We start from the raw sequence: 144,179 nt of genomic DNA, 5'->3' as shown, positions 1-144,179 counted from the left end.
ATCGAGTCGGTGATGCCATCCAGCCATCTTACTCTCTGTCGTCCCCTTCTCCTCCCGCCCCCAATCTTTCCCAGCATCAGAGTCTTTTCCAGTGAGTCAACTCTTTGCATGAGGTGGCCAAAGTATTGGAGTCTCCTACATCTCCTGCATTACAGGTGGATTCTTTCCCGCTAATGTTATAGGTCAGTTATATAGCAATTAAAAAGAAAACTTCCAATTTCTTCTCTGCTATGCCCCTTCTTCTTATTTAGACATTATATTTTCACCTAAGCAAAAACTCATACTTGTGGTGTCTAATTATCATATCGATAAGCATTTGAAAATGCCCTACCTGATATATATGGAAGCAGGAGCATCACTGGTTGACTGCTCCACAACCATTTAAACCAGGTGGGTGTTTGGCAGACATAGGTAACCTGTCTAGCAGCCAAAGGAAAGTCAAGAGCAAGGAAAAAGATGTCTGAGAGTTTACGGCCAGGAAACACATTCATGTGTCAAAATTCAATCCCTCTGTCTCTTATGATTCAAAGAGTCAGTGTAGTTTGGAAAATTTCAAGAGTTCAAAGGCTTTGAAGGAGAAGGCTAATAAGAGTGGTCCAATTTCTTGGCGCCACCAGATTGAGTTGACAGAGTGTACTGTTCTCAGCAGGAATGATAACACTTAGAGACACAGGCCAGCACTGGCGATCTCCTCCCATGCAGACGTCACTCTTAATCTTGGCATGATTCTGAGTCTTCAGCATAGCACCCCAGCAGCCACTAACCATCAATCAGTGAGTCAAACATGAGAGATTGCCTCCACGGCTCCAAAGCCTAGGAATTTTCTCTAAAAATCCTGCAATTGTAGTTCAAGGCTGTTTGCCCTCAGACAGTGGGGAGGGCCTTACAGAGCTGAGAAAATTATTTAAGTCCCTTGAAACAGGAGCACAGAATCAGAAATAGGAACTTTCAAAGCAAAAAGGAAAATACTTTCAAAATCTTAAAAATCACAAATTTCACCCTTAACTTTACCTGATTCAAATAAAACAGAAGTGTGCAACTTTCCATCTATGTTTAACTTATCAATTCAATTAATCTAATCAAAATTGATGTGTGATCAAAGTATTATTTATTCTTTTTTAAAATTTTTATTGAGATTAATTGATTTACAGTGTTGTGTTGGTTTCAGGTATACAGCAAAGTGAATTAGTTATACAAATATATATATGTATGTGTGTGTTAGTCACTCAATCATGTCTGACTCTTTGCTGACCCCACAGACTATAGCCTGCCAGGCTTCTCTGTCCATGGGATTCTCCAGGCAAGAATACTGGAGTGGGTTGCCATTTCCTTCTCCAGAGGATCTTCCTGACCCAGGGCTTGAATAGATATATATATATATCTATTATATATGTCTATATCTGTATATATATATATATATATATATATATATTATAGTAATGTATATATGTCAATTCCAATCTCCCAATTTATCCCTCCCCCTCTTTACCCCCTGGTAACCATAGCCTATTTTCTACATCTGTAACTCTATTTCAGTTTTGTAGATAATTTCATTTGTAGCCTTTTATTAGATTCCACAAATAAGATTTGTCTTTCTCTGTCTGACTTACTTCACTCAGTATGAGAATCTTCAGGTTCAGTATTAGTTATTTTTATACTTACCATATAATACTTGACAGTTTTTCTAGAAAAAGTACTATTAAACAACACCTGAATTAAATATCAACTATAATATGACAACATGTATGGACTGCTTCACCCCCCTTGTCACTACAGGTCCCCTTTCTATCACATTGTGCCCTGTTCAGAATGACCATCACACATTAGTTTTGTTTCTCCTTCTATTTCATAATCTAGGCTCTTCCTACACCTCCACCCTCATGTTCATCACTTCTCAGATGGCACCTGTGTACCAGCCACAAAGAACTACTTGGAGTTTCCCAAAATGGTACACCCGCGGCTGCAATAGCCTCTACCCAACATGACCTGTCCCATCTCTTCCATTTCAATGGAACCCACATAAGCCTCCAACACTCAGCCTCCACCTGACCGCCTCTGTGGACTCTTTACTGGGTTAGCTGCCTCTCTTCTGTGTCCCGCTCCACTCCGCCATAGCATCCTCACAAAGCACTCAGCACACACAGATTAAGTTGCAAGCTGACTTTTTTTTAACAGACTGTGACACCCTTGAGGAAAGGTTAAACCTCCCATCTTTCCATGCCCAGAGCACAGTGTTAACATATGATTGTTTAATGAATTTGTTATATGATTGGTTGGGTGACTTCTGCAGATCAGAGCTGTTTTGAAAAATGATGCCCAAATCACTTGTTAACCTAACCACACACCTCAGAAATTTTTAGTTTGCAAAACTCAGTGAAGTAGCAAGATCACTAAGATCTTGTAGATTTTAGATTTGTTAAGACTAGGCTTTTTTTTTTCAATTACAATTTACCAGCAGTAGTTTACCAGAAATTCCTAATGAGATGCTTCTCTTTACTCATCAGATGCTATTTACAATAGTCAAGATATGGAAGAAACCTAAATGTCTATTGACAGATGAATGGATAAAAAAGATATTATATACAAAATGGAATACTACTCAGCCATAAAAAAGAATGAAATAATGCCATTTGCAGCAACATGATTAGACTTAGAAATTCTCATACTAAGTGAAGTAATTCAGGAAGAGAAAGAAATACCATATGATATTGCTTATATATTAACTCAAAAATATGATACAGATCAACCTATCTATAGATGCAGACTCACAGACAGAGAGAACAGACTTGCGGTTGCCAAGGAGGAGCGTGGAAAGGGAGGGTTGGACTGGGAAGTTGATTATCAGATGTGAGCTTTTATATATAGAATGAATAAGCAGTAAGGATAAACTTTAATGCCTATCATTCGAATGAAGACTTTAAGCTTCACCAGATAAGAATTCATCTTTTCCCTGGTGCATAAAAGTGTGGGTGAAGATTTGCACTTAGTCTCTGAGACGATGACCAGCCAGTCTCCTGCCAGACTGGCCAACAACTGGAGAATGAGACCATGGACTTTTCCCTTACCACATCTCCAAAACAGGCAAAGAAGCAGATTCCATGAATCCCTCTTCATGGACCAAAATAGATGTAACAGGTGATCAGAGCCCTAATTCCCATGGCAATGACTTTTAGGCTAGGAATGCACTCTAAGGGTACATACTGTCTTGAATAAATCAAGCTACCCAAGGAAGGAAAGGATCTGACCTAAGGCACTTCTGATTGTTCTCTATCATCCAAAAAGGAAGATCCTTACCTGGAGTCTTTCTACTTCTAGAACAAAATCAGCAAACTACAGCTTGATTGCCAAACCCACCCACCACTCCTTGCTATAAATAACTTTTTAATTAAAAAAATTATATTTTTCCTCCCTGATGTACTCACATTTCTTTGGGCCTTTACTTTGCACTCAATATTTATTGCTTTTGTTTAGTCGCTAGGTCATGTCCGACTCTGCGACCCCATGAACTGCAACACACCAGTCTTCCCTGTCCTTCACTGTCTCCTGGAGTTTGCTCAAATTCATGTCCATTGAGTCAGTGATGCCATCCAAACATCTCATTCTCTGTTGCCCTCTTCTCCTCCTGCCCTCTATCTTTCCCAGCATCAGGGTCTTTTCCAATGAGTTGGTTCTTCACATTAGGTGGTCAAAGTATTTGGAGCTTCAGCTTCAGCATCAGTCCTTCCAGTGAATATTCAGGGTTGATACCATTTAGGATTGACTGCTTTGATCTCCTTGCTGTCCAAGGGACTTTCAAGAGTCTTCTTGAGCACCACGATTCAAAAGTATTAATTCTTTAATGCTCAGCCTTCTTTATGGTCCAACTCTCATATCTGTACATGACTACTGGAAAAAAACTGTAACTTTAACTAGATAGATATTTGTCAGCAAATCGATATCTCTGCTTTTTAATACACTGTTTAGGTTCATCATAGATTTTCTTCCAAGGAGCAAGCATCTTTTAATTTCATGGCTACAGTCACTGTCCACAGTGATTTTGGATCCCAAGAAAACAAAGTCTATCACTGTTTCCATTTTTTCCCCATCTATTTGCCCTGAAGTGTTGGGACCAGATCCCATGATCTTAGTTTCTGGAATGTTGAATTAAAAAAAAAACTGTATTGGTTTTATATACATATATATATATATATGTATATATCCTTTATATATATATATATATACATATATAAAGGATATATATATATCCTTTTGGATAGTGGCCTTTTGTATGAGAATGCAGAATTTTTTTTATTATCCATTCTCTACAGTGCCCAGCAGAGCACAGCTCAGAATAGATCCTCAATAAATATCCATGGTAGGCTTAAATTGCAAATTGCTCTTGCAGTGACAAGAGTCTTAATATTGAGAAAAGATTTTCAGAATTTGTGGTTGGTCCCCGCCCACACATAACTAGTACACACACATGTTATTTTTCAAATGCATTTTCTTTTATTGGGTTTTATTTTATCATAGTCTGTTTAGAAAAAAACTGCCAAATCAATGTAAGTTTTTTAAAGGTCATATTCAGATACTCTCCATAAATATAAGCCTCTCTGGAGCAACATTTAGAAAACATTGCAAAGTAAATTAGATGTTTTGTTCCTTTGAGGCCAAGTATGTTTTCATTTCTGTGAGCAAATAAAAAAATATTGATTTTTCCCTTTCTTTTACTAAGAAAAATTCTTTAAAATACACTAGGCAAACTGCTTCCATGCTACAGAAAGCCAAATGTCTAAGGGCACTGAAATAGAAAAATCAGTACTGCATCTCATAACTTAAGGCTATCTGAAGGGAAAACTGATGAATGCTGTGATTTGGAAACTTGAAGCTGGCTAGTTATTTTCCTCTTAATATCAGAAACACCTCCAGTACCCACTTCACTGCCATATATTAATATTATCGGCATGAATGTCTTTTCCTACTAGATTGCTGTCCTCAGAGCCTCACTTCACTCCTATGTATTGAAATTATTGGTATATTTTTCTTCACTAGATTATAGACTCTTTGAGGGTTATATTCTTGAAAGTTGTTTGAATTTATAAATGGATTTTTCCTCACTAGACTTTAAGTTCCTGGAGGGCAGGAACTGTCCTTTATGTATATTCCACCAGCACCGACCATCCTTGCACAGAGCATTCACTAAACAAATGTGAAATTCATCTTGCCCTGTGGCTACTACTCTGTTTGACTTCCTTTGTTTGCTTAAAGGACCTATCTCAGACTTAGAATCTTGTATCAACTGTAACGGGGCTTACCTGGTGGCTCAGATGGTAAAGAATCTGCCTGCAATGTAGGAGACCAGCTTTCAATCCCCAGGTCGAGAAGATCCCCTAGAGAAGGGAATGGCTACCCACTCCAGTATTCTTGCCTGGAGAATTCCAGGATGCTCGTGGCTGGTGCACTGGGATGAACCAGAGGGATGAGACAGGGAGGGAGGTGGGAGAGGGGTTCAAGATGGGGAACACATGTACACCCGGGGCGGATTCCTGTCAATGTATGGCAAAACCAATACAATATTGTAAAGTAATTAGCCTCCAATTAAAATAAATAAATTTTTTTTTAAAAGTGGGAAAAAAAAAAGAATTCCATGGACAGAGGAGCCTGGCGGGCTACAGCCCATGGGGTCGTAAAGAGTTGGACACAACTGAGTGACTAACACACACACTTTCATTAACTGTAATGGAGGTTCAGAAGCTGTAGCAGAGATCCAAATTAACAGTCATGTATTTATTTATAAACTTTTAATTTTATATTGGATTATAGCTGACATAACAACATGATAATTTCACATTGTGATAATTTCAAGTGGACAGCAAAGGGACTCAGCCATACATATACACGTATCCATTCTCCCCCAAACTCCCCTCCCATCCAGGCTGCTACAAAACATTGAGCAGAGTTACCCGTGCTTTATGGTAGGTCCTTGTTAATTTAATAGTTTAATTTTTATTTTTTTGACTGCATTGCATGGCTTAGGGATCTTAGTTCCCTGACCAAGGATCGAACCCAGACTCTCAACAATGAAAATACAGACTGCCAGGGAATTCCCCAAAGTAACAATATTTGAAATGGTCCAGGTGTAAGCTTCCTTCCAGGGGAGCCCTACCTGGGCAGGTGATTCTGGGATGCTGTGTACTCATTTTTCCTGGTGTCTGTTGCATCACTCTATGGGGTTCTGTTCACACTCTGGACCCTAGGAAGGATACCCACTCTGTCATGTCCAACTGCACAGTCATATTCAGCAGCCCTGTACCAGCTCCACAATGAGAGAAATCCATGCTCCAATTTCCTATTGCTCTGTTATTTCTGGGGAGCTCCAAGCAGGATTGCTCCAAGCATCATGCTCCAAGATGGATTGCTGCCACTGCATCCACATTCCATTAAGAGCAGAATTATTGGAAGCTGCATGTGTCACTCGGAGAAGGCAATGGCAAGCCAGTCCAGTACTCCTGCCTAGAAAATCCCATGGATGGAGGAGCCTGGGAGGCTGCAGTCCGTGGGGTCGCTAAGGGTCAGACACGACTGAGCGACTTCACTTTCACTTTTCACTTGCACACATTGGAGAAGGAAATGGCAACCCACTCCAGTGTTCTTGCCTGGAGAATCCCAGGGACGGGGGAGCCTGGTGGGCTTCTGTCTATGGGGTCACACAGAGTCGGACACGACTGAAGTGACTTAGCAGCAGCAGCAGCATGTGTCACTGCTCCTCACATGCCATCGTCTATAACTTAGTCATACAGGCATGCCTGGATGTAAGGGACCCTGGGAAATATCTTTATTCCCCATGGCAAGTTGTAACTCAAGGGTTCGATTACCATAAAAGAGGAGAGCAGATTTGGGGGATGACTATAAGTCTCAATTACAAAGTAGAATGTCACCTTTCATTTTGTCACTTACGTTTCTAGTTCTGCAATCTTTATTCCAGCTCTCAGTCTCCGCTATTCCTAATAACCAGGAGAACTTCATTTGCTGCCTGAATCTCTGCAGTATCACCTGTGAAGAATGACAGCTTTGTGTTTTTCTTCCTCATGCTTTTTCCTCCACTTATTTCACTAGGCAGGACCTCCAGGCCAAAGCTGAATTGAAAACGTAATAGCGGACATATGTTTCTTGCTACGAGAAGGGAAATATTCACTAGAGCACTGGTCCCCAACCTTTTTGGCACCAGGGACTGGTTTCGTGGAAGACAATTTTTCCACAGATAGAGGCGGATGGTGGTTTCAGGATGATTCAAAGTGAAAGTGAAAGTCTCTCAGTCACACATGACTCTTTGTGACCCCATGGACTGTAGCCTGCCAGGCTCCTCTGTCCATGGAATTCTCCAGGCCAGAATACTGGAGCAGATAGCCGTCCCCTTCTCCAGGCGATCTTCCCAACCCGGGGATCAAACCCAAGTCTCCTGCATTGCAGGGGGATTCTTTACTGTCTGAGCCACCAGGGATGATTCAAGCTCATTACATTTATTGTGCACTTCATTTCTATTGTTATTACATCAGCTCCACCTTGAGCATCAGGCATTAGATCCTGGAGGCTGGGAACCCCTTCCCTAGATCACCGTCATTCAATATGACGTCTGCTGTGGATTTTATGTAGATAAAAGGTATTCGCTTAAGAAAATCCCTTTCAATTTAAAGCACAGGGTAGCTACAACCAAGAGTTTCTGAGCGATAATGTACCTTTGGGACTCCAGGATCCGCTTTCTAATGCCTGAGATTTCTTTGGATACTTAAAGACTCAACAGTCTCCTGCTTGAGCCTTTCTATTAAACAAACTCTGGCTTTCAGTCATAGGATATACATTTAAGACATTTAATCTCTATCAGCATAGCAATGTTCATTTGTTTTTTTTCTTCCCTTTTTTTTTTATTGGAGGCAAATTACTTTACATTAATATATTGGTTGGTTTTGCCATACATTGACACAAATCCGCCCCGGGTGTACATGTGTTTCCCCTCTTGAACTCCCCTCCCACCTCCCTCTTCCCCATATCCTCCCTCCAGGTCATCCCCGTGCACCAGTCCCAAGCATCCTGTATCATGCGTCGAACCTGGACTGGTGATTCATTTCACATATGACAACATACATGTTTCAATGCCATTCTCTCAAATCATCCCACCTTCACCCTCTCCCACAGAGTCCCAAAGACTGTTCTATACACCTATGTCTCTTTTGCTGACTCATATACAGGGTTAAGGTTACCATCCTTCTAAATTCCATATTTATGCGTTAGTATGCTGTGTTGATGTTTTTCTTTCAGGCTGACTTTACTCTGTATAATAGGCTCCAATTTCATCCACCTCATTAGAACTGACTCAAATGCATTCTTTTTGATGGCTGAAAAATACTCCATTGTGTATATGTACCAAAGCTTTCTTATCCATTCATCTGCAGATAGACATCTAGGTTGCTTCCATGTCATTTGTTTTATTCATTCATGTACTCTTTATTTCACAAAAGACTTTAGAAGATTTATTATATATACCAAATGGGGAAAATAAAAACACAGATAGAAAATAACCTCATGGAATGTCTAGCTAATAGAGAAAATCATCACGAGGGTGTAATTAACACATACCTTTATACAGATCACATACTATAGTATTATTAAATTTGACCTGTAAATTTTTTGGATGTTCTTTATAATCAGTTTTGCAATGACTGTAAGAAACAAGTGTATCAGTTATTCACAGAAAATAAAAGATTTCCTAGCACTTAGGATATGGAAAAAATTCTTTAATGCTCTTCACATAGATAATGTAGAGGATATTATCCATACTCTGAGAGAAATGTAGAAGCAGATTGCCTGTGATGGTTTATTGATTCCTTCAAGGTAAGAATGGGGCATTGTCAGAGCAAAACTCACTAAACACAATTCTTCAAGCTACCTAAACATTTTGGACTAAGTAGCCAGTTACTCGGAGAAGGCAATGGCAAGCCACTCCAGTACTCTTGCCTAGAAAATCCCATGGATGGAGGAGCCTGGTGGGCTGTAGTCCTTGGGGTCGCTAAGGGTCAGACACGACTGACCGACTTCACTTTCACTTTTCACTTTCACACATTGGAGAAGGAAATGGCAACCCACTCCAGTGTTCTTGCCTGGAGAATCCCAAGGATAGGGGAGCCTGGGGGGCTTCCGTCTATGGGTCACACAGAGTCGGACACGACTGAAGTGACTTAGCAGCAGCAGCAGCAGCAGCAGCCAGTTACTAATAAAGTAGCCAGTTAGCTAGTGAAGTAATGCTCAAAATTCTGCAAGCCAGGCTTCATCAGTACGTGAACCGTGAACTTCCAGATGTTCAAGCTGGTTTTAGAAAAGACAGAGGAACCAGAGATCAAACTGCCAACATCTACTGGATCATGGAAAAAGCAAGAGAGTTCCAGAAAAACATCTATTTCTGCTTTATTGACTATGCCAAAGCCTTTGACTGTGTGGATCACAACAAACTGTGGAAAATTTAGAAAGAGATGGGAAAACCAGACCACCTGATTTGCCTCTTGAGAAACCTGTATGCAGGTCAGGAAGCAACAGTTAGAACTGGACATGGAACAACAGACTGGTTCCAAATCGGGAAAGGAGTACATCAAGGCTGTATATTGTCACCCTGCCTATTTAACTTCTATGCAGAGTACATCATGAGAAATGCTGGGCTGGAAGAAGCACAAGCTGGAATCACGATTGCTGGGAGAAATATCAATAACCTCAGATATGGAGATGACACCACCCTTATGACAGAAAGTGAAGAGGAACTAAAGAGCCTCTTGATGAAAGTGAAAGAGGAGGGTGAAAAAGTTGACTTAAAGCTCAACAGTCAGAAAACTAAGATCATGGCATCTGGTCCCATCACTTCATGGGAAATAGATGGGGAATCAGTGGAAACAGTGGCTGACTTTATCTTGGGGGCTCCAAAATCACCGCAGATGGTGATTGCAGCCATGAAATTAAAAGACGCTTACTCCTTGGAAGGAAAGTTACGACCAACCTAGACAGCATATTAAAAAGCAGAGACATTACTTTGTCAATAAAGGTCTGTCTAGTCAAGGCTATGGTTTCTGCAGTAGTCATGTATGGATGTGAGAGTTGGACTATAAAGAAAGCCGAGCGCCAAAGAATTGATGCTTTTGAACTGTGGTGTTGGAGAAGACTCTTGAGAGTCCCTTGGACTGCAAGGAGATCCAACCAGTCCATCCTAAAGGAGATCAGTCCGGGTATTCATTGGAAGGACTGATGTTGAAGCTGAAACTCCAATACTTTGGCCACCTGATGCAAAGAGCTGACTCATTGGAAAAGACTGTGATGCTGGGAAAGACTGAGGGCAGGAGAAGGGGATGACAAAGGATGAGTTGGTTGGATGGCATCACCGACCCAGTGAACATGAGTTTGGGTAGGCTCCGGGAGTTGGTGATGGACAGGGAGGCCTGGCGTGCTGCGGTTCATGGGGTCGCAGAGTCAGACACGACTGACTGAACTGAGCCAGTTACATTCCTCCTTGTTCTGAGAGGGTGGGACATGCAGACTTTTTGTTAACCTATAATCTTAAAACTTTCTTCAAATAAGTTTGTAAATCTCCTTTCTAGGATTTGTTTTAATATGAGTTGTGGTGCACATTTGAGTTGCAATTAATTTCTGGTAAAGGCTTCCTGTGACTGCTTAAAGGACACATGGACATCCCCAGTGGTGCAGTGGTTAAGACTCCCTGCTTCCAATGCAGGGGACACAAGTTTGATCCCTAGTTATGGGACTAAGATCCCTCATGCCACGTAGCAGAGCCAAAATAAAAAGAAAGATAGACATAAATGAGTCCTCACTCTCTGCATCTGGAGGTGGCTTCTTGTCCTCTCCCCTTGACTCCAGGTTGACCTTAGGTCTGCCTGAACAACAGAATGGGTGGGCTGCGAGTGATGCTGAACCAGTTCTGAGTCTCACCTTTATGAAGACAGCTTCTCCTCCTTGCTTCCTTGTGCTTCCCTGGTGACTCAGTTGGTAAAGAATCTGCCTGCAATGTGGGAGACCTCGGTTCGATCCCTGGGTTGGGAAGATCCCCTGGAGAAGGAAACAGCTACCCACACCAGTATTCTGGCCTGGAGAATTCCATGGACTGTATAGTCCATGGAGTTGCAAAGAGGTGGACTTGACTGAATGACTTTCACTTCACTCCCTTTCTTGCTCTCAGGACGCAGCCTCTCTGCACAGAGCTTCCCCAGAGAAGCCAAGCCCAGACAAAAAATCCATGCGAAAGCCAGCCAAGAGCCCCAGCTCAGCTCCCAGGTGACAGTCACATGTCCAAGTTACCATGGGTGCTCTGACCCATTGAGTCCCAGGTGACTGCAACCTCAGCTGACATCACATGGAGAAAAGGAACCACCCAGCTGAGCCCAGTCAACTCAGAGGCTGGTGGGAGAGTAAAATGATGAGTTTTAAGCCACTAAGTTGTTTTGAGATGGTGGGGTGTTTTTTTGTTTTGCTGTACTGCACAGCTAGCAGGATCTTAGTTCCTCAACCAAGGACTGATTTCAGGACCCAGCAATGAAAGTGTGAGTCCGAACCATGGAAAGTCCTGGAGTGGTTTCTTTACAAAATACTTCTCATCCACATTTCAATTCACTGCATGCAGTCTTGCTCTGGCCATTCACACTCCCGCAAATCTGTTCCAGTAAAATTTATAATTTAACAAATTGTTGGGAAACATGATAGAAATGTCCCATTCTTGCCTTACTGAAATTCCTGCTGCATTTGATTACTGACCACTGCCTGTTTAAAAAATGCATGGGTAATACTTTCACACTGTTCAGAAACTGGAAAGCTTAAAATTGTCACCAGCAAGAAGCTTCTTCTCAGTTTTTTTCCCACACCTGGCCAATTCCACTCCCATCTCTGCCCCAAATAGGTAAAAATCATTCGTATTTTGTAAGATATCTTCTTCGAGTTTCTATGTATACATACAAATATACATTATGTTTCTCCTCTTCCCACTTTTTAAAAAAATATGCATCTTACACACACTAGTCCACATTAACAATACATCCCGGAGCATTTCTATATGGTTCAGTTCAGTTCAGTTCAGTCGCTCAGTCGTGTCCGACTCTCCGCGACCCCATGAATTATAGCACGCCAGGCCTCCCTGTTCATCACCAACTCCCGGAGTACACTCAAACTCATGTCCACAGAGTAGGTGATGCCATCCAGCCATCTCATTCTCCGTCGTCCCCTTCTCCTCCCGCCCCCAACCTTTCCCAGCATCAGAGTCTTTTCCAGTGAGTCAACTCGTCGCATGAGGTGGCCAAAGTATTGCAATTTCAGCTTTAGCATCAGTCCCTCCAATGAACATCCAGGATTGATCTCCTTTAGAATAGACTGGTTGGATCTCCTTGCAGTATAAGGGACTCTCAAGAGTCTTCTCCAACACCACAGTTCAAAAGCATCAATTCTTCGGCGATCAGCTTTCTTCACAGTCCAACTCTCACATCCATACATGACCACGGGAAAAACCATTGCCCTGACTAGACGGACCTTGGTTGGCAAAGTAATGTCTCTGCTTTTTAATATACTATCAAGGTTGGTCATAACTTTCCTTAGGAACTTGATTTTTTAAATCATATTCCTTAATAAAAAAAGACTTCTGCCATAAGACTAGTTTTAGATTAAAATGCTGTTTATCCCATTGAAGAATTTCTACACCACCCACAAAAAGGTAAGAGATTTTAGAACATAGGTGGCTCTTTCCTTTTTAGATTCATAAATGGCGCCCCAAAAGCACTATTTCTGAGGCCTGCCCTTACAAGGAGACAAAATAATCAATAAGTAGATCATAATGGGTTTTTCCTATTTTATCTTGTAGTGTAAGATTTTTTTGATTGTAATGTAAGTGCCTGACATTAAGCTTTTGATTGCTGAAGCATCTATTTCAGAGACGTCGATCTCGAATAAACACACTGCCAGATGCACAACGGGACAAAGGGTCAGGCACCCCCAGTAGTGAAGTCCCCCTTTACAAAAGCCCTGGGTAACCTAGATAACTGATGATACTTGAGTGATCCCACTTTCCCCCTTTCTGCACTTTAATTCCTGCACTTATGTTTTAAATTCATCTATAAAGAGTGAACCCAAGAAACCCTAGATGCCACATCCTTGATCCCAGTAAATGCAGAACGCAAGTTAGCTCTCCTTCTCTCCCCATGATCTAGCTGTGTGGCCCTGGGATGTGTCTATGTAATCCACAGAGACGTGTGAGTCACAAACTTGTCTTTCCAAAGTTCCCTGGTGGTTGTTGCTGAGGTGTGTCTTGCAATCATATCAAGAACCAGAAGCCTTGGACCAGCCACACCATCACAAGATTGGCTCCAGTCAGTTGAGTGTCTTTTGGGGATCCCCCAGGTAGTATGGGCCCAGAGCATTTCTAGTTAATAGCATAAAACATAACTCTGCCAAACAAATATTTCAATTTCAGAGCTTAAGTAGAACCATGCTTGTACTTGAAGAGACATGGAGACAAAAATAGAGAAAAGAATGGGACCTGAAATACACAAATCACCTCCACTTGTGACAAATTCAAGAGTCTTTCCCATCTCTGCTCAGTGTTATGTGACAGCCTGGCTGGGAGAGAAATCTGTAGGAGAATGGATACATGCATATGTATGTCTGAGTTCCTTTCTGTCCACCTTAAACTATCACAACATTGGTTAATCAGATATGCATGTCATTGTGTGCTTCAGTTCAGTTCAGTTCGGTGACTCAGTTGTGTCCGACTCTCTGCGACCCCATGAATCACAGCACGCCAGGCCTCCCTGTCCATCACCAACTCCCGGAGTTCACTCAAACTCTTGTCCATTGAGTCAGTGATGCCATCCAGCCATCTCATTCTCTGTCGTCCCCTTCTCTGCCCCCAATCCCTCCCAGCATCAGAGTCTTTTCCAGTGAGTCAACTCGTCGCATGAGGTGGCCAAAGTATTGCAGTTTCAGCTTTAGCATCAGTCCTTCCAATGAACACCCAGGATTGATCTCCTTTAGAATCTCCTTGCAGTCCAAGGGACTCTCAAGAGTCTTCTCCAGCACCACAGTTCAAAAGCATCAATTCTTCGGCGATCAGCTTTCTACACAGTCCAACTCTCACATCCGTACATGACCACGGGAAAAACCAAAGCCTTGACTAGACGGACCTTTGTTGGCAAAGTAATGTCTCTGCTTTTTAACTATCTAGGTTGGTCATAACTTACCTTCCAAGGAGTGAGTGCCTTTTAATTTCATGGCTGCAATCAGCATCTGCAGTGATTTTGGAGCCCCAAAAAATAAAGTCTGACACTGTTTCCACTGTTTACCCATTTATTTCCCATGAAGTGATGGGACCAGATGCCATGATCTTCGTTTTCTGAATGTAAAGCTTTAAGCCAACTTTTTCACACTCCTCTTTCACTTTCATCAAGTTTTTTAGTTTCTCTTCACTTTCTGCCATAAGGGTGGTGTCATCTGCATATCTGAGGTTATTGATATTTCGCCCAGCAATCTTTTGTTCCAGCTTACGCTTCTTCCAGCCCAGCGTTCCTCATGATGTACTCTGCATAGAAGTTAAATAGGCAGGGTGACAATATACAGCCTTGACGTACTCCTTTTCCTATTTGGAACCAGTCTGTTGTTCCATGTCCAGTTCTAACTGTTACTTCCTGACCTGCATACAGGTTTCTCAAGAGGCAGGTCAGGTGGTCTGGTTTTCCCATCTCTTTCAGATTTTTCCAGTTTGTTGTGATCCACACAGTCAAAGGCTTTGGCATAGTCAACAAAGCAGAAATAGATGTTTTTCTGAAAATCTCTTGCTTTTTCCGTGATCCAGCAGATGTTGACAATTTGATATCTGGTTCTTCTGCCTTTTCTAAAACCTGTTTGAACATCTGAAAGTTCACTGTTCACGTATTGCTGAAGCCTGGCTTGGAGAATTTTCAGCATGACTTTACTAGCGTGTGAGATGAGTGCAATTGTGTGGAAGTTTGAGCATTCTTTGGCATTGCCTTTCTTTGGGATTGAAATGAAAACTGACCTTTTCCAGTCCTGTGGCCACTGCTGAGTTTTCCAAATTTGCTGGCATTTTGAGTGCAGCACTTTCACAGCATCACCTTTCAATATTTGAAATAGCTGAACTGGAATTCCATCACCTCCACTAGCTTTGTTTGTAGTGATGCTTTCTAAGGCCCACTTGACTTCACATTCAAAGATGTCTGGCTCTAGGTGAGTGATCACACCATCGTGATTATCTGGGTCGTGAAGCTCTTTTTTGTACAGTTCTCCTGTGTATTCTTGCCACCTCTTCTTAATATCTTCTGCTTCTGTTAGGTCCTTACCATTTCTGTCCTTTATCGAGCCCATCTTTGCATGAAATGTTCCCTTGATATCTCTAATTTTCTTGAAGAGATCTCTAGTCTTTCCCATTCTGTTGTTTTCCTCTATTTCTTTGCATTGATCGCTGAGGAAGGCTTTCTTATCTCTCCTTGCTGTTCTTTGGAACTCTGCATTCAGATGCTTATCTTTCCTTTTCTCCTTTGCTTTTCGCTTCTCTTCTTTTCACAGCTATTTGTAAGGCCTCCTCAGACAGCCATTTTGCATTTTTGCAATTCTTTTCCATGGGGATGGTCTTGATCCCTGTCTCCTGCACAATGTCATGAACCTCCGTCCATAGTTCATCAGGCACTCTATCAGATCTAGTCCCTTAAATCTATTTCTTACTTCCACTGTATAATCATAAGGGATTTGATTCAAGTTGTGTCCAACTCTTTGTGACCCCATAGACATCCCTGGTGGTTCAGACAGTAAAGAATCCACCTGTAATGTGGGAGACCTGGGTTCAATCCCTGGGTTGGGAAGTTCTTCTGGAGAAGAACATGGCAACCCACTCCAGTATTCTTGCCTGGAGAATCCACATGGACAGGAGAGCCTGGCAGGCTACAGTCCATAGGACTGCAAACAGTCAGACATGACTGAGCGACTACTTTATTATTATTTAGACTGTAGCCCACCAGGCTCTTCTGTTCATGGAATTATCCTAGAGTGGGTTGCCATTTCCTCCTCCAGGGTACGTTCCTGACCCAGGGATCGAACCTGCATCTCCTGTGTTGGCAGGCGGATTCTTTACCACTGAGCCACCTGTGAAGTTACTTTTAAAATCAGCTATACTCTGATGCTAAAGATGAAACTCCAATACTTTGGCCACCTCATGCGACGAGTTGACTCACTGGGAAAGACTCTGATGCTGGGAAGGATTGGGGGCGGGAGGAGACGGGGACGACAGAGATTGAGATGGCTGGATGGCATCACCGACTCGATAGACATGAGTTTGAGTGAACTCCGGGAGTTGGTGATGGACAGGGAGGCCTGGTGTGCTGTGATTCATGGGGTCGCAAAGAGTCGGACACAACTGAGCAACTGAACTGAACTGAACTGATATTCCAATAAAAAATATAAAGTTTAAAAAAAAATACCAAGAGACTTCACTGGTGGTCCAGTGGCTAGGACTCCATGTTCCCAACGCAGGGGGCCTAGGTTTTCATCCCTTGTTGGGGAAATTGATCCCACAGGCCACAACTAAGACTTGGCAGAGCAAAATATATAAATAATCTTATTTTTTAAAATGGTCTTTCGTTTCATCTCGTAACAGTAATGTATCTTCAAGTAAAGCAGAAATTAAATGTTTCCCTGACGTATACACAGGCATCCCACTTTGGTGAGAAGAAGGTCTTGTTCAAATTATTCTTGTTAGAACAATTTGAGATTCAGTTCAGTTCAGTCGCTCATTTTAAAAGGTAAATTAGTTCTTACCCTACCCCACACTGTAACACTCAAAATTTCAAATGGAAAGAAAGTTACATAAGCCATAGAAGGATAAGAAAATTACTTAAGATTTTGAGATGTCTAGGTCTTTTTAAGCAAAACATAAAACCAGGGGAAACTTTGGAAAATTTTGTACCTGAAAATTTAAATCTCCTGTAAGACAAAAGCCATCACAAACACCATAGAAACACATGTGACAAAGAATGCAGATATATATATATATATATATATATGTATGTATACATATATATATGTATCTGCTTATCCAAATCAATAAAAACGACTAACAATTCAACAAAAGTGTGGGCAAACAATATGGGAGGGCAATTCACAGAAAAAAATACAAATAACTAATAAATACATGAAAATACACTCAATTTAAATAACTGGGTAAATATAAATGGGAAAAAATGAGAAGATTTGCAGTATTTAGTGTAAGAATATGAAGAAACAGGTGCTCCCATACCTTGCTGTTGGGATTAAATTGATATAAAATTTTTGGAACACAATTTAGTAGCATCAATCAGAATTTAAAATGGGTGTTCTCTTTAACATAACAATTTTACACTGAGGAATCTTTCTTACGTGAGATTTGTACATCTGTACAAAGGTCCAAAAGTCCTTGAGACTGTTACTTAACTTCTCTAAGTCTGATCCTTCATTGATAAAGTATGTATTAAAATATGCATACCTCATTTGCTTATTAAGTGAGATAAATGGTCTGGTATATAAATGTCAATAAATATTATATATACCTATACATTGATATTACAATTATCAGCATTATTATATCATTATTTTCAGGACTTATCAATAATTATAAATTATAAACAAAAATGTCCATCATATATTAAGTAGCATGCATATGCACATATGTATACACATAAAATCTTCAAGACATGTGAGCAAAAGCATATAAAATGTTTACATTGTTTCCATTTATGTAACAATTTATATATGTGTCTGTGTGTATTTGTATGTAAAGAGGAAGAGAAAAAATTAATATGTGTTTTATAAAGGTCTAAAAAACACCAAGCTACATATGCCTAAAGTATTGGAACAAAAGGGAAAAGTGAAGAGACACACTTTTTCACAGTGAGTCATTCTGTACTGCCTGGATTTTTATCTTTCTGAACAACTAATAGAAGTTGCAATGTTCCTTACAAAACCCGTGAACTTGATTTATCTGAAACCACAACAGTTGTACCATATGACTTCAGTCAACTCTAACCAATGTGGTCATCTAGTTTTTCAGATTAGAAATGAAAGAAGATAATGTATAATCTAGATTCTGCATACCACTTAGGATGTCAGAGATTTATATCCTTTTTTTTTAATGGGGTTGTATTTTTTTTAATGGGGTTGCTGAAGGTTTCTGGAAAATCATTTTATTGCCAGAAATGGCAGTGTAATGAAGCATTTCTGAACAAAATGATTTCATCTTATTCTGATGAAGGAACTCTTCATTTGAGAAACCTATAATACTTTTACATTCTTTGATTAATACCATACATATAAAGTGAAAGTGTCAGTCACTCAGTCATGTCTGACTCTTTGCATATAGTTAACATATTAATATTTCATCCTCACAATAACCCTATGAGGTAGCAACTACTATTATCCTATTTCACTACTGTGGAAATAGGAGAAAGGGCCATAGGCCAGTCAGCTGGGACCGAAAGCCACCACTCATTTCACAGTCTATGCTCGTCAACTACTCTGCTGTACTGGTTGGGCCCTAAGCACACACTGTGCCTGGTGTGCTAGGCTTAGTCGCTCAGTCATGTCCAACTTTTTGCGACCCCATTGACTGTAGCCCGCCAGGCTCCTCTGTCCATGGGATTCTTTAGGCAAGAAGAGTGGAGTGGATGCCCATTCCCTTCTCCAGGGGATGTTCCCAACCCAGGGATTGAACCCAGGTCTCCCATGTTGCAGGCACATTCTTTACCATCTGAGCCACCAGGAAGCCCCAATTATTAGTAATATGCTGATACAAGAGAATTCTCTAAAAAGATCTTCTGTTGTTAATAATAGTGCTCACATCCTTTCAGCACAGGGCCTCCTGTCAGTGACTCAAAGCTCACCTCCTCTCCCCCTGCTCCTGTGAGCGATGCCAGAGGGCCAGGTTGGCTGGAAAATATCTCACTTCAACTTCTGCATAATTGGAAACATTCACTATCAAAAGGCTCACCAATCAGAATACCATATATATCCTAAAAGAGATAATGCCTAGGTTGCTCCTTTCCACTGTTCTCCTGCTAAATGAAACTATAATCTTCTCCTTTTTTTAAATTAAATAATTTAATGTATTTATTTATTGGCTGTGCTGGCTCTTTGTTGCTGTGTGGGCTTTTCTCTAGTTGTAGTGAGTGGGAACTACTCTCTGTGGCCATGTGCAGGCTTCTCATTGCGGTGGATTCTCCTGTTGACGAGCACAGGCTCTAGGGCACACAGGTTTAGTAGTTGCGGCATGTGGGCTCATGTATGGACTTAGGTGATCCACAGCATATGGGATCCTTGTGGACCAGGGATTGAACCCATGTCTCCTGTACTGGCAGGTGGATTCTTTACCATTGAGCCACCAGCGAAGCCCTAGCCTTCTCTTCTAATTCAAGATAAGGAAAATAGCTAAATAGAAGCCTTTATTCAAAAGAATAAAAATAGAAAAAATACAGGAAAAGAAAATTCCACCAAAACAATTCCCTGGATGTGATATTAAATTCTACCACAGATGTGAGTTTGATATGACACCAGAAATTTCACCTGGCACAATATAGTTGTTATAAAACCATTAGAAGCAAATTGTCATTAATTCCAATTAGCATTGATTGAGTATTTCTATTTGCCAAGCTCTGAGCTACGCAGCGGAGAAGGCAATGGTTCCCCACTCCAGTACTCTTGCCTGGAAAATCCCATGGGCAGAGGAGCCTGGTAGGCTGCAGTCCATGGGGTTGCAAAGAGTCTGACACGACTGTGCAACTTCACTTTCACTTTTCACTTTCATGCATTGGAGAAGGAAATGGCAACTCACTCCAGTGTTCTTGCCCAGAGAATCCCAGGGGCGGCGGAGCCTGGTGGGCTGCCATCAATGGGATCGCACAGAGTCGGACACGACTGACGCGACTTAGCAGCAGCAGCAGCAGCAGCAGCACTACGTAGTTGTAGATGTTATCTCATTTGCAACTCAGGCAATTTCTAACCCCATTTTATAGAAGAGGACTCTGAAGCTTAAGAAATTTAAGTATTTCCCCCCAAATCTACCACAGGTCTCATTCCCAGGCTCCAGGTCTTAACCATTATACCTGTCACCATTCCATTGCTGAAAACAGCTGATTAGAGAATTTTTAAATATCTAATAATAATAACCTACAGTATTGTTTATAACTTTATTTTGTTAGTATTTGTCATGAAATAAATCCGTGCACACTTTACGCCTAAATAAATATTTATAGCTTTTGATTAATCCATTTTATTCACTCCACGACTAGAATTAGTACTAAAACAACTCAGCCTTAACCCCACAGAAGTTCAAAATAAATGTGGTAATGATTTCTTCTTTAAATGTTTACTGAACAAAACACATATTTTAAAATAAGCAAACCGTTCTATGATATATAAAATAGATAACCAACAAGGACCTAATGTATAGAACAGGGAACTATACTTAATATTTTGTAATAACCTATAAAGGAAAAGAGTGTGTGTGTGTGTGTGTGTGTGTGTGTGTGTGTGTGTGTGTGAGTGTGTGTTAGTTGTATCTGACTCTTTGGGATCCCATGGACTGTAGGGATCCAGGCTCCTCTGTGCATGGGATTTTCCAGACAAGAATACTTGTCTTGGGAATTTCAGACAAGCAGTGGGTTGCCATTCCCTTCACCACATATAGATATAACTGTGAATCACTGTGCTGTAGACTTGAAACCAACACAACATTGTATACCAACTATACTTCAAATTTTGAAAACCAAAAATAAATTTTTAAATTTTAAAACACAAAAAATAAGTAAGTGTAAGTGTTTTCAGTAAGTGTTTTCAAGGTATACAAGCATCTAAAGTTAAATCACAGGAAATATTTTAAAATACTTCTTCAAAAACTATCTGAATGCATTTACATAAAGTATATAATTCCATAGGCATAATATACAATAAGCATTTTTCAGGGAATGCTTCATAACTATGAACATGTACAACCTGTAAAATAACCAACATTTTCACAAACCTGTTTTTACAGGCCTTTTTTGCTCCCTATGCTCATACCTAACTTTTTTGTCACCTATCATATTGTTAGTTCATACTGCCTACTACATATAGTGTCAACTCTTATGCAGAAAAAAAAATTATACTGAAATTTGTAAATTTCAAATTAAAATCTGATACATTTTTATGATACAAAATCAGCTTTTATATAAATTATCTTATATATGTTCATTTTGGAATTGAAACAAAAAAGTAACACTAGATTTTAGAGCAAATGCTTATGCATAAAAGTCACAAAGTTGTACCTTTGGAAAAAAATGTTTGATGCTAAAAATCAACATTCTCCCAGCTGAAAACTGTTTAAGTCATTTTTTTCCTTCTTGAGTAAATTTAATGTAAATTAGTCTTTCCATTTCCTCAGTTCTTAAGATTAATTTCTTCTGTAAAGTTTTTAATAAAGTTCAGTTAAAGTATACTCAATAAAACTAGCTTCGGAGCATATTCATTTAACCACAAACCTATTTTAGTCACATGATGATTAAATTATAAATCACTTGGGCAAATTATAATTACTTTCTATTGTGTATATTTCTCAAAAACAGTAACACATATGTTTTTCACAATCTTGAATACATTCCTTTCTAAGAGGGGTGTGTGTGTTTAGTTACGAAAAGAGACTAGAAGTTCTGTTCAATGAACAATACTACTAAACTGAAATCTGTCACGATGTCCATTTATTTCATAAGATTAAATTCAGTACAATAAATAACCTGATTATCACTCTGGATTTTAATACTGTTCTCTGTCTTATGCTCTACACTACTTAAGAGAACAGACAGATCAATTGCATGGCTATAAAATCATACATACTTTAAAAACACATAAAAAAGGTCTTACTATCTCACACTATGCAAATATCAAGTTTTTCATCTCTATAAACTTAAAGTTATGGTGTTCATTTTGGTGAGAGACAATAGAACAAAGTAGCAATGCTGATTTTTTTCAGTTATTTAAGTACATGAAATACAGCACTTGTAAGAAGTCACCTTTCTCAGCCCCCTGGTATTTCTCTAAGGGAGTGTTTCTCAAACGGATAGTGGAACCTCTAAACTGCTTATATCAAGCCGCCCAGGACCTTGCAAAAAATGCAGATTTCTCAGTTACCAAGCCATTGATGCAGAATCTCTAAGGGAGGGGGTCTGGGGTCCTAGGATCACTCTTATAGAAGCTGTGATCAAAATCCCTTTTTCTACAGTCTTAATCCTAAAAGTAAAATCCACAAAATGTTAAGTGGATTTAAAGAACAGGATGCTTGGGGCTGGTGTACAGGGATGACCTGGAGGGAGGATAAGAGGAGGAGGGAGGAGGGAGGGGGGTTCAAGAAGGGGAACACATGTACACCCGGGGCGGATTCATGTCAATGTATGGTAAAACCAATATAATATTGTAAAGTAATTAGCCTCCAATAAAAAATAAATTAATTTTAAAAAAAGAACAGTTTTAATTTTCAAGTTGTACAAATGACATTTTAAAATATAGGGGGAAGGCAGTACCCTAAATCAAGAAATAAAATGTATTAAAAAAATTTTTTTTAATGTTTTAGTCTCGCTGCATGGCATGTGGGATCTTAGTTCCCCAACCAGGGGTTGAACCTGTGCCCCTAGCAGTGGAAGCTTGGAGTCTTAAACACTGTACCTCCAAGGAAGACCCTAAAATGTATTTTCAGAGCACTCTCAACTTTGCATTATGTATCATTTTAGTAAAGCAGAATATCATGGTGAGAGTATACAGTAAAGTAGAACAGAAACTGTAGTTTAGAACTTGTAAGCAAAACCAAAGTATATTAATTAATCACAGAGTTTTGCAGTCTAGGGGCTTAAACATCAACATAAAGGTTGAATTAATAAAACACCTGGAAATTCCATGTGTTAAAATCACTTAGCACTTTTTAATCCCTTAAAAAGACATCAATCTTCATGTATCAGAGCAAGGGACATTAATCAGGTTAAAAAAAAAAATCCCAATGCCACATTTCAAAGCCAAACTCCAGTGAATTAGACCAAAAAGATCTATGTGTTACTCTGCAACCAAAATATGAAAAAACAAATCACCTAAAACATCGAAGTTAGTATCACCAGTAAATGGGACAAATCAATATTCCTGTGGAAGAGTGCATAAATTAAAGCTAGTCATGAAGATATATCAAACAAACCCAAACTGAGAGACTTTCTCCAAAACAATTGTCCTGTACTGTTGAAAATATTAAAACCATGAAATGAAGAAAAACCAAGGAATCATTCCAGACAAGAAGAGATGACAACTAAAGGAAGTGCCTGAACCTGGATGGGCTCTTGACGCACAACATATGTTCAGAACTTTCCTCTTGGTATTTGAAGGACTGCAGTTTAGTTAGGTTTCCCTGGTGGCTCTGACAGTCAAGAATTCACCTGCAACGCAAGAGACCCAGGTTCAATACCTGGGTTGGGAAGAACCCCTGGAGAAGGAAATGGAAACTCACTCCAGTATTCTTGCCTGGAGAATCCAATGGAACGAGGAGCCTAGCAGGCTCCATGGGGTTGCAAAGAGTTGGACACAACTAAAATGACTTCGCTTTCACTTTGTAGTTTAGATATTCTGTCAGTTTTAATTTCTTCATTTGGGTCATCGTACTGTGGCTGTTTAAGAGAATGCCCTTGTTCTTAAGATCATACACTGAAGAAACAGTTCACAAAACATTTCAAATAGACAGAATGTTACAGCAAAATCACAAAATGTTAACAAGTAGGGATTCAAGTGAAGACTAGCATTCTTGCAACTTCCTTGTAAGTTTGAAATTCCCTCAAAACAAAAATTAAACCATATATTTTTAAAAGCTGGAAAAGGAACACTAGAAAAAAAATATAAAATTTTAAGAACATATTTTTAAGTTTCCAGTCTAGAGGAACAACAAATGTCTATCTGTTTCATAAATTTAGACTAAACAAACTGAATTTTCAATTTCATTTAATGTCTTCATATTGGAAATTACAAAACTATGTTGCTCTTTTTATCGTATATATATGTATACTCCAGATCTATTTATATATTGATGGAAAATATGTCTACATTTTACACATTCATTTAAATCTTGCTCCTTACAGTTATTCTTTCTTAGTGTTGCACCTTGATGATTTAACAGCTGCATATCTGTAAGGGTTTGAAAATAAATTTAAACCAGAATATTACCTATTTAATGGCAGTCTGATACACTTCTACACGTGAGTAACAAAGAACCTTGCCACATCTGAATGGGGAGAAAGGATACATATATATGTAAGGCTGACTCCCTCTGCTGTCCACCTGAAACTATCACAACCCAGTTAATCAGCTATACTTCAACATACATAAAAAGTTTTTAAAAAGCCAATAAACTCTGCCACATCAGGTTACTTATGCATTCAATTTTGTTAAAGCACAAGTAGTCATTTCACACTGTGATTTTCTAACCAATCTGACCTAGTAATTATGTCAGAGGTTCACTATGTATGTTGGATAGACTGACGTATGCTAAGAGGAAGAAGTTAATTCCCTCAAACAGTCCTTGGCACACAATGCGCACAAATATTCTTGGGGGCAGACAGGAGGGGAAAGGATTATTGCACAATCTTATATTACTTTGGAATATATCACCAGAAACCATGAGATAGTGGCATAATAATTAGATGCTTAATCTGAAAATGTAATGTTTCTGAGATTCTACAGATGTCAAAGAACAAAAGCCTTTGGTGAAAAGTGATTTTTTAATATTTATTTTTGCATTTTTCATTAAGTTACAACTATTAAGGAAGTTGCTTTATTAATATCAAACTGAGGTATTTCCCTGGCAGTCCAATGGTTAAGAATCTGTGTGGAATCTGTGCTTCCACTACAGGGAACGCAGGTTCGATCCCTGGTTGGGGAACTAAGATCCCACATGCGACATGTTATAGCCAAAGAACAACAACAAAAATAACAAATTGAGAACCATGAAAAGTTAAAAAAAATAAAAAAGACTGTGGAAAAATTTTTAAATGCATATTGTATCTATTATTGTGTGATATATTAAACTATAAAGCTATGAAAAATTTAAAACTAGAATTATAAGGAATGTCAAATCCCATTGGAAGTTGCTAGCATCAAAATTTCTTGGTACATGGTTTGTCAAATCCAAAATCTTCAGGACTGAATTCAAAATCTATATGATTCAAGCCTGATGTGCATACTCAAAGGAACGTTATAGTGGCTTTGAGAGATTTTCCAAAGAAGATTCTATCACAGGAGACAAGTACAAAGGACTTTCAAATATTTCTCCCTGTTGCAATCAAATTACCATTTAAGCACTTTATTTTCTACACAAAAGATGGCTGAGAATTAGCTGAAATAAAAGAGCCCGAAGATAAACTAAATCTAAAGTTTAGGCATACTTTGAGCATATTAACATAGTCTCTTAATTGTCTGATGTATTGCATTTTTATTAAAGTTGATCACAATTTCTACTTCAAGATATTCCATCACTTAAAGGGAAAAAAAGAGTATTAAATCTGCTGATTTAAAGACTATTAAATTAGGCATACAAGGTGAATTAATGCACATTTTAGGAAGAAGACTGAAAATACATTTCATAAGACAGGCATCTAACTGGATAAACATGTGAACTTCTTGTACTATGTTACCAAAGGGGAAAAGGCCCTGAAATTTTCTTCCATATAAAAATTCAAGATAAAAATAATCAAAGTCAAATAAATATAGAATGAACATCAGCATTTTTTAAAATTAGTAACCTAATATTACAGAGAAAATATTAAAATGTAACAAAAGAAATAGCACCTTTTAAAAATCAAGTTATCTAAGATGTAAGTTTGCAAAACTATTCTGAACTACAAATTTCCATGTGAAATCATTTGAAGAGGAAGTGATAACACAAAACAAGCAATTCTGAAAAGTGAAAAGTTACATGTCGACTATAAATGGAAACAATACAGAACAATTAAAGCCAAAGTTATACCTACATATCTATAGCAAGCAAAAAATTCCTTTTCTTTTAAAGTCACATATTTAAAATTCTCTTTAAAACAGGTCAGGGGAATATTAAAATATTCCCCTTAATATTAGAGGGGAAAATTTTAAAGGCTATACTTAAGAATTAAAGCATGATTAGATTATCTTCAGTGTATCTTTCTATTAAACATGTGGACAGACGCTTTATTATAAGACTTTTTACTGGTCAACAAAATTCAGAATAAAATAAGTCTATTTTAGATCATATCCTAAAATTTCTGTTACCTAAGTACCACAAAGGTGTATCACAAGATGAATTTTATTAGCTGATCCCACAGTATAGAGCAGCCTTTTTCAGCCAGAGTTCTCAATGTATCAGACCCAATGTTACCATCAGACTCGATATTACCATTTTTCTTTTTACAAGTGAAACTAGGTATACACGTATATTCTTTCTAATCTGTTAAAATCATTACAGTTGGAAAGGTTGACCTTGAGTTGTCAATTCAAATGAAAATAAATGTGCTTAGCAGTAATTTCAATGGCCTAAACACATTTCTAAAGACTATTTTCCAACTGTGACATTTTCCTGAATATTTTTGACTTTTATATGGCTACTTTATCTAAATCAAATGATTTATCCTAGCAAATTATGTCCACGTTTCCAAAAACTGTTAATCAAAAATGCTACCTGTTATACTTCAGAGACCCTGGGTTCAAGAAATGCCAATACATTATTAACAAGTTATTATAATTCTGTATTTAGTTTCATTTATAAATATCACACAAACATCACTGGCAGGCATCATAATGTTAAATCATTAAACTAATTTTTAAATATTGATTTAAAAAGCTTTGAATCTATGCAGCAAAAATTACTTAGCGAAACTTAAAAACTACTGAAGCTTTTGTCCCACCCCCACCCCAGGTAATATACCCAATTATTTTTTTGATGATCATCACCTACCCAGGAGTTTATATTAAATACTTGCATAGTTCTTATAGCAAATGAAGCTGGCACAATCTGAAGACAAATATTGGCAAATACCACGTGCCCCAAGTTATAGTTTAAGAAATAATACAACCCGCAATATTTATCAAGTTATTTATTCTTGTTATTAAAACTTGGACTCAAGTAATCCTGGTTATTCTGGAAAAAGCACCTTGTTGTGGGGATCATTTAATCATCCTTTTCGACAATCACCTCTCCATGAAGCACCTTTCTTCTCTGACGTAACATATGAAAGTAGAGTTGTGGAAACACTTAATGGAGAAAAGAGAACAAGAAGGTAAGCTTTTGTTGGAAATGTTTTATACTTGCAGCCTCTCAAACATGGTGATCCTTGAGAGCAAGCCCGTCATGCACCATGGCTACCGCCCTAATCGTTATGGGGCTCACAGTAAGGGCACAAATGGAGGCTCCTGTACCATATGCCTAAATGTTTTAATGCCATAAACTGTCAGGTTTTTTTAGCAAACTTAAATATTTTCTTAAATATATCTTTATAATGACATGGAAGGCCATGCTTGAATTGAGAACTCTATAACTCTGGATGGACCTAGAGTCTGTCATACAGGGTGAAGAAATTTAGAAAAAGAAAAACAAACAGCATGTATCAAAGCATATATGTGCAACCTAGAAAAATGGTACAGATGAACATATCTGCAAAGTAGAAACTGAGACTCAGACATAGAGAACAAACATATGGACACCAAGTGGGGGATGAATCGGGAGACTGGGATTGACATAGATACCCTACTATATATAAAATAGGTAATTAATGAGAACCAACTGTATAGCACAAGGAACTCTACTCAATGCTCTGTGGTGACAAACAGGGGATATATGCAAATGTATAGCTGATTCACCTTGCTGTACAGCAGAAACACAACATTGTAAAGCAACTAAACTCTGATTAAGAAAAAAGATTTCTATAACTTTTAAGAATACTGTGCCAGAAGAATGTGGCACAAAGAAACCTGGCCCCTTCTCTGTATTCTATCAGCTGTCCTATGTCATGAGGGGTTTGAACATCTGTGTGGATGTCCAACCTCATGCAACCCAGCTGTATCCATCCACCTCCCAAATAGCTTCCCCTTAGTCTCAGGGATGTGCACACAGGTGACGCAGTTAACCCTCAGGAGAACAGATTGGGAATAGAGCCAGGCAGTCCCTGGATGCATGCCCAGTGCTATCTGGGTAGCAAATTCTATGCTTCCAGCTTTCTAGGATGTGATCTGAAGGAAACGAGTCCTGTGTGGAAGAGTGATCAGTGTGGGTCCAGAGCAAAAACCCCTACTGGTTGGGCATATGGGTGGTCTGTTATCTACAAATACACAAATGCATGTGTATTAGGTCAGTTAAACAAATGGTTATCCACCCTGTCGAATTTGGAGAATTATTTTGAGTCAATTTGAACCAGCACTTTAAATTATAGGGTAAATGCTAGTGGATGAGCAAATTAACATCAGCTATAAATAATACAAATGTAAAAATATATCTGAAAATGATGAACAGAATAACCAAAATGAATGAATCTAAGAAGACTCTTGAGAGTCCCTTGGACTGCAAGGAGATCCAACCAGTCCATTCTAAAGGAGATCAGTCCTGGGTGTTCATTGGAAGGACTGATGCTAAAGCTGAAACTCCAATACTTTGGCCACCTCATGCGACGAGTTGACTCACTGGAAAAGACTCTGATGCTAGGAGGGATTGGGGGCAGGAGAAGAAGGGGACGACAGAGAATGAGATGGCTGGATGGCATCACCAACTCGATGGACATGACTTTGAGTGAACTCTGGGAGTTGGTGATGGACAGGGAGGCCTGGCGTGCTGTGATTCATGGGGTCGCAAAGAGTCGGACACGACTGAGCTACTGAACTGAACTGAACTGAATGACAAAACAAGCTCTGAATATTTTGCTCAGGGAACTGTGGATAAGTACTTATAGAATTTATCTCAAATGGAGCCAAAATGTATGAAAGATTTTACTTTTCATTTAAGTAGGTACTATCCACCTTCATAAATGTTACCATCATATTATATCTAAGAGTCTAAATATATTCAGGCAATGTAGACGTAAAGCTAACTGACCAAGTTTTGCAAATATTTCTATAACACCCTGATTAAATCAGACTTGTTTTGAGTGCTAAGATAAGCGCTCAAAATATACTTTTATACTTGTAACTGGCAAAGCACTTAAAAGAGTCAGACATTACTTAGCAACTAAACAACAACATTAAAACTAATACTAATCATCAGGTGAAAAACATCCCCTGCTGACTGACTGATCCTCCAGCAGGAGGGGTGTCTCAGGTAACTGACAGCCTGATAAACTAAGAAGCTGCTACTGGCAAAGGCCAGTCTTCACAGGACACCTGAAAATGTGCTCTTACAAGTTACTAGTTTCATGGTTTCAAACCATGATCTCTTGGACCCTGGGTTTTCACAGAGATGTCTCAGTGACTGCGAAGAAAAAGGGAACTCAAGACCTGAACCTGTAAGTATCAGGGGACAAGTGTGGTTCTGCTCCAGGTGTGCTGCTATTCACTAGATGCTGGGAAAATCAAGGGAAGAAACAAGTATTGTAGGCTTAGCATCCCTGAGACCCCCTGAACTGGTTGTGGTGGAGAAAAACAGGAGAGTCAGACTGAGATGAGAGAAGATCAGGGAATAAAAACATATGACAAGTCCATTTTCTATGTCTGCAACTCTCTCTATTCCTGCCCCACAAATAGGTTCATTGGTACCACTGATTCTACATATATGCATTAATATACAATATTTGGTTTTCTCTTTCTGACTTACTTTGCTCTGTATCACAAGTTCTAGGTTAATCCACAGCACTACCAATGACCCAATGTTGATCCTTTTAATGGCTGGGTAATATTCCATTGTATTTATGTACCACATCTGCTTTATCCATTCATTTGTCAATGAACATCCAGGCTGCTTCCATGTCCTGGCTATTGTAAATAATGCTATAGTGAACACTGGGGTCAGAGGGGTCACAGGGGAGGAGGGAGAAGGGAGACAAACAGAGAGAGTAGCACTGACATATAAACAGCACCATATGAAAATCAGATAGCCAGCTGCTATACAGCACAGGGAGCTCGGCTTGGTGCTCTGTGATGACCTAAATGGATGGAATGGTTGGGGGCTGGGAGGGAGGCTCCAGAAGAGGGGTTATAAATGTATTACTTCTGGCTGATTCACAATGTTATATAGCAGAAATGAACACTAACCTGTAAAAGAATTACAGTCCAAATAATTTTAAAAATTAATTTAAAAAATTAAACTAAAAATAAAAACACTATAAGACCATCAAATCAATTTTTACTTCAGAAAAACTTAAAAGTTGGAGGCCTTGAAGAAGTGGCCAAATTTTACATTCATCCTCTCTCAGTGAAATGTTTCATACTGTGTCAATGCTGATTTTAGATTCCATAAATGTTTCTCATTTCTTTTTTCTCCTGTACTGACCTCAGAGTCTCTAATTTTATTGACAAGGGCAAACAACAGTCTTGCTGTATCTTCACATTTCCTGCAAGTGATTATCAAAATCCGATATAAAAATACACCACTCTGATTTAAATGAAATGAATAGTCTCATCAGTTCATTGCAACTATTGAAACATGAGAAGAAATTAGTGAAAAGGCTGAGTTATTAGAAACACCTTAAGAAAGTAGCTTATTCATTATTTTCTAGTACATAGGGAAACACACATAAGACTAACAAGTACTTTCAGTTCAGTTCAGTCGCTCAGTCGTGTCTGACTCTTTGCGACCCCATGGACTATAGCCTACCAAGCTTCTCCGTCCATGGGATTCTCCAGGCAAGAATACTGGAGTGGGTTACCATTTCCTTCTCCAACAAGTACTTTACGACACTTTTTCTAAGTATGTGCTTAATGAATAGAAATGACCTCAGATTTCCTTGGATAAAATATTTCTGTTCAGATGCATAATTCTGAATGCTTTCAAAGAGTTCGCTGTAGGCTTATCTTTTCTCTAAAAACATAAATCATACTAAGCTTATTTTTAAATGATTTTGAGAAGGCAGTCATTTGTGTGTTAATTTACTTACCTTTTAATGTCACAGTTTGCCTTTCAATTATTTCAAATTATGGAACTGAACAGAGGTTTTGATGTGTTTGTAAAACATTATTTCTCCCTTTTTAAAAAAATTCTATTTGAGTAAAGTTACTTTACAATATTGTGCTTGTTTCTACTGTATAGCAAAACGAATCAGCTATATGTCCACATATATCCCCTCTTTCTTTGGATTTCCTTCCCCTTTAGGTCACCACAGAGCACAGTAGAGTTCTTTGTGCTATACAGTAGATTCTGGTTAGTTATCTATTTCATACATCATGGTATATATATATATGTCAATCTTCTGACATCTTTCGAAGCACTTTCACAGCATAGGCTACATCAGAGTGCTAATAGATATATACTTACATGGTATATATGAGGCCATGGTTATAAGAAGAAAATAATAGTAGTCAAAAGAGACATTGTATTTATTGGGAAGTCTTATGGAGAACATTCCTGTTTTCTTCACATATGGTAAGGCAGCGTATATTGTAAGAAGTTCACCAGCAACTCCAACAGGATATAAGATGATAAAAAAATTATATCTGGAGAAAGAAAAATCTGAGAGTTATTTTTCTAGAATAATTACTGGATTTTATAATTCTTTTGCTACTACTTTAAGTTTAAAAATTCTCCTTCCTATATACTTATATTAACCTCACATCATTTGCTTAGTAATTTAATTATTATCACTTTTTTTCTTCTAGCAGTTCCCATTTTAAACAGCAAGATCTCAATAAAGTAAGAAGTCAGCTTACTCTATAGGACTGAAATAACTATAAATTTTAAAGTCAATGATTGATTTTTATGTATGATAAATAATAAAAGTATTTATTACAGTCTATTGTAATATAAATATAAGCATTTTAAGATATTGCAAAAGTAACTGCTTGGACACCTGGAATCATACTGACTGATTTTTTTTTTCCCTGCAGCTAGTCATTTGTTGAGCCAATGCTATGTTTCTAAAAGGCCAGTTATGATCTTAATTTTAGATCTAAATTTTGAAACTGCCAAAATAGTTGTTTGGAGGCATTAGGAAAACCCTTTGTGGTTATTAATTAAAAGGAACTCCTATTTTAGAAAACTGATAAAAACCATCTGAAGCAGCATCAATAACTGCTAACCAACATAGTGTCTGAAATTGCTTTTATGATAAAACAAGGAAGATAGGTCATTTCCTGAATCTGCATATTAAAGGAATAGTGAGCTTGCTTAAAATGGAGCTGAGAAAGTTCTAGTCAAAATCCAAATCGCAGTTTGTTCATTTGGACTGCAGGTCGTCCTCTCACACACACTGGGCCCGCAAGTGCCTGGCATTACTTCCGCCTACAGTTAGAGGTATCCTGCGAAGTCTCCACTGGTGGACCAACAGGACAGCCTCAAGCACCCCAAGTAATAATATTTCTCTGTCAAAAAAAATCAGTTTTCTTCAAGTCAGTTGCTCTATAATAGTTACCATAGAAGTTAAGGTCAAAATTTTGGTGGAAAAAGCAAGCAAGCAAATTGATCTGGATATTAATCATTTTGTTGGGATTAAGACATATTTGTAAAGAGAAATCAAATGTGTGAATACGGCAGGAGCTTGGAAACAATTTAAAAGTCGCCTTACTTCTACGTGCCAAGGATATGTATGCAAAGACAAGAGATGACAGAGGAGGGTAGAATTATTTGCCAAAACAGATGAACTGGTAATGAAAAAAGAATGATCCTTCAATGGTACCTGCATGCCACCTCCTTGCCTTGTGCATAGCACCGTTCTCATCAGCCTTGTGTTGTTCTGTGTATATCACTTAAATCAATCTTTTCCTATCTCAATTTAAAAGCACATAACTGAACATTTTATATTCCTTTCTCAAGTAAGACATTCAAACTTAAGTATTTTTTTAACTTTATGTGGCTCTCAGATGACTATTTTTGGGTAGGATTGTTCCTTTATTGAAAAAAAAATCACTCAGAATAAAGTATGTTAAAGTCATAAAAAACAGTAATTACTTTCAATGAAATGGGGAGAAATTACATAATTTATTTGACTTTATTTGCACTTTAAAAAGGCTGTATGTCACCAGTTCTCAAAGTTGTGCAGCAGCATGAGAGATTTAACTAATATTCCAAAAAAGATATGATGCTTCCTTACAGATTCCCAATTGTCCTCAGAAAATTTTTTAAGGGAATGCATTTTTGAAAATAAAAAGAAATCAGTATGAAAACATAACAATATACATTTATCTATTCAGTGAGCTTTTCTAGGAATACTTTTGATAGATAAATAGAATCAAATCATATCCAAATATCAAAATCATCACAGTAGGGCAATGCTTTATAAATAAGAAGCCATTTTTAAAGTGAAGTTTTATTTAAGAATGGCTTCAACATTTGAACATAAATATAAATGCTATTTTAGGTTGGTTTAATAGGGTGTGCAAATACCTACAGGTGTTTGGGATCTTTATGAGTTTTTTACGTGAAACATAATTATTCGTGATTATGACAAACTGACATAATGTATTATGCTAAAATATGCATTTCAAAGTTGAAAGATTTTATACAAAGCTGTTTACCATTAAGGCAACTGACAAAGGGTTTCTGACAGCAAATTTAAACATGCAGTGGTAAAATTTTGAACTTTTCCAGAAATTCAAGACATGCAAATGCATTCTAAAAGGCAGACAAAATATTAAAGACCATTACCTTCCACAAACAAATTTTGTAAATATAGCAAATAAAAAGAGACTATATCTTGAATTAGTATTTTCAAAGGTGCTGGAGGGTCTGAAAGACTGAGGTCATGCAAAATGACAGTGAGTCACATTCTGGGATTAGCATCCAGCCACATTCCAAACTGCTAAACCTGTGAAAGGCCCAACTGCTAGAGTGATAAATTTTCTGGTACAGGAAAAATAAAACCAACATAATGCTTATAAATGGTAGTACAACCTTCAGCAGATAAAATGTTTAAGCTCAAATTATAATTTTAAAGCCTTATTTTATATACAAGGGCTTCACTGGTAGCTCAGCTGGTAAAGAATCACCCTGCAATGTGGGAGACTCCGGTTCAATTCCTGGGTTGGGAAGATCCCCTGGCAAAGGAAACGGTTACCCACTCCAGTATTCTGGACTGGAGAAATCCATGGACTATAGGGTCCATGGGGTCACAGTCAGACACGAGTGAGCGACTTTCATTCACTCACTCACTTTATATACAAAATGGTAAGCCACAAAAAAAGAGCTAGAGAATATAAAAAAGTTTGAAAGGATATATACTGATAATATAATTAACAGTAATTATCCTTTATAAGGGGAATATAGACAATTTTAAGTTTTTATTTCTAAGAAAAAGTGTTAGGTTTTTAGTATATGGTAATCAAAAACAAGTCTGACACTAGATATGGATTACCTTGATATTAGCTATGTACTAATACCAGAGTTTGTTTTAAAAATAACAGAAATATGGATATAGCATTGTTTTGATATCACAAAGCAGTATTTAGAGTACCAGAAAACCATAAGTAATCTAAATTCTGGCAATAGAGAACTGAGTCATTCATCCTATGGAATATGATGCAGCACTAAGAGAGCAAGCCCTAAATGGACCTCTACCAATTTAAAAAAGGAAACAAGAGCTCCAATATATAAACAAAAATCAAGTATCATGTCATTAATTTATTTTTCAAAAACTCAGATCTGTGTGTTCCCATTGTTAATAAGAAAAAGTCTTGATGGTAAACTCCCAACTTTCTCCAGGGGGAGGGCAGGGCAGTCAGGTAGGAATACTAACAGAACTTTCTATGTTTATTACATAGACTAAAAACTGTGTTTTTTATAATGAAAACATACTACTTTTGTAGCTAAATTTTGAAAATTTAAAGACTGAAGATACCATCAAACTCTTTTATCCTACCTATGTGGGATATCTATCCATCTATCTATCTATTAAGGGCTTTCCTGGTGGGTCAGATGGTAAAAATGCTCTGCCTGCCATGCAGGAAACCCAGGTTCGATCCCTGGGTCAGGAAGATCCTCTGGAGAAGGGAATGCTACTCATTCCAGTACTTTTGCTTGGAGAATTCCATGGACAGAGGAGCCTGGAGGGCTACAGTTCATGGGGTCACAAAGAGTCAGACACAATGAAGCAACTAACACACTTCATCTGTCTATTAATATCTATCTATTGTCTATCTACCTACCTACCTACTGGGTTGGCCAAAAACCCAAACTTTTTGGCCAATCCAGTACATAGCCATATATGGGACAGGCATCTCTTACCCTAACAGCCTCCCTACATTTCTCCCTACCCAGCGTTTCTCACACCTATTAGTCATTTTATTTTTTTCTCTTGCATCAGGAGAGGATAGAGATTTTGCTGTCCTCACACCTGGGTATGTTATTATTATTACTGTTATTTCTGATTATAAGTATGTAGAGAATGAAATGAAGAAATCTATGCTGGCTTTTGATTTGTTCTCCAAAGAGCAGTCTTGATTTATAATAACTTTGTAAAATATCAGTTGCTCAAGAATGCAAACTTTAAAAAGGACAGAAAATCTTTTACTTTAAAAACTGTTTAAAAACTGTTGCTTTAGAACCCTTGAAATATAAATGTTGTCTTCCTTCCAAATAATACAATTCCAATAAGGATGACTTTTAAAAACTATCTGTCTCTGCTACTTATACACACACAAAGCTGACACTGTATATACAAGATACTAAAAGTTTGGATATGACATAGGTTGAATATTAAGTTAATGACTGATTGATGTAAGGATCACTTTTAGCAATTACAAGAACATTATGTATTTAATTCAGTGAAAGTCTGTCATGTTAAAAAAATTTCTAGGTGCTGAAAGTTTCCAATAATTTCTTTAATATCCATTTTGTTTCTAAAGCTCGCCTGTTTTATAGTTTATTTTTAGTGTTTTAGTTTATTTTCCTAACTCTGTTTTGTAGAATAAAGAGTTTGTGAGTTGTCAAAAAGAAAATTTTAGTCAATCAGATAAAATGCCATATTTTGGGTCAAGAGTTGATTTAATATAATTCCACAGATGTATATCTTGTTTTCAAGGAAAAATGAATGACCAATTTGGAATTTATTTAAGGATACAAACATTATTTGTTTGGCACTGCTTTCACTGAAGATATATGTTAATATGACTGTTCCCCAGTCATTAAATTAAGACTTTAGAATGCAAGTTATAAACTGCTAATGTCCAAAACAACAGCCTCTTAGCAACACATGGCTAAGACAGACATTTTAAGTTTCCGTGTTAGCTCAGCACACAAAACACGCATGCGCAGCACCGTGAGCAACTAAACTGCAAGACACCATCGCCACCTGGCCCATTTAATGAAGTATGGCAAGTGGTCGAGAAGACTGAATGTGTAGAAGGAGTAGCGAGTGATCTCTGTCACCGTCCACGCGACCAGAAAAAGCACCACACTCTCCTCATTCTGGATCTGCGGAATTACAGAAAAAGCCACGGTTTCATTGAACTTCTTTCTCCATGAAGATTTTTTTTTTCATTATTTACTACGTGCCCTTTGTTATAATGGAGAGTTAGGGTTAGAAAGATGCAATACAGACAACTCAATGCAGTCACCATTACCTAGGTCTTTACCAACATCAGATTTAAGTATGCCATTAACAGAGGAATGGCTGAATTTCTACTGGGTCCTCTCTGTACCCTTTTGCTCCAGCCAATAACTCAACCATCCCAGGACAATATCAGCCTCTCAGAACCAGTATGCACTGTCCAGAATAGCGTCTCTTTTATTTATCTGTTGGACTCCCGCTCTTAAATGACAAGGCAGTCTGAATGAGGGCCTGATTATCTACGTGTACGTGTGTGTCCACGGCCATCTGCATGGCAGGCACTGATTAGGGACAAGGTGAGTGAAAGATTCTAGTAGAGAGGGCTGAAGTGTACAGCAGTAAAGGGCAGAAGGTCAGCAATCTGTCCCCGTGCAGACTGGAGGCCATGAGCCCCGCAGGCCACGGAAGGGAGGTTATGTGTCACCAGAAACAGAGAGGACAAGTCAGGCATCTGAGGAAAGGAGAGGAGGCCAGAGAGCTGTCCTCAAGTAGACAGGAGGCTCCAGAGGCTGTCAAGCAGGTCAGGAGGGCCCATGTGGGAAATGCTTCTGTCATGGGTTTAAGAGGCCCAGTGGCTTGAAATGCTAAACATGGTGTTTGTCTAAAAGGCTTTAAGCCATTAATTAGACTCGAGTCTCTCTGCTGTCATGCTTCAATAAGTAGCAAGCTTATTTTTCTCTAAGTTCCTTAACCCTTCTAACTTTTAATTGAGTCTCTTCCAAGTATTCAGAGCTACAGAACTAGATTAACTATGTGTGTCTCTAGCTACAATGCTTGATGCTAAATGAGGAAAAAGGAACTGTTTATACTCACAACTTCAATTACGCACTCAAACACAATACACACAACTTCAACGGAAAAGAAAACTCTCATTTCACTGTGTGACAGAATAGGAACATTTTACTTCATTTTATTTTACTTATTTTTTTAATTTTTTATTTTATACTGGAGTACAGCCGATTAACAGCACTGTGGCTGTTTCAGAGCAACTCAGCCATACATACAAATGTATCCATTCTCTCCCAAACTCCCCTTCCCCTCCAGGCTGCCACATAACACTGAGCAGAGGAACACTGGTTTTAAAAACTGCAAAACTCCAGAGGAGAGTTTATTATGGCTATAAAAATGCCAGTTGGGGGGTTTGCTGGTGTTTCAAAGCCATTCTATGAATGCGCTAAGTCAATGCACAATCCCACTTACATCCAAACCCAACCCTTCTTTGGCCAAGGGGTCTGTTTCCTGAAATATAGTCAGGTTAATATTTTGGGTTCCTGATAATAAAAAAGCTTTCCTGCTGGCTCAAGGAGACGGAGTGTCGTGTCACTTACTGGTTTTATACTGTGAGTAACGAGCCACACCATGAAGATTCTTGAACTCACTTGGACCCCAGCCACAAGCACAGAAGTAGGTACAATTCCTTAAAAAGAAAAACAAGTCAACCACTGCCCCAAATGCAATCTCTGCCAAACATAAAAATCAAAAAAAAAAAAAAACTCACCAATTAAACAGTGGACTATCTGTAAGCAAACAAACAAAAAAAATCACATGTCAATAGCATAAAATAAATCCCTGTCACCACTGGTTTTAAGTGAATCTATCGGTAGTAAGTAATAAGCAAAATTCTGATTCTGCTCCAACAGACATACTTTCAAATAAATATGATATAAAAACAAGCATCGTTGAAAACTTACCTCAAGCAAGGCAAATGTCTGGAAAAATTTAAGTGTCTTCTGAATACTTTTATATAAACCTTTGTGTGTTCCTTTTTCCATGTAAAAACGTACCATGGCAATAGCTAGTACCAACCACCTAGAAAAAAGAAAAGCATTTTATAAAGCTCTATCAGAATGAAGTCTCCTGAATCCTGAAAAGAGATGTCATAACTTATACAGTACTATCATGTATGTGTTAATATGCTCAGTTCATTATTCTATTTTCAAAAACCCATAGGAAGAAATGACAAACATCATTTTTACACTGACTCCTCAAGGAAATAAACAGGAGCGGGTAGCCCTTCCCATCTCCAGGGCATCTTCCCAACCCAGGAATCAAACCTAGGTCTCCTGCATTGCAGGCAGATTCTTTTACCAGCTGAGCCACAAGGAAAGCCCAAGAATAGTGCAATGGGTAGGCTATCCTTTCTCCAGCGGATCTTCCTGAATCGAACTGGGGTCTCCTGCATTGCAGGTGGATTCTTTACCAACTGAGCTATCAGGGAAGCCTGCATTCAAGATCAGCTACATACAAATGTCAAACAATGTGCACTGTATTTTTGGTTTCAACAGATAAACTGACAGACTGAAGAAGTAGGTTTCTCTACCAAAAATGAAGTTATTATAAAGTATTTCATAATTATATAAAGATTTGATGTAAAGAGCTGTGTGTACATAAATATGTATTTTATACAAATACATAGTTATAAGTAAAAGTCGTTAATAAGAACCATTAATGTTTTTATAATTTCCATTAAATATAAACAATTGTGGTGCCGCAGAAGGAATACATATAGAAGGTCAGATGTAAGCCTGCTTTTATAACCTTTATAAAAATTTTTATTTATTCACTTATTTTTTATTTTTGGCTGTGCTGGGTCTTTATTGGTGTATGCAGGTTTTCTCTGGTTGTGATCAGGGGCTACTCTCCAGCTGTTGTGCACAGGCCTCTCACTGCACTGGCTTCTCTTGCTGTGGAGCGTGGGCTCTAGAGCATAGGTTCAATGGCTGTGGTGTACAGACTTAGTTGTTCACAGCATGTGGGATCTTCCCAGATCAGGGACTGAACCCATGTCTCCTGCATTGGCAGGCAGACTCTTAACCACTGAGACACCAGGGGAAGCCCCAAGCCTGATTCTAAAACTAGTGGTTACCAAGTGGGAAAGGGAAGGGGAGAGGGATAAGACAAGAATAGGGGGTTAAAAGACACAAACTACTATGTATAAAATAAACAAGGAACAAGGATATATCATATGACACAGGGAAATACAGCCATTGTTTTATAATAACTTCAAATAGAGTATATTCTATAAAAATATTGAATCACTATGCTGTACACCTGAAACTAATATTGTAAATCAACTATACCTTTTTAAAAAAGGGTGCATTTTCAAAAAAGAAAAAATGCACATCCCCACCCCTTTCAGCTTGGTGGTGGTTTAGCCACTAAATTGAGTCTGGTTCTTGTGACCCCATGGACTGTAGCCCACTCAGCTTCTTTGTCCACTTATACATTAAATGTAGCTGTGGTGAATTAATGGTACTGTGGTGCTGGAGAAGACTCTTGAGAGTCCCTTGTACTGCAAGGAGATCCAACCAGTCCATTCTAAAGGAGATCAATCCTGGGTGCTCATTGGAAAGACTGATGCTAAAACTGAAACTGCAATACTTTGGGCACCTCATGCGACGAGTTTACTCACTGGAAAAGACTCTGATGCTAGGAAAGGTTGGGGGCGGGAGGAGAAGGGGACGACTGAGAATGAGATGGCTGGATGGCATCACCGACTCTGTGGACATGAGTTTGAGTGAACTCCGGGAGTTGGTGATGGACAGGGAGGCCTGGCGTGCTGTGATTCATGGGGTCGCGGAGAGTCGGACACTACTGAGCGACTGAACTGAACTGAACTGAACAAACACAAATCAAACCTGTGGACACCAGATTTCTCACCAGTCAGATACTCAGTCTCCAAGAGTCCCTGATAAGAGGTCATTTTTTTCCATTACAATTACAAAAGCACTTTGAAGTTTAAAAAAGTTGCATCACCTGTAACTTTCAAACATCTTTAATACACTCATGGAAATGACTAGCTGCCCCAGGCTTTCAGAAACAGTGGTTTCCAAAGTGACTAGTTAAATGGATTTATGAATTATAAAATTATTACACGGGCTTCCCTCGTGGCTCAGAGGTTAAAGCGTCTGCTCCAATGCGGGAGACCCAGGTTCGATCCCTGGGTCAGGAAGATCCCCTGGAGAAGGAAACGGTAACCCACTCCAGTATTCTTGCCTGGAGAATCCCATGGAGGGAGAAGCCTGGTAGGCTACAGTCCACGGGGTCGCAAAGAGTCGGACACGACTGAGCGACGGAACGGAAAATTATTACACAGTTTCAACTTTTTAATTAAAAAGCACTCATAAAATAGACAAATGGCTTAAAGGTGCCTGTGAATAAATGACTGATGGAGTGGGATGAAAAGCAGATTAAATAGAACAGTGAGAAAATAGTAGAACAGCACTTCAACCCTGGGAATGTTCCCTCCTCAGCACAGAACAAGTAAAGAACAATCACTCCCTGGTGAGAATGACATGAAATCAGGCAAATGTCTGAAACTATCACAAAGACCTTTGAAATGTAGAAGTATTAAAGTAATAGCAAGTACACTTTTAGAGTGCTTTCAACGTTCTAGACACTGTCCTCTCTCTCTCTATATATACATATATATATATATATATATAGTTAACATATTAATATTTCATCCTCACAATAACCCTATGAGGTAGCAACTACTATTATCCTATTTCACTGCTGTGGAAACAGGAGAAAGGGCCATAGGCCAGTCAGCTGGGACCTAAACCCACCACTCATCTCACAGTCTATGCTCGTCAACTACTCCGCTGTACTGGTTGGGCCCTAAGTATATACTGTACCTGGAGTGCTGTGCTTAGTCACCCAGTCATGTCCAACTCTTCACAACCCCATGGACTGTAGCCCGCCAGGCTCCTCTGTGCATGGGATTCTCCAGGCAAGAATACTGGAGTGGGTTGCCATGCCCTCCTCCAAGCGATCTTCCCAACCCAGATTAAACCCAGGTCTCCCTCATTGCAGGCAGATTCTTTACTACCTGAGCCACCAGGGAAGCCCAAGAAGACTGGAGTGGGTAGTCTACCCCTTCTCTAGGGGATCTTCCTGACCCAGGGATCAAGTGGGGGTCTCCTGCACTGCAGGGAGATTCTTTACCAGTTGAGCTACCAGCCTGGGGATATTAGCTAATCATAAAAATATATGTATTTAAATTGTAGTAATTTTTAAAGTTATATAGAGTGTTAATTTATACTCAGATATTTCAGCTGATAGTAGTATGCTATCAGAAAAGTTTGAAGGCCATTGTTCAAAACAAGATAATCACCATGCAGAGACATCTAAGGACTTATCCTAAGGCTTAGAGTAAGTTCATGGTGGAGGTCTCTTAAAGCCCATTGCTGTTCCCTTTTTACTACACCATGGCTTCCTGGATTCAGCTCATGGTTTCACCCCACACTGGACCCAACACTCAATCCTGTGCTGGGTTCATCTGAGCGTGCTCATCTGAAGGATGTTTTTGGTACCTTCCAGTTTAAAATGTTATGATTTTCAATATCCTCAATTCCAAGGCCTTATATGACTTCTAGTAAGAAAACAATCTTCATAAGTTGTTTTAATTTGGAGCTTCCCTGGTGGCTCGGGGTAAATAACCTGCCTGCCAATGTAGGAGACATGGGTTTGATCCCTGGACCAGGAAGATACCACATGCACAAAACAAAAATTATTACCCTACCAAGAATTCATCAGAAGATTCATCGAGATGGAAAGTTTTCTATATTTTTAAAAGCATGATATAAAAATCCAAGCATTAACAGTAACACATTTTACTGTTGTCCCATAGGTGGCAGTATTGTACCAACTATTAATAGCACAGTATTAGGAAGACTACCACCACTAACCTGTTGGAAATAAAAGAAATGAACACTCTAGGGTTATACAGGACCATGGAATGATCTATGTTAACCTCTCACCTGTTTTTCAATAAATACAGCCAGAGGCTCATCTGAACTAATCCATTCTCACCTCCTAAGCCCTCCATCACAAAGGGTGAGGATCAAAATTTCTCTTACAGTCCCTACATTTAAGTAACCCTGGACTGCTAAATCCATCAGTTGAGTCATTATAATTTAAAATATTTCCAGAAGCAACTAGAGCTGCTACAATTCGGAATTCTTTTCTGGAAAGTTTTCTTAAAAAATATTTCAGAGCGATCAATTACACAAATATGAACCCAGACACTTTCAGTCCTTAACAAAACACTCTCTTTGGAAAATATAAATACGTGTTCTACATGTAGAAGGTTTCTTACATGCTTGATTCATTTATTTATTCATTCAGCTTCAGTATCAACGTTTATTGCTACACCAGGTACTGTGCTAGGTCCTGGGGAATTAAAGATAAGACATAGTTCCAGTAAGTGGAGACAACACAACAGTGCAGCAAGAAGGGAGATGTATAATTTCTTAAACACCTTATGGTACTCACTAAACTCCTTCTCACGCACTATGGCTGTGATGACCCTAAAAAATCTTACTGAAGGTGGAGCTCTCTCTTCCAGATGTCTTCTGGTGCCTCTTTTTCTCCTAATATCTCTTGGAGACCACCTGCTTTTTTAAGAACTTGGTTATCTAAACCTATATCTCCTACTTTTTTTAATATCAACACTACTTTAAAAAATTTTATGAATTTCAAACATATACAAAGGTGCAGAGCATGAATGAAGGGTGTAGAGCTGAAACTCCAATACTTCAGCCACCTGATGCTAAGAACTGACTCAATGGAAAAGATCCTGATGCTCGGAAAGATTGAAGGCAGGAGAAGGGAACGACAGAAGATGAGATGGTTGGATAGCATCACTGACTCGATGGCCATGAGTTTGAGCAAGCTCCGGGAGTTGGTGATGGACAGGGAAGCCTGGTGTGCTGCAGTCCACGGGGTCACCAAGAATTGGACACGACTGAAGCACCTCATGCGACGAGTTGACTCACTGGAAAAGACTCTGATGCTGGGAAAGGTTGGGGGCGGGAGGAGAAGGGGACGACAGAGAATGAGATGGCTGGATGGCATCACCGACTCTGTGGACATGAGTCTGAGTGAACTCCGGGAGTTGGTGATGGACAGGGAGGCCTGGCGTGCTGTGATTCATGGGGTCGCGGAGAGTCGGACACGACTGAGCGACTGAACTGAACTGAACTGAAGCGACTCAACAGCAGCAGCAAGCAACTGAACTGAACTGACAGCATGAGTGGTTACTATGAACCCTGTTTCCCACTGCCCTGCTTCAACCAGTACCATCTTTTAAATTCTTTTAAATTCATGTTATTTTTTGACCACAAGGTATGTGGGATCTTAGTTCCTGGATCAGGGATTGAACCTGTGCCCACTGCAGTGGAAGCACAGTCTTAACCACTGGACCACAGGAAGACCCAACCAGTATCATCTCACAAATAATTTTGTTTCATCCAAACTTCTATTCACTTCTCTCCCCACAAGCCTTCCTGTCTGATTATTCTGAATTAAATCTCATACATCCTATAATAAATGCTTAATGATGTAGTTCTCAAAGGTTTATTTTCCATAAACAGAACCAAAACAGCACTATCCCATGTGAAGAACTGAATGAGAACTTCCTCAACCACAAAACTTAGAGTTAAGATACAACTGTCTCAGAATTTTTAAAAATCATAATTGGGGGAATTCTCTGGTGGTCCAGTGGTCAGGACTCAGTGCTGCCAACACAGGGGGCATGGGAGTGACCTGGATTGGTGAACCAAGATCTCGTGTACAATACAGCCAAAAAAAGAAGAGAAATCATAACTGAAATAAAGATTCATTCACTGTAATTAGTTTCTATGTCTTTTATGACTATGTCGATCTATACATTTTGCCTCCTTTCATCCACCCATTCATCTCTTCTCCCTTCTCTTTCTCGAAAACTTTATCTGTTGAAGACATTGAGTGGTTTGAATGGATAAAATGCACTATTTACAATAGCCAGGACATGGAAGCAATCTAAATGTTCTTTGGGGAGAGAGGTGGGAGGGGGGTTCAGGATGGGGAACACATGTACACCTGTGGTGGATTCATGTCAATGTATGGCAAAACCACTAAAATACTGTAAAGTAATTAGCCTCCAATTAAAATAAATAAATTTATATTAAAAAAATTAGTGTTCTTTGACAGATGGATGGATAAACAAAATATGGAACATATATACAATGGAATATTACTCAGCCATAATGAAGGAATGAAATCGGGTCATTTGTAGCAATGTGGATGGACCTAGAGTCTTACAGAGTGAAGTAAGTCAGAAAGAGAAAAACAAACATTACATATAAATGCACATATGTGGAATCTAGAAAAATGGTACAGATGAACCTATCTGCAGGGCAGGAACAGAGACACAGACATAAGAGTGTGGACCTGTGGGCACAGAGGGTGGGGAATGAACTGGGAGAGTAGGATTGACATATATATGCTACATTGCATAAAATAGCTAGCTAGTGGGAAGCTGCAGTATAACACAGGGAGCCAGGCTCTGTGCTCTATGATTACCTAGAGGAGTGGTATGCAGGGGGTGGGGGTGGGGGGTGAGAGGGAGGTTCAGGACAGAGGGGATATATGTATACATATAGCTGATTTATTTTGTTGTACAACATTATAAAGCAACTATACTCAAATTAAAAAAAAAAAAAGCTGTCACAGATCCACACATGGATTCATCCTCCCCAGGAATAAAATGTATGTCAATTACTTAACATGTTGAGAAATGTACGTGCCTGAACCTTGGGTCTGGTGCTCTGCTAACATACACCATGTACACAGTGAGAATATCTCAGCTTCTGCACAAAGTGCACTTTCCAATTCACCACTAGGAATAGTAATTATCATTTCTAAACACCCACTGTGTGTCAGGCAACTCTGCCAACCACTCCATATCCACTTAATTCCTTGTAATAATCTAGCAAAGTAGTTGTGTTGTTCCTTTGACAGATGAGAAAACCCAGTGTCAGAGAGGTCATGAAACTTATCTGAGGTTACCCGGCTAAAAAGGGGTGAAAACATAACCTTCAATTATCACCTTCCCGTACTGCTTACAGGTTAGAATCCAAACATGTTAGCGAAGCATGTCAGGCCAGGGCAGGTTACCCGTCCATCTTTCTTTCCCAGCCTATGCTTCAGACCCACTTGTTTTCACCCCAACAGCATGTCAAGTGGTGTACCCTAACTCCTGCTGCTTCCTCAACCCTGCCAAGTAAATCCTGGTCATCCTCCAAAGCTCAGTTAGAATGCAATGGTTACACACACACACACACACATACACACACACCTTTCTCTGATTCTCCCTACCTACAGACATGACACCTCTGCAGAAAACTTACTTCATCCCGTCTTTTATTGCAATCTATAAATGTCCCTGGTAACACTTCTCCAAGCACAGGTCCTAAAATATTTAGCTTTTGTCTCTCACTTGACCTAAGACAATGCACAAATACATTCAGGCTTCAAAAGTGTTTGTGACAAAACAAAAAAGAAGAGAGAGAAAATGCTTCTAGCCAAGCATCTATTGTGAACAAGTACCATAAAAATCCTCACATCCTTTAAATTACATTATTACTTAACTAAATTAATTACATCCTGTAGTTCTACTCTGGGAATTCATCCTAAACAAGTAATTCAAGAGAAACAAATTAAAGGATAATATCATTAGAGGCATGATTTGGACTATTACTGTAACTTAACTATTCACTTTTACATAACTATGAAAAAGTGTAATTTTGAAAACTATATGGAAATATTTGGTGAAACAGTACATGAAAACTGAATATCCAATAGAGTAGAAATTGTAACTACAGTACTCTATAACATCAGTACATTCATTTGCTCGACAAATACTGGGTTGGCCAAAAGGTTCCTTTAGGTTTTTCTGTAAGATGTTCTGAAGAAACTCAAATGAACTTTTTGGCCAACCAAATATTTCTTGAGAGTTTCACGGAGCTAACATTGTATAGGGTCTGAGAAGCAGACCAATAAGCAACAAGACAATTTAGTAAAATTAATTGTACAGTTATATGGTAACAAGTATGATGGAGGAAAATAAAGCAGGCAAAGGGGTAAGGAGTGATTTGTAAGCAGCTGCTACTTAAATGCAGAGAAGGCAATGGCAAGCCACTCCAGTACTCTTGCCTAGAAAATCCCATGGATGGAGGAGCCTGGTAGGCTGCGGTCCGTGGGGTCGCTAAGGGTCAGACACGACTGAGCGACTTCACTTTCACTTTTCACTTTCACACATTGGAGAAGGAAATGGCAACCCACTCCAGTGTTCTTGCCTGGAGAATCCCAGGGACGGGGGAGCCTGGTGGGCTTCTGTCTATGGGGTCACACAGAGTTGGACACGACTGAAGTGACTTAGCAGCAGCAGCAGCAGCTACTTAAATGAAGACAGCCAGGGAAGGCCTGCCTGAGTATGGTAATTTGAGTAAAAGTCTGAACAAAGTTACTCTCATGAGACATTACAAGGAAAAATGAAAAGTCATGCTGAGCTTATAGAATTAGGCAATTTCTTTTTTACACTTATGTAAAAATTTCATTTCTCAGATATTGTTTGATTTCAAAACTACTACCAAAAAAATCAATAAACCTTCCAAAGTTCTGCTAAAAGTGAAAAAACCAAGCAAATAAACGAAAAGAACCTCTGCATTAGCAGATGTAAGCTATTACATATAGACTAAATAAACAAGGTCCTGCTGTATAGCACAGAGAACTATATTCAATATCCTATGATAAATCATAATGAAAAAGAATATACAAAAACAGAATGTCTATATGTGTGTAACTAAGTCACTATGCTACAGAGCATATACAGCAGAGATTGGCACAATACTGTAAATCAACTAAACTTCAATTTTAAAAAAAATCAGTTGCTAAGATCCTAAATCTTAAATGTTCTCCATCCCAAAATAAACAAGGCAACTATGTGAGGTGACAGATGTGCTAACTAATCTTATGATGAAAATCATTTTGTAATATATACATATACCAAGTAATACATCAAGCAATTGTATTGTACACCTTAAACTCCCAGTGTTAGGTGTCAGGCACAACTCAAAAAAGCAGGAGGAAAAAAAGCAGGCAAAACAAAAAAGAACCTCCAAACCACTCAATGTACACGTGTGTGTCCCACTTTGAATACCACAGCTTTGCCAACCTCATCTGCACAAGGTCTGCACTATGTCCCTTCAATTAAATCGGGAAGCTTCATTGCATCTCATGCCTATTTTCAGAACTCATCTCACTTGAAATATCCACCCTCTACATATGGAAATCCTATTCTTTCTTCAAATCTCAATGCCTCTAGAAAGAGTTAGTTATATGGAATTCCATTTCTACTCCCCTTGCCTTTGAACAACTGGGAGACAGATAAGTTTCCAGGGAAGCAGTGATTTTGCTGAGCCAGGTAGGAAGGCCAGGAATGAAGTTTGAGAACACAAGGGAGAGAACATTTAACTCTGCTCCAGGTGGGGTAAGACACCCAGAAAACTTCAAAGAGGTGACTTGGTTAAAAGTCATGGCAGGAACACAGGGAATATTATCCACAGGATGACAGCCTGAGCAAAGATGGAGAGAGCCGTGAAAATAAAATTGCACAATGTTTTGAGGGCACAGTTGAATGAGAGGAGATACCAAAAGCAATAAAACTGGGAAAAGTAATCAGGCAGATATTGCCTTGAATGACAGCCTAAATCCCTTCCATTATAGTGGAGGTAATGCAGAGTCACTGAAGATTTTAAACTGGAGTTATGCATTGATCTTCATTTTTTCATGCGACGAATTGACTCACTGGAAAAGACTCTGATGCTGGGAAAGGTTGGGGGCGGGAGGAGAAGGGGACGACAGAGAATGAGATGGCTGGATGGCATCACCGACTCTGTGGACATGAGTTTGAGTGAACTCCGGGAGTTGGTGATGGACAGGGAGGCCTGGCGTGCTGTGATTCATGGGGTCGCAAAGAGTCGGACACGACTGAGCGACTGAACTGAACTGAACTCGGCCTTCACAAGGGAAAGTGGCCTGGAAAGGAAAGGGAGAGCAGTGAAGTTAACAAATGGCAGGCTTCCCCAGTGTTTATTAACTGGATGAGACCAGCACAGTAGAGACAATTTTTTTCAGGCTGTAGCACACAGTGGGGACCCAACTGTTCTCCAGTAGCTTGTGAATCAATTAGTTTTCTTTTTCAAGATTAGAAAACTTAAGAGTGGAAAGCAGAAGTAGCAGGGCTCTGGAGTCAAACTGACTGGGCTGAAGTCTAAGGCTGACACTTAGTGGTTGTGTGAACTTGAGCAAGTTACTTAATCGATTTGTGCCTCAGTTTTCCATTCTATCAAAGGTAACATCATGTGCCCCTCACAGTAGTAGAGGACCAATGATGACAGATTACACCTAGATGGACCGACACAGTGCCTGCCCCACAGTTAAGTCCTCGTTAGGCATTAAGGACATAATAAGTACTCAGCACTGTCTCAAATCATTTATTAAATCTCGGTCAATCACAGTTTTCTGTAAGCCCTAGAGAAAGTTTTCGATATTAAGCTTTCCCCCCACATTTCCAGAGGTTAGTAATACTTCGTGGGATAACAGAAAACAGCTTTTTTTTTTTTTTTTAAGGCAATGCCATTGAGAAATGGAAGAGCATTTCCCAGCAGGTTTTTAAAAGTCACTGCGGCAGCTCTTTGCATAGCTACGATAGTCATTGTGTAACCTTAACTTGTAAATCGCACTCAAAGCCAGAAATAAAAGTACAGAGTATCAATCACGGAGCCACAAGATCCTGGACACAAGTGCCACGCTCAGATCCCGCAGGGTATTTGGAAAATCGTCCCAGGTAAGAAGCTGTCGGGCGTACTATTACTTTAAAAAAATCGCAGACAGGAGCAGTTAGCAAACTCTGCCCAACGATCCGGAGCACGAGGTTGTGCAGTCCAGGGGCCGGCGACCCGGAAAGCGGGTTGGAGCCGCCCTCCGGACAGCTCCGGGCTCGGGGGCGGCGGGACCCCGGCGCTTCTTCACCAGCAGCGGCGGCGGTGGTGTCCGGGCGGGGGCCGCCTCCTCCGTGGGTCGGCCCCGCATTCCTGCCCAGGTCTATACTTAACCTCCGGCCCGCGCCCCGCGGCCGCCGCGCGCGCCGTGCACCGTATTAGGCAATGCACGGCGAGCACGGCGCGGCCCCCCCGCCCCGCTCCATTCAAGCCCCGAGGCGCAGCGCCCCTCCCCCCACGACCGCCGCCCGCGCCCCCTTCCTGCGCCGCACGCACCCCCGCGCCGCGACCACCCAGCTACCCGCGCGCACGCGCACCCTGCCCCTCGCCGCCCCTCCCGGGAGCCGCGCGCGCTCCGCCAGCGACCAGAGCGCGCAAAGTCGGGGGCGCGGCGGCGCGGGGAGGGCCCCCCTGGGCGCACGTACCCCGCGGTCATGGCGATGTTATAGAAGGTGAGCCAGACAGTGGCCAACAAGCCCAGGCGCCTCCGCTTGCCCACCGCCTCCCTCTCCTCGCTCGCCTCCGAGGCGCCGCCGTTGGTGCCGTCCTCCTCGCTGGACGCCATGGCGGCCGCGCAGCCGGGGGACGTGGACGAGAGGGGCAGGGGAGCGGGAGGGGACCCGGCCCAGCGCGCCGCTGAAGCGCCGCCGCCCGCTGCCGCCGCCTCCGTCAGGCGCCCCATGTGCCGCGCGCAAGGGGCTCAGCGCCGCCAGACCGGCCGCCCGTAGTGGGAGGAGCGGGCGCCCCCGGCCGCCGCCCCGCCCCCGGCCCTCGGGAGCGCGCGCGCCCGAGGGCCTGGCCGCCTGGCCTGGGCGCAGGGGCGCGGGGGTCCTGGGAGCCCCTGGTTGCAATCTCTCGCCCCCCTACCGGGGAAACCTCGCGGACTGGGGAACCTCGTCTTAGAAACGCCGGGGAAGTCTTGCTAGTGCACGGGCGCCTTGCTAGTGCACCGAGTCTAAACGCACCTGGACTTGGCGTAGCCCTGCCCCGCCCAAGACTTTTGTAAGATGAATTTCTGGATGTGGAGAGGGGCCTAGGTATCTTGCCGCCAAAGACTCAGTCTTAAGAGATTCTGGGGAAGGAGCACCCACTTCACCCTGCTTCGCTTTTCACAGCCAGTGGAGCAAGTATTTGGGGGCGGGAGGTGCAATCGGATCTCCCCACCTGCGTGGATTCCACTGGAGCCAGGGATCTAAGGGTGATTGCAGTGCAGCGCGGAACACAGGATGTCAGGGGGAAACAGGACGTGAAAAGATATCAAAGGAAAAAAGTTTGAACAGAGAGGCAGTCTATAGCTGTAAAGCTAACAAGAATCCTTCCCGTAGGAAACATAGTATCCCACTGTTATCCACTATATCCCTAAAAAAAAAAAAAACAAAAACCCACTTCCTCCAGATACACATGCTCCTGACAGCTCTTCCTCTTTCCTCCTAAAGCACACAGTTAAGAAGACAGGCTCTGGAGTCAGATTACTGAAATTCAACCCCCAAATTCCTGGCTCCACCAGTCTTAGTAGCTGTGTGAACTTGGGCAACTAAAATCTCTTCATACCTCAATTTCCTCAGTGAGAATAAATTAAAAACCTACCTCGTGGGGTTGTTGTGAGATTTAAGTGAAATCATTCATGTAAACCACTCACAGGCCTGACAGTTTGAGTCACCCAAAATCAGTGTTATCACTGTTGGGACAACTCCGGGTTCGGTTCATCCAATGAAAGAAATGCTGCAGGGGCCAAGGAAACCGATCTGCTTGTTAGGTCATTCTTGGCTTCCCTGCTGGCTCAGTGGTAAAGAATCTGCCTGCAATGCAGTAGACGCAGGAGGCCTGGGTTCAATTCCTGGGTGGGAAAATCCCTTGGAGAACGAATTGGCAACTCACTCCAGAATTCTCCCCAGGAAAATCCCATGGACAGAGGAGCCTGGTGGACTATAGTCCATGAGGTCGCAAGAGTCCAACAGGACTGACTGAGCACTCTCTCCAGCTACGTGGAACCTGAGCCAGACCTCAGGGAGGAGGGGACCACCGGAAAACCAGAAAGACCAAAGTTGGACCTATGTTCTGAACTGGGTTCTGGCCACCCAGGTGGCACTTCCAGCCTGATACAGGGAACTTAGACATAATTGAGGAAGACTTTGCAATAGGGGAGGGGGAGTCTGAGGTGTGTCTGGGGAAGAAATATTGACTGAAAATTGTCCAAGTTTGATGAAAACTATGAACTAGTGTGCAGAGTACATCATGAGAAATGCTGGGCTGGAGGAAGCACAAGCTGGAATCAAGATTGCTGGGAGAAGTATCAATAACCTCAGATATGCAGATGAAACCACCCTTATGGCAGAAAGTGAAGAACTAAAGAGCCTCCTGATGAAAGTGAAAGAGGAGAGTGAAAAAGTTGACTTAAAGCTCAACAGTCAGAAAACTAAGATCAAGGCATCCAGTCCCATCACTTCATGACAAATAGATGGGGAAACAGTGGACATAGTGGCTGACTTTATTTTTTTGGGCTCCAAAATCACTGCAGATGGTGCTTGCAGCCATGAAATTAAAAGACGCTTGCTCCTTGGAAGGAAAGTTATGACCAACCTAGACAGCATATTAAAAGGCAGAGACATTACTTTGTCAACAAAGGTCCATCTAGTCAAGGCTATGGTTTCTGCAGTAGTCATGTATGGATGTGAGAGTTGGACTATAAAGAAAGCTGAGCGCCAAAGAATTGATGCTTTTGAACTGTGGTGTTGGAGAAGACTCTTGAGAGTCCCTTGGACTGCAAGGAGATCCAACCAGTCCATCCTAAAGGAGATCAGTCCTGGGTGTTCATCTGTAGGACTGATGTTGAAGCTGAAACTCCAATACTTTGGCCACCTAATGAGAAGAGCTGACTCATTTGAAGAAACCCTGATGTTGGGAAAGATTGAGGGCAGGAGGAGAAGGGGATGACAGAAGACGAGATGGTTGGATGGCATCACTGATTCAATGGACATGGGTTTGGGTGGACTTTGGGAGTTGGTGATGGACAGGGAGGCCTTGCATACTGCAGTTCATGGGGTCGCAAAGAGTAGGACATGACTGAGCAACTGAACTGAACTGAATGAACTAGTGTTTTTAAAGGTATTTACATTGGAAAAGAATAAGTAAAACAATTTTCAAGTGACGACATTGTATTATTAGAAAAACCTAAGGAATCCACACCCAAAAAAGCTACTGGAACTAGTTGCAGGATACAAGGTCAATGCTACAAAAATCAGTTAATTGAAGAGTAAAACTATATAATACTTACCAGCATCCAAAACCATGAAATATAGAGTGATGAATTCAACAAAACACATGCAAGACCTATACCCTGAACATGATAAATCACAATTAAGAGAAAGTAAAGACCTAATAGGAGAAGGAAATGGCAACCCACTCCAGTCTTCTTGCCTGGAGAATCCTGGGGACGGGGGAGCCTGGTGGGCTTCCGTCTATGGGGTCACACAGAGTCGGACACGACTGAAGTGACTTAGCAGCAGCAGCAGCAAAGACCTAATAAATAAGTATTACAGCTTCATGAATTGGAACTCAAATTGTTAAACTGTCAGTTCTCTGCAAATTCCAGCAGAATATTTCTTTAATTTGACAAGATAACTCTAAAATTTATACAGAAATGTGTAGGAAAAACAAAGTTGGAACATGCGCATATCTCTTTTCAAAACTTAGTATAAAACTAGTTTCCAGGACAGTGTGATAGGCACAAGTTTAGATATATAGATCAATGAATAAAGTCCAGACCCCATACATATAGTCAACTGGTTTTCAACAAAGATGCAAAGCTAATTCTTTTTAACAAACAGTGCTGAAACAACTAGACACCACATTAAAAAAAAAGAAAGAAATGCTTGACCCTTACCTTACACCTTAGACAATTATTAATTTGATGTGGGTCATAGACCTAAACATAAAAGGTAAATCTCTAAACTTCTAGAAGGAAACAGCAGAATCTTTGTGACCTTGGGGAAGGCAAAGATTTCTTAGATACAACAACTAAAAAAAAAAAGCATTAATCATAAGAAATATGATTGAACTTCATCAAAATGTAAAACTTCTGTTATCCCAAAGATACCATAAAAAAGTGAAAATATTCACAATATATGTATCTGACAAGGAACTTGTATCGAAACTATATTAAGAATCCTTATAACTCAAGAATACAATAACACTTTTTTAATTAGCAAAATATTTGAATAGACACATCACAAAGAACACATGGAAATAATAGCACAAGTGAAGATGTTCAATCTTTTTGTCATTAGGGAAATGCAAATTAAACCCACAGTGAGACATCACTACATCTAGTATTTTTAAAGGTTGGTAAGGATCCAGAGCAACTGACATTCTCATTTATGGCTAAAGAGAATACTACTTTGGAAAACAAATTGTCAATTTCTTTAAAAGATCAGCATACACTGACCATATGACCCAGCAATTTCATTCCTAGGTATTTAACCAAGAGAATGAAAATAGGTCTGTACAAAGACTTGGACACCAATGTTCATAGAAGCTTTGTTCATAGTAACCTCAAACTGAAAATCATCAATGTGTCCATCAATATGTGAATGAATAAACAAACTGTAGTCTGTTCACACAAGGGAACATGACTCAGCAATGAAAAGGAACAAATCACTGTACACGCAACATGAATGAATCTCATAAACTCTACACTGAGCAAAATCAGATAGAAAGACTGCATAGTAGATAATTACATGTACATGAAACTAGAAAAGGAAAATCTAAATCTAAAAATCTACAGTGACAAGAAACAGGAAAGTTGTTGCCTGGTGCTGGGGATGGGTACAAAGAGAGGAGACTGAGAATAGACACAGGAATCCTTTTGGAGCAATATAAGTGCTCTGTTTGTTGACTGTGGTGTATATATTTGGTAAAACTCATCACAGTAAACACATAAAGCAGATGTGTTTTATGTATATAAATTATTACTTAGAATTGATTTTAAAGTGTCCTGAATAAGAAATATTTTAAAGTGTAACATTTACAATATTGATATGTTTAGCATAAAATCCAAATTTTGTGGCAGAATGGGTTTGTATATTAATAGTGAATATTTTTTCCTCCAATTGTTACTTTAAAACATTGAACATGACATGAGGTGTAACTGATTTTCATAATGGCTGTATGTTTTTACAAAGTTGAATGTAACATTTTGTGGGGGGAGAAAACAAACTTTGAAATATCCTAAGAATATATAGGGCTTCCCTGGTGGCTCAGAGATTAAAGTGTCTGCCTGCAATCCAGGACACCTGGGTTCAATCCCTGGGTCAGGAAGATCCCCTGGAGAAGAAAATGGCAACCCACTCCAATATTCTTGCATGGAGAATCCCATGGACGGAGGAGCCTGGTGGGCTACAGCCCATGGGGTCACAAAGAGTCGGACACAACTGAGCAACTTCACTTTCTTTCACTTTCAAGAATACATAACATGCCAACAGACTTCTAGAACTATTGCTTTAAGACTGACATATATACACTAGTGATACTATGGCTCAGTGGTAAAGAATCTGCCTGCCAGTGCAGTAGATGCGGGTTAGATCCCTGGATCAGGAAGATCCCCAGAGCAGGAAATGGCAAACACTCCAGTATTCTTGTCTAGGAAATCCCATGGACAGTGGGAGCCTGGCAGGCTAGTCTATGGGGTCAAAAAGAGTCAGATATGACTTAGCCACTAAAGAACAGCAACAACACAAGATGGATAACTAATGGGAACCTACTGTATAGATCAAGTAATAATTCTACTCAGGGCTCTATGGTGACCTAAGTGGGAAGGAAATCCAGAAAAGTATGCATAAATGTGTACATACAGCTAATTCACTTTGCTGTACAGTAGAAACTAACACAACATTGTGAAGCAACTATACTTCAATAAAAGTTAATTTAAAAAATAAATAAAACTGTCCCTTTAAAAGGTAGATAAATTATACTATGTACAAATAGGTATCAAAAAAGTACTTTTTAGTGGATAAGAAAATTATGCAAACAAATATATGCCAAGATAATGTTAGAAACATACCACCTCTCATGTGTCAGGCACTTCCATTGATTTAATCCATAACTTTCCAGATAGGTATTATTATCTACATTTTCAAACGAGGTAATTGAAGTCTGGAGGGATTAAGAAACTTGCCCAAGGTCACAAGCTAACAAGTAGAGCATTTGACGTTCTGCCTGACACCAAAGTCTGTATTCTATCATCAAATGCAGAGTAAAAGAAACTAGAAAAGTGAATCGCACAGAGCTATAGGAGTAACTTGTTTGGGGGGCTCAGAAAAGGCTTCATGCAAGAAATTACTTTTGAATACTTGAAGAATGAATCTGATTTCAACAGACAGCTTGCAAGAGGATCTTGCAGGCTGGGGGCTCACCAGAAACATGGGGGTAGGAAAAACAAAGAAACCTGAGGAAAAGTGATTTGTGCTGTTTGACTAGGTCTTAAAAGCACCAAGAGAAAGGTAGTATAGAAATCCTTTGAAAATCACTCTATTTTAAAATGCAGTAGTGAATTTCTGAAGACTTAAGAGAAAGAACATCATATTAAAGAAGCCTCTTTCCCAAGGTTAATTTGGCAGCAGTGTAGTGAATGCTGAAGGCATGCAGGAAAGGAGATACTTCAGTCTAAGTAATAAAGCCCAGAACTAGGTTGGTGGTCAACTGCAGCATAAAGCAGGGAATGAACGAGGAAATATTCTGAGACACAGCAGGGTCCAAACAAAAGCTTTTATTTGCTTATTTGTTGAAGGAAATGTGCCATTAAGATATGAAGAGACTTTCTATGTGAAATAGGTTACTTCATGAAGCAAGATGTGAGAGGATAAGCAATTAAGAAGATAGATGGAGGAATTCGGTTTCAAAAAGAGAAAGGACACTTCTTTCTCAGACAGGAATAAAGGAAATGGAGGTGGAGATATTTTGAGGCAAGGAAAAAGAAAGTTGAGGTGGGAGCCTAATTTAATGCCATTTGCAGCAACATGGATGGACCTAGAGATTGTCATGCTGAGTGAACTAAGCCAGAAAGAGGAGAAATATATGACATCATCTCTTATACATGGAATCTAGTAAGAGATGATACAAATGAACTTATAAAACACAGACTCACAGACTTAGAGAACAAATTTATGGTTGCCTGTGGGGAAGGATGCAGGGAAGAGATAGTTGGGAAGTTGGGGATGGACATGTCCACACTGCTATATTTAAAATGAAAAAACCAACAGGTCCTACTGTATAGCACAGGGAACTTTGCTCAATGTTATGTGGCAGCCTGGATGGGAGGAGAGTTTGGGGGAGAATGGATACAAGTATATGTATGGCTGAGTCCCTTTGTTGTTCACCGGAAACTGTCACAACATTGTTAATCGGTTATACTCCAATATAAAATAAAAAGTTTAAAAAGAATAAAAGAAAGAAAGGGGTCCCCAAAGCAAAGATTTGAAATAGCATTTTACATATAACCTCCTTTCACTTCTTGCAACATTTTTTATCACTCTACACATTAGCCCTTGCCTGTCAGATAAAAATGGATTACTCAGCTTGCCTTCAGAGCTCTCTCCAATATCCTAACCCCAGGGAGCCAATCAAATGTTATCTCTTATTAAGTGTCAGTCACCAAAATACACTGACCCAAACAAGCAGGTCTGTTCATTGTCTGTAAACTGATCTGGATAACGTTTAATCCAAACCTCCATTCTTTTCTCTCTACCCAAACTGTTATTTTCCCTTCTTTCATGTTTATGTAAGTCTCATTCACTCCTCAAGGCTATATTCAATAGCAGTCCTTTCGATTGACTTTCCCTGACAGTTTCAAATCCTGCTGGATCTCTATTCTTCTGCAACTAAAACTTTACTGGTAATGAATCATTAATTTTTAGCAGTTAATTACATATCATCTTCTGCTTTTACTTAACTCATACTTGTGTGTGTCTTAGTTCCAGAAAAACACCTATTTCTGCTTTATTGACTATGCTAAAGCCTTTCACTGTGTGGATCCTAATAAATTGTGGAAAATTCTGAAAGAGATGGGAAAACCAGACCCCTTGACCTGCCTCTTGAGAAACCTGTATGCGGTCAGGAAGCAACAGTTAGAACTGGACATGGAACAATGCCGGGAGCCAGCGAGGGAAATCCTACCTGTGGCAAAGGTCAACTGGGGAAGAGGCCTGACGGGCAAAGGCTAATCAGGGCTCGAGGAACCCCCTGGACTTACCTGAGCATCTACCCCAAAGAAAACTGGAGTCTGACTGCTTTACTATCTTACGCCTCTTACCAAGTCCTCTAATACTTACAGGGGCTTCCCCCCAACCACCTTTCTCTGAAAACATTAATTCAGAGCTGTAGTTTAAAAGTTCTCCTCGGCTTAATAGGAGTGTTCCAATCCAAGCCCCTCTGATAGCTTTCTAACTTGCATGACAAGTTTGTCCGGGCTCTTACAACTATGAGTGTGACTGTTTATAGCCTCCCAGCCATGCAAGGACAGAAAGCCTAATATTCTAAAATACAGGAATCTGTTGAAGTAGTTAAAATCATTAGAATAGTACTAGGAAAGATTTTATTGTTGAATCAATGCTTGCTGCAGTTTCCTCTATCTATTGTATCCTTGGAAATACATTAATGCTTTGATTTAACCACATCAGATCTTAAGTTAATAAATTCCTTTCTTGCAGCTCACTACACCGGTGCCTTATAGGAATGTAACTTTGTTATGTGTCTAGCACCTAACTTCAGGAAAGTCACCTTAAAAGAATATAAGTCTTTTACTTGCTAACTAACCTATTGTTAGGAGAGAGGGCCATAAAACTGTTAGCAGGCCCCCTGGCCAGAAGATGGTATAAATCACCTAAAACTTTTATCACACAAATAAGCCCTGATCCTGATAAGGGTCAAGACTGCTGACCCCACGTGATTTTGGTGTGAATCTATACCTCCCTTTCTCTGTTTCTTATGCGCATAACTTAGGGTATAAAAGCAGCACTGGAAAATAAAGTTTTGGGCCTTGCTCACTGAAGCTTGGTCTCCCCGTGTCGTTCTTTCTCTTTTTCCATCCTTTTCTCTATTCTCCTTTTTCTGGTTGAGATCCTTGGAGCACTGGGCCCTCTGAGTTTACTTATCTGCCTGGGCTTCTAAGACCCACTCGAGAGGGTGCCCTGGTGGGGTGCCTCAAGTGATTCGAGAGGGCGCCTGCGGCCTACGTAAACAGAGCAAGCCCCGTGCTGGGGTTTTATTGGTTTCCAGCGTAAACCAAGGAATCATCAGCCCCTGTCTCTCTCTCTCTTTCTCTCTCTCTCTCTGACGCCGACGCCGTTCATCCCGAGGATACCCTGGGTCATATCGGGGCTGGACCCCGATAGAACAACAGAATGGTTCCAAATAGGAAAAGGAGTATGTCAAGACTGTATATTGTCACCCTGCTTATTTAACTTATATGCAGAGTACATCATGAGGAACGCTGGGCTGGAAGAAGCACAAACTGGAATCAAGATTGCTGGGAGAAATATCAGTAATATCAGATATGCAGATGACACCACCCTTTTGGCAGAAAGTGAAGAAAAACTAAAGAGCCTCTTGATGAAAGTGAAAGAAGAGAGTGAAGAACTTGGCTTAAAGCTCAACATTCAGAAAACTAAGATCATGGCATCCAGTCCTATCACTTCATGGCAAATAGATGGGGAAACAGTGGAAACAGTGGCTGACTTTAGTTTTTTGGGCTCTAAAATCACTGCAGATGGTGACTACAGCCATGAAATTAAAAGACGCTTACTCCTTGGAAGGAAAGTTATGACCAACCTAGACAGCATATTAAAAAGCAGAGACATTACTTTGTCAACAAAGGTCCGTCTAATCAAGGCTATGGTTTTTCCAGTGGTCATGTATGGGTGTGAGAGTTGGACTAAAGAAGAAAGCTGAGCGCCAAAGAATTGATGCTTTTGAACTGTGGTGTTGGAGAAGACTCTTGAGAGTCCCTTGGACTGCAAGGAGATCCAACCAGTCTATTCTAAAGGAGATCAATCCTGGGTGTTCATTGGAAGGACTGATGCTAAAGCTGAAACTCCAATACTTTGGCCACCTGATGCGAAGAGTTGACTCATTTGAAAAGACCCTGATGTTGGGAAAGATTGAGGGCAGGAGGAGAAGGGGACGACAGAGGATGAGATGGTTGGATGGTATCACCGACTCAATGGATGTGAGTTTGGGTGGACTCCGGGAGTTGGTGATGGACAGGGAAGCCTGGTGTGCTGCAGTTCATGGGGTCGCAAAGAGTCGGACACAACTGAGTGACTGAACTGAACTGTGTGTGTTTTGGCTGTGGTGAAGAACTGCATAGAGATCATGAACCGTATTTTTAAAAAATCCTTCTCAAAGGCCAAGTAATGTTTTGAATTTTTTCCCCCAACAGAAAGTGATTTATTGTTTTTAAAACAAAATAAGATGCTCTGAGAACTTTTTTTAGCAAAGAAAACACTTTTAGAACTTTAAAACTTTTTAGAACTTTTCTAAAACACTGTTTTTGTCTGCTGTTAAAGTAGGCTCTTTAGTGTGGAAAACTCTCCAGAGGTCAGTGCCTGGGCTGGATGGCACAGCTCACAACTGTATCATCTGTGAAACCTTTACCACAATCAAGATAGTAAACACATACATCATCCCAAAGAGCTTCCTTGTGCTCCTTTTAAATCCCTCCTCTTACCCTTCCTCAAGTAACCCCGATCAGCTTTCCATCACTTTAGATAAATTTGCGTTTTCAGTCATTTTATATACATCTCTTATATGTGGAATCTAGAAAAAATGGTATAGATGAACTTATGTGCAGAGCAGAAATAGAGATACAGATGTAGAGAACACACTTATGGATACCAAGAGGAGAAGAGGGAGTGGTGGGTGAATTGGGAGATTGAGATTGACATACACCTTATTGATACTATATATAAAATAGACAGGGATTCCCAGGTGGCGCCCGTGGTAAAGAACCCATCTGCCAATGCCAGAGACACAAGAGATGGGGGTTTGATCCCTGGGTCAGGAAGATCGTCCGGAGAAGGGCATGGCAACCCACTCCAAGTATTCTTGCCTAGAGAATCCTATGGCCAGAGGAATCTGGCAGGGTGCCATAGGGTCACAAAGAGTCAGACACGACTGAAGTGACTTAGTATGCATGCACATAAAATAGATAACTAAGGAGAACCTACTGTATAGCACAGGGAACTCTACTCAATGCTCTGATGTGACCTAAATGGGAAGGAAATCCAAAAAAGAGAGGCTGTATGTATGCATATAGCTGATTCACTTTGCTGTACAGCAGAAACTAACACAGCATTGTAAAACAACCATACGCCAATAAAAATTAATTTAAAAATAAGTGAAATCATATGTTATATACCTTTTTTGTCTGTCTTCCTTTACTCGGGACAATTATTTTGAGCAGGTCCAGCTTCACAGGCATGTGGCTGGTGCAGTCCTATAGAATCTTGTACTTAAAAGGGCTTGGCACTTGTTTTAATGCTCTGCTGTCACTGTTTTGAAATTCTTAACAATATATGAACAAGGGAATCCATATTTTCATTTTGCTCTGTGTTCCACCAATTATGCAGCTGATTGTGAATCAGAGATTCGTCCATATGGCTGTGTGTATCGGTAATTCACTCTCTTTTATTGCTGAGAAGCATTCTCTTGCATGGACATAGCAGTTTGTTTATCTATTTACCCCATAGTTTATCTACTCTACTCATGTTTAGATAGTTGGGTGTTTTTATTTTCTCCCAGTTACAAATAAAGCAACTATGAACATTTGTTGACAAGTCTTTGTTCCGAGATACACTTTCATTTTTCTTAGTAAATACTTAGGAGTGGGATGACTGGGTCACATGGTTGATATTTGTCTAATTTTCAAAGAAACTGCTAAAGTGTTTTCCAAGGGTTGTACCATTTTACGTTCCCACCAGCACAGTGGAGGAGTTTCAATGGGTCTACATCCCAGCCAACACTTGGTATGGTTGGAAATTTTACATATTCTGATTCATTCTGCCCCGAGACTTTGAGTCACCTTTATAACTGTAGTTATCTCTTTTGGAAATCTGTAGCTTATTTTAACCTGCATGAAAGCCTCTGAAAGTCTTTGAATGGTAAATGCTGGGGAGGAGCAGATTTCTTGGGGATGTCTTTATTTTCAAACATCCTTCATGATACACCAGATGCAAACTAAGTCAGCAGAATCACCATAAACCCCGACCAGCCGATGAGTGTTGCTAATCCAGTTACCTAGTCATTAGCAGTTATTAGGTTAAAGAAAATATATAATCTTTATAATAAGAAAGGAGTCAAAGTGGAAGTCAGGAATTGAGTGACAGTAAGAAATTACTTTCTTTAATAGAAATAGAGCTATTCAAGTGAACTATTTCTGTCTTGAGCTTCAGAATTTTGTGCTGTTGAAGGAATTTGCCTTTTCTTTTTATCTAATTTATAGGTATAGAATAGGCCATGATATGGGAATTCCGTGGTGGTCCGGTGTTAGGACTTGTCACTTTCACTGCTGTGGGCCCAGGTTCCGTCCATGATCAGAGAACTAAGATCCTGCAAGCTGTGAGGCCTATATATATATTTATGTTTTAAAGAGAATTGGCTATAATAATATTCCCTTATTATCCCCTTAATATCTGTGGCATCTGTAGTGATGTTACTTCTCTCGTTTCTGAAACTGGTAATTTGTATCTTTTCTCTATTTCCCTTGTCAATCTGACTATAGTTTTATCAATTTTATCTCCTCAAAAAATGAACTTTAAGTGTGATTTCCACCATTGTTTCTCTGCTTCCTTTTTCATTGCTTTCCTCTCTGATATCTAATACTTCCTTTCTTCTGCTTTCTTTGGGTTTCATTTGCAGTTTTTTCTAGATCCTTAAAATGAAATCAAGATCATTGATTTGAGAACTTTCCCCTTTTCCAGTATATATGCTATATGCTGTGCTGTGCTTAGTTTCTCAGTTGTGTCTGACTCTTTGCGACCCCATGGACTGTAGCCCACCAGGCTCCTCAGTCCATGGGCATTCTCCAAGCAAGAATACTGGAGTGGGTGGCCATGCCCTCCTCCAGGGGATCTTCCCAACCCAGGGATTGAACCCAGGTCTCCTACATTGCAGGTGGATTCTTTACTATCTGAGTCACCAGGGAAGCCCAAGAAGACTGGAGTGGGTAGCCTATCCCTTTGCCAGGGGGTCTTCCCAACCCAGGAAGCAAACCAGGGTATCCTGCATGGCAGGTGGATTCTTTACCAGCTGAGCTCCCAGAGAAGCCCATATATGCTATATTATATTATAAATATCCCTCTAAATACTATTAGAATTGCTTCTCATAAATTTTGTTATATTTTCAGTATCAGCCCATTCTCAATACTTCCTATTTTCCATTTTTATTTCTCCTCTAACCAATGGGTTATTTAGAAGTGTTACTTAGTTTCAAAATATTTGGGGACATTTAAATATCCTTCTGTAATTTATTTTTAATTTAATTCACTTGCGTTCAGAGAATATACTGTTTGCCAACAAAGGTCCGACTAGTCAAGGCTATAGTTTTTCCAGTAGTCATGAATGGATGGGAGACTTGAACTATAAACAAAGCTGAGTGCTGAAGAATTCATGCTTTTGAACTGTAGTGTTGGAGAAGACTCTTGAGAGTCCCTTGGACTGCAAGGAGATCCAACCAGTCCATCTTAAAGGAAATTAGTCCTGAATATTCTTTGGAAGGACTGATGCTGAAGCTGAAACTCCAATATGTTCGCCATCAACATATGCGAAGAACTGACTCATTGGAAAAGACACTGATGCTGGGAAGGATTGAAAGCAGGAGGAGAAGGGGACAACAGAGGATGAGATGGTTGGATGGCATCACTGACTCAATGGCCATGAGTTTGAGCAGACTCTGGGAGTTGGCAATTGACAGGGAAGCCTCGTGTGCTGCAGTCTATGGGGTTGCAAAGAGTAGTAAACGACTGAGCCGAACTGAACTGAACATACTCTGTATGACTTGACCCCTTTTAAATTTATTAAGATTTGTTTTATGGCATGGAATATTCTCTATCTTGGTAAGTATGTCATGCACTTGAAAAGACTATGTTATCAGCTTTCATCAGATGTAGTGTTGTATCAGTTTCATTTAAGTCGAGTTCGATGATAGTATTCAAGTTTTCTACTAATGAGATGGGGAGTTGAAATTTCCAACTATAATCATTTTGCCTGGTTTTCAGTTGTTTCAGGCAAAATGACAAATCCAGTCTGTTATTCCATCTTGGCTAAAGGCAAAGTCTGAAAAGTATATTCCTTTTTCTTCTTGACTTTTGCACTAGGATGGTCATTAAATAGTAGCATAAAAATGGGCATTTTTCTGTTGCTTCTTACTATAGAAAAATCATTCTCTTTCACCGTTAAGTAAGATGTTAGTTAGGTCTAAGTTTTTTGGACATGACTTCTGTCAGGTTGAAAAAGGTTTCCTCTATTCTTTGTTGTTTTTATCACAAAGGTTTTGAATTATGTCAAACAGTATTTTTCTGTGGCTATTGAAATTTTCATATGGTTTTTCTCTTACATACTGTTAGTATGGTGAACTATGTTGAATGATCTCAAATACTAAAGTAACTTTACAGTCCTGGGATTAACTACTTGGTCATGATATATTCTCTTCATATTCCTATAAATTTCTTTTTTTAAAGGATTGTTATATTTCTATTAATAAAGGTATTATTTAATATAATTGTATACTATTTTAAAATATTATATTTTTGATAATTATAACATCTGATTTTGGTGTCAGGATGCTTTTGGTCTCATACAATAATTAGGAAATTGTTCTCATCTGGTGTATTTTCTAAAAGATTTTGTAAATGTTTGATATTATTTCTTCCTTAGAAGTTTGATAGAATTAACAGTTGAACTCATGGGCCTAGAGATTTTTGTAGAGTTTAATTAAGAATTTACTCCTTGGAAGGAAAGTTATGACCAACCTAGATAGCATATTAAAAAGCAGAGACATTATTTTGCCAACAAAGATACATCTAGTTAAGGCTATGGATTTTCCCATGGTCTTGTATGGATGTGAGTGTTGGACTGTGAAGAAAGCTGAGAGCCGAAGAATTGATGCTTTTGAACTGTGGTGCTGGAGAAGACTCTTGAGAGTCCCTTGGACTGCAAGGAGATCCAACCAGTCTATTCTAAAGGAGATCAATCCTGGGTGTTCATTGGAAGGTCTGATGCTAAAGCTGAAACTGCAATACTTGGGCCACCTCATGCGACGAGTTGACTCACTGGAAAATACTCTGATGCTGGGAGGGATTGGGGGTGGGAGGAGACGGGGACAACAGAGAATGAGATGGCTGGATGGCATCACTGACTCGATGGACATGAGTTTGAGTGAACTCTGGGAGTTGGTGATGGACAGGGAGGCCTGGCGTGCTGTGATTCATGGGGTCACAAAGAGTCGGACACGACTGAGCGACTGAACTGAACTGAACTAAGAATTTAATTTCTGGTACTGATATATATATATATATAGGCTTCTCTGGTGGCTCAGAAGGTAAAAAATATCCACCTGCAATATGGAAGACCTGGGTTTGATCCCTGGGTTGGGAAGATCACCTGGAGAAGGGTACAGCAACCCACTCCAGTATTCTTGCCTGGAGAATCCCCAAGGACAGAGGAGCTGAGGAGACTACAGTCCATGGGTTCACAAAGAGTTAGACATGATTGAGTGACTAAGCACACATATTGATATATACATAAAAAATATAAATAATATGTATCTCTTTGCGACCCCATGGACTGTAGCCCACCAGGCTCCTCTCTCCATGGGATTCTCCAAGCAAGAATACTGGAGTGGGTTGCCATTTCCTTCTCCATAATATAAATATATGTAATTTATATAAATATATATCAATGTGTGTGATGCTTACTCCTTGGAAGACAAGTTATGACCAATCTAGACAGCATATTAAAAAGCAGAGACATTACTTTGCCAACAAAGGTCCGTCTGGTCAAGGCTATGGTTTTTCCAGTAGTCACATATGGGTATGAGAGCTGAACTGTAAAGAAAGCTGAGAGCTGAAGAATTGATGCTTTTGAACTGTGGTGTTGGAGAAGACTCTTGAAAGTCCCCTGGACTGCAAGGAGCTCCAACCAGTCCATCCTAAAGATCAGTCCTGGGTATTCATTGGAAGGACTGACGTTGAAGCTGAAACTTAATACTCTGGCCATCTGATGTGAAGAACTGACTCATTGGAAAAGACCCTGATGCTGGGAAAGACTGAAGGCAGGAGGAGACGGGGATGAGAGGATGAGATGGTTGTATGGCATCAACCACTGCCTCAATGGACATGAGATTGAGTAGACTCCGGGAGTTGGTGATAGACAGGGAGGCCTGGCGTGTTGCAGTCCATGGGGTCGCAGTTGGACACAACTGAGTGACTAAACTGAACTGATGTTATCAAATTTATCAGCCTAAAGATTTTTAAAAGAATATTCCTTTGTGAATATTTTGGTTTAGTATTATTTGTGTAATGTTTTAATTACAGGATCTATAGTCATGCTGCTTCTTTAATTGTTGATACTGGTTATTTGTTTCCTCTTATTAATCTTTTGATCTAGGTAGAGTACTATCAATTTTGACTTTTAAGAAGGTTGAATTTCGGTTTTATTTTTTGTGTTTTATTGATTTCTGGTTTTATCTTTATTATTTCCCTTTTCTACTTGAATTCTATCTCCTTAAGGTAGGAGCTTAGCTCATTGATGTTAGAGTTTCTTTTCTAATATCTAATGCTTAAAGTATTTCCTCTAAGCATCACTTTAATTGCATCTCACAAATGTTGATTGGTTATTTTCACTTTCACCTAGTTCAAAGTCTCTGATTTTCCTTTGACTCAGATTATTTAGAACTGTATTGTTTAATCTTTACATAAATTGAAATTTTTCAGATAGCTATTACCTTTCTAAGTTAATTGTTTTAGTCAAGAAAACAATCTACTTAATTTTATCCTTTAAATTGAGTCGTTATACAGCCAGTATATTGCCTGTCTTTGTTACCGTTCTTGTCTACTTGACAAGAATGTTTGTCTTGCAGTGTTTGGGTGGAGCCATCACAAATGTCAATTTGGTCGAGTTGGTTGAGAGAGTTCTTTGTTTTCTATGTAATTACTAATTTTCTATTTGTTCTATCCTTACCTGAGAGAGGAGTATTAAAATAGATAACAAAACTCTGGATGTATCTATTTCTTCTGTCAGTTCTGTAAATCTTGCTTCCTCTTTTTCCAGTTGTCTTTAGGTTAAACACATTTGATATTACTGTGTCTTCGAGTGACTTTATGCCTTTATCTTTGTAAAATGTCGTTCATTATCCCATTTGGTAATTTTGGGGTTTTCCCTCCCTGGGGATAATCAGAAACTGACTCTAGACAGAAGGCTGTGGCAATCATAGGGCTCATTGTTTGTTTTCTTTTCTCCTTGGGATCACAGACTGCTGTTTCAGGTCTGCAATCAGTTTTTTCACATATTTTGTCCAGTGTTTTACTTGGTTATGGTGAAAAGGTAAGGCTAGAGCCTGTTACTCCCTCATGGCTGCTAACGGCAGTGTGCCACTTTAATCATGACATATTTTATTTACTAAATTTAACAAATGTTTATGGAACACCTATTGTTGAAAGCCTGGGAACCCAGAGATGAGTCACAGGCCAATGTTATGGAGACAAGTAAAAAGTTACAATAGTGTGGCAGCTTTCAAATATGGCCCCCAAATTCTTTAATACTCTTTCCATGGAAAGGTGGGTTTTATTTCCTTTCCCCTTAAGTATAGATGCTGCAATTGCTTGTCCAGTGAAATACGACAGAAGCACTGCTATGCCCACTTTCTAGTTCAGGTCTTGAGAAACTGAGTTTCATTTTCCTGCCTCTTACAATGCTCAGTCCAATGTGCTGACACACGGGAGGTCCCCTGCAGGTGTTCCGGCCAACAGCCCCAATGACCCAGCCAATTGCCAGCGTCAACCACCAGTCATGTAAATGTGCACGATTTCAAGACTGTAGTTCCGGTGAATGATCCCAGCCTTGAGCCCCTCTTACTGACCTTGTATGCAAGACAAGCAAGCTATGCCCACACAGTTCTGTCCAAGTTTTTGATTTGCAAGCAAAAAAATGATTATTGTTGTGCTAGGTCAGAAACTTTGGGGTGATTTCTATGTAGTAAAAGATACTTAATATAATACCATTAAATGCTATGATAGAAATGGTCAATAATCAGCTAACTAACAAATACTTACTATGTGCCTATTACAGTTTAGAATTGGAATTTGAGTGAAGATTTAGAGAGGGTATAGAATTAGAGTAGGAAAGTAGAAAGAATTGCTTCTTTGAAGACATGGAAAGTATGGGGGAATCTGAAAGACTAAAGTAGAGGGTCTGAGAAACTGTTTAAAAAAAATGAGATTTTCAGGGGCCAGTTATATAAGGATGTAATACTAAGGAATTAGGACTTAATTATTTATTTAGTGACTGCATTCCCCATCAGCTATACTCTATAAAAGAGCTTTAATCTCTGTTTTTCCAGCATCTGGTATGATACTTGGTACACATAAGGAGTTAATAAATATTTATTAAATGACTGACTGAAGAACCATGTGATAACTTTAAAGGAATAACATACTCAGATTTTTGTTTTAGAAAAATCATTCCAGCAGGGGTATGGAGAAACGTGGGTGTATTTACTCAGTTGTTATAAGAAAATACCTTAGGCTAGGGGCTTAAACAAGAGATTTTTTAAAACAGTTCTGGAGACTGAAAATCTGAGATCAGGGTACCAGCATGATCAGGTTCTGGGGAGCACTCTCTTTCTGGCTTGCAGACACAGCTGCCTTCTCACTGCATCCTCACATGGCAGAGGAGAGGAGACAGAGTAAGCTCTCTGGTGTCTGTTCTTACAAATCCGACCACAAGGGCCCCACCTTCATGTCCTCATATAAATGTAATTACCTAATTATCTACCCAAAGAAGGAAATGGCAACCCACTCCAGTATTCTTGCCTGGAGAATCCCAGGGACAGAGAAGCCTGGTGGGCTCCCGTCTACGGGGTCACACAGAGTCGGACACGACTGAAGTGATTTAGCAGCAGCAGCAATTATCCACCAAAGGCTCAGTCTGTAAATGTTATCACATTGGTAGTTAGGACTTCAACATATGAATTTTGTGGGGACATGATTCAGTCCACAGCAGTAGGAAAGGAGAAAAACACAGCAGGAGATAAATGTAATAAATCATCTAAAAGATGATGGGAGTGTGAACTAAAGTAGTGTTAGTAAGGTTCCTGGAATATTTCTTTTTTTAAACCTTAAAATTGCAGATTTTTCCTGGAGTAACTCTAGTTGCATGGAGGTGTCTTCTTTTTTTTTTCTAATGTATTAGAATTTTCAAAATCAAACCAAAAAAGAAAAAGGGAATAATATATCAAAATTAACCACAGAATCTAGTAAACACATATTACAGAAACACTTGAATGTTTCTTTTTGTCTGGTGCCCAGTCCTGTCTGACTCTTTGCGACCCCATGGACTGTAGCCCACCAACCTCCTCTGTCCATGGGATTCTCCGGGCAAGAATACTGGAGTTATCTAGGGGATCTTTCTGACTCAAGGATCAAACCTGTATCTCCTGTTTCTACTGCACTGCAGGTGGATTTTTACCGCTGAGCCACCCTGGAAGCCCCTGAATGTGTCACTACAATGTTTCAAAAACTATGGTAAAAGTAAACGTGAAACTCATGTAGTTTCAATGTTTTAAGGGATAATCATGGAAAGGCAACTTCAAAATATAACCACTTTCACTTCTTCTATTTGGTTTTGTTAAATAGTATTAAAAATGCTTTCATAGCCATCATAAAGTCCTCAAATAGCTAACATCATTCTTCCAGGTCAGAATATATGGATAATTCCATGAAGATTACTACGTGCGTTATTTTACTTTAGTACTTCCAGAGTGCACATACTGATGAGCAAGGCTTGAACAATTTGCTCACCAACTTACTGCTGGCAACAGAGTTCTTCAGTGATGCACAAAGCACATCCAAATGCTTCTTCATAAATATCTGGCTCTGATACAGGGCAATTATGATTAATGTGTCCCAGACACTGATGTTTGGGAACTTGAGGTAGACAAGTTGTCACCTGATCCTGTCAGCCCAGCAATCAAAAACTGGTTTTTCAGAGAGAATTTCCTGCTTCACTGATTAACAGTGATGTTTTGGAAGAATTTTATACTTGTCATAAGGAAACATAAGCAAGCCTTGGCATTGGTTTCTTAAAGTGTAAAGAACCGGTGGGACTAACATACCACATTTTTTATACTGTTGTATTAACTATTTTTCTGCTTTTCAAAGAAACATAGGCTCATATATTTTTAACATAGCATTAAAATATTTGTAAAATATAAACTGCCTAAGAACAAAATATCATCACAAATACTGCAATTCAGAGATAATCAAATTATTATCACCTATGTCCTTTCAGCCATGAAATTAAAAGATGCTTACTCCTTGGAAGGCAAGTTATGACCAACCTAGATAGTATATTAAAAAGCAGAGACATTACTTTGCCAACAAAGGTCCGTCTAGTCAAGACTATGGCTTTTCCAGTGGTCATGTATGGATGTGAAAGTTGGACTGTGAAGAAAGCTGATCACCAAAGAATTGATGCTTTTGAGCTGTGGTGTTGGAGAAGACTCTTGAGAGTCCCTTATACTGCAAGGAGATCCAACCAGTCCATTCTAAAGGAGATCGATCCTGGGTGTTCATTGGAAGGACTGATGATAAAGCTGAAACTCCAATACTTTGGCCACCTCATGGGATGAGTTGACTCACTGGAAAAGATTCTGATGCTGGGAAGGATTGGGGGCGGGAGGAGATGGGGACAACAGAGAATGAGATGGCTGGATCGCATCACCGACTCGATGGACATGAGTTTGAGTGAACTCCAGGAGTTGGTGATGGACAGGGAGGCCTGGTGTGCTGTGATTCATAGGGTTGCAAAGAGTCGGACACAACTGAGCGACTGAACTGATGTCCTTTCAAACTGAAAATTTGGGGTATTGCATAATCCTATATGGTTTTGTAAGTGGCTTTTTCGGAGAAGGAAATGGCAACCCACTCCAGTGTTCTTGCCTAGAGAATTCCGTGGACAGAGGAGCCTGGTGGGCTGCTGTTCACAGGGTCGCACAGAGTCAGACATGACTGAAGTGACTTAACATGCATGCATGCATTGGAGAAGGAAATGGCAACCCACTCCAGTATTCCTGCCTGGGGAATCCCAGGGATGGAGGAGCCTGGTGGGCTGCTGTATGGGGTCGCACAGGGTCGGACACGACTGAAGCGACTTAGCAGCAGTAGCAGCAGCAAGCGGCTTTTTAAAAGGAATATACTTAGATGTCATTCTGTATAAACACAGATCTGTATTAACACTTTTAATAGCTGGAGAATTTTTATACTGTGTGTACTATGACCAATACAAATTAAAATGATTACTTACACTTATTTAGTGCTAGACTATGCCAAAGCTTTTGACTGTGTGGATCACAATAAACTGTGGAAAATTCTGAAAGAGATGGGAATACCAGACCACCTGACCTGCCTCTTGAGAAACCTGTATGCAGGTCAGGAAGCAACAGTTGGAACTGGACATGGAACAACGGACTGGTTCCAAATAGGAAAAGGAGTGCGTCAAGGTTGTATATTGTCACCCTTCTTATTTAACTTATATGCAGAGTACATCATGAGGAACGCTGGGGCTGGAAGAAGCACAAGCTGGAATCAAGATTGCTGGGAGAAATATCAATAACCTCAGATATGCAGATGACACCACCCTTATGGCAGAAAGTGAAGAGGAACTAAAAAGCCTCTTGAGGAAAGTGAAAGAGGAGAGTGAAAAAGTTGGCTTGAAGCTCAACATTCAGAAAACGAAGATCATGGCATCTGGTCCCATCACTTCATGGTAAATAGATGGCGAAACAGTGGAAGCAGTGTCAGACTTTATTTTTTTGGGCTCCAAAATCACTGCAGATGCTGACTGTAGCCATGAAATTAAAAGACGCTTACTCCTTGGAAGGAAAGTTATGACCAACCTAGATAGCACATTAAAAAGCAGAGACATTACTTTGCCAACCAAGGCCCGTCTAGTCAAGGCTATGTTTTTTCCCATGGTCATGTATGGATGTGAGAGCTGGACTGTGAAGAAAGCTGAGCGCCAAAGAATTGATGCTTTTGAACCGTGGTGCTGGAGAAGACTCTTGAGAGTCCCTTGGACTGCAAGGAGATCCAACCAGTCCATTCTAAAGGAGATCAGTCCTGGGTGTTCACTGGAAGGACTGATGCTAAAGCTGAAACTCCAATACTTTAGCCACCTCATGCGACAAGTTGACTCACTGGAAAAGACTCTGATGCTGGGAAGGATTGGGGGCGGGAGGAGACATGGACGACAGAGAATGAGATGGATGGATGGCATCACCGCCTCGATGGACATGAGTTTGAGTGAACTCCGGGAGTTGGTGATGGACAGCGAGGCCTGGCGTGCTGTGATTCATGGGGTCGCAAAAAGTCGGACATGACTGAGCGACTGAACTGAACTGATATGCTGGGTAACCCAGGGCTTCCTTTGTATGAATCCATTTGATCCTTACAACCCGATTATCTCTCCTGTTAAATACAGTTGAGGAAACTGAAGTACCGACAAGGAAGTTATCTGTCTAATCCCTAATGTCCTGCATTTTTCTATTAACAGTGCTTTGATAGTATAAGCAATGTTGCCATGAATATCTTTGTTCATGTTGTTAAACAATGTCTTTAGGATAAATTTCAAAAAATTGTTGGGTCCAGAGGTATTCACATTTTAAAACCTTGTGTTACACACTTTCAAATATTTCTACTGGGAGACTAATAATTTCATTTAACAATATGAATGTACGATTCCCCACATCCCTGGTTCTTTTTCATCTTTGTCTGACAAAAACGTATCAAAACGCTACTTTAATCTGCATTTCTCAGTTTTAAAAACGGGACCTCATAATGGATTTTTTCTAAGCACTCTTCGTCTATCACAATACTAATCTTGTTGACACATTCTAAACGTTTACATGCTGCAGTCAGCAATTACGGGAACTTTTGGTAAATTTACACAATTTCAATTTACATGCAAGATGCTCCAAGTTCGTTTCAAATGGGATGCACAAATCTCTAGAAAGATGCTCCTTAGAATTCCTACAGGATAGAGAAAAGTTTTTATTATTGTTAAATTAACTTATAAATAAAATTACTAAGTAGTTTAAGTTATTACTAACCACTGATCAAGCTTTAGATCCATTTTTCAGCTTTCTTTTTTTTTTTGCTCGGCTTTTTTTTTTGGGGGGGGGGGTGTTTATCGCAGACCTTTTTGGTCAACTGCTAATCACTGGTAACAGCCGGCGGATCACACAGCTAGTAGCTGCCAACGCCCAGCTAGAAGAGCTTTCGACAGAGCTTCCAGGCAGGCCTTCGGGGACTCGCTGGAAGGTGCCAACGCCGCCCCGGCCTCCGCGAGGAGCCGCGCGCCTGACACTCCCCTCTTCGGGATTCGGGCCAAGCCGCCCGCTCACATGACTTAACCAGAGCAAGCTTCCTGTCACCGCGGGCAGCGACCTGAACTCATAAGCCCTTTTACTTAGATGAGGAAAGGAGTTTCCATCCTCCGCCCTCGGGACCACAAACGTGCCCACCATCGGAGCACGGGGGAGAAGAGGGTTTCTCCCTACCCAGACGCGACCCCTTTTCTTTCTGCTCAGCCTCTGATTCACGCCTGAGCTCGTTAGTCGTCTTCGGTGCGCCTGGAGGACCCCGTCCTCCGGAGGCTCCGGACCAAGGCCAAGTCAGGAAAGGCAGGCATCCCTGCCACTGTCCCGTGGGGCTAGTCAAAGGCGGTCCGGGCGGAGGGGGCTCGGAGGCTGGGCCGGTTTCTGCGGGGCACGTTCGGGGCACGTTCGGGGCAGGTTCTGGACGGGCGACGCCCAGGGCACCCAGATTCCCGACAGGCTCCGCGCCCGGGGCCTTCGCGGCTCCTCCGCTCTTGCCGCCGCCGCCGCTGCCGCTGCCGCGGTTGCTGGGGGTCGGGGAGAGCTGGGGCTGTTGCGGGCCGCGGAGAGTCCGTCTCGGCCGCTGTTTTTGCCCGAGGAGACTTCCTTCTTAGGTCGCACCCTGACTCCCGTGGTGTCAAGGGGGAGTCCCTCCGGACACCTCTGCACGCAGTGGAGATGCCTCTGTTTGCCACCAATCCCTTCGATCAGGATGTCGGTAGGTGCTTCTGCTGCCCCCTGTCCACCCCCCGGCCCGCTCGGCCCGCTCCCGGCGGACGGTCTGGACCCCCGGGCCGGGCGGAATGCTGCCTCTTTCCTGAGGCTCTTTCTGTAAGGGTTTGGAGGAGGTTGGGGGCTTGTCGCATCTTTTTGGAAAAAAAAAAGGGGGGGGTGGGGACTGAGAGAGCCTGGGAAACAGGCCTGGAGCTGGGGCTGTGGGTTCCGAAAGAACTGCTGGAAAGGTGGGTGTCGAAGGCCGCGGAGGAACAGCTGGTGTGGCATCTGGTGCTTGGACATTGCTCCCGGGAGGACAGAATCGAGAGTTAGGGAGTCCCAGCTGGCGTAGGATGATCAGCTGTGTGATGAAGGGTTTCCCGGGCACATGTCAAACGTTGGGAACTGGGATAATGTTTTAGGTTAGCTTTCTTAGAGGAAATTAAAATCTGTTTTATAACTGTACCAGGGAGAGGGAGGAGAGAACTTTGGTTAAGGGTAGACTCTTAAAGATACTGGGAGAGAAATTAAGATGAAATACTTGACAACAGTATAAACACGCGTGAGGACCTGAGTCGCTGGGCTGCCTTCCTAGGGTAGGTCTCAGTACTTTAAGTGTAGAAGAGGATCTGGGATCTGAAAATACTAATTTGTTGTGAATTTGAAATACTCTTTTTTGTTTCGTGAATCACAGGTTTTAAGTCCTGATCATACGAATTCAACAGGTTAGCTGTGTGTGTGTGTGTGTTTTCCTCCTCTGAGGGTAATAATGACAGGAGTTTGAGTTTTCCCTGAGAGAATTTTGGGGTAACTACCTTGGCTCACAGGTGTGAAATGAACGCAAGTTAAACATCATGTCTAATTGTTATAGTCAAAAATAAGGACGACCTTATGGAATTGCTATTTCTGTATTTGTATAGATTAATTATGAAAGGTTTGAATTTGCTTTTTAATTCCCAACTTACAGCCTGCCACTGAAGCTTGAGGGTTTGGGTTAAGATTAGAAAAGATTTCAGTCCTGTCCCCACCACTGCCTAGCTCAGAGGGAAATCATGGGCAGATTACTTAAGTTCTTTGAGTCCTGGTGTCCTCATCTTTAAAGAGAGGGAAAACACATCCTGTTTGTGGTTCAGTGACATAACATGTATAGAGGATCTCCTGCAGTGCCTTTAGATAGTAGGCATCAACTCAAAGATAACTTTTTGGGACATTTTAAATGAATGTCCTGCATCCTAGCAGTGGATGGAGCATTAGAGGTCACTAGGAGTATTTAATAAATAAATAATTGGGAAGAAACATTTAATTTAATAAGTACTTAGCACACACTGTTTATAGGACACTGCTTGGTGACATAAGAGATAGTGATGAATAAGAGACGTGGTCGCTGTTCTCAAGCAGTTTTATAACTTACTACATTAATTTCCAGGGCAAATGGTTAAAATAAAACAGTTTCTTAACACCTGCTCCTTCTGTTTCCAGCACCTTGATCTAGTTTTCATGGTTGTATGTAACTGAGCTTCCACTTACCCAATCATCTTTATATCCCATTGCCCTTTGAACCCGCATTTCCATTGGATTTTTAATGTCAAATCCTTTCCCAGTACCTGCACTACCCAATTCAGACACAGGCTCCTTCTTGCTTTTACACTTTTGCTTGTATTGTTTCTTCTACGAAACTTTCTGCATGTCCTCATGATTAAAGGCCAACTCTGCATCCAGCTCATACCTGAATCATATCCTGATGACTCTAACCTGGGGTTTCCATAAGTGACGAATGGTTTGGACCAAGTAAATGTCTTTGTCAAGGGTATCTGTCCTCTGCAATGTAGGGTGTTTAGTAGCATCCCTGACCTCTCCCGGCTTGATGTCAGTGGCACCTCTCCCCACCCAACCCACAGCTATGATTTGAAACATCTCTAGACACAGCTAAATGTCCCCAGAGGGCACAGAATAGTTTCCAGTTGAGGAACATTGTTCTATCCCACTCTTGTTGCCGCCCTTTTCAGACCTCCTGCAATACTTTTTGTCTTTACTAAATTATTTCATATTAAGGTGGTGTTGGAGAAAACTCTTGAGAGTCCCTTGGACTGCAAGGAGATCCAACCAGTCCATTCTAAAGGAGATCAGTCCTGGGTGTTCACTGGAAGGACTGATGCTAAAGCTGAAACTCCAGTACTTTGGCCACCTCATGTGACAAGTTGACTCAATGGAAAAGACTCTGATGCTGGGAGGGATTGGGGGCGGGAGGAGAAGGGGATGACAGAGAATGAGATGGCTGGATGGCATCACCGACTTGACGGACATGAGTTTGAGTGAACTCCGGGAGTTGGTGATGGACAGGGAGGCCTGGCGTGCTGTGATTCATGGTGTCGCAAAGAGTCGGACATGACTGAGTGACTGAACGGAACTGAAAGGTAGTCATATCTTGCGTTATGCTTCTTAACTCTTACTTGTTGCTACAGAGGAGATGCTTAATAAAAGTTTGTTGAGTTGAGAATGTATCAGTTGAACCTGCTAGGGTAAGCTTCTTGAGTATAGGAGCATTGTTTTGCTCCAGAAAAGCTTACTTTTTAGCTTCTTTGTTTTTGGCTCTCTGGCTGGTGACTGGTGGAGTCTTAGTTCCCTGTCAAACCTGTGCCTTTGGCAGTGGAAGCAGAATTCTAACCACTGGACCACCAGGGAAGTCCCAGAAAATTTTACCTTTTAAAAGCTAGGTTTTAGTGTTTGGATCACAACTTTCCCCATGATCCATGTATCAAAATATCATGAAAGGTTATCTAAGAAGACTTGCAAGAGACTCCCAGTAAATCATCCTTGGACAGAGTCCATTAGACTCCCATTAAAACTTTTTTTTCTAGGATAACATACAGAATATAGTATGTTTAATACATTTAACGATTTTTTCTCACTTTATCCATCAGTGAGCATGTCAGTGATAAACTTTCACTAACTCATTTGATTTTTTTATCACTTAACATTAGCATATATTTTTACCACTTCAAAATTAATTGCTGTTAGCTTTATTCACCAATAAACTGGTAAACTAAAACCATAAATCAGAAATTTACTGATTTATACCACGTAACATTTTACATTCCAGCTTGTGCTTCTTCCAGCCCAGCGTTCCTCATGATGTACTCTGCTGCTGCTGCTGCTAAGTCACTTCAGTCGTGTCCGACTCTGTGCGACCCCATAGACAGCAGCCAACCAGGCTCCCCCGTCCCTGGGATTCTCCAGGCAGGAACACTGGAGTGGGTTGCCATTTCCTTCTGCATATAAGTTAAATAAGCAGGGTGACAATATACAACCTTGACATGCTCCTTTTCCTATTTGGAACCAGTCTGTTGTTCCATGTCCAGTTCTAACTGTTGCTTCCTGACCTGCATACAGGTTTCTCAAGAGGCAGGTCAGGTGGTCTGGGATTCCCATCTCTTTCAGAATGTTCCACAGTTTATTGTGATTGACACAGTCAAAGGCTTTGGCATAGTCAATGAAGCAGAAATAGATGTTTTTCTGAAACTCTCTTGCTTTCTCCATGATCCAGCGGATGTTGGCAATTTGATCTCTGGTGCCTCTGCCCTTTCTAAAACCTGCTTGAACATCTGGGAGTTCACGGTTTACATACTGCTGAAGCCTGGCTTGGAGAATTTTGAGCATGACTTTACTAGCGTGTGAGATAAGTGCAATTGTGCGGTAGTTTGAGCATTCTTTGGCATTGCCTTTCTTTGGGATTGGAATGAAGACTGACCTCTTCCAGGTCCGTCTAGTCAAGGCAATGGTTTTTCCCGTGGTCATGTATGGATGTGAGAGTTGGACTGTGAAGAAAGCTGATCGCCGAAGAATCGATGCTTTTGAACTGTGGTGTTGGAGAAGACTCTTGAGAGTCCCTTATACTGCAAGGAGATCCAACCAGTCCATTCTAAAGGAGATCAATCCTGGATGTTCATTGGAGGGACTGATGCTAAAGCTGAAACTGCAATACTTTGGCCACCTCATGCGACGAGTTGACTCACTGGAAAAGACTCTGATGCTGGGAAAGGTTGGGGGCGGGAGGAGAAGGGGACGACGGAGAATGAGATGGCTGGATGGCATCACCGACTCTGTGGACATGAGTTTGAGTGTACTCCGGGAGTTGGTGATGGATAGGGAGGCCTGGCGTGCTGTAATTCATGGGGTCGCGGAGAGTCGGACACAACTGAGTGACTGAACTGAACTGAACATTTTACATAAAGAAGTAAAATACTGAAGATAACTTTTCCTTTGAAGAAACGCCTCAATATGTTATTAGAACATATGCTCCCTGAGGACAGAGCTTTTTGTTTGGTTTGTTCACCACTGTATTCCTAACATGTAGACCACTGTCTGGCACTAATAAACATTCAGTAAACATTGAACACATGAATCTCATTTCAGATGTTTTACTTCTTGCTCAGTTGAACTCTTGAATTATAAAGATAACTCATTCCATCAAGCTTTTATTTCAAAGTCCCTGGTGAATCCCATTTTACCAAATCCATTGGTCAATTCCTAGTCCATTTCTTTGTTGATCTCTTAGCATTCCTGTTTTTTATGTACTTTATTCTCTTAGTTTCTAGGACACCAAACTTTTTCTTTCTACTTAGCTCTTTTTAAGTCTTTTTGGATTCCCTCTCTTTCTCTCTCTTTTTTTTTTTGACTTCCAAATGTTCAGTCCTAGAACTTAATTTTTGATATATATTTTTTTCCCTTTGGAGTCTTACAAGGTGATTTAGCTTAGTGTTAAGAATTCAGGCTCTGAAGCCGCACTGCCTAAACTCAATTCCCAGGTTAGCTGCTGACCAGCTGTGTAACTTTGCTTAGTTGCTTAAATATACTGTGCCTTGGTTTCCTTATTGTTAGTATGGGAAATAGAGATAATAACAGTGTTTGATTTCTTCCCCAAACCTGCTCAGTCCTTCATCCTTGCCTATTTCAATAGATGGCATTGCTGATATTTACTATCACTCATCTCTAATGTCTGCTGCTGCTGCTAAGTAGCGTCAGTCGTGTCCGACTCTGTGCGACCCCATAGACAGCAGCCCACCAGGCTCCCCTGTCCCTGGGATTCTCCAGGCAAGAACACTGGAGAGGGTTGCCATTTCCTTCTCCAATGCATGAAAGTGAAAAGTGAAAGTGAAGATGCTTAGTCGTGTCCAACTCTTAGCGACCCCCTGGACTGCAGCCCACCAGGCTCCTCTGTCCATGGGATTTTCCAGGCAAGAGTACTGGAGTGGGGTGCCATTGCCTTCTCCGCTCTAATGTCTAGGAGTCATCATTGATGCTCCTTTTCCTTCACCCTCCACATCTGTACTTTAAGCCAGTTCTTCTGGCTCTCCTTTAAAAATATATCTAGAATCTCATCACTTCTCCTTCGCTCATCACTGTTATCTTACTCCAGTCATCCTTCTCTCTTTGATAGACTGTGGCAGGAGCTGTCGGCTTCTTTGCTTCTAGTTCTTGCCCTTTTCAATCAGTTTTCATTTACAAAGATCCATGTTCTTTTAAAAATCTGAGATACTGTCGTTTACCTGCTCAGAATCTTCCAGGACCTTCCCATGCCACTTACTGGGAAATGCAAGTTCCTAGTGTGGCTCACAGTCTGGTCCTTCCTGTGTTCTGATATTATGATCTCCAAACAGTTTCATTCTAAGCTTCTTGTTTCTTAGTACACCAAGCTCATTTCTGCTGTGGTATCTGTGTTGTGCTGTTTTCTTTGTCTAGAACACTCTTCCCCCAAGTATTTGAAGATTTGGTATTCATCAATCGTTCAAGACTGTTCAAATAAGTTTCTAAGAGCGGCTTCCCCTAATTTCTTTCTGTAAAAAATATCCATCTTCACCCTGTGTCCTTGTTCCATTTTGTTTCTCCATTGTACTCAGCTACCTCCCATTGATTGATTGATTGTCTCCTGTGTAGAATATAAACTCCTGGAGGATGAGAAATTTTCAGTTCTGTTCCTAATACCTTAGGGCCAATGCCTGGTACATAGGAAGCACTCAATATGTGTTTATTAAATAATGAGTTGTTGATATTTTGCTCCCTCTCTGGCCTTGCCCATCTATTTGGTGTTCTGTTACCACCTAAAAAAATCAATGTCAGAAAACTGAGCTTATCTTTCCAGATGGGTTCTTTCTTAATTATGTAGTTTATTTTATCATGTTCTAGTTATCTTGGTTTGAAACCCAAGAGATATCTTTGAAATCATTACCCTGCTTCTGCCGAATCATCATGTCTTAGTTTTTATAATACTGTGTTTGCATTCCTAGTCACACTATTTTGGTCCAGTTCATACCCTACAATCTTGCTCATGTTTTGTTAGCCCAGTCAGTATCAAACCACAACGAGTTTAATTTTCATAAATGTCAGTATCACAGTCTCCTGCAGTTTAGTGTGAGGGAAAGACCTTGCTTGAGCTTTGGGATTAAACTGCAGATACAGAGTCGGCTCTTACTAGTGGGCAGAATGTGGACTTAAAAAACACACAACATTCTCTTTACTGGAGTTGACTATTCAAATTCAGCATGTTCAGAATTACATTCAAACTTTTCTTCTTGAGTAAGCTTTTCCTCTATTCCGATGACTGGTGCTTCAGTTTACATAGTCACATATGTCAAGAACCCGAGTGTCATTCTTAAATTCTGAAGTTGTCATTTTCCAGATTCTCACAGGAAATACATGCTGTCTGCTGTGAGCCGGGTACCCTGAACTTGCCCTCAAGGATTCTGGTGCTGCCGTAGTCTGTGTGCTTCTAATAGCTCTTAAGTTTATTCACTGGTCCCTCCATTCATGTCTCCCATCCTTTTTTTCCTCACTGCCTCCACCCAGGCATGTTTAGCTTGCTCTCTGATGAGTGGTCCAGCAGCTATCTTATCCCTGCTTCCAGTCTGTCCCCAGTTATTTTCCAGGTGACAGTGATATTTCTAAAATGTAAATGTGATCTTATGGCTCCTCTGATTAAAATAGTTGAATGAATCTACAGCTCTCCACAGGAATTTGCACTTTCCAGCATAGCATATATGACCTAACCCTAATCTCTTCGGCCTCTACATTTCTCCTCAAGGCATATTTCCTGGTTGGTTTTACACCATGGCTTTTTCGTTTGTAGATTCTCTGACCTGACGTACTTTTCTCTTCCTTAATCCCTATTAAAGGCTCTTTTGAGGAGATGATGCACGTAAAGCACTCACCCCAGTACCTGAGCGAGGGATACATTTCAGATCCTCTTATAATCAAGTTAGACAACAATTTGGAGGAGGCTGCTCAGCTTCTGTCTTTCAAATTTAATTAACTTTATAAAGATCGCTGGGCTAGTAAATGGCTGAACCAGAATTCAAGTGCAAGTTGTCTCACTCAGTCTTTACTCATGCTAAATAACTGGTAATTGTTAGCAGAATATAAGCACTCTCTATAGGGCTTTCCAGGTGGCGCTAGTTGTAAAGAACCCACCTGCCAATGCAGGAGACAGAAGAGATGCCGGTACAATCCATAGGTTGGGAAGATCCCCTGGAACCTTCTAGGGATGGCAGCCCACTCCAGTATTCTTGCCTGGAGAATCCCATGAACAGAAGAGCCTGGTGGGCTACAGTCCATAAGGTTGCAAAGAGTTGGACAGGACTGAAGCGACTTAGCATGCACGCACTCAGATTCTAAGAGGTGGAATCAGTTATTGTAAAACATACTGGGAAGGAAAATGTGAAAATCCAGAATACAGATCTGTTAAGGGTCTGCTGTCCACTGGGTTAAGAGATTTTCTACTCAATGTTTCTGCTGTTCCTGTTTTACTTCTCCTGTAGGTTATTCTTTCTTATGCGTCTAGGTTTTCAGTTCTATCTTGGGCTCTTTTCTGGGACACTTTCATGCTTTCCTTTGACACCTGCTTGCCTGTCTGGTCTCGTTAGAAGAGCTTTAGATTGCTCTGCCAATAGGATTTCCAGTGCTCAGGATGGACAGGAATGTTAGGTGAAACATTTCTGGAAAACTGAGTCTGATGATCTCCAAAAGAGGATGACTTCTTTAGGACTTGTGTTTTCCCTTGGCTGATTTGATGAACTCTTACATCTCCAGACTGATTGAATGAGTCTTTTTCCTATAGCCTGAACTTGGTACGCAGTCATCCTGGCAGCATCTCCCCAAATCTCTGGCAGTCATAAATTTTGAGAAAATCAGAAGTAGCTGCTTATCAGAAAAAATTCTTCAATCCTTGAGAAGACTACTGAAATTCAGATGAGGCTTGGTGTGTGATTTTTCTGGGTACTGGTAGGCAAATTTCTCAGTCTCCCGTTTTTGAGTATAATGGTAAGGATAATCGGAGGATAAAATGAGATCATTATGAAGCTTTGAATTCTTTGGAAGCAAGTCTGTTATATTTGCTTGTCACTTTTCCCTTTCCCACGAACCCTGTTTTTTGTCTTAGAAAATGAAGTTTTGACATCGCTGTTTACAAATCCATGTTGAACTGCTACCGATAGTTTATATTTTTCTGAATTAAAAAATGTTTATTGTTTTACAGCCTAGAAGAACTGAGCTATTGCTCTTGATCTTGAGAGGCAGCATCAGTAAATAATATGAACAGTTTTAGTGTTCTGAGTTGAGTGGCATCTCTGATCTCTTTATTAAGATTGAGTTAGATCCTGATCCTATTTATGCATACGAAAATGTTTAGCTTAATATCTGCTAATGACTGTGCCAGACACCCCTGGGTATGCCTTAATTCAGATCATCCTTAGTTGTGATAATAGACAATTTGTGTTTCATCAGACATAAGCTTGTCATTTCTAGTTAACTATTTACTTTTTAGTAAGTTAGGTTTTAGTAAGCTCAACTATTATATATTTTTTGCTGTTTTAAAAAATTTTTTATTGGAGTATAGTTGATTTACAGTGCTGTGTTTCTGTACAGCAAAGTGAATCAGTTATGCATATACATATATATATACTCTTTTATTTTTAGATTCTCTTCTCATATAGGCTATTGCAGAGCATATTGTATTAGTTAATAAACTGATAGGTTTCAAGATTTAAGTGTATTCTTTTAAATAATGCACTAAGCTTTTACAAAATCTGCTTGGCTACCAGTCAGTGAGAATGATGAATTAATTATTTAAGTGCACTACCAGATCAGAGTGATAGCCTGCTTTCCTTTTCTAAGATGAAGTACAGTCATCCCTCGATACTTGCAGGACTCCCGTGGACATAGAACTGCAGATGTTCAAAGTCCCTCATAAAATGGCATACTGTGTTCATATAACGTATGCACATCCTTCCATAGACTTATTTTTTTTACAGGTTGGAAAAGATGTTTTTACCATAGAAAATTTTTAAAAATATTCTTTACAAATCTTGAACACTTACAAATTAATAAGATACTTATGTTTAGTCACTAAGTTGTGCCCAACTCCTGCGACCCTATGGACTGTGGCCCGCAGGCTTCTCTACCCATGGGATTCTCCAGGCAAGAATACTGTAGTGGGTTGTCATTTCCTTCTCCGGGAGATCTTCATGACCTGAAATCAAACCTGGTCTCCTGCATTGCAGGCAGATATTTTACCAGCTGAGCTACAAGGGAAACCCTAAGACACTTACGTAGACGTACAAAAAGAGAGATGGGCAAAGGCTATGAACATGTATGTCACAGAAGAAAAATATAAGTAGTTGATATAAATAGTATATTACATTTGACTCACTAATAATTAAACATAGAGAAACTACAATAAAAGTGAAATATTTTTATTGTAAAGTTTAGGCAATTATTTCTGAAAATTAGCATATTTTTTGGCAGTTACTTGTGCTTGATATAAGTATCTGGTTACAAAAAGAAACCTGCAACCTTAAAAGAACACATTTAAAAAAATATGTATATAAAAATAAAGCATTGGAGGGCTTTGCTACTTCCCTGGCACATTGGACATGGAAACATGAGATCTTTCTTTTTCCTGCCAGTATTTCCTCCTTTTCTAGTTATTTTGAGAGATTTGTTCAATCAGTCTAACTAAACCACACATGACCAAAGCCCCTCAGGGGTTCTGGAAGGAAAATTCAGATTCGAGGTATTCAGGAGAGTCAAGAAGAAGCACGTCTCCCTCTGAGTTCATCCCAAAGGGGATGAATACTCCCATATACTTTCAGTCAGGGGTCCCTAGCCTCTGGGATCTAATGCCTGATAATCTGACATGGAGCTGATGTATTAATAATAGAAATAAAGTTCACAGTAAATGTATTGTGCTTAAATCACCCCAAACCACCCCCACCCCACCCCTGCCTTCCATGAAATTGGTCCCTGGTGCCAAAGAGGTTGGGGACCACTGCTATAAATCATCTCTAGATTATTTGTAATACCTAGTAAAATGTAAATGCTATGTCAATAGTTGTAAATACAGTGTAAGTGCTATGTAAATAGTCATCCATGCACAGCACATTCAAGTTTGCCTTTTGGAACCATTTGGAATTTTTCTTTTTCTGACAGTTTTGACCTGTGGATGCTGAATCTGCAGACTGTAAATGTTAAGACTGGAGGATCTTGTTCGGGATGACTCACTCAGTCTTCTTAGGTGACAAATGGTTTGGGGGTTTAATGGGGCGAGGTTCTGGGACTCCTCAGAGCAGTTCCCCTTGGATTTACTTCACACGTTGGGTTTCTTTTAAGATAATTTTTTCTTCAAAATGGTTGAATAATAAAGGATTTTACTAATCTTTGTCCATGTTTTCTGGAAAGTGTTAGTTGCTCAGTCGTGTCTAACTCTTTTGCAAGCCCATGGGCTGTAGCCTGCCAGGCTCCTCTGTCCATGGGATTTTCCAGGCTAGAATACTGGAATGGGTTGCCATTTTCCTTCTCCAAGGGATCTTCCAAACTTAGGGATCAAACCCAGGTCTCCTGCATTGCAGTCAGAGAATCTTTACAATCTGAGCCACCAGGGAAAAGTGAAAGTGAAAGTCACTCAGTTGTGTCTGACTCTTTGCAACCCCACGGACTATACAGTCCATGGAATTCTCTAGGTCAGAATACTGGAGTGGGTAGCCTTCTGCTTCTCCAGGGGATCTTCCCAACCCAGAGATCGAACCCAGATCACCCAGGGAAGGGAACCTTTAAATACTTGGAATTTCCCAAGTGGTAGGAGCATCTTTCATATTTATGGTGGGTTCCTGGGACAATACTTTGGTTTATGCTAGTAAAATCACTCAATATGGGGGCTGAGCCCTCCAAAAAGACTAATCTTGTGATTAGATGGCTGGCGCTTTGATTTACATGGTATCAGTTGGACCTCCACAAAGGAAGAGGAGGCTTGGAGATGGAGTTCCAGGAGGCGGCCCCTCATTCAGTCAGCAATACCTTCTCAATGAAACCCCAATAAAAACCATGGACACCCAGCCTCCATTGAGCTTCCTGGTTGGTGATCCACAGTGACGTGCCAGGAGGATGAGGCGTCCTGAGGGTGTGGAAGCTTTGCTTTTGAGATCATCCCAGACCCAGCCCTGTGCATATCTCTTCTTTGGCTGGTTGACATTTGTATATTTTGTAATAAAACTGTAATTATAGGTGATTTTCTTCATTCTGTAAGTGGTTATAGTGAATCAGTGAACCCAAGGGGATAGTGGAAACCCCTGAATCTGTAGCCAGTTGGTCAGAATGCATGTGGCCTGGGAAGCCCAGAGCTTGTTTCTTGTGTCTGAAGTGAGGGGAGACTTGGAGTCCTGTACCTTCAACCTGTGAAGTGTATGCTAAATCCAGGTAGCTAGCATTAGATTTAACTTGTAGAGGGTTTCTGCACTGAAAAGTGAAATTTGAAAGAAACACTGAAATAGATGTTATTAAAGGTCTATGTTTCTATGACCCTTCTGGATTCATTTTGCAGTTGTATGATCAGGTTTAGCATTTGTTGAGCGTTTAGACTGAAAACATGAATGTTCAAAGAACTACCCAAAGTAGAAATTGTTATTTTTAAGGGATTTACAGTTATGGAAGCTTGAACAGGTCAATTTGATTGTTACCATCTTGGCATACCTGCCAGTGAGAACACATTAAACGGCATTTCAGCATTTGCTTTCAAAGTAGCTGACTTACTTTGTTTCCAGATTTATGTTAAGTTTCTCATCTTTTTTCCCCTCTTCCAAACTATTTTTTACGTGTTGGCAGCAGATTTATTTTTCCCCCCTAAAAGTCCAATTCTGATCAGATTGTTTCCTTGCTCAAAATTTTCTTAGCTCTCTGGTGTTTCATGAATTAATACAGATCCCCTCATGGTTAAAGCTCATTTAAAACAATTTAGTGAGTCTAGAAATTCTCTTACTTGTAGCTGCATCTTGCTTGCTTCATTTTTTTCCTGGTGGACTTTCTCAGAATTCCAATAAAGAGGCAAAAGAGAAAATACTCCAGACACAGATCTTTCCTACTGGTGCAGATAGTGACATAGTGCATCAGTTCAGGTATTCTGGACTTTCTTGTTATGTTGCTGTTACATAGTGACAAGAACTTTAGGTCTTCTGTAAGTCTATAGTAACCTTGTTTTCAGTTCAGTTCAGTCGCTCAGTCGTGTCCGACTCTCCGCGACCCCATGAATCACAGCACGCCAGGCCTCCCTGTCCATCACCAACTCCCGGAGTTCACTCAAACTCATGTCCACAGAGTTGGTGATGCCATCCAGCCATCTCATTCTCTGTCGTCCCCTTCTCCTCCCGCCCCCAACCTTTCCCAGCATCAGAGTCTTTTCCAGTGAGTCAACTCGTCGCATGAGGTGGCCAGAGTATTGCAGTTTCAGCTTTAGCATCAGTCCTTCCAATGAACACCCAGGACTGATCTCCTTTAGAATGGACTGGTTGGATCTCCTTGTAGTCCAAGGGACGCTCAAGAGTCTTCTCCAGCACCACAGTTCAAAAGAATCAATTCTTTGGCGATCAGCTGGAACAACAGACTGGTTCCAAATAGGAAAAGGAGTACGTCAAGGCTGTATATTGTCACCTTGCTTATTTAACTTATATGCAGAGTACATCATGAGGAACGCTGGGCTGAAAGAAGCACAAGCTGGAATCAAGATTGCTGGGAGAAATATCAATAACCTCAGATATGCAGATGACACTACCCTTATGGCAGAAAGTGAAGAGGAACTAAAAAGCCTCTTGATGAAAGAGGAGAGTGAAAAGGTTGGCTTGAAGCTCAACATTCATAAAACAAAGATCATGGCATCTGGTCCCATCACTTCATGGGAAATAGATGGAAAAACAGTGGAAACAGTGTCAGACTTTATTTTTTTGGGCTCCAAAATCACTGCAGATGCTGACTGCAGCCATGAAATTAAAAGGCACTTACTCCTTGAAAGGAAAGTTATGACCAACTTGATAGTATATTAAAAAGCAGAGACGTTACTTTGCCAACCTTGTTTTAGGTATAGAGTAAAGGAACTGGAGAAGACTCTGATGCTAGGAAAGGTTGGGGGTGGGAGGAGAAGGGGACGACAGAATGAGATGGCTGGATGGCATCACCGACTCCGTGGACATGAGTTTGAGTGAACTCCGGGAGTTGGTGATGGACAGGGAGGCCTGGCGTGCTGTGATTCATGGGGTCGCGGAGAGTCGGACATGACTGAGCGACTGAACTGAACTGAACTGACTGAAAGGAACAAGGGTCTTCTCTGGTGGCTCATTGGTAAAGACCCCACTTGCCAATGCAGACATAGGTTTGATCCCTGATCAGGTAGATCCCCTGGAAAAGGAAATGGAAACCCACTCCAGTGTTCTTGCCTGGGAAATCCCATGAATAGAGGAGCCTGGCAGGCTTAAAGTCCACAGAGGTCACAAAAGAGTTGGACATGACTTAGTGACTTAGTTTCTCTTTGGAGTTCACATGATTTTTTGTATCAGTTACTTTGACACTCTGTAGTTAGGCACATGTATGTTAAGGATAGTTGTCTTCTCTGAGAATTGACCTCTTTACCATTATGTAATGCCTCTGTCCATGATGATTTTCCTTGTTCCAAAGTTGGCTTCATCAGACATTAATATAACTAATCCCACTTCTTTGTGATTAGTGTCAGCATGCTGTATATTTCTCCATCCTTTTACTTTATATGTGTCTTTATATTTAAAGTGGGTTGCTTGTAGTTGACATTTAATTGTATCTCATTTTTTGATCACTGTGACAATCTCTGCCTGTATTTAGACCATTAACATTTAAAGTGATTATTGATATTGTTGGATAAACATCTACCATATCTCTTATAAATTTCTAGTTGTAACCCTTGTTTTTTATTTCTGTTTCTGATTCTCTTCGACCTGCTTTTGGAGTTTTAATTGAATATTTTATATGATTCCATTTTCTTTTTTTAGCATATTAATTATATATATTTTTTCTACTTTCTGTAACTGCCTAAGAGTTTACAAAATATATATGCATTTACAACTAGTCCAAGTTCACTTTCAAATAACATTGTGCCACTTCAGTGATAGTACAGCTCACCTTCTAGTAACAAAATATTCATATTCCTAATTTCTCTCTTTTGTTCCTGGTGTCTTTGCTGTGCTTCATTTCATTTATACATATGCCTGCACACACACACACACATTTATGTGTGCATATCTCCTATATCCTCCCTGAAGAACTTTTGAAACATTTCTTGCAAGGGCAGTCTGGTGGCAACAGATACCCTTAATGTTTCTTTATTTGAGAAAGACTGTCTTTTCCTTATGGATAATTCTACAGGCTATATAATCCTTGATTGGTGGTTATTTTCTCACAATACTATTTCATTCCGTTATCTCCTTGTTTGCATGGTTTCTAGATGTCAGGTATAATCATTTTGTTTACTTCTGAATAGGTAAGGTGTTTTCTTCTGCTGGCTTCTTTTTTTTTTTTAATTAAAATTTTTTTTTAAATTGGAGAATAATTGCTTTACAATGTTGTCTTAGTTTCTGCCGTACGGCAACATGTGGGAATTAGCTAAAAGTGTGTATATATCCCCTCCCTCTTGAACCTCCCTTCCATCTCCCACCCCCAGTCTCACTGCTCTAAATCATCACAGAGCACCAAGCTGAGCTCCCTGTGTTACACAGCAGCTTCCACTAGCTGTCTCTTTTACAGATGGTAGTGTATATGTCAGTGCTACTCTCCCAATTTGTCCCACCCTCTCCTTCCTCTGTTGTGTCCAGCAGTCCATTCTCTACATCTGTTGGCTTCTTTTTTTCCCCTTTATTTTTGATTTTCTGCTGTTTGAATATGATATGCCAATGTGTAGAGGGTTTGTTTCTTTATTTGACATTTATTGTACTTGGTGTTCCTCGAGCTTCCTGATCTGTGGTTTGGTGTCTGACATTAATTTGGGGGAGATTCCGAGTCATATTTGGTTCAAATATTTCTTCTTTTTCTTTTCCTGTTTCTTCTCTGGTATTCCAGCGATTCCTTTGTCACAGCTTTTATAGTTTCCCACAGCTCTTGGATAATCTGTTCCAGTGCTCCCACCCCCCGCTCCGGCCCTCTCCCCCATCACTTTTTCTCTTTGCTTTTCAGTTTTGAAAATTCCTAGTGACATGTCCTTAGGTTCAGAGATTCTTGCTTCAGCTGGGTCCAGACTGATGATAAGCCCATCCAAGGATGTTCATTTATATTATATTATTGTTTGATCTCTAGTATTTCGTTTTTAGAATTTCCATCTCTCTGCTTACATCGTCCATCTATTCTTGCATATTATCTCCTTTTTCCATTTAGAGCTCTTAGCATATTATCATATTCTTTAAAAATTCTGGTCTGATAATTTCAACATCCTTCTCATGTCTGAGTTTGGTTCTGATGCTCCTCTGATACCCTTCCAGTTGTGCTCTTTGCCTTATAGTGTGGCTTGCCAGCAGCTGGATATGATGTACTAGACGAAGGGACACCCGCCTTTAGTGGTGTGATGATCAGGTGCCAACTGTCCTGTGACTTGGGTTCAGTGAGCCTCTCTGCCCCTGGGGTGTGAATTCTCACATGCTTCTCAGTGTCCATCCCCTGCTCATCCCATTGGTGGGATGGGATGGCTCCAGTGGACTGGAGTTGGATATTCCCCTTCTCTCACGTGGAAGGCCGGAACAAGCTAGCTTTGGGATTTCTCTCCCCATAGTTGGGTTAATCTCTGGTAAAACACTAGTTGGTTAGGACTGATAAAATAATTTCTCTTGAGGGTAGGATTTTTTAGGAAGAGAATACTCTGGTGTATTTCAGAATGGTCAGTTTCTCTCCCCCTGCTGGAAAAATAGGGGAAATTTTCTGTGGTGTTCACCCTGAGAACCTGGAAGAAGGGTGGAATTGAAACTCACAAAAGTATGGGAAGTCTTCTAAGCTGCCTCTTCTGTGGTGTTTTAACTCAGACTTGTGCACACTTAGCTCCAGCAGTTTGATAGTTTCAGTGCAGATTTTCCTGCCCTGATATTGGTTCCTGGTGATGTTCGTGCTCGTGAGCTTCTGCTCTGTTAAATTGTGGTTCTGTGTATCTGCCTATCTATATGTATAATTTGGGGGCATCAGCTTGCCTTGTGACCACTTCTGAGGGCTCTAAAAAGAGTTGTTGTTTTCACTTTGTTTGGTGTTTTACTTGTTAGGATGAAGTGAATACTTCCAAGCTGCTTACATGCCGGACTGGAAAACTGGAAGAAAAAAAAAAATTCCTTATTTTTGCTGCCTAAGTCTCAACTATACCTGGTGTCTCCCTGTCTAGAAAAAATTTGCTTTACCTATGAAAAGTAAACCATCACTCATTTTCTCAAAATAGGGAAGTGATTGCTAGAGCCCTTGAGTGAGGAAATAGGGACTGCCTACATTTCAAACAGCATTAACCCATTTTGCTAACTTGGAAGTGCTCTTTTTCTTCATTCTCACTTGCAATAGTTGAATTTCCTGAGGATTCAACAGACTAGTTCTTAAGCTTTTTTTCTTACTAACAATACATGGTTCACCTTTCTTGGGTCTTCTCAGTAATTTACCATGGATCAGTGTTCTGTAGCTTTTGAAATATTGTTGCTGTTATTGCTTCTCATGTTTTCCTTATCCTTGGGTGTTTTCATTAAAATTCCTTTATTGTAATGAAGCAAGGGGGTCTAAATTAATGATTTGGTTTAATCTGCCATACCTCTTTTTTTTGTTTTTTAAATTGTCAAATTTAGATTTAAGGGAAAATATTCAGTTAAAGCTTGGTTTTCTTTTGTTCCGTGCCCCCTCCACCCTACTTCTCAGAATCCAAACTCAACAAATACATTGTTAATTTAATTCCCTGAAACATTTTGATAGAGACTTGTTCTTTGTCATGTTCCTTCGAGGGCAAGTAAAGCTAAGAACTATGTAAATAGTTAGTGAAGCTAACTATTAACTATTGATAATGAAGGAGTTCCTTATTTTGGTCTTTCTTTGTGCAGATAGGGATAGACCTGTGTGTGTGTGGATTTTTATAACAAAAAATCAGTAGCCCTTTTTTTTTTTTTTTAAATACCAAGTAACAAACAAATGAAGTATAAGTGGGGAAATAATTGTGATAGGTAACAAAGGTGCCCCACCTCCTTTTAAAGACAGACTTGACTATTTCATTAATCAGATGTTGACAACTATTGTGATTTGTTGGTACTTGGTTATACTGCAGTTTGGTAATTTGAATGTAGTCATTTACCTCTTAAAGATTTTTTAGAAATAATGTTTCTGCAATTTCTTCTTGTAATATACAGAGAAAGCAACCAGTGAGATGAATACTGCTGAGGATTGGGGCCTCATTTTGGATATTTGTGATAAAGTCGGTCAGTCTCGCACTGGGTAAGTGTTGCAGGGTTTCAAAGGATTTTTATTTTTTCGTCCTGTTTATTAATGGGAATAAAACTGGAGTTAGAAGGTAAAGCTTATTACTACACAATTTGGTTTGAATAAAGAATGTTTTCACTAGCAAGATTCGAGGAATAATCCCATTTAGGTTACTCCTTGTAACAGTAGGGACAGCATGACCAGAAACAGTGTTGATATTTTAATTATTCACCCTTGTCCATATTTGTCTCTAAAGTCTAGTTTTTCCCACTGATTTTTAAAAGAAATTTTATTGAAATATAGTTGATTTACATGTTGTGTTAATTTCTGCTGTACAACAAAGTAATTCACTTTTACCTATATATTTTTTTCATATTCTTTTCCATTGTGGTTTATCACAGGATATTGAATATATTTCCTTGCGCTACACAGTAGGACCTTATTGTTTAGCCATCCTCTATATAATAGTTTGCATCTGCTAATCCAAAACTTCCACTCAATCCCTCCCTCACATCCCCTCTGCTTTGGCAACCACCAGTCTGTTCTCCATGTCCCCAATTCTATTTCATATATAGGTTCATTTGTTTCATATTTTAGATTCCACATGTAAGTGAAATAATATGGCATTTGTCTTTTTCTGGCTTACTTCCCTTAGTATGTGATCTCCAGGTCCATCCATGTTGCTGCAAGTGGTATTATTTTATTCTTTTTTGGGGCTGAGTCATATTCCATTATATACACACCAGTCTTTATCCACTCATCTGTAGATGGATATTTAGGTTGTTTCTTTTCCCACTGATATTTAAAGTCATCACTGATTTCTCAGATACCAAATTTTTTGCTTATTTCTGTATTCTTTTCTTCTTTGTCACATCTGCACATTCGACTCAACTAATCATTGACTACAGAAAGAGACAGTTTAGGGAAATAGAATTGTAAACTTTTTGGCCTACAGACTTTTTGGTAATACAGGGAGTTCTAAACAGTGCAGCAAACTGAGTAGTGGTTTACAAGGCATATACAGAGTAATGGTTTCCTCCATTCCTGGGTTAATAACGTCCAGTTATGAGTAGCCACGTTTATCTCTTTGTGCCACACAAACACTCTCTTATTTACATACTTTCCTATGAAGAATGTTCAAGAGTGCTGCTAAATCATGCTGCATTCTCCTGGTTGTAGTATTAACCCTCTGATGGTGCCTTCTCAGGCTCTTCTTCGATCCCTTTTAAATAGACATAGTTCCTTAAACTTTCTCTGATCCTTTTTTTTTAACCCAGCACTTTTTCTTTCTTGTTTTCTCTCACAGCTTCCTAGTATCTTTATGTGACTTCTATATTTTTAGCTCTGATTCTGTTTACTCAAGCACTTCTCCCATGGATGCAGCATAATTTCAGAATATCACATGTTACAAGCCTCAGTCTCACCACCTAGAACCCTGAACTCATGTCCCTTTTTGCTTTAGACCTACATTTCCTCCTTTGTCCTCACCTCTGTTAATGACAAGGTTATTCTCATTTCTGCTTAAAACCTCAGGCTCACCCCTGCATTTAGTTTCTTACTGAATTCTGTCAGTTTGATCCATAATCTCCCTTGCGATTTTGATGTCATAGAGTCTCCTTAGTTAAGTTCCTGACCTTGGTCAGATTAGGCAGAAAAGTTTGTCTTTAAGGCCTTTCTGCCCCTTCACTTGAGATCTTTTTTATAATGTGCTCCTCCTGGCAGGCTCCCAAAGTTGTGGCCTGCAAGTGTGGCCTCATCCATCCTCTTTGTTGTCTTTGTATTTTAGTATCCTCAGTCTTGTTCTTTCCGGCCTGGTTGCTTCCTTAATTTAATTGAAGTTTGAGTAGCTGCTGCATGTTGCTTATCTATACCTTTTTCTCTGTTTCTGTTGATCACACTTTACTTGAGCCATCCTTAACCATGCTTAGACTAGTGAATTAACCTTCTGTCATTTCCTTCTGTCTTTTTCTATTCAGTTCTTATAACCAGTTGCCATGTGACAACTCTGACCACGTTACTCCCCTGCCTTCCACTGAATTAAGCCTAGTAACCTCCTTAGGCCTCTGAGTCATTTATTTTTCATTTACTTTTGTACTCACTATTCTTTTCAACGGGCTTCCCTGGTGGCTCAGTGGTAAAGAATCCGCCTGCCAACGCAGGAGATGCAGTTCCGATCCCTGAATGGGGAAGATCCCCCTGGAGGAGGAAATGGTCACCCTCTCCAGTGTTCTTGTCTGGGAAATCCCATGAATGGAGGAGCCTCGTGGGCTATAGTCATGGGATTGCAGAAGAGTCGGTCATGACTTAGTAACTAAATAGCAACAACACATTCTTTTCAGCTCAAATATTTGAGTTGCCAGTGCTTTTCAGCCTTTTGTATTGCTTTTGGTCCCTCTGTTCCTTCAGTGGGGAATATTCTCATCTCCAGTCTCAGCAGTGTCTCATATCCTCCAGACCCACTGTGGATATTATTTCTTCCATAAAGCCTTTCCTTATCCCAATGACTGAAAATCTAAATCCTCAAAGCACTCTATCAAAACCATTCTTGTTTGAATTTTGTCTTGAGTAACAGTAATTTACATGTGTCCAGTAGTTGTAGATTTGTAGCTTGTTATGCAGAGGAAAGCAAATTATCCTAGTGGTTGAGGGCATGGACTCTGGGATGAGATGCCTGGGCTGGGACCTTGCTCTGACTGCTCAGCTGTGTCTCCGGTGGTCATAGTAACTTTAGTTTGCTGCTTGAGAATAAAGACAGTATCTTTTTCATAGGGGGTTATGGTGAGTGTGAGATCAGTTACTGCATGCAAAGTGTTTATAATAGTATCTGGGGCATGGGTAGGTGGGTGCACCTCTGCTTCTTCTTGATTAAAGTGATATTGTATGACAGTTTGTTGCAGATGAGGTATCCACCTAGCTCCATCCCCCTGTGTTTTGGAGATAAAGCTTTTATCTAGCGTTGCAGTTGAAAAGTCTCCTCTCTTCACGCCATCAGTTTTCATTTTATCTTTAGTTTGGTGTTCTTCATTTTGTAGATACTTTTTATAATAATGTGGTTAGTGGCTTGAAAAGACAAACTCCCTTTCATGACTAGAAATGTTCCATATTTTTCATGTTAAAAAATAAATTTGAACCCATCTAAAAATCCCATATGATATGTTGTGAGGATTCAAAGAGATCAGTTTGTTTTTCTGCAGCTAGCATTATTATTAGAAACTCTAATTTGTTAATTTTATTTCCTGTTTTTTTCTTGTGATGAGAACTGTGAAAAGATATACTCAGCAACTTTCAAACATACAACCAAGTATTGTAACTCTACTCTCTGCTCTCTGCATTACACCCTCAGAACTTACTTATCTTGTAACTGAAAGTTTATACCTTTTGGCCCATTTACTCATTTTGCCCACCCCTTGCCCACCCCTCCACCCTTCCGGTAAACACCACTCGGTTCTGATTCTGTGAGTTTGATTTTATTAGATTTCACATACCAGTGTGATCAGACAGTGTTTGTCTTTCTCAGTCTTATTTCAGTTAGCGCAGTGCCCTCAAGGTTCTATCCATATTGTCCTCAGGTCAGGTTATGTTGTCTAAGAACCTAGATATGTATTTAAAATGTACTAATTTGTTGCTTTAAACAGTTGTGTTTTATTTGTATTTTGTTGTTATCTAGGATCAGTAGGTTTAGATAGATACATGCTCATTTTAAACTTTTTTCATATTTAGAGGGCATTCTCTCTCAGTATTTTTCTTTAATATTTTGTTACCCTTTGGAGATTCTAGTTGACATTGTGCCAAATCTGTGAATTTACTCGGGAAGTGTTCTCAGCTTTGCTAATTTAAATAGAGGGGTTGTTCTTTTTGTTTTTTATTAATATTTTTTTCCTTTCCTCTTTCTTTCTTTTCCCTTTTCACTTATTTTTTCTTCCTTAATAGTTCTTGCTCTCTGGTTCCTTTAAAGTCTCATTACGTTAATTTTTACGCAGTTATTTGTTTATGTAAATGTGATATCTCTTTCTGGCTCTTGTTAATAAAGAATTGTTTGAAAAGGACTATATAATAGTTGAAATACCATTGTAATTTCACAAGGGTTCAAAAAAATGCAAACCCACAGAGTTTGTTTATGTGTGTGATTTCTCTTTAAAAATAATGTTTTACGTACATATCTGGTTGTATTTTCACCTTCTTGCTGTGCCTTGACTTCATAGTAGGAAATAACTATTAGGGCCACATTTTGATTTTCATGGGCCCTCAGCACTTTTGTCTTCCTGGGTCCCTTTCTCCATAAAAAATAATAAAAATATTTTATGGCTGTATTATTATAAAGACAAATGTATTATTATACATGAAAACATTTTCTTTGATCTAAGTTTGTGGCATTCAGTACATTCACGTTACTATGAGATCATCTCCGCTGTCCTTCTCCAGAACTTTTCATCATCTCAGGTGAACTCTGCCTGTCAAACAACTTACCATTCCCCTCTTCCCTTGAACCTGGTAACCATTTATAGTTTTATTTTAATTTTTTAAAATCATTTTATAATTCAGTTCAGTTCAGTCGCTCAGTCATGTCCGACTCTCTGTGACCCCATGAATTACAGCACGCCAGACCTCCCTGTCCATCACCAACTCCCGGAGTACACTCAAACTCATGTCCACAGAGTCGGTGATGCCATCCAGCCATCTCATTCTCCGTCGTCCCCTTCTCCTCCCGCCCCCAACCTTTCCCAGCATCAGAGTCTTTTCCAGTGAGTCAACTCGTCGCATGAGGTGCCCAAAGTATTGCAGTTTCAGCTTTAGCATGAGTCCCTCCAATGAACATCCAGGATTGATCTCTCTTAGAATGGACTGGTTGGATCTCCTTGCAGTATATGGAAAAGTCTGGAGATCTGGTTTATGTTGTCTAGGAACCTAGATATGTTTAGTATGGGTTGCTGATGGTAGCATACGAATATTGAACATACATATTGTAGATTGTTAGTGAAGTATTCTGGGTACCTGGTGTGCTTTAGAAAAGGTTGAAACATGTCACTGGTGTGAAAGGGAAAGTGGGCATGAGTTTTCCTGAGACTGGTGTAGATAGGGCAGGTTGAAGTATGCAGTTCATAAGGTTATTTGTGTACTAGGCACCAGTCTAGTTTTTTTTTTTTTTTAAAAAAAAACATTGTTAAAAAAACACATTGTCATATGGAGTTAATCTGTGATTTTATAAAATGTACAGATCTATTTAAGAGGATAGATTTAGGGAAGGGGGAGGGAACTTTAAGAAAAGCATTTCTGTTTTTATTTGTTTATTTTAATCAAAATGATTTGTCACCAGCAATATATTGTAGGATTATTTGGTATATAAATAAAATAACTTATATTAAAGTCTTTATCCCCTAAGAAAATAATATTTTAAAATCCTTTGGCCCTTTTTAAAAGAAAAAAAATTCTTTCTTGTAAACTGTTTTGGAATTGTGGTCATTTGGAAAATATTCTCAAGTTTTAAGGGGAAATGAAGAGCCAATTATTGTGAAATTTCATTTACTCAGAGAACTGTGACCCAGAAACATGGTTCCAGCAGTCTTTCAGAAAACCCTCCTTAATTCTTCGTCTTTGAACCACACATATGTGTGTATTTGTTTGTTAATTTATAGAAATATTTATGCTTATATGAAATATGTACTTTTTTGTTTCAAAAATAGTTACACGGCTGAAACATTAAAATAACTTAAAAAGGTAAATATTGACAAAATAACTCCTGTCCCTTTTTCTCTCCCCCATCCTCTGTAGGTAACCACTTCTGTTTCCTTTGTATCTTTCTGTTGTTCCTTTATACAAATTCGAAAATAATTTTCCCACATTGATAGGCAATAAATATATTATATTCACTGTTCTACATTTGTAAGTACTTAATTCCTTAACATATCCAGTCACCCTGAAGTGTTTGAATATGCTGGACTTAAAAAAAAATTATGAAATTTTTTTTTTCTGACTTTGTAAGATATTCACATGATGTTTAGTGTGCAGTTCCAGTGTCTGAGTAAGTACTGAAAAATGCTTAGCCAGTGAGGTCATATGATAGACTGAAAAGTCTCTGTTCAAAATCAAGAGAACTTTCAGAATAATAGTAGCAGTTTCTTTAACGTGTCTTCACATAATAAATAGCTTTTGTCTGTTAGTTTTGATTGATTTGTTTATAATTTCATATATAAAAAAATAGGTGGGAGAATAAATATTGATTATCCACAATAAAAAATTAATATTCTGTAATTGACATCCAGATTAATTTGTGCTATTATTTTATATCTTAACTATCTTTGCTTAGACAAAAATACAGTTGACTGAGAGTGGAAAACATGATAAACTTTTCTCTGTACTTGGCTAAGTCTTTTGATTTATTCACATAAAATTAGAAGAAGAAAATGATAGTTGTTGATATTTTGTGAAAAATATGAGTATAAGTCTTTGGGAAAGAGTTTGTTAAAAATATTTTTCGTTGGCTTTATATTGTCTTTTCCTGGACCTGGACTTTGACTATCTTTAGGCTTTAACTGGAGGTTAATAAAATATGTCTTGATTTTTTTTTTCTTTTTTCTTTTAAGGGAAAAGTAATGTCTGACCTAGACGTCTTCAGATTATAAGGGCAGCTTCAGGTCAAGAAACAGATCTCTTCCAACGTTTGTTTTGTGACAGTCATACCCTCGATTGTCTGGCCTAGATCTTGAAGTCTTTCATTTATTGACTGTTTATTATCTGTGTTAGGGACTTTATACATACCTCATCTGTTATATGAATTATGTGTATATTTTTTCCATTATTCATTTGACTTTGTTTTCCCATTTAGAAGTTTTTTATTTTTATATTGCTGAATTTATCAGTTTTCTGGTTTTTAGAATTTTGAGTTACAGACTTTGCTTCTTTAAGGTTTTAGTAGAACTATCTCATGTTTTCTTTATAGTTTCAGTTTTTTGTTTTATGATTAATATACTTTGTTTTTTAAAATAGAATTTTAGGTTTACCAAAAAATTGAGCCAATAGTACAAAGAATTCCATACCCCCCCTTATATATAGTTTCCCCTATTATTAACATCTTGCATTAGTGTGGTATATATTATAAGAAATGAGTCAATGTGGTGGTGGGAGTGGTGGTGGTTTAGTAGCTAAGTCATGTCTGACTCTTTCGACCCCATAGATGGTAGCCCTCCAGGCTCCTCTGTCCATGGGTTAACCAATGTCTGTGGTTTATATTAAGGCTCACTCTATATTGTACAGTTTTATGGGTTTTGACAAGTCCATAATGACGTGTATCTATTGTTCAAGGATCACACAGAGTAGCTTCACCGACCTTAAAATGTCCTATGTTCCCCCTATTCATTCCTCTCCTTTCTCTCTGAACCTCTGGCAACCACCAGTTTTTTTTTTTGTTTTTTTTTTTTTACTATTTCTGTAATTTCCCCTTTTCCAAAATGTACAATTAGGAGCATATAGTATATATAACCTTTTCAGACTGGCTTCTTTTACTTAGCAAAATGCATTTAAGCATCATCTATGTTTTTTCATGGCTTGCTGGCTCATTTCTTTTTATTTCTGAATAGTATTTCTTCATGTGAATGTATTATAGTTTCTTTATACAGTCACCTGTTGAAGGATATCTTGATTGCTTCCAGTTTTTGGTGATTGTGAATACAGCTGCTGTAAAAGCATGTGCAGTTTTTTCGTTTGTATGTATGAACATAGATTTTTAAAAACTGGGTAAATACCAAAGGGCATGGTTGCTGGATTATTTGATAGGACTGCACATAGCTTTTGTAAGAAACTGGCAAACTGTCTTCCAAAGTCTCTTGTAGTTGTGATTTCAATTTTTACTTTTAAGTCTTTGATCTATTTGGAATTTATTATGTAATTTGAGATATGGCTCTAAATTTATTCTTTTTTGTTTGGCTACCTCAAAATTTCAGCACCATTTATTGAATGATCTTTGTCCTTTCTGATTTGAAATACTACTCTTATATATTACATTGCTTTATGTATTTGGATGTTTTTAAAATTCTGTTTTGTCCCATTGGTATGTATCTATTCATGTACTGCTACCATATGGTTTTAATTATTAAAACCTTATAATACATTGTAATACTTGGCAGGGCTGGTTTTCTTTCTTTTTTTTTTTTTACAGTTTCTTAATATTCTTGTCCCTCTCTACTGTCCTCACATAAACTTTTGGATTGGCTTGGCTAGTTTGTGAACAGAACTATTTTTTTCTAATGGTCTTAGTTTTAAGTGAATAGTTTTTTGATATTAAAATTTTCCTATGTGAGAATGTAGCATGTCTTTCTGTTTATATCCTTTAATAGTGTTTTAAAGTTTTCCTGTTAACAAATCTCGTTCATTTTTGAAGTTTTTTAATAAGGTATTTTGTTGTTGTTTAGTCACTAGGTTTTGTCTGACTCTCTTGCAGCACCATGTACTGTAGCCCACCAGGCTTTTCTGTCCGTGGGATTTCCCAGGCAAGAATACAGGAGTGGGTTGCCATGCTGTCCTTCAAGGGGTCCTCCTGACCCAGAGATTGAACCTGCGTCCCCTGTGTTGGCAGGCAGATTCTTTACCACTGACCGACTAGAGAAGCCCATTTTGTCCTTTTTGCTTCTATTTAAGTGAAGCCTTTAACTGCTGGTTTGATGGGAAATTTCTTTTTTCAAAATAGACTGTATTATAACAATGGTGTAAGGAGAAAGTGATGTGATGATTCAGGAGAAATTGGCAACAGCTATAGGTGCCAAGACCTTGACCAGGCAGTAGGATGTGGGTCTGATTAAATCTGATATTTCCATCTTTACTTGCCCCATTTTACATGATTTTTTAAACCACCATGTATTCAGTAGGACAGGATCTACAGAGTCCTCATGACTCCCGAGATCATTTCACAGATGAGGAAACTAAAGCACTGAGATTTTAATGTGACTTGTCTGAAAGTTGTAGAGGCAAATTGGAAGTCAGGTTATTTTTACCAATTTTATGTTTCTTCTCACTTCTTTGTGCTGAGTCCTCAAGTACCTATGGTGCATGGTTATTTAAAAGTCAAAATCATGAACTAAGTAAGACGTACCAGTTTTTTTTTTAATTGGAGTTTAAAATTGCCCTGTAATGTTGTGTTGGTTTCTGCTGTACAATGAAGTGAATCAGGCACATGTATATGTGCATCCCTCCCTCATAAGTCTACATCCCTTTCTCATCCCACCCTCCTAGATCTTCAGAGAGCACTGAGCTGAGCTCTTTGTGCTGTACAGCAGCTTCCCACTAGCTGTCTACTTTACACATGGTAATGTATATAAAATGGGCGTCTGAGCTGGCTTAGATGGTAAAGAACCTGCCTGCCAGTGCAGGAAGCACAGGTTCGATCCCTGGGTCATGGGGTCGCAAAGAGTCGGACAAGACAGAGCGACTGAACTGAACTGAACTGATTCAGTGTTTTGCCCTTTTCCCCTTGTGCTGTGTAGACTGTGTTTTATGTAATGTATGTTACAAATCATATATGCATTTTGAATATGACATTGAATGTACAGTTATTATTCATTTCAGTTCAGATTCCTTTTGTATTTTATATTAAACTTCTTTTATTGTTAATGTAATGCCTTTATGCTTTTGAAAGTCACCTCTAAATTAGACTCCCTTTAGTATTCCAGGTGGGTTTATTTTATCTGTTAATTAAGTTTTTTTTACTTTGATCAGCAAAGATTTGAGTTCTCATCTCTTTTAGTGTATGCCTGCTAGGTACTAAATGGCAAGCCACTCCAGTACTCTTGCCTAGAAAATCCCATGGAGAAGCCTGGTGGGCTGCAGTCCGTGGGGTCGCTAAGGGTCGGACATGACTGAGTGACTTCACTTTCACTTTTCACTTTCACACATTGGAGAAGGAAATGGCAACCCACTCCTGTGTTCTTGCCTGGAGAATCCCAGGGACGGGGGAGCCTGGTGGGCTTCCGTCAAGAGGTCACACAGAGTTGGACACGACTGAAGTGACTTAGCAGCAGCAGCAGCTAGGTACTAAGACTTGTAAAAGTATGCATATGTATTTCCCTCCCCACTCTACAATATCCTTGAATTATAGTTTGTAGTACTTTTTATAGCATATTAAATTAAAATGTAAAGTTTAATTCATTCTAAAATAGCTTTGAAAGCTAAAGCTGTAAAAGTAAAACTCAATAGAAGAATAGGACACGTTTGTGCTTTCTAGAAGTCACATCGAGTGTCTCTAAGTCCCTGGCGCGATTCTGGGAGTAATGTAATAACATACTGAACAGGAAGTGTTGAAGTCCCCTTTTACAGATGAGGTCTGTCAGGCCTGGCATCTCTTTCTCCTGAATCACAGTGCCGCTTTTGTCTAGCAGTGGTTCTCAGCCCAGTGGTGTCGCTCTGTTAGGAATGGTTTTGGTTCTCACAATGACAGTAGGTTACTACTCTCATCGATTAGGCAGGGGCCAGAGATGTGATACGCCAGATAGTCTTACATCACAAGAATTTTTCTGCCCCTATTTAGAAACACACAGCTAGTAGCTGTGTACCTTTTCAGTCCTGCCTCAAAGGTGATGAGAGGTTAACCATGCAAGCACATTTGTGAGTTGTACTATGGATTGTTATTACTGTTACTTTTTTTTTTAACTGTTTTTCTTTTTTATTTACAATACTTTAAGGGAAATGCCCTATTGTTCTTCTGTCAGGCCCCATGAGGGGAATAATAAAGAGGTGGTATTCTCATTTTGAAAAGTTGATTGATCTGAAATCATAGGTTTAGTAATAAATGCAGTAATTAGAATTTAAATTCACTGCTCTTTGAATGATAATAATTCACTCAAGCATATAAAATCTTATTACAGTTGAACCTGATATCTTTATGGTACAAAAGTACTTTTCATCTGAGATGTAGAGATGAGACATATTTGAAATAAGAGGCTTTTAAAAAGTTGTACAGACTGTAAGATCTCATAAATCTTCACTCCTTTTGTCCAGCAAAATCATTGAATATTTTTGTCTTTCTCCTTATATATTAATGGAAAGACCTTTTCAGATAATCTCACTAATTGGCAACCAGGGACAAATGTTGAGCTGTTTAACTGTCATAACTGTACATCAACATACCTACAAGCAGATATTTATAAATAATGTGACAATTTTGGAAATGTACTCAGGTCTATTCAAAGAGATTTGAAATTTCATTGTTCTTTGAAAAGAGAATTGGAGGAATGCAAAATTAGTTTTAGTTTTCTTTGATCCTGTGAGTTGCATCCTATGCATGTTTAGCTTCCCAAACTTAACTGTGTTCTTTTGCAGCCCCCTCCATTTTATTTTTCCTGAAAACTTGGTCTGCTATCCACTGAGTGAACTCTGTGTGCTGTCTCAGAATTTCAGTTCCCATTTCTCTTACAGAGTGTGAATATCTCCCCACACTGAGTGGAGTTGTTCAGAGTATTCATATTTTAAACATGGCCCTACATAATCTTCGCTTGGTGCACAACATAGCAGTTTTGCTTCATTAATTAGGGAGAAGTTGCCCATATTGAACATCCTTGAGAGATGGCAGGGTATGTGCTCCAACAGGAACTCCCTAGCAAGGAAAACTGATTAACTACCATGTTTGCCTTATATCCTGACTTTGGAAACCCAGGAAACAATATGCTTCCTTTACATTTTACAGTGGTGTGATTTACGCTGTGGTCATTTATCACATTTAAGTTAAGAGCATTATTTGGGGCTGGAAAAGGTGAGGGAGAGTTCTTTCCTTGTTCTTGTCTGTATCCTTGATCCCTCCTATCTTTTTGTTTTTCCACCCCAAGGTAAGGAAAAATGTGGATGAGTCTTACAGATTGCTTTAAAATACAAAAATGGGGTTTGGGGAAGGGTTTTGAGAGACATCAGGATTTAACTGATTGGTGGTGGAATCTGTTGGTAGTCCCCTCTAAAGGCACATGCAGATTTTATCTTAGCAGGCATTTTTATAAAATACTTCATCTGTATGTACCATCAGTCTCTTTCTTCACATCCTGTGCTTCTCGCCACACTTCTTATTGTGCATTTTTCCCTTACCATGCAAGTTTCAGAAATAAATTTTGTGAGAGCATGTACATTTTCCACATGGGAAGCAAACTCAGTGGAAGATGCAGAAGTTGGTAACAAATAGAGTTTTATAGTGAAGATTATTTAGTTATTCAAAATACTAATTATTGCGCAACAGTGAAAAGTAGTGTTTGTCCCATTTGGCTCAGTGACTTTTTCTTGAGCATCGGCCATGGTGAAGGCATAGAACCTAAATGACGAGAGTGGTATTGGGGGAGAGAGAGGATAGATAGGGACCCCCCTCCTAAAGCTGTCTTTTCTCTGAAGCCTACAGTGCAGTGTGTGTTGAGGTAGATTGGAGTAATGTTGTGAATAGAGAAACTGACTCTGATGCTTTAGTTCATCAGAGCTGACACATGCCGAGGCAGCTGTATCCATTTGTGAAAGGCCTGTTTTCTTATCTGGCCTAGGATTTAAGGAAAAAACATTAGAAGCCACAACTCGATGCAAGTACTGCCTTTTTTTCTCCCTGTCATATGAACTACATGTCCTAGATCTATGCATAAAAAGATAAAGTTTGGATGAATATAATTTTGGCTGGGGTGACCACACATCAAGTGTGCCTTGGGTAGTTTCACTGTGTGCCTACATTTATGCCTGGTTAGCACCGCCTTTCACTTTCAGAGGGGCACGTGTATAGGTGATAAATTGTATAGATGCTGTGTTTGTAGTCCACGTTCATTTATCATTGAGAGGATAATAACCAGAGGATGCCTACTTTAAATTCACTTGTAACTCTTTTTTCTTTTCTATGGTTTTTCATAGGATTTTTTTTAATTGGAGGATAATTGCTTTACAGTGTTGTGTTTCTGCTGTGTTCAACAGCATGAATCAGCTATAAGTATACATATAAAATTGCTTATAACTCTTAAGCCTTTTTGAAAACAATATTTTAGCCATAATTTTTTGTTGCATAGTTAAGATTTAATGTGTATACATATACTTTGGTTTCACTTCTGTATTTTACTTACAGTCTTGTGGAAATACTGAAAAGATGAATTAAAAAAACACGGAACAGAATGAGGTAGTTAATACTAGTGTTTTGTGGGTCATTTGTGTTGTTTAATAGCACCAGTTTTATATACAACTCTGAATGAATTATTTTTTTTTAGCTTAATGTATCTGAAAAGATACTGCTTTGTTAGCATATGTGAAGTGTTTATCAGGACTCAGGCATTCTAGTTCACTTTCCTGTTTGGCATTATCCTTTTTATGGTTGCCGTAGCAAACTTTACTTTGGTGTCAGACATGTCTTTACTTTGGTTTTTAAAATTGGCTGTGGTAAAACATTTCAGCAGTATAGAAATGAGTGAAATAATAAGTACAAGATCCATTTCAAAGTGCCTTTCTCCATCCTCCTTTCCACGAGTCCCTGCAGTTTAGATTCTTTTTTTTTTTTTAATGTGGTTTATGAACAATACATGAGAAATTTCATTTAAAACTTGGTGGTAGAGCAAGTATTCAGAATTATTTTCTAAAAAGTTTTACTCATAGTGCTGAATCACCTTTGGATCATTATTTTTTAATTATTTCAATTTTAGTATTCAGATAATCCTTTTTATATTTGACCTCTGCCATGCTTTTAAGTGATAATTTTGTGTTTGTCAACGTGCTTTTCAAAAGTGCAAAAATTAGCCTGCTAAAATCCTGATTTCTGTCCCCTCAACTCAGTGAGATCACCGCTGTCTTCCTGGGGTCACTTTCTCTGCACTGAGATCCAGAAACTGCCTGTAGACAGAAAGCCTGTTCCAGTATCTGCAGTGCCCCTGTGTCAAAAGCTGAAGCAAATGTCTGGTTTATCTGTTTTGTGTTCTTTCTTACAGATCATCATTCTGTGCTGCCTGTGGCCTATCGTCTCAAGTGTATTTTAAATATGTTTTTCCAGTTCTCTGATTATTTACAACAGGAGTTCCATTTATTCTATCATGACTAGAAGTGAAACTCTTGATCTGTCATTTATTTTCAAAACCTTTCAATCAGAATTAGCCCCAAATGCCTTGTCTATGATTGCTAAGGAAAGAACCTGTTAATTTTGTTGAAAAATTTGAAGCAACTTTTTAGTGTACAGTTTTTCAGTTGTGTCATTAATAAAAATTAAAAGTCTCTACCAGGTTCTCCCATTTTGTATTACAACTTATTGCCTTTTATAGTTAAGGTGGGAGGGGGAAGCGGAGTATACAACTAATTGTTACACTTTTCATTTTTTAGACCTAAAGATTGTCTTCGGTCTATTATGAGGAGGGTAAACCATAAAGATCCTCATGTGGCTATGCAGGCTCTCACTGTGAGTGATTTCGTTTTAAGATCTACAGCAAAATTGTCTGCCAAAATCAAGCCCTTTTAACTTCCGATTTTATCCTTTTAGCTTCTAGGAGCATGTGTATCAAACTGTGGCAAAATTTTTCACTTAGAAGTATGTTCGAGAGATTTTGCTAGTGAAGTAAGCAACGTATTAAACAAGGTAAAGAACATTATTTCCAGAAATGAATTAAGACTGTCTTCTTCCTTCATGTATTTTACATGTATTTTATTGTTCAGTTCTTCACATTTATAAATCACAAAGGACTAGTCTGTGTTTTTTTTGTTTTTCTTTTTTTAACTCTTTCTAGGCTATGTCTATCCCATGTATAAGTCCTTGTTAGGTTTGCCCAGGAGACTACGTATTTATATAACTTGGAGAGTTGTTTTTGGTGAAGCCAAATTAAGATACATTTAACCTTTTTTCTTCATCATTCCTTTCTTTTGATGAAAAATATGTGCATTTTTCTATCTGATTAAAAATTACCAGTTTACTTTGGGCACAGTTCTTACTGTGCTTTTTTAGTCACAGAGGTCATCTACTTAACAAAATGTAAGGCATTCAAATCTAGCAATTGAAGGAATTTAAAAAATTTAATTGCTAAGTAATATGTAAGTTTTCCCAGTAAAAATTCATGCATTCTAAAGGTAATTATCTCTGACCTTTCTTGGTGGTGAGTGGAGTATTTATTAAGAAAAATTATTTTTAATGTTAAAAGGGGAAATGCTTCATGTTTTTTGGGAAAAATGAGCATTTCCCAATTTTAGTAGGAAACAGTAAAGGAGTGAGATAATTTAAAATTCTGGACTTCTTCTAATACATTATGGTTATGTGATAATTTTTCCCTGTGTTACTTTATCCAGTTATTTAGTTATATTGTATTTAGGTGTTTTTTGTTGTTGTTGTTGTTTTTACCAATTCTTTACCATTCTTTTAATGTCTTGAATGTTCATTCAAAATGTACAGCTATTTATAAAGAGATTCTAATATAATATTTTCTTTAATTGAAGATGTATACTCAGTACTTAGTAATATAAACAACTACATTGCAAGGCAAGCAGTTATAGGAGAAAGAACTTCACTTTATTTTACAGATATTTTATAGTGAACTTACTGGTTTTATACTTAAGAGGGAGATGCTGTTTTGAAGAAATGAAGTTTCCAGGATTATTAACAGTAGTGGGCCTCAGGCCAGGCCTCAGATAATTAAGTAATTGGAGGAAAACACAGTCATGCATATTAAAAATCAGGAATTAGGAATAAAAGAACTGTATTATTTATTCTCTTTTCCAACTTATTTTTTTATTGGTCTGAAAAAAAGAAAATAGATTTTCCTGTCTTCTTCATATGCAGTAAAATATGAGTGAGTAAAATACTCTGAAATACTCTTAGTTGTAAAATACTCTGAAAAGTCCTATCTTTCTGACCTCCAAAATAAGTAACATTTTTATATATAATATAAATATATAACATTTATATCTAATGTTTTGATTTGATGTGACGTATGTGATGGTATCATCTATTTTTTTTCCATAAAATGAAAATAAAACTAGCTTATTTCTAGTAACCATCTGTGTTTTCTTATGTGTCAACTATAGCTAGGGATAATTTATGATTTAAAAAGAGATATGAAATACTGTATTAAATCATTAAATAGAAAGTGCTTTTTTGTTAAATTTTTTTCTCTATTTTTCAGGGTCATCCTAAAGTGTGTGAAAAATTGAAGGCTCTTATGGTTGAATGGACGGATGAATTCAAGAATGATCCACAGCTTAGTCTAATATCAGCAATGATTAAGAACCTGAAAGAACAGGGTGTTACGTTTCCAGCTATTGGCTCTCAGGTATTTTATAGACACTTGTGTGTGCTACAGTTTGTTTCTAAAATTAACCGTGTTTATCTGAGTTTTTCTTTTTTTTCTTCCAAACCCAGGTAGTTGTTAATACTCCAGAGGAATTTTATTAATAATAATAATCTTGCATATAAAGGTGCCAAAAAGAATATATAGTGGATTGCTAATGTTTTCCAACTTCCATTTCCCCAATATTTCTTTTTAAATTAATTAACTGTTTTGCTAAGTTTTTTTTAATATAATTTTAATGATATAGAGCAAATTGCTTTGTTAGTTAGTACTGACATTCTTGTTAAATGCTTTTCATGCTGTAATTTTATCTACAAAGAATGACAGTTCTAAAATAAGGTTTCCTTAAAATTTAAGGATGTGTTTAGAGGTTATTTGGACTATGAAATTTATGAGCACCTGTATTAAAATGGGAGGGAGATATAAAGGGCTCATTAGGAGGAGAAACACATAAAACATCTTTCCCGTTAATAAGAACTGACCAGCACAGAAGTCTTCTTTCTTCTTCCTAATAAATATGATTGACTGAAAGGCTTCATTTGCCTTAAATTATTTATGTAATGGACTCAATCTCTAACTTATGTCATATAGGAAAAAAAATTAAAGGGGATTTTTTTTATCCTTTTTCTTTTCTGGGTAACCATTATTTAGGATGCCCACCTGACTAAGCAGGCTTAAAATGTCTGGTAACTTACTGTATTGTCTTTCCCCACGATACCACTTGGTATGTAATGAGTGATGTGAAAACACGAGTGGAAAACGGTTAGTTGTAAAGGGCTTGCATTCAGGGTTTTGGCCATTTCAAGGGAATTATGAAGTGATTCATCTAGACTTTCTTCCTAAGGCACTTCTGATTTATCTAAGTACTCTTGAGATGTGAAGATCCAGAAATATATTTTGGAACTGAAAGAAGAAAAGGATATTTTTCTTCTTAACTTGAAAAAAAATTTAGCTTATGACTAATTCTACAATGATAAATTATGTCTTGAGAAGTATGCATTCATAATTGATAGCTCGTTTTTACTACTCACAGTATAATTTCTAAATCTCTGTAGTTAAGGAATAATTTTATGCAGAATAACCCAAGATATGGTATAATAACATGACAACAGAAGCAGTTTTGAATTATCAAAGACTATACTCACTATGGAGAACGGAAGAGTGTAGCTACTTGGTGTAATATCAGTTTCTGTACCCTGAGAACCTGTTCTAGAGCTTGGTGCTCATAGTGTAGTTCGTGGACCATCAGTAGTCATCATTACCTGGAAACTTGTTAGAACTGTCATCTCACTCGTGTGGAAAAATGCCACACCAAGCAGTGGATTCATTAGCTCCATTTTAACAAGATCCTTGATGACTCTGTGCCCATTAAAGTGTGAGCAGCATTGCTCTTAAGGACAACTTTCAGTGCAAGTGAAAAGTGCATTCCTGTAAGAGAAGGAAGAGTTAATGATCTGATTGATCCATAGCTTTGCTGGGTTAACCTTGAGTCTCAGGTAGTTGTGGGAGCCACTTTAGTGATCCTCTAATCTAATCCCCTCATTTTACAGATGAGGGTACTGAGCCCCAGAATGGTTAAGTGACTTGCCCAGGGCCACAGCTAGTGGTTGACAGAGCTGGAACAGGCCTTCCAACTCTCAGTCCAGTGTTCTTTCCACTACACGATCCTGCCTTCCATTTGCTATTGAGGTTAGTAGATATGTGTCTGTCCGGACTAGGATTTGAAGGACAAGAAGTGTAGTGAACCCTGGGAAGAGTGCTTACATACTGATGGGTGTAGACATGGGATTCCTGTCTTGTTCAGAAGATTCAGGATGTAGATTAGCAGTAGGAAAGAGTGACTTTTCTTTTTTTCATGTAGATGTTATAAAGTATGTGAAAGCTCATTCTGTTTTAGCTGCTGTGTTTCACCCACAGGAAATATATAAGATGCATATAAACTATGATGAGGTGGAATGGTGTTTTCTTTTTTCTTTTTAAATAGTAATTTCTGAAGAGCTTGTTGGTCATTGAAAATCCTGTTTGTAAAGAGCTCCTTGTTTAATTAAAAAAAAAAAATCTGTCATCTGGAATCAGCTGCAGAAGTCCCTACAAATTTTACAGCCACTTAGTTGCTTATGCTTGCAATGTTTTAGTCAGACTAGATATTTGTTAGTATATTTAACAAAAGCCTCTGGAAACATGAGGATATTTTTTTTAAGTATGTTGTTTCATCCAGGTACAGAAGAAAATAATGTAAAAATATTAAGAAAAGTCATCCTGAGTCCCCTGACTCTTGCTGCTGTGACTTTTGACCTCGAGGGAGAAGTGATGCTGGCCCTGCTACTGCGTTTGACTGGTTAATAAGACAAGTAGCGTTGCTATACTTGGAACCTGATGATAGAAAGGAACTTTGAAAAGAGAGCAGTTCAGGAATGTAGAGCTTAATATAGCTCAGTTCTGCGCTTCCTTCTTGACCAGTAGAGATCCCTTCACAGACCAGAAAAGATCTTTATGTCTGTTTTGTGAAATTCACTAAATTGTGGGGGAAACAAAGCATATACAGTGAAAAAGTTTATCTCTGATGAAGCATACCTTCAGTGTTAAGAGGTGTGTGATAATTAAAACATTTTTATCCAGGGAAGGTTACAGCTAGAGGTGGGTAAAATTGAAAATGCTTAATGTTCTATTCAATGAGTCCAAAAGCTCTTTTCTTATCAGCTTTTCTAAAAATAAATGCCTCGTGCATTTGTTTGACATTATAAAATATATTAAGTGAAGACTGTATTTACTATCATGTTGAATATTTTGCCTTTCATTTAGTCAACGATCATTGCTTGTAATATTTAGGGCTATATACCCTCAAGGAGTCTCCCTGGTAGCTCAGTTGGCAGAGGATCTGCTTACAATGCAGGAGACCCAGGTTTGATAACTGGGTGGAGAAGATCCCCTGGAGAAGGAAATGGCAAGCCACTCCAGTATTCTTGCTTGGAAAATCCAATGGACAGAGGAGCCTGGTGGGCTACAGTCCATGGGGTCACAAAGAGTTGGACACGACTTGGTGACTCAACTGCCACAACAGCCCTCAAGGAACATACATCCTGGTTATGGAGATAGACATGTAAGCAGCTTCATTCTGTAGAGGCTGAGACGTAAGGAGGCTTATGGGCTCCAGGTTCATGCATTAGAAGTTGGCACATCTGGGACATACACCACATTGGCCTGACTCCACAGCTTGCCTTCTTAACTACCCATGTCACAGGGCCTTGTTGAAAATCAGAACACAAAGGAGGGGATGCTTACTTAGAGGATTTAGGAATGTTTCACTGAGAAAGTGATATATTTTAGCTGTTCCCTGACTTGTGGGTTGAAACTTAGTAGGAAAAAATGTGGATGGAGTAAAAGGAGCTAGAGGGGAAGACATTATGAGCAGAAGCAAGTATGTGTCAGAGGCGTCAAAGTGTGTGTGCATGCATGTGTGGTAAATGATGGAATGGTTGAAAAATGAGGCTGGAGTCTAATTCTCCTCGATGGCCACACAAAAAGTAAAGCAGTCATTAAGGCTTTGGAAGCTTTGTAATTCTAAGGCATGAATCAATGTGTGTGTGTGTTTGCTTGTCCACTACTTTATTTACAAAATATGTTTAAGATGGACAATAATATATTGTCAACATTGACTGCTAGTAGTTTAGAAGATAGTATAATCTTATGAGCATTTATATTATTATATAGAAATCTAGATTCCTGACTTCTGAGCTGGAAGGAAACAACAAAATATAACTCTTGTCTAGATGTTTTTAAAAACTACTTGTTTTTAAAATAATCATCTCCTTTCCCCTCGCACCCCATTTTCTGGTTGTAAAATTTTCCAGAATGTTGAGATCTCCTCTAGCCTTTGTTTGCTGGTTTGCATACTGTCTGCCTTTAGTGTCACCTTTTCACTCGCATCTGGCAAAGTGTGGCTGTTCTGTCATTCCTAAGAAATGAATCCTCCAGTCTTTTCTCCAGTCCTGCCTCAGCTCTGTCTCCTTTCAAAGTGAAGACTTCTCCCCCTTGGATTTCTTTCTTGTTCAGAGGTCTGGTGAATTGATTCAAGGAGGGGTCTTGTGAGTTCTTAGATTAATTGGCGTAGGAAAATTTGAGAACAGCTTTCAATTTTATTTTATTTTTTTTCTGTGTTAGGCTGCAGAACAAGCGAAAGCAAGCCCAGCTCTGGTAGCCAAGGATCCTGGTACTGCGGCTAACAAAAAAGAAGAGGAAGATTTAGCGAAAGGTACATTTTTAAAGTCCCTGACTCTGGGAAGATGATAGGTCTCTTACTTGATATTTTTTTCCCCTGAGATGTTTAAAAATAAAGGAAATAGGAGTTCACAGCCAAAGCTGAATTCTGCTTTGTTCTCCTCTGTTCCTCTCTTCAGTATCACTTCTTTCCTGTCCTCTTCCAAGGCAGCTACTCTCGTGTATGTCTGTTCGGTCTTGTTTCTATATTTTTACTGTACTGTCTGTGTACCCATAAATAATACCAAATACTTTTTTGTTTCCAGCAAACTTTTTTTCATAAATACTGTCCTCTAGGTACCATCTGCAACTTGCTTTTTTCATGCGATGTTTGATATCTATTCATAATGAGGTATTTATGTCAAGTTCATTTGTTTTAACTGCTGTATAACATTCCAGTATTAGCGCCTGCTTTAGGTTCTAATAAGCACCTGCTTTAGTCTGTCTTCCTTCCTACTGATGGACATCTGGATTTTCTGATTTCTTTTACTATAACACGTATGCAGCGTTGAGTATCCTTTTTATGTTGTTCAGTGTGTGTGTGTGTGTGCGTGTGAAAGATTGTTCTGTGGTGTTGTTGACTTATGGAGTAGGTCCATCTTCATCTTTGCTACTAGTTGTGGTATTCCTTTCCCATCTGCAGTGCATGAAAGTTCTTATTATTCACTTATTATTTCTAGTCTCATGATGACATTTGGTATTGTCAGAGTAATTTTTGTGAATCTGATGGGCTTGAAATGATACCTAATTATTTTAATTTTTATTTTCTTGATTACTAGTGAGGTTCAGTCCTTTTTTGTATGTTTATTAGCTGTTTTGATTGTCTCTTTTTCTATGTTTTTTTCCTAGTAATGGTGTATACAGAGTTTTTATTTTGGATGTCAACCTTTGCCTGTTATATCTGTTGTAGATGTCTACTCTTGGGTTTTGGCTTATAGTTTAACTTTGATAATGGCATGTTGTATTAAACAAGTTTTAAATTTTGATGTAGTCAAAATTTTTGCTTTTCTTTTACATTTTTTTTTAATGTCAAGATATTTTCCTTTCTCCCACGATCCTGATTTCCTGTTTTTTCTTACGTTAATTTTAAAGTTTTATTTTCTCATCTGGTCTTTTATTCATTTGGAACAGAGGTGGCAGAGAAGAAGGGATTATATATTGAATTGAAAATAGTGTAGTCAATTCTTTAAGATTACATTACAAAGCCTGAGTGAGTGGTGATGGCCTGCACTGGGGAGGAGATAGAGCAGACACGTTTAAGATTTATTTGGGGTGTTAGTTAGGTGAGACTTTACTGCATTTATTTCCAAATTCCAGTTATTAGATTGCTTACCTGAGAATGACCTTTAGAACAATAAAACACAGGCTCTCAAATGCTATCTGTGAGACTTCTGTTTAATGAGCCCCCAGTGAAGGACTCCACCTTGGGACTTCTGACTTCCAAACTGATTTTGATTATTATTTGGTATACTTAAGCTATTAGAAATAAACTGAGAAGATGAAAGAAAATATAAAATATCTGTAGTTAAATTTAAAAAACAGACTTGAGTTTATATCACTTTATTACCCAGAACATTTTAAATTGTAACTGTTCAGTAAAAAAAAAGCCATCATGTTCTTCAGTTGTTTTGTTAGCTTATTTATTTTTTAAGCTTTCAGCTGTGACTGAATGAATACAATCGATGTCATTATTTTTGTTCACTATTATTATATCAGGCTATGTTCTAGCTTCCCACTACATTATTGAAAGAAGAATACTTTTTACCCTCAAATACTTTTTTGTACTTCTTAGGATTGTTGGGTGTATTAACGTTTTGGGTCTTTTTTTTAAAAAACCCATTATTTTCCAGCTATTGAGTTGTCCCTGAAGGAACAAAGGCAGCAGTCAACCACCCTTTCCACTTTGTATCCAAGCACATCCAACCTCTTAACTAACCATCAACATGAAGGCCGGAAAGTTCGTGCTATATATGACTTTGAAGCTGCTGAAGATAATGAACTGACTTTTAAAGCTGGAGAAATTATTACAGTTCTTGATGACAGGTGATGGTTACTATTAAGTTGAATATTCATTTGAAGATACATAATATATTCTGTGTTTCATTTATTCCTGCTGACTGCCTTATCAAACATAATAATATCAAATATTGACTCAGGTATTTTCTCTGTAGGACAGTTGGTTGCTTTGTTTGTGTCATACTGTCGGGATTTGTATTTTATAGTTTAATTTTTTTTCTCATCTATCACTTAAATGCTTTCTATTTGTTTTGGAGTTAAGATTTTAGAAAAAACACTAAATATATATGCATTTATGGAATTTATAAGAAATATATAATATGTTGAATTAATTTATATCATCAGGGAGATGATATAATGCATCTCTTTTTTTACTACAGTTTTATGTTTACTTGAAAATGACTACTGGTGATTGTTACTCATAATGAAGTGCTAAAATTTATTGCAAGTGGTTTTTGAAGATCAGTTCAAACAGATCTAAGATTATTCCTGTAGTATCACACTTGCATACTAATATGTTTTCTTGAGTGAAAGAAAATGAAGTAGTTTGAGCTGGTCATTTGGAAGTTGCATGAAACTGTGATCATTCATTCATTCAAAAAGTATTTCTTGAGTGCTGGCTAGCTTTCCTTATCCTAGGCATTGGGGATCCACTGGTGAGCATGGGGATGCACTGGGGATTGTGTTCCTTGTGAACATCTTGTGCTCCTAGTGATGTTACCATCGTGTGTGTTCTCTTGTGGGTGGACAGTATGCTAATATGTGCTACAAAGAACACTGATTTAGGAATGGAGGTCTGGATTCAGAGTCTACCATCTATTTTGTTACAAAAAATTCTTAGGCTGGAGCCTATGAACCACCTGAAGTTGACAGTTTTTTTAAAAAATATTAATTTTTTTATTTGTGGCTGTGCTCGGTTTTCGTTGCTGTGCATGGGTTTTCTCTAGTTGCAATGAGCAGGGTCTGGCTACTGTAGTTGCGGTATGTGGGCTTTTCTTTGTGGTGGCTTTTCTTGTGGAGCGTGGGCTCTAGAGCTCGGGCTTCAGTACTGCAGCATGTGGACTTAGTTGCCCTGCTGCATGTGGGGTCTTCCCAGATCAGGTGTTGAAACCATGTCCCCTGCTTTGGCAGGCAGATTCTTAACCACTGGACCACCAGAGAAGTCCTGAAGTTAACAGTTAAGTCTGGGGATCTGTCTTTTGCGGGGGAGAGAGTTCAGAGCCTTATATTAGATCCTCAGAGCATTTACTAGCCTTCCAAAATATGAAAAAGAACAGTGCTTAGAGTCTCATGTCTTCTCTGAGACCTCATCTTGTATTTGTAATAATGCTACATTCTTTTCCTCCTTCGTTGGATTCTTGTGGGCGTCACATCTGGTAATGATATAAGTTAAACACCATAAAAGGTAAGGATAAATAAAAATAAGAGTTCTTTGTTATAGTAAAGCTTTCTTTTTTTTGTTCCTCTTAGTGACCCCAACTGGTGGAAAGGGGAAACCCATCAAGGCATGGGGCTCTTCCCCTCGAATTTTGTGACTGCAGATCTCACTGTTGAGCCTGAAATGAGTAAGTATTTTCTGGTCTGTCACTGGACAGTAATCCTTAATTCTCTAAAATTCAGCTTTATGGAGCAAGAATTCTCAAATGTTAGAGCCTCCAAGGTGTTTGTTAAAAATTCAGTTCCCCAGTCAGTTTATCAGGCTGTAGACTTTTATTTAGGAAAAAAAATGTATGTGTGTGTGTGTGTATTTATATGTCATTGCAGAAATGCAAATTAAGAAGTGTTGTAGAATTTAATCTTGTATTTTTGGTATCATTAGCTGACATTAGTGTGACAAATGTGGTGTAACCTTGTTGAGATTTCTTCCTATTCTAAGGTTAGTTCATTTCCCTAGTGTCCAGCCTCAAACTTGGAAGCAGTGGCCTCTAAGCAACTAATGGCTTTCCTACACTTAATGTCAGATATTCAGAAGGACCCATACTTAACCATGTCAGTACTTTCTGATTTCCAAAGCTTTACTGACAAGGAGAAACAGACTAAAAAGTGGGGCCAAGGAGGAAAAGTGGTATTACAGGCAGGCATAATCATTGTAGGAGATGTCAACTGCCAGTAGCCTATCGAAATGTTGGTAGGCAGGTCACAGTATTTCTACAAAATACTGTGATGAATCTTCCTAATGATAAGTTTGAGTCATCAGGAGTAAGTCATATTCTTCCTCTGTTTAAGGAAGCAAAAATATGTTCTCATCTAGAAAGGTTTCTATTAGTGACTGAAATGTTTTGAGTTTTAAGGGTTTTCTTGTATGTTAGTTATCTTGGCAAAATGTCTCAGCTCATCTTATCTTTCTGTAATGCCAGATAGAAGAGATCAAAGAGAATTATAAATCACCATTGGCTTTGGTCATTTTCATTTTAAGAAAAGATCTTTGTCTCAGTTGTTTTATTTCCAGCAGTACTTAGTACTGAGTCTTATCCAGAATACAGACTGTATAAATGTTTATACAATAAATGATACATAAGTGTCTATGTATTAGTAAAGATACACTTTTCTTTGAAAATACAGAAATGCTTCTTTTTCAAGAGAAGGCTTTAATAACATGCATCACAGATCCTGGATAAAACAGTGCTGTCTCCTAGTTATTGTCAGGATGTCTTATGTCACTTTAACACAGACAGATTCCAGTACCCATTCCTTTATGAATTTCTTTTTTGTTAAACTCAAGAACAAGTTGTAGAACCTAATTTAAATGGCAGTGCATAATGTGCCCATTTTTTAACCTCGCCTGATGATGGTGAACTTTTCTGTATTTTGCTGTGAGGTTTTTTTTGTTTGTTTTTGTCTGTGGTTTTGTTTTGTCTTTGTTTGTTTATGTTGAGTTAGCTGTTGGATAGAATTATCTCGAATGTCCATTTCAGATGAGATCCAATATGTCACATGGATAAAGTAGCCATCTGCCTTCTTCCCTGTCACATAGCACGGTAGCCTTAAAATGAATTTTCTAGCTATTTTCATGTGTTTCGCTCTGGACCACCTAAAAGAGAGCATCAGAGCTTATGTAATGGAGTTACAGTTCTCAAGTTTGGAAAAGGAGTGTTAGCAAGATCCTTGTAGCATTGTTCTATATGAGGAAATAGAGGTCCACTTCACTTAATGGATCATTAGCTAGAGAAGACTCTTGAGAGTCCCTTGGACTGCAAGGAGATCCAACCAGTCCATTCTGAAGGAGATCGATCCTGGGTGTTCGTTGGAAGGACTGATGCTAAAGCTGAAACTTCAATACTTTGGCCACCTCATGCGAAGAGTTGACTCACTGGAAAAGACTCTGATGCTGGGAAGGATTGGGGGCAGGAGGAGAAGGGGATGACAGAGAATGAGATGGCTGGATGGCATCACCAACTCGATGGACATGAGTTTGAGTGTACTCCGGGAGTTGGTGATGGACAGGGAGGCCTGGCGTGCTGTGATTCATGGGGTCGCCAAGAGTCAGTCACGACTGAGCGACTGAACTGAACTGAACTGAGAAGTGCCTGAGCTACTTAGCTTGTTTACATTTTGGAGAGGCAGTAAGGTTTTGTGAAAGGACTTTATCATATATGTGTATATGTGGGGTGTATGATATTTATACACATTGACACATAATACACAAACATAATATACGCATACAAAGTAACAGTATTAGCCCCTAAGAGAAAAAGCACTGCAGACTTGTGCACGATCAACTGTTAGGATGGGAAGTCTACCTTGCAGGGCTGTCCCAGCTTTCTACGTGTCCATAGTCCAGGATATAAAAAGCGGAAATATCTATAGCAGGTGGCTGTTTTTCTCCCATGGGAAAGTGAAATAAGCTGAAATTTCTTGTGTATGTAGACTTTTTCTTTATTGTGACTTCTGGGGGATAAATATATTCCTTGTATTGGAGATTAAACTCTTTTCCATTTATATTCCGTAACATAGAATATATAAGTGATATGACTTATTGTTCTCAGAGTAAAGTCACAGGCTGGATTCCAGTAGTGTGGGCTAGTGCAGCTAGAATGATGGGCATTCAGGTCCAGGCCTTGCCATTGATTTGCTTTTAATCTTTCTAAGCCACTGTTCACCTCATTCACAAGGTGGGTTTATCTCAGAGGATTGTATTGGAGACTCACTGGGGGAAATGCAGTATTCCATTAAGCACATTTAGTGGTTTAATAAATATTTTCCTTCCTTAATTCTGCCCCTTTCCACTCCCCCTCTTTCCACCTTGAATCTTAATTTTTATGAATACTGCTTGACTACATTGATTTGTTGTTATTTAGATGCTGAGTCTTGTCTGACTGTTTGCATCTCCATGGACTGTAGCCCGCCAGGCTCCTCTGTCCATGGGATTTTCCAGGCAAGAATACTGGGGTGGGTCGCCATTTTCTTCTCCAGGGAATCTTCTGGACCCAGGGATCAAACCTATGTCTCGTGCATTGGCAGGTGGATTCTTTACCACTGAGCCACCGGGGAAGGCAACTATATTGATACATGGATAAAAAGATCCTCAAAGAAAGTTCACTCCTTTAAGGCTGTATGTGCCTCTCAATATTACTTTGGAGAAAGTCAGTTGCTGTGGAAATCATAACCTTATACTTGCTGCTGCTGCTAAGTCACTTCAGTCGTGTCCGACTCTGTGTGACCCCATAGATGGCATCCCACCAGGCTCCCCTGTCCCTGGGATTCTCCAGGCAAGAACACTGGAGTGGGTTGCCATTTCCTTCTCCAATGTGTGAAAGTGAAAAGTGAAAGTGATGTCTGACTTGTAGCGACCCCATGGACTGCAGCCTACCAGGTTCCTCCGTCCATGGGATTTTTCAGTTAGTGATATATTGAATACTTTTTAAAGATTGCTTTGTTGAGCAAGAGAAATACGTACTTCTAGTTTGTGGATCCCTTAGTAACCACCTTTCATTGCAAAGAATAATGTCACTAAAAAATACAGACTGATTTAGTGGAAAAACTCAGATCCCTGCCAAGGCCATTTGTAAAGTTCTTCACTGGCCTAAATGTCATTCCCTTAGTAAAAAAAAAAAGTCTGAGTGGTGTGCAGGGAATATACACCTCACTTCCCAAATTCATTATATTGAAAGAGTATGGCCTGTGGAAAGCGGAGATTTTTCTTTGAAAGAACTGGTAATTTGAAAAGAGGATTAATTTTAAATAGCAGAGTTCATTTATACCATTGTAAAACTTTTTCATTCAGCGGTTTACTGAACTCTCATTTGTAATAAGTGATTAATCTTTGTTCCAGAAATATAGCTCTTATTTTTAGTGAAGTATCTGTTATGGAAAACATAAAGTCTTTAGAAGAGAAAATTAAGAAGTCTTTACACAGTTTCATAATGTGTTGTTCTGTCATTATTGCCTTAATCTGCTAGCGGTGTATCCCTTAAATTGAGTCTGTCAGATTGAAGAGAATATAGGAAACACCTAGATTCTTTCCTGGAACTTAAAGTGCTTTAAGATAAAATTGTAAATTTATGATATGGAAAAGATAATTGTTACATGTTTTTTAGTTAAAACAGAGAAGAAGACGGTACAATTTAGTGATGAAGTTCAGGTAGAAACGATAGAACCAGAACCAGAGCAAGCCTACATTGATGAGGTAAGTGACTTTCTGCCTGAGAGCACCGACTTGATATTGAAGTTGAAATGGTTTTCTTCTCTTCTCTAAAAAATTCAGTCTTTGATTAATGCATGTATTTTGTTGTTATAAAAATTCAAATAATACAGACCAAGTCAAGATTCTCCTGGAAATTTCCTCTCTAGTCCCCTTCTTACCATGTCAGTAGGTATAGTTGTCCCTTCTTATTTTAAGTAAAGTAAAGTAAAGTCACTCAGTCGTGTCTGACTCTTTGCGACCCTGTGGATGGTAGCCTACCAGGCTTCTCCGTCTATGGGATTCTCCAGGCAAGAATACTGGAGTGGGTTACCATTTCCTTCTCCAGGGGATCTTCCCGACCCAGGGATCAAACCTGGGTCTACTGCATTGGAGGCAGATACTTTTAACCTCTGAGCCACCAGGGAAGCCCAAAACTTCCTGCTTAATCTTCCATAGTATGAGTTTATCATGACTTCATTCTGTTATTGGACAGTTAGGTTGTTTTCAGTTCTCTGTGGATTGGTTTTTTTCTTTTGCTGTTACAAACACTATTGTAATGAGACTTTTTGGATAAATTCAAAAGAATGTGTGACTTTTATTTTTATTATTTATTTACTTTACTTTTTACTTTTTGGCTGCACTGCACGGCATGTGAGATCTTAGTTCGCCGGCCAGAGATCGAATCCAAGCCCCCTGCATTGGAAATGCAGAATCCTAAGTACTGGATTGCTAGAGACGTCCTTGACTTTTATTTTTAAATCTCAGTAGTTAATTTTTTGGTAGTTATATCCTTTGTAACATTTTAAACTAATGATGAAAAATGAGAATTCCTGTTTAAAATATGTGAAGGGATTTGTAGGTTTTTAGCCTTCTTTGGCAGAGAAGTCAATGGCACCCCACTCCAGTACTCTTGCCTGGAAAATCCCACGGATGGAGGAGCCTGGTGGGCTGCAGTCCATGGGGTCACTAAGAGTTGGACACGACTGAGTGACTTCACTTTCACTTTTCACTTTCACACATTGGAGAAGGAAATGGTAACCCACTCCAGTGTTCTTGCCTGGAGAATCCCAGGGATAGGGAAGCCTGGTGGGCTGCTGTCTGTTGGGTCACACAGAGTCTGACACGACTGAAGCAACTTAGCAACAGCAGCAGCAGCCTTCTTTGAAGGGAGCCAAAGGACTGAATTTCGAAGAGCACTCTTTTGAAGGCTGTGCTGAGAGCCAGAGCCTGTATAGGGGCAGGGAAAGTCAGCTTTGGCTATAGCATGACATCAGAAAATGTGTGGGGACTTCCCTGGTGGTCTCCGTGGCTAAGACTCCACTCTCCCAACACTGGGGGCCCAGGTTTGATCCCTGGTCAGGGAATTAGATCCTGCATGCCACAACAAGATCAAAGATCTCATGTCCTGTAACTAATCCAGCAGAGCCAAATGAATAAATATTAATAAAGAAAATGCATGTAGGGTCTATCTAGAAACCTCATTTCTCTGATAGATAATTTCAAATAGGATATAGAATTCTGTAAACCAAAAGGACAGATGTTACCCACATATTAGCTGACTCTCATTTTACTCCTCTCTTTTTTTGACTTCAGACACTTTCCTGACATGTGCCTCCTCTTTTAGACTACTTAAAATGAAATTAGGACTCTTGTACATTGAAAAGTAGTATCTATTTCAGAATACGAAATTCTTTGACTTCAAGAGAGTTTTTTTTAATATACTTGTGTTATTTTCACTCTTAGTGATTAATTCATCTCTCAAACTATTCTCCTGTGCAGACTGTAAAGTTTTGTTTTGGTTTACATAACGACTTTGCTTCGAATTGATAGTCTTTAAATAGTTTACCTAAGTAGCTATGCTTAGTAGTATAACCTCGTCAAAACCATGAATGGAGAAAAGTTTGCAATTATTATAGTAATATTGTTTGGTACAGGAGATCTAAATTTTGATTTTTTAAACTTACATATAGATGCATCTCTGCTAATATAATGCTTACATGTGTTTATATCATGATGGCTTCTTTATTTCTGTTGGTCTAAAACAAAAGATTCTGAAATAGGTCTGAGTCACTGCTTTGAGATGCCTTCCAGCCTTTCACACAGAAGAATAGAGAAACCACAAATCATCCTCCCTTTTTTTGATGACAAACTAAAGCATTGGTGGAAAGAGAATGTAGAATAAGTCCTTCTGGTGCTGCTTAGAAGAGGAACAGCTGGAATAGAGCTGAGCTGTGCCTTCTGAAACAGCTGCTATATTCTCCCCAGTGGAGAAGTAGTAACCGAGTTGTTAGTCATAAGTAATGATGCCAGCTTGATAGGGTACACCTGTCACCGTGGCCAGGCTACCGCTGCTCCAAAACAAAGTGAGGTGGAAATCCACTAGCATGACATAAGAGATTAATGAACTCAAATGTTGTCAGTTTAAATGTTGCTCTATTTCTTCTTATTTAAGAGAATTTCTGTTATCAGTTTCGAAAACAAGAAGAAATAGCTTTCAAGACTCTGACTTCACATGGTAGTAAAGAAAATACGTGGATAGTAAATACATTAAAGCAAAATTGAAGTTTTCATATCTGTGAATTACAGGTTCATCCATTATCTAATTAACAAAATGAGAAGTCATTGTGGCAGAGTGATTTGTTGCTTTTTATATTAACTGTTTAATTCCTGTAGGATAAAATGGACCAGTTGCTACAGATGTTGCAAAGTACAGATCCCAGTGATGATCAACCTGATCTTCCAGAGTTACTTCATCTTGAAGGTAAACCTTGTTTTCCATTTACCTTGCAAGTAAAAAATAATTAAGGGTTATATCTAATGTTCTCTTACAGAGCGCTTTTATTATTAAATAAAATTGAAGACGATATATACAGTGTTAACATTTCTCGCTCTTCTGTGACCAGACTCATGTTTACATGCAGTTTAAATCTTTGGTAGAATTCAAATTTGTATACTTTTCTACCCAAATTAAATATTTTATTCAACATTTCAAAATGCTGTAAAATGAAGATTGGTACTAAAGTTTTCTGAGAGCAATGCAATCAGTCAGAAATATTGATTTTATAAATATCCAGGAAAACCAGTCTTGGGTTCTGTGGGCCTAAGATTAATTGATAGAAATTTTGTTATTCCAAATGACATCTTTTAGAGAGTTGCTGTCTTTTGCTGCATTGTCTTACATTTCTTCCATCTTGTCGTCTTAGCAATGTGTCACCAGATGGGGCCTCTCATTGATGAGAAGCTGGAGGATATCGATCGGTAAGACTGTGTGTGTGCTGCCTGTGCTGTGTGCCCTGTTCACTACAGAGCTTTCTAAGCTGCATCTTAGAACGGAGCTGCCTTTTTATTTTATTTTTACAGATATGCCAGTTTTCACTTGTTTTCAACTAGATGTGAGAATTGAAATTAGACCCATCTGTCCCCCCTGGTCCCCTTTTTAAAGTGAGAATTGTGTGACTTTATGATGTTAGTCCTTTTTTTAAAATAAGGGTTAACTGTTTTAATCATATTTGCTGTTAGTGGCATCATCAAGCCCCACAAATGAGCCATCTGTTACTAATGAGGGAAACCTAGATATTTTGAGGTAAAGTCAAGTGCAATAAGCTTGAGTCCTTCCCGCATAACACCTAACTCTTACCCGTACAACACATAATCTTAAACACTTCTGGTTGCCTTGGAGTTAAACTATGTTTTTTTTTGTCACCAAGTTACATTTTTAATAGTGTCTACTTAACACCATTCTTGCCTACTTCTGCTATTTTGATGCATCTTATTACTTAGAACATTTAAATAGCAGTGATGTTTTACATTCTTGTATAATATTTCAGAAAACATTCAGAACTCTCAGAACTAAATGTTAAAGTGATGGAAGCCCTGTCCTTGTATACCAAGTTAATGAATGAAGACCCCATGTATTCCATGTATGCAAAATTACAGAATCAGCAGTATTATATTCAGTCATCCGGTGTTTCTGGTTCTCAGGTAAGCTTTTAAAAGCTCAAGCATCTCACTGAAAATTTTCAAATATATTTGAGATTATTTGAAATAGCTATGTTTTTGTAAAATGTGAAACTTCCCCAAAGTAATGTTCAGAGTAAAAATAAAGTTTAGAAGACTTTTTTACTTGACAAATGCAATGTATAGTATTCTAACTATACTGATAGTTCTTGGTCTAAAAAATTATTTTTATGCAGACGTGCACATCAGTCACCATCAAGTTAAAAAAAAATACAAATGCATTGGCTCTACCCCAGGCGTATTGAATCCAGGTGTGAGATCCAAACATCTATGTATTTTCAAAGCTTCACATCTAATTTTCTGGTTAAGAAGGACAGTTTTTGTCTGAGTACAGTTTCTTAATATTACTAAGTCCTTGTGAGTATCTACCATTTTCAGTTTTACAGTGAGCTGCCTTGATCTGGATTTTTTTCTGTTCCTTTGCATGGGAACATGTGTGATGCAGCACAGGCCCCTAAAACTTGTTATACCAGCAGTTATTTCCAGAGCCCATTTCCCACAAACTCACCAAGTGCAGGGTGTAGGGAGCAGTTCGCCGGACACCGTATTTTATCCACACAGAGTATCATAAACTTTGTGCAGGTGAATTTTTTTTTTTTTTGGTGAGGTCCACTTCTGAAGGGAGGGGCCAGAACCCTGAAGAAGAGCACTCAGATCTGAGAAATGTGGGGCTGGATAACACCTACCCATGAGTCATGATACCAGTGCGAGCCAACAGACAAACAGAACCCCTTCCTGTTGGTTTTGCAAAGTACAAACAATTGCATTTGTGAGGACTGAACTGTTTACAATGAAGACCTTTTGGATTCTGTGTACAGTGCGTCTCTCGTGGCTTTAACACAGGCGCTCAGATGGTGGTGGTTTTGTGTCCTGATGGTGGTGTTACCGTCTTACAGTAACAGCTAGTGAGAGTCACACTCCGTGAACAGTTTTCAAACATGTGAAATGGAAGGATCTAACGAATACGACAGAAAATTAGAATATTATGCATGTTAAGATTTGGGAGGCACTTGAGACCTTAATCTCTCTGGCTTAAAACAAATACAGTTTTTAGATGCAGGGATTCACAAACAATGGCCCAAGGGCAAAAATCCAGCCCTTGCACCTCCTTTTTATTTTTTTAAACTTTTACTGAAATGCAGCCATTCTCTTCCATTTCTACATCGTCTCTGACTGCTTTCTCTATAAGCAGAGCCCAGTAGTGCCTACAGAGACCGTGCGGTCCACAGAGTCTGACACATGTGCTGTACGGGGCCTTGACAAAGCCTGCTGACCCTGCAGACTTTGAAGGGGAGCTTGGCTTGCTCTGTGTTCAATAAACTGTAACTTAGGAAATATTTAGTGTATCTCTAATAGATATCGAGAAACATGTGTGAACTGTTGCTGTTGAACAGTGAATTCAAATACACTTTCTTAAGCATCTTGGGGGATTCCTTTGTTATTGTTATTGTTCAGTCACTAAGTCATGTGATTCTTTGCGGCCCGTGGACTGCAGCGTGCCAGCCTCCCCTGTCGTTCACTGTTTCCTGGGGTTTGCTGAAACTCATGCCCATTGAGTCAGGGATTCCTTTTAGGGAGATACAGTATCAACATGGAAAGAGAGATTATATCAGTATCAGATTTCAAGGTAAGTTTCTTTACTGCTTCTGTAGGGGGGGGAACATGAGTTTTGCTATTATTTACCTAAGGACAAAAATTATCAGAAGCCCATGTCACTGAAAAGTAACTTTTTCATATGCCTGACAGCAGAAGTAACTTAAAAGATTTCAGAGATGTGATTGTCTGTCTGTAATTGAAAGCATGCCTGTTAAAATCAGAGGGAACCTAACATGTTTTATGTGGAATTGTTCTAGGTGTACCCTCCTCAGAGTGGTGCTTACCTGGTCGCAGGGAGCACCCAAATGAGCCACCTGCAGAGCTACAGCCTGCCCCCAGAGCAGCTGTCTTCCCTCAGCCAAGGAGCAGTGCCACCATCTGCAAACCCAGCCCTTCCTACTCAGCAAGCCCAGGCTTCCTACCCCAGGTAATTTGATTATTGACTTTTGTTTGCGGGTAGCTCTGGTGAAACCCTCAAGTGCCGTCAATCGTCTGTAATCATGAAAAATGGATTTTAAAAATGCAGGATGAGTGTCATCACTGATAGCAGAAGGTCAGCCCTGTCTATGGTGGCAAGTGGGTTCTCTGGGACCCCCTGCAGCGTGGCAATGCCAGCCAGCATGCCAGTCCTCTGTCCTACTGATTCCTTGAACTGCTGGATTGTGATTTTACCTCATTTTTGTTTTTAACTTTTTGTTTTGTATTGGGGTATAGCCAGTTAACAGTGTTGTGATAGTCTCAGGTGGACAGTAAAGGGACTCAGCCAGATATACATGTATCCATTCTCCCTCAAACTTCCCTCCCATCCAGGCTGCCACATAACATTGTAGCTAGGTATTTTTGATATTCCTTCCCATCAGAATTTCTTTTGTTTTTATCTGAGTCTGTGATATTAGCTAAAGACTTTAAGGAAACTTAAGTTTATTTTGATTACTGTAATTTAACATTTTATACAAAGTTCACATAAAAAGCTAAATGTTCTTTGATTATTCCTTTACAATTTATAGTTCTGAGCTGTCTCTTAGAAACAAATATTTCCTTCTTTTTACCCTGGTAGGAAGTTAGTATATATATCACAGCATAATAAACCACATGGAAGGAGATAGTAACAAGAAGCTGACACCCCCATGGTTCATGGGGCGAGTAGCTGATGATGAAATGTCAGGCTCATTGTTTTAGTCATTTATATATAATGCCCCATCATGTAAATGATTATATGTGTGCATTATATTATTCATAATTTATGAATGCTTTTTCTACTTCAACGGGAAGCCATTCCTTTGACTCAAACACGTAGACTTAAGAGTTCACAACAGAAGTTTCTCAGTAACACAGGCACAATTTCTAGGACCCTCCATCCATGTTGGACTCGTCTCAGAGCTCCTGTCCTGCCTTCACTGTTGTACTGTTCAGCCTCAGGAGCCCCACTCTAGGGATGCTGAGGGATTGCCAAACATGATTTTGTGGTCACATCTTGTATTCTGAAGTGACCTTAAGAAGGAGGGTAGTGGGGAAGCCTGTTACAGGCATCAGATGACAGCAGCCAGAAGACAGCACTGCCTACTGGGTTACAGAGTTTAGGGGAAATGTTAGGTGGAACCCTTTCTGTCTAAGGACTTTTTTATTTTTTTAACTCTCAGTTTGTTAAAACCAAACAGCCTTACATGGAAATCAGTTGGGAGCAGCTTTTAGGAGAGTAACATGTTACTTTAAAATTAGATCAAAGTGAGTAGAGGTGGAAATTGTTGAGAAGTGAGCCAGTGTACGGGAATGAAGTAGGAAGCTCTTAGAAACTTGAGCCTTATCCAGAGGTACTGCTCTATCCCAGCTGGTCCTCGGTGACCCCGTCACGGGCGGCTCTAGTTGCTCTCGTCACTGAAGGTTACTTGGATCTCCTAGTCCAGAGCCTTGAGGTATTATCCTTGTAAATGAGCTGCTCAGATAGTAGGTGCTGCAGAGTCAGAGTACCGTGTCCCTGTTGGCTGGGGACTGCTCTGTCCTCTCCTGCCACCTGGATGTGAACCCCTGTCCTGGACCCATGGCCTGTGTGGTATCCCCCAATCTGGCTACTGGCTAGCTGTAAATGTCACCTCTCCAGAAACACAGGTGCATTTCAAGAGGTACTTTTGGTAGAGCATTAATATCAAAATATTTAGTCCTCTTCGTTTGGCTGTTGTACTCACTCTTTGGTTCTTAGCTTCATCTTCACGCCAGGGCTGTCTCGCTCTGCCCGCTCACCAGCACTGCTGCTCCTCTGTTGCTGTCAGGCCCCCAGCGCACTATGTCGTCTTGTCTGGATCCCCAGCTAGGCTGTTGTATCCTGAGAACTGGAGTGGGATCTGTCACCTTTAGAGCCACACTGTGTAGCACAGAGTTTTACACCTGGTGGGAACTCGGTAGATACTTGATAAATAAATGTTTTGATGGGCGTTTCAAGGTCTGTGTTAGGCCCGTGAGTTATATATTTCAGTTCCTTGAAAAGTCTTCACAAAGACCTTGAGGCAGTTTTTAAAAAGATAGATTAGAAACAGTTGTGTGTATGTACATGTGCATATGTGTGTGTTTGAATGAGAAAACTGATGGCAAGACAAACATATGCTAACAAAATTGGAAGTAATGAAAATGGAGGTGGAAGTGTACATCATAGAGGTATATGACATATTTGACTCAAGCTTTCCAATTGCAAATCATAGTCAAGAGGAACTTTTTCCTGTGTGTTTGATAGGCAGATATTTTAGTGTCCCTCAGTCCATATCTAGCAGACAGTTTCTTATTCTTTTACACAGATTTTCGATTCTCGGGTTGTCACTTTTCCAGACTTCCGTCACCCTAGGGTGAGCCTGTTAAAACCAAGTCGCATTACATTGTCCTTTTTTGACTGCGGTGGGTCTTTGCGGCACGTAGGGGCTTCTCTGCCTAGTTGCAGCACGGGGACTTCTCTGGTTGTGGCTGTGGGCCTCCCTAGTTGTGGCGCACAGGTTCAGCAGTTGCAGCGCTTGGGCTCTCTGGTTATGGTGTGCAGTCTTAGCTGCCCCTCGGCACATGGGATCTTAGTTCGCCACCAGGGATCGAACCCAAGTCCCTTGATTTGGCAGACAGGTTCTTAACCACTGAACCAGCGAAGTCCCAATTGCTCTTCTGTCCACAACCAACCAGTGATTTTCCACCCCCCTCAGCCACAGGCCAGGATCCTGACCACAGTCTACAGGTCCTGTGTACACAGGCTCTTCTCCTCTGTTTCTGCTGTCTCATGTCATGCCACTCTGCCCTCTGCCTACTCTGCTGTCTCTTAAACGTGTCTGGCCTTTTCTCACAGGCTTGCTGTTCTCTTTGCCTGAAGTGCCCTTTTTCCTAGATTGTCGGTGTCACCCCCCCCCCCACTCTTTTCGGGTCTCTCCTTCAGTGTTGCTGTATCTGAGTGGCCTCTCCCACCATCCTGGATCCACAGGAATCTCTTGTCCCAGGAACTAGTAGTCCTCCTGCAGATGCTTTGTTTCTTTTTCTCTTTTTTTGATTTAGACCATTTTTAAAGTCTTCATTGGACTTGTTACAATGTTGCTTCTGCTTTATGTTTTGGTTTTTTTGGCATGGGGAATCTTAACTCCCTGGCTAGGGATCAAACTCACCCCCTCATTGGAAAGCAAAAGTCTCAACCTCTGAACCGCCAGGGAAGTCCCTGTGTTTCTTCTTATCACCTCTTGTCACCACCTCTTGACATATTACACATTTTTTTCGCATCTTTTTCCCTCCTATTAGAGTATAAGTTCCATAATGGTGGGGACTTTCCCCCCTTCTCCCTTTATGGTGTCCCAGTGCCTCAAATAGCAGTGTCTGGCACATTCTAGCCATTTAATAAATACTTAGTGGAATGGATCACTTGAATGAATAACTGTTTAGTGAACAGCTTTGCTATTGATCTCTGAATGGCTGTGTAAGTCAGTGTTGACCTAACTGAGTGTTCTTTCCCCTCCACAGCACAATGGTCGGCTCCATCCCGGGAAGTACGTATCCCAGCCAGGCTTCAGTGTACAGTCCTCCCCCTGCTGCCACAGCTGCTCCCGACATCACCATCTACCAGAACGCAGGGACCAGCCTGTCCCAGGTGCCGAACTATACGTTACCGTCCACACTGCCCCAGCCTGGGGGCAGCCAGCAGCCACCTCCGCCGCAGCAGCCATACTCCCAAAAGGCTCTGCTATAGGACTGGAGCCCCCTTTGTGGCAAATACCTGCCGATCGCCAATGGCAATGTTACGAGATCCTTTAATATCTTAAGATTGTTTACCCTCAGCTTATAGGAATCATATCTTGGTCAACACGTTCCAATGTTCAAGAAGGGAGATCCCTCTTCAATTTGCACTGACTTTTTAGAGGGTCTCCCCTCCCCTCCCCTGTGAGGAATGAAACTACTTACAACATATAATTCCTTTCATAATATGAAAGGATCAGTGCAAGGTTATCTGTCTCGTAAAATCACCTGGCCTGCAAAGAGTCAAACTTACCAACACTGTTGTGGCAAACGTTGTGTACATAGGTTGCTGTGTAACTTCACTACTGGCCATTTCGAATCACGAGTGGTGATCATGTGAATATATTTAACACTGTTAAATTAATTGACATTGCTATTTTATTTTAATCATGAACAGCTACCATGTTTCATAATGTTTAGTGTAAATTGAAGATAATTACACTATCCTTTTAAACTGCAAGAGAACAAAACTGTAGCATATGTACATGAAGGTGTTATGTTGTCCCCGTTTCAGTTTCCCATTCAGCTGAACCTTCCTGGGAATAATTGGGAGCTGAACGCACATATGTTATGTCATTCTGTAGCCTCTGCATACTACTAGCTGTCATCACACCAGCGTACAGTAGCTAAATTTTTGGTGCACTTCTAGAAAATGATGATGTTCCCTTTTAAACTTTGACATTTTGGCATGATATATCAGAATACTGTGGGACCATGAGACAAAAATCAAGTCGGACTGTGTTCTTTTATATCTTAACTTTTAAAGAGATAATGTCAATTTAATTTTTCCTAGTTGAAGATAGTAATTAGGTTTCTAAGCTGTATACTGTGTTTATTGGTGGCAGTGACACCAAAGATAGAGGCAAAGGATAGAAGTTTTTAAACTGGAAAGAGAACATGAATTACACTACAATTTCATTCTCTTGTAATTACTTAGGCTATGGCGAAATTCAATTCATCTGTCTTATTCCACTACTAGTCTTTTAAATATGTCTTTAACATATTGTATCCTTTAATTCTTCATTAAAATGAGTGTAAGTAGACGTTTAAAACTCATCGAGATTCCTGGCTTTGCTTAACAGTTTGTATATTTATTCTTGTCTTTGAAACTGGATTTATAGGCTGTCTCCTCTCTTTTAAAGTTCCCAAGTGGAATTATTTTGACTTCTTATTCAGACGTAGTTTTGAATGAATGCTTTTTTTTTAATCCATATGAAATATGTTTTCTACCGATATTTTAATCTCCTTAAATATTTATAATTTCCCTAGTTGTGCTGTTATTTAACACTATTATTGAAACTACTGAAGAATTGAGTCCCATAGTAAATGAATTGATTTATTAACAGGTTTCACACCATAAATGAAGATTTAATTTGTATTTTCTGAGACTGTTGTGATCAGGTACTTGCTTTCCTTTTTGATACCATGATTCTACCTTTGACAAGGTAGGTTCAAATTTAAATCCCCATCTTCAGTTCAGTTCAGTTCAGTCGCTCAGTCGTGTCCGACTCTTTGCGACCCCATGAATCACAGCACGCCAGGCCTCCCTGTCCATCACCAACTCCCGGAGTTCACTCAAACTCATGTCCATCGAGTCGGTGATGCCATCCAGCCATCTCATTCTCTGTCGTCCCCGTCTCCTCCCACCCCCAATCCCTCCTAGCATCAGACTCTTTTCCAGTGAGTCAACTCATCACATGAGGTGGCCAAAGTATTGGAGTTTCAGCTTTAGCATAAGTCCTTGCAATGAACACCCAGGATTGATCTCCTCTAGAATGGACTGGTTGGATCTCCTTGCAGTCCAAGGGACTGTCAAGAGTCTTCTCCAGCACCACAGTTCAAAAGCATCAATTCTTCGGCGATCAGCTTTCTTCACAGTCCAACTTTCACATCCATACATGACCACTGGAAAAACCATATCTTACATCACCCTAATTTGTGTTTTCCTGAGTTTAGAGTCCATTGCCCTCAAACAGTAATTTTAAAATTCAAAATCAAACTTTACATTAAAATTTTTAATATGTTTTTTGCTAAACATTGTCAAAAGATTGTAATATTTTTCATAGCCATTTGAATAGTTTAAGTGATACACTTTGTCTCAATTCATACTGTATTTTTCTGTCTTTTGATAAATTCCCCAATACCAGTGGCAAAATGTATCATTGTCCCATTTTATTTTGACACGCTTCATGCTGTAAAATCAATGACATATTTTCTATTATGTGTTCTGCCTTGTAAAAGTCAAAGAATGGTGAAACGAACAAAGGCTACCCTTATTACAAGGCATATGTAAGTTTATCTAGTCATATTACTAGGCTTTTATAAAGATTTAAATGATGTATACTTAAAAATATTTAAAACTAATACTATATTATAAGCTTGTAGTTTTCTTTTACTAGGCTTCCCCAGTGGCTCAGCGGTAAAGAATCTGCCTGCAGAGCAGGAGATGGTGGTTTGATCCCTGAGTTGAGAAGATCCCCTGGAGAAGGAAATGGCAACTCACTCCAGTTTTCTTGCCTGGGAAATCCCATGGATAGAGGATCCTGGAGGGTTATGGTCCATGGGGTCACAAAAGAGCTGTACATGACTTAGCAACTAAACAGCTTTCACTTACTAGGTATGAAAATACCAGATGGAAAAAATTCCACTGAAAAGGAAGCATTGGATTTTCCATCTTTCAGGTGACACAGCAAGGATAGAAGTAAGAAAGGACCAATTAGGAGCACAGTGATTTTGTTCTGCAACCAGAGTATGTGCTGCACTTTTGTAAAATTTTTCTTTAACAGGTAGCTGTCCCCTTTTAAAGGGAATTGAATTATTTATAAAATAAATTAGCTATAATATGAATTTCTGGGAAGCAAATTTTACTTCTCGGTAAATTTTGTTTTACTTTTATAAAGTAAAAGTAAATTTTTTTTTACTTTTATAAAGTTTTATAAAGTTTGTGTATCCATAAGCCAGTGACATCTGAATGGAAAATTTCTGCCCAGTTACTCTCTAGCAGGAGTAGCCAACAAACCCCATGGTCAGTCGGATGGCTAAATACATCAATGTCCTAAACCTACCTACTAGTAATAATATATAGTGCGTCCTTCCCCTGATTTCCCCTAACCCTGTGGTCCTGCTTTGCTGTTACTGTCTCTCCTACTCATGAGGAACCTTTTTCTATGTCAGAGATTTTCTTCACTGTATTAAAAACTTCTGAAAGTTTGTCTCTATACCTCTTAATTTTTGTAATTAAAATGCTTAGTAGACCCCTAGCGTTCTTTTCTCATAGTTTTCATAAATGACACATGTATAATTCAGCATGAAACTTATCTTTAGTCCCAGGCTTCAAGTTTATAAATAAAGATAAATTAGTATCCTGTATGATAAACTCTGCAACTGCAAAAACTATACAATTATTTTCTAAATTCAGAGCCATTGGTATAATTGGTCAAATTTTCATTTAAGACATTAAAATCACTGTTTTATTTTCCTCATCTTACTAGTTAGCAATTATAGAGGCCTGTTGTATCACTCTTTATTTAATAACAAAATCATATCATTTTCTAATTAAAAAAAGTTTTTCATTGTCAATGAATCTTTGTACCCTTTAGAATAAACAAAGAAAAAACTTACTTAACTATTTCTCAAAGACTTTATGTTTCGTTATCTTTTTATTTTAGAATCATGATTAAGTGTTCTTGTCAAAACCTAGATTGTTTACTTTCTTTTTTTAAAGATTTTTTTTTTGATGTGAACCATTTTTAAAGTCTTTAATGAGTTTGTTACAATATTGTTTCTGTTTTATATTGTGCTTTATATGAGTGTGAGGCATGTGGAATCTTAGCTCCTTGACCAGGGATCGAACCTGCACCCCCTGCTTTGGAAGTTGAAGTCTTAACCACTGGACCACCAGGGAAGTCCCTAGATTATTTTCTGTGCTATTTATGATTACAGCCCCTGTTTCTAATCAAAGCTGCCCTGAATTTTATGCACTTTTTTTTTAATATGGTCTTCCTTTGAGATTATTTTTCCCCCCTGATTTTTCTAGCTTCAGAAATACTTTTTCCATACAGATTTCCTTATTGAACAAAGCCTAACTCTTTATTGGTGATAACTTGTGGTCTTACTGTTCTTTGCTGATTTTCATACTTCTAGCTCTATGTTAATACTTGCCATTGCCATTATTGTCCATTTCCTGTTTCTTTTCGAGTCAGAGTTTCTGATAAGGATTACAGTAAACTCCTGCATAAACATGAAAGGAACTGGTTCTAATATCTTTTGGTGTTCATAGACTTAAGAAAGTTATGTGTATTTTAGAAAAGAGTGTATTCAAATTTTTTTATCTGATGCCATCAGTAACATATATTTTTGAGTTATGGCCTCAAAATATGTGTATTTACAAATGGTACAAGTTCTACTATAGTAATATGTGTAGTACATTATGAAACCCAAGAAATCCTACAAGGATAAGAAGAAAATTTATTAATAGAAATTCTAATGTTTCTTCTCTTATCTCTGATTCATTAGTTGGTACCCTGGAACGTATCTGCCCGATTTGGAGACCACTGATTTAGAGGTTACGATCAGACAGGTTACTAGGTTGGCCCTTTGATGTCAGCATCTGATACTGCAAGTGCTGCTTTTCCCAGCCACTCTCTGTGTTGAGAATTTTCAGAGTTATAAAAAGATTGAAGTAATACATTGAATACCTGAGTACTCTTCACCTTGATTCGTGAATTATTAACATTTTGTTAGATTTACTTCATCTCTTTATGTTTATATATATGTGTGTGTTTGTGTATTCATGCTTGTATATAGGTGTGTCTCTATGTGCATATCCACATATACTTTATTGTATGAATAGACAAAGTTAGACTTTGCACTACACTATATACCTAAGCATTTCATCATGTATTTTGTTAAAGATAAATACCTCTTCCTTCATAACCTAAACCTTTATCACATCTAAGTAGTAATTCTGTAATGTAATTGTTATCAAACACCCCTAATAATCCCTGTTTTATAGGTACAGTTTTTTTTAATTCCAGGAAATAGATGACATTTTTAATGTCCCTTTATTCTCTATGAATGTGGATTAATCTCTTCTTTTTCCCTCTGTGATTTTTGCCTTTTTAAAGATCAAACCTGTTGTCTTTTAGTGTGTCCCACATTCTGGATTTATCTCTCTTTTTTTTATGTTAATTATTATTTATTATTTGATGCTCTGTTTTCATTGTAGTCCTCTTTTTTTCTTAATTAACCCTTCAAAAGTTAGTCAAAATTATGTGACTTAAGGTTAAAGGTGGTGAATCTAAATTTTTCAATCTCATATCAGAAAAGTGTATATGTAAGTGAACATTTTGAGCCTTCAGATGTGGTTATTCTGTATAAATAGGGGCTGTGTGCTCAGTCCACTGATGCTTACTTAGTACAGTTTTGTGTCCTTCTTATCAAATTGCAATTAGAGTCATCGAAGAAAATCTGAACCCTTAAAAATAATTGGCTCCCTTCTAACCCAAATCAATTTTTCTCAAGCTTGTTCATGTACCTGATTCACTCACAGTGGCTTTTAAGTATTTTAGAAATGGCATCAACAAGTATAGAACTTTGTTTTAGGGTGTGTACATTTTGCCATATTTGTTTTAAAGGACTCATTACCTTTTATTCATATCTTCTGTTAAGATACTGGAATCACTTTAAAGGAAGGGAAGTACTTCCTTTAAAAAGACTTTTTAAAAAAGTCTAGTTTTTACTTATTCTCCTGAGATTTGTTGCCAACTTGGAATCAGGCTGAGTAAAATTTATACCCAGAGTAAAGTTAGAAACACATGCAAGTTACAATAATATACACTATCAGGTTGTTAAGTAGATGATTTAAACCCTCATATTATTTCAGTTGGTTAATGGCTTTTTAAAAAAACCCAATATTTGTAATCCATTGTTTCTGTGTCAGGCTATATGAAATTTCTTAAGTGCAGGATAATTACATATCTTACTACTTCAAAAAGAGATCTAGTATGTAAACAATTGAGAATGTTTTTGATTAATTGTGTGTGATACTATCTGGAAGGTATTTAAGGTGCCAAATATGAAATGTCCATATGGTATGATTAAAATACTTGTGTACTGGTTTTGAATTTTATTCCTCTTCCCTCCGAGGGGAAAAAAATATTTCAATTTAATATGTTTGATATTCTGTAGTTTTAAAATACGATAACCCTAAAGGAGTTGTGAAACATGACTAAAGAAGTTGTAGTGAAGAATACAGGTATATTCACTAAATATTTACCAAAGAAGCTTCATTATAACAAGCCCATTTCTCATGGTAGATGGCACAGGATAAAACAAATGGTTTTAGTATTTGCACTGTAAATTGTATCCATTTTGACCACATGGGTTTTTTTGTAAAGGATATGGTGATACTTCTGGTTGAAGAAAAGAAAACTAAATTATGTTTCAGGAGTTTATTGGGGTTCTATTCTACTATGATGTGGACATTTTAGTTCATGACCCTTAGGAATTCAGATTTTAACCCAGCTATGTCTTTTGTCAAAAGAATTATCTTGCTAGATATGTGATCGTGGGCAGTTCCATGAATCTCTCCAGCCTTCTACTTATTTATAAATTGTCGTTTTAGTATAACTGTTACATGATGTTACATGATCCTTTGAAGCTTGTAGAAGAGCCTCAACCTTTTCGCCATTCAGCCTGGACAGCTCATCTGTGCTACTGCTGTTACCTCACAGCTCAGAGGCAGACAAGGTACAGAAACTTGGGAACATGTTCCCGGCATATGGTCATAACAGTCCCTGTGTGTAATCTGGGATACTTGATGTCCGTTAGTCCAGCGGTCCCCAGCCTTTTTGGCACTAGGGACCGGTTGCGTGGAAGACAGTTTTTCCACAGACCAGGGTCAGGGGGATAGTTTCAGGATGATTCAAGCGCTTTACATTTATTGTGCACTCTATTATTACATCAGCTCTGCCTCAGATCATCAGGCATTAGATCCTGGGGGTTGGGGACCCCTGCGTTAGTCAACTCCTGAGCCTTTTGTTGATGTTTGAGTGACCCCACAGGGAATATCTGCACTTTGAGTAGAAGCACTTTCACTTGGTAGTACTCTCACTGGTGCCGATTTGGAGGAGAAATTCAATAATGATGGCTCATAAGCATATACTGTTTTTGTATCTTGTTTTAAGCTAAAGGAGAGGCAGCAACAGACTAATAAGACTATTATGAAATTTTATTGCTTTTGATGTTCTTGTAAGCAGAATGTACCCTTGGACTCACTGAGGTGAGAATGGTGACAAAGCCAGTGTATTCTTTTTCTGTTTCATTTACCAAGTAAGCAGATTACCTGAAATGCTGGAGGACTATGGAAACTAGGAGCTTCCATCTCTGAGACAGGCCGAGAGAGCCTTTTTCTAATATTCCAAATAAGGTGCAAAATCAGCAATGGCATTTTTTATTTTTTTGCATCACAAATATTTGACCTAGAAAAATGTTATGTATTGTGTGATTGCTGCTGCTGCTAAGTCACTTCAGTCGTGTCCGACTCTGTGTGACCCCATAGATGGAAGCCCACCAGGCTCCCCCGGCCCTGGGATTCTCCAGGCAAGAACACTGGAGTGGGTTGCCATTTGATTACAAGTTATTAATACACATAAACATTAGCTTTTAAAGGTTAGTTTTTTCTTTTTCTTATGTGTCAATGTCAGTTACATGTGTACAGTATTTTACATAGTTACATAGAACAATTTCAAAAATAAAATGAATATTTTTTTTTATAGTGTTCTGGTTTGGACTTCAGGAAATTAGATATCCTGCTGGCATTAAAAATTCTTTCCTAAATTAGTTTATGATATTTCATGGAATCTCATTAAAAGGCTTTTGTCAAGTATTACATAAATAAACTTTTTTATAGAGGGGGAAAGACAGAATTTCCAGTTGTTATCACTGGTTGTGTTATATTCCCAGCAAGAATAGTCAGTTCCTTTTTAGAATCTTTTTTATTGTCTCAAGCTGATTTTTTTAAGATTAATTTCAAGAGTGAATACTGGTTAGGTTTTACCAAAGCAAGCAAACAAAAAAGACAAAGTTCTTTATTTTACGTCATTGTGAAAATAAATTTTGTGTTTGTATAGGTAATGTTTCTTTTTTATTTTTAAAAGATTACTTACATTCTAATTGGTCTTAGTGAAATAATTTAATGTCAAAACATCAGGATACTTTTATTTCATTGACATGGTTGCCAAATTTAATTTACTTGGAGGGGAGCAGGTAGGCCAGTGGGTTTCCTTCGGGTTAAGTTAAATATGCATTTGAAATAGGAGGACTTCTGGTATCTGGAATGGAACTTTATTAGGCTATAAGTTAAAGTGTTGTGCTTTTGCTTAGCTCCACAAAACAGGAGTATTTCTCCTCTGCATGCCTTTCATGAACTTGAAAGAGAATCATTTCCTTCAGGTTTTCAGTGTGAAGGGAGCAAAGTTCTGTTTTTTATTTTAACTCTTATTCAGCATTTGTGTCTAACTATGCTGATTTGTAAAGAGTCGGACACGACTGAGCGACTGAACTGAACTGATGCTGATTTGTCTATTTGAAAAGCAAAAATTGTCTTCCAAAAAAAAATATCCTTCAGTTTTTACTTGCTGAAGAATACTTACTGGAACATGATTCTATTTATGCTTTCAGTGGGAGCACTAAAATTGAGTTAAGTGTCTAGTTTATACCAAATGTTTGTTTTATGTATATTGTAATTCACAGTGGTCAGGGAAATTGGTCTCAAAAATTAGGCAAAGGAGGATAGATTAATAGCTGAAGGAGCTGAGTTTAAGTAATATGTTTTAACAGTTTTGTCAAACACATTTTGAGATTAAAAACTCTGAAGTATTTTTCATTTTTGACCAAGAGGTGAGCATTATTAAATTAAAATTGAGTAGAATAATCTAAATTACTATGTATAGTATGTTTTGAAAGTCATATTTCTAAACTTTTTTTATATCTAGTAATTCACATGTTTATTAGTCAAATGCTGTGTATAACTCATTTTTTTTCTAGATATTCAAGAGCTCTGGTTTGAGAAATATAAAATTCTATACAGATTGAAATCAACTGAAGAGAAGCCTGAAGACTGGTTATGGTTCTCACAGATAATTCCTGTTTATTGGATTTAAAGTGTTGTAACTGTGATGACCTGGAGCTCAGAACACGGAATTCTGCTGTCGGCCATTTATGTGTTCTAAAAATCACTATGCAGCATGTATTACTACACGATAAAAAAAGCCTTAGAGTTTATGAGAAAAACCCATTAGAGGCACAAAGTTGCAAAGCATCTACAATAACGTACTTAAGAATAAAGATAGGAACCTAATATAAATAGTATCGTGTTAAATGGTTTACGAAGACATGAACATTACAGTGAATATGACTCTCTACCTTGACAAAGACCTGACATGAGCCCTTGGGAGTGCATATGGGAAGGATTTATTTGTGTATTAACATGCAGATGGGCATAGGGACTGCTAGAGTAGGAAAGCAGGTTGTGACACCAGATCTGGATAAGTGTGACTCAGCCCTGGGTGAGCTGAGGGTGCTTGCTAGTGGCGGGGTGAGGCGTGCCCACATGTGGGTTTTGCCTCTTTCTGCAGGTATTTTGCATGTTCCTGCGTGACTCAGTTTATCTGGGTGCATCTTCTGCATTTCACCTACTGTTTCTCCTGGACAAAGCCATGCAAACTGAAATTTGCATTTTGTTCACATTGTTCCTTAAATGTATCACTTCCTGCAACAAGTTTTTGTTTTCCAAAGAGCAGTTATATCCATACTGACTCTCAAAGTCATTTAGAGATGGAGGGTGAGTGGCTGCTGCTGCTGCTGCTGCTGCTGCAGCTAGTCACCGTTTATTTCTAACTTAAAAAAAATATGTTTTTAAGTGATGGAAAAGAATCAGGTATATCTAGGATATGAAACGTTCTTTCCTCTTTACAAGGTCGAAAGGATCCCAGTAGAGCATGTGAGCACATTCAGATTCAAAGAATTGTGTTTTGCTGAAGTACAATCTGTGAGATTATATGACTGACAACTCTGCCATCTCCCTCCAAAAAGAAAAGAGGAAAATTAAAGAAAACCATCATTTTCTGAGTTAAATAGGCAAGGCCATCGTGCTATTATTTCCACTGATTTTTTAAAAATTAACTTGATTTGACCTTCAGTTGGCTGACTTTTGAGTAATGTACCAGGTTTTTCAGGTTTATGCATTCTAAATTTTTATATTTCATAGCACTTAGTTGATATTTATTTAAATACTTTTATAAATCAGGAGATGCAAATGCAGATCATTTGTAGGTTCATTTTGACATCAGAGTTTTGTTTTCTTGGACAAAATTGCTCCATTTCTTTCTAAAGCATGCTGTGTTGGTGAGTGAGCCTCCTAGGGGTGATATCTCCGTCAGTCACATTTTCCACCCTGGCTTATTGCATTAACTTTTCCTGGTCCTCAGCTTTATCATCTATAAAATGAGAGAATTATGTCTTCTTAAGTTCTGTTCAAGCTGCTGTTCCTGCAGTGATGTGAAAAAACAGCATCATTTAATTTTATTTATTAAACAAGCATTTGCATTGTTCTTACTGTGGGATGGGTACCACTCTTAAGTGCTTTTCACACCACTCATTTAATAAGTGGGCTGATGGAGAGAGGAAACCAAGGCAGAGAGTTTGGTGATTTACTCAAGGTTGTTCAGCCAGATGGGGGCAAGGCTGGGGCTCAAAGCTAAGTAAAGTTTGTGCTCTCATTCATCTGCTTGTCATTAAAACGATGATTCACTTTCTAACGTATGGGAAGCTACAGGGGAGAATGAGGCAGCCCCTGCTCTCCAGAATCATCACATAAAGGGAGAATTTTGTACTGTGTGTGTCTGTTTATGTCCCACAGAAGAACTCTAAACATTTGTCGGTTAGACTACCTCATTAGAATGTAAAAATAACACATTTTCAGGTTAAGGAATTGGTTCCAGGTTTCCAACTGGCTTATTTAAGATTAAATAAACCACAGGGTTCCAGTCTGATGGTGATAAACTTGGTGAAACTCTTAGTGCAGTGTGGAAACGTGATAGCTGAAAGACTGACTTATTTGATACCTAAGATTAATGATACTATGTATAGAAATTAGAATAGTTATGTGGAATCATTGAAGTTTTCAGTCAACCCAAACCCCTGTATGTATATTAATATGAGCTTCTTGTTAATGGGAGATTCCTAATAATGGAATCTTCTTCATATTTTTATGTGTATTGTACCTAGAACAATATCTTTTCCACTGTACTCACCTAAGTGTTGAGTAAGTGATCACTTCAGTTTTACAGTAAGTACAGTGAGTCTCCAGAGAGCTCCGTGTCCCTGTCAGGGGCCTGCCAGAAAGTCAGATTACACACAGGAGGTCAATTAAACAGGCTTTTGCAAAAGAACTCCTTACCTGAAGACTGAAGGAGCCAGCAAGGGAAGTGGAGGCATCCTTTACTGCCAGGACCTCTGAGTCAAGACGGGTAAGTGTTGCACAGCAACACAAGGTGAAAGCTGGACTAGTGGAGGAGGGACAGACGGACAGAGCTATGACTGACACAGTGGTCAGGAGAGAGGGACGAGAGGAATAAATACCCTAGTGTCTCCCACTGCCCTCTGATTTCTTGCCAGTCATCTCACTGGCCGAACCCAAGTGGAATACAGAATGATGGGGGCACAGGTGAGGGGATGGATGGAGAATAGCCAACATAGTAGAAACATACCTTGGTGTGTGTGTGTCCCTTCAGGCTGCTATAACAATACTGTAGCCGGGGGGCTTTCCTGGTGATCCAGTGGTTAGGACTCCATGCTTCCACTGAAGGGGGCATGGATTCAATCCCTGTTCAGGGAACTAAGATTCCACATGCTGCATGGAAAAACAAACAAACAAAAATACTGGAGTAGAGGGGAGATGGAAATTAAATAAATGACAAATTTATTTCTCTGTTCTGGAAGCTGTAAAGTCCAAGGTCAAGATGCTAGGAGATTCAGTTTGTGAGGGCCTGCTTCCTGGTTCATAGCTGTCTTCTCACAATAACCTCTCATGGCAGAAGAAAGGAGGGAGGCAGCTCCTTGGGGTCTCTCTTAGAAGATACTAATCCCATTCACAAGAGCTCTGCCCTTATGACCCAATCACTTCTCAAAGGCCCTACCTCCAAACACCATCACCCTGGGGCTTAGAATTCCAACAAATTTTGCAGGGAACATAAGTATTCAGTCTGTTGCATGATTGAAGCAACTCTTGTCATTAAATGCAATTTGATTCACCACTTGCAAAAATATTTAAAAAATTTCCTCTGTCAGTTATACATATTTTATGAAAAGCCAAGCATGTTCTAGGTGATTTCCAATTAGTTGGTTAATCTTCCTATTGCTCAGAGTTTATATAAAGTACTGAATTCAAATTATCAGTAGGTGGTGCTGCTGAGATTGAATCTAGAAAAATCTTTAGTAGACATTTCTTGATGATTAGGGTTTCAGAGTTATTTGGGAAAGAATGTTACAGAACCATCTATTTGTTTTTCATGACATCTGAAAAACATTGGTTTTTAGGATTTTTATTTACTTAATATGTGGAATATTCTGGATTTGCCCAGCATAGGGGCAGCAGTGGATGTGTCTCCACAGAATCGGAAGAATGAGCATGTTATAGAACATGATCACTGATAATTTTCTGACGTGCTGTACTGGGGTTTACCACTTGCCTTCTTGTTTTAATTTACTTTTTGAAATAGAAGCAATGAATCATAATGCATATCAAGATTTTTTAAATTAAAAAAAATTTTAAGTCTTTATTGATTTTTTTGCAGTATTATTTCTGTTTTTTGGTTTGGGGGCTGTGAGGCGTATATGGGAATCTTAGCTCCCTGACCAGGGACCAAACCCATACCTGCTGCGTTAGAAGGTGAAGTCCTAACCACAAGACCTCCAGGGGAGTCCCTCAAGATTTAAAGTGATTCAGTTTTAATTTCCTGGAGAAGAGAATTACATGCAATTTAAGAAGTTCCCCAGACGATCCTCCTGGTAACACTGGTTTGAAAAATGCTGATGATATGCAACTTTCTTTTGGCCTAAGTTTCCTTATCCAGTTGGCCTGAGTTTCCACAAACATTCTGAGGTCACAGTCACATTTGAAAAGGTAAAGAAAGCTTTGGATCTTCTCCCCAGAAAAATGCCCCCACCTAGAGTGCTACATATAATTTCAGGTGTTTCAGAGATACTTAAAATCCATCTAAACATCAAGGACTGCCCCAAGCTTGGCCCATCCCAGTGATGGACCCTTTTGCTACAATATTGCCATCAGAGTCAGGAACTGTGAAGATGAGCAGATTTTAGATATTGTGTTCCTGAACACATGGAAAAGCTAAATTCACAGAACCCGTATGCTTTCTTTACAATCCATAGGAATTCTTCAAAACACACAAGAGAGTCAATTGAGGAAATCATCTAGGCAGGCTTTCATATTTTGCAGTCATTGGCATTGTCCAAGGAAAAAAAAATGGAAAAGGAGATTGTGTTGATCTGTCTAGACACCTTTTTTCTATTCTCAAAGACAAGCATCTTTATTTCTAGCATAATTTTAGGGCCATGGCGTCCCACAGGAAAAGCTGTCCCGCCAGCCTTGTGGTGAAACCTGGGGACTTATGAAAGGATTCTCGTTTTTTAACAAAGCTTCCTTTGACATCACCAGGTCTGGATTCTGCCAGTGGAGCTGCCAAGTTACTCAAAGTTCTTTATTATTGAGACTAATAAGTGTGTTACTAGTCAGAATTGACTTAGCAGCCTGCTGCTGACTGTTAACGTAAATTCAAAGTGTTATTATAGAAGAAGGTCTGTAGACTAAATACCTTAGGTCAGATCCCAAACAGATATTAAAAATAGAAATCATATCCAGGCCATTACCTCTGTGGTGGTGATTTAACCACTACTTTGGGTTTACTTCTATATTTATTATAGTGATTAACTAGCTGTTTATGTGAAATTGGTTTGTCCAAGCTTAAGTATAAAAGGGTGAAAGAAAACTATGTTGAGTGGCAAGACAAAACTTTTAAAAACACATGTAGACCAGTTCTAAAATATAAAACAGTTCTTTGTATACATGAAATGATCATTTATTTCCCATCATCTCGCTTTAGCAAAAGTGTGTAGTGGAAAATGGAATTCAGCAGATGTTTGAGTACAAGGGAGATCTAACAATGACTAAGTGGACAGAAAAAAAGCTGGCATAGCGGGCCTGACTGCCATCTTGTGAGGGTCCCGTTTCCAAGGTTGGCCTTGACTGGCTTTGGGAGCTTGGATTTGGGGAGGGGTCCCACCATTCTCAGAATGGAGAAGAGCGGCACATTGGGCCCAAACTATTTGCACAAATGATGTGTTTTTTGCTGGTCACCTGCTTCCTTCTGGGAGTCTGGAATCTGGGGACATGCCAAGTAGGAC

The 144,179-nt window shown here is 39.2% G+C and overlaps 2 protein-coding genes across 4 annotated transcripts; one reads left to right on the top strand and one right to left on the bottom strand.

The window, feature by feature from the left end:
- Positions 1–21,459: 21,459 nt before the first annotated feature.
- Positions 21,460–50,381, bottom strand: HACD1 (3-hydroxyacyl-CoA dehydratase 1). The gene is made up of 7 exons (XM_055429461.2): positions 50,002–50,381; positions 38,441–38,558; positions 38,248–38,266; positions 38,078–38,166; positions 36,492–36,613; positions 31,526–31,704; positions 21,460–27,324 (listed from the first exon to the last, which is right to left on the bottom strand). The coding sequence occupies exons 1-7, from the start codon at positions 50,256–50,258 to the stop codon at positions 27,242–27,244; spliced, it is 867 nt and encodes a 288-aa protein (XP_055285436.1). The 5' UTR covers positions 50,259–50,381; the 3' UTR covers positions 21,460–27,241.
- Positions 50,382–73,311: 22,930 nt separating this feature from the next.
- STAM (signal transducing adaptor molecule) lies at positions 73,312–143,395 on the top strand. Of its 3 annotated transcripts, XR_008686414.2 has the most exons (15): positions 73,312–73,935; positions 91,622–91,706; positions 105,987–106,062; positions 106,144–106,239; positions 107,774–107,920; positions 112,100–112,190; positions 114,046–114,238; positions 115,682–115,776; positions 119,749–119,837; positions 122,508–122,595; positions 123,038–123,092; positions 123,662–123,815; positions 125,705–125,874; positions 129,423–136,445; positions 138,744–143,377. XR_008686414.2 is itself a non-coding variant. In XM_055429474.2 (14 exons), exons 1-14 carry the CDS (start codon positions 73,896–73,898, stop codon positions 129,646–129,648), a joined length of 1,605 nt encoding a protein of 534 aa, XP_055285449.1. In that variant the 5' UTR covers positions 73,312–73,895; the 3' UTR covers positions 129,649–143,395. The 3 variants fall into 3 exon arrangements, 2 of the variants coding, with proteins under 2 accessions (XP_055285449.1, XP_088700186.1); XM_055429474.2 differs by having other exon boundaries at positions 129,423–143,395; XM_088844060.1 differs by lacking the exon at positions 91,622–91,706 and having other exon boundaries at positions 129,423–143,395.
- Positions 143,396–144,179: the final 784 nt, after the last annotated feature.

The sequence above is a fragment of the Moschus berezovskii genome, chromosome 15, assembly GCF_049115385.1.
Source record: "Moschus berezovskii isolate FMDL1 chromosome 15, NW_MosBer_1.0, whole genome shotgun sequence".
Taxonomy (NCBI): domain Eukaryota; kingdom Metazoa; phylum Chordata; class Mammalia; order Artiodactyla; family Moschidae; genus Moschus; species Moschus berezovskii.
Note: the sequence above shows the minus strand (reverse complement) of the source record. Positions and strands in the feature narration are given on the sequence as shown.

Bases quoted from the DNA above. Each gene is read 5' to 3' on its own strand.
- HACD1 (XM_055429461.2), bottom strand. From the start codon at position 50,258: ATGGGGCGCCTGACGGAGGCGGCGGCAGCGGGCGGCGGCGCTTCAGCG. The intron at 38,559-50,001 runs GTACGTGCGCCC...TCTTTTTTCTAG, and splicing joins AACATCGCCATGACCGCGGG to GTGGTTGGTACTAGCTATTG. The intron at 31,705-36,491 runs GTGGCGATGGTG...TTCTTTCTCCAG, and splicing joins TACTTCATTAAATGGGCCAG to ATATAATTTTTTTATCATCT.
- STAM (XM_055429474.2), top strand. From the start codon at position 73,896: ATGCCTCTGTTTGCCACCAATCCCTTCGATCAGGATGTCG. The intron at 73,936-91,621 runs GTAGGTGCTTCT...TGTAATATACAG, and splicing joins TCCCTTCGATCAGGATGTCG to AGAAAGCAACCAGTGAGATG. The intron at 115,777-119,748 runs GTAAGTATTTTC...CATGTTTTTTAG, and splicing joins CACTGTTGAGCCTGAAATGA to TTAAAACAGAGAAGAAGACG.